The sequence below is a fragment of the Ascidiella aspersa genome, chromosome 3 (assembly GCF_963924565.1).
Source record: "Ascidiella aspersa chromosome 3, kaAscAspe10.2, whole genome shotgun sequence".
Taxonomy (NCBI): Eukaryota; Metazoa; Chordata; class Ascidiacea; order Phlebobranchia; family Ascidiidae; genus Ascidiella; species Ascidiella aspersa.
This window is the reverse complement of record NC_139449.1, coordinates 15,779,279-15,890,954: the sequence shown is the minus strand read 5'-3', so window position 1 is coordinate 15,890,954 and position 111,676 is coordinate 15,779,279. Positions and strand designations below refer to the sequence as shown.

Here is a 111,676-nt window from a genome sequence, read left to right as displayed (position 1 = left end):
TACGGTAAAACTCGTTTACGTTTGTCAGTTGTTCGCAAGTAAACACCGCTTGAACACGTAAAGGTTTACAGTAAATCGTTTTCGTGCGTTGTTTGAGACATTAAGGTATTTAAGCCAAACTGTTTGCCATTCTTTAAAGTAATTAAAAAATATTTGGACATTGATATAAATTACATATATGTCGTACAAGCTAGGTTAAAATTAGGCAATGTTTTAACATGGTTTTGTTTGCAAGCAAAAGTGACCTTGTGCGTAACGAACCTTGTATGTTTCTTGCCTCATCACCTTGTTTAGGCGGATAACTTTGCTCTTTCTAAACGCAAAATAAATCAAATTAGTTCTACAAGATGGGCATGGATAACAATATACAAATGTAAAAGACAAAATACGTCCTTTACTGGAAGCGCGATTCTCTTGGGGGTGTACGCAAATGCGGAAGCGACCTGAATGAGAACAAAGAAGCTCACAAAACAGCCGAGACGTCATAAGCCATTGAGCCATGTCGGTGCACGCCCATATCGAACTCGCGAAGCTTTTGTTCGTCGCCATATCCTGAGTGCCTTTCTGCGACCCCTATTCACCCGATCTGGCACCAGGACTAACTTGACTAAGCAAAGACCGATACACTCAACATATCAAACAGAATATTATAAAATACCTGTTCTGTTATACTTTACAGACTATTTTAAGTATGTTGGTTTCTCAGGAAAGTAACAGTTTATAGTTTAGGCCAGTGGTTGTGCTCAAACTTTTTGGCTAGTGAAAAACAATCGAAACACTTGTTTGAAGTACTTCTAATTTAATTATCCAATACAATGGTAACTCTACCTTGTTAAACGGCAGGCAATTGGTAAATGCAACCACACTATCAGTTATCTTATCATCTGTAGTGGATTGTGCATTAAAAGTTGGAAGTCAAATTTTATCACAAATAGGACATTTTTACAATAAAAGTTATGCGGCACGCATGAAAGGGACACAGGGTTTAAGAAGTACTAGCTTAGGCACATGTTTTGGTGTCGTTGAAGACGTTTTCCCGTACTATCATTGTAGCGAAGACTTATTTTAGTTTAAACTTATAACTGAAACAAAATTTACCTTTGTAGATTCTACCATGCATTGAAACTGTAAATAAACTATTGTCCTGAAAAGTTTTTTTGTAAATGCAAGGTTAACGTGTGGTGCGATAATCTTAAATTCCATATTATGTGTTTCCTCTCTCGCGTTCGCTATTTGTAAATATATTAATATATGTTACAAGGTTGATGATTGTTCAACCAACTTGGAAAGTATGCGTGTTTTCTATTACGCTGCTTTTAGCAATGATTTATTATATTTTAAGACACCAAACAAAACTGGAGAAAGGCTTTTTGTGCCTTTTGGCGTCGCGATGCCTTCTCTGCCCAGGAGTTAGAAAAGCGAATTGCTGGTCAGGAGAAAGGTCCGTAAAACAGCGTATTTAGAAACTGGGGAAAACCTAGATGCTGGTAAAGTTAAATATAACACTTCTTGAATTTTTTGGGATTGAAGCGAAGTAGAACGCACATACCTTAAGACTGACGTCAAACTGGGGTCTCACAGTTAATTTTTAATGCCCTAAAAGTTATTGCGAAGAACATGTGAACAAACCCGAGGTGTGGAATTTCAATGAAACGTATACTTTCTTATACATGACATCGCTTCGCTCCAAGTTTAAATAGTTTGTTTAGTTTGCATATTGTATTTGTTTTTTGAGAGGTTATTCAGGCAAAACATATCGATATTTCTAATAACTTTCGGTAAATTTAAGAGCTATATAGTGTAAAATGGGTAAATTTATTTCGTGGGCAGCGTTTTTTCAAAACACTCAGCAGGCTACTTTTATACAGTCATATATTCCAGTGCTTCTTAAACTTTTTTAATTGTGGTCACCCCTAGCATCTATCTCCAGATTTCATTTACCTTTGTCTCATGATATGATAAAACTATCTCGTCTATATATAACAGCACACCCGGAATATCCGCCCTGCTCGCAAGCTATCATCCATTTCTGACGGTTCACCCTTATTCACCCCTTTTAGTTGGTTCACCCTTGCGAAAATTTTATTCACCCTGGGGTGAACAATTCACCAGTTTAAGAAACACTGATATATTCCATATGGGTTAGATATGGTTAACTTTTCTACGTAAATTTATGGCAGGGTTGTAAACAAGTCATTTAGAAAATATTGTAATAAGTCCCAGTCAAGTCATTTGTTAATTGTTTGCATGCTAAAATTGAGATAACCAAACTTTATGAAATCATGTTAAATGAAAACACTTGATTTCTCAAAGTCATTTTCACTCAAATTAAATCAGATCATTTGAAAACAGTGACTTAAATACACCTTAAGTCAAGTAATGAATTTACGTCATTACAATATTGAAAGCATTTTTTAAATAAATTTTCTCTTAATGTCTGTATGGCGTATAACAGCAGAGTTGTATTTTTTATGCAACTCAGGTTGGTTTAAATCTATAATAAAAAAGGAAAAAATTTGTTGCATGATTTTTAGTTCCTGTCTAAAAACATACTTATGTAATAATTTAGGTAATTTTTTTGAGTTGTTGGTGAAAGGTGTAATATTAAAAATTCAATTCAGCAGTCACGATAGTCCCCATCGGTTCTGGTGTGGTTGTGAGGGCGTGTTCCCAAACACGGCCATGAGATTAAATCGCTAAGGCTGGTCATGTTTATAACTGTGGCGCGCGGCGTAGATGCAAATGCTATCCCAGCTAAGCTAAAGCTGACAGACGAGGATTCAACCCGGATAGCCCACCAGACGAGTCACGTTTTCTACAAGGGAACTTTCCAAACTTGGGCGTATTATATGTTTTTTTTCAACCAACGACAAACATTGCAATGCTGTTGCAAGCAGCTTGGTGAAATTAGGACAAGAAAAACAGTTAAACCACTTCTGAAATATATCTGAATAATATTTTGTGTTGGACTTGAAATAATGTTCTACTAATGTTTTATATTTTAGTTACCAATTTGTATATTCTGATTGAGTTTTTTTATTTTCAATGAAATTTTACCCCAGATTTTAAAAATACTGACTAATTGGTTGTAAAATTTGTAGAGGCACTTTCGTTGATTATTTTCTTTGATTTTGACAACAAACTGTAAAATGATGTTTTATAGTGATTTATCTCCCATATGTATACTAGACATTGAACATTGTGCGATTTTCTAAGCGTTATGTCACACAAGAAATTACATCAAGTGCTTTGGGTAAAGGTTTTTATTTGCCGTTTTATTACTCGAATCGTGCAATTACGCACTTGATGTTGGGTGAGCGAATAATAGCACAGCTGAAAGAAAATTGCTATTTGTTCTGTGTAATCCTTGTTGGAGCTCCGGTTGTGCCGATCTCTGTGCCTGGTACGCTGAGTGGTCTGTTGACACCTTTGTCGCACTAAGTGCCACACCTTCCCAGATTGGCCGCCATTTGACGACACGCAACATATTGGAAAGCCCCGTTTGCCATTTTTATGTTCAGGATTTTTCACCTAATCAGAACCTGAAAATACACTGTTAACGTAATTTTGCAGGAATTTATGTCATAAAATCGTAAAGATAATTTTCACCAGTCATCCAATGTATTTCTAAGATTGAAACCGGCATTCGCAAAAGGTTTCCAAGGTCAACGATACGCGTGCAAGGTACAGTGTCGCAATAATTTCACCCTGTCAACCATCGACAGACTGTAGTAATCTTATAATTGCCAGTTTTGGGGAGGTTACCGAATAACGTCTGCAACGCCTAAAAATAGGTAGAAAAGTTGTTATGATGAGCAACGCGTGTTTCACTGCTAAGTCGATCGGATGTTTGCGATCGTGCGATCACTGTGTCTATCTTACCCACCTATGTAATAGGTGCAGGTGTAGATATTGATTAAGAACTATATTTTATGGTTTCAAATCATTTCCCCACAAATACGACATTGGATAAACAAATCGTTTTTATAAACTTACATCTAGAACTATCAAACAAATAAAACTTTTCTTCCCGTATTTTATTAGTAAACTATAAATATCTCGGGCGGGAATATTTGGCTTTAATATTCGTTTGGTCAGAATCTCGTGGATACAACATGAAATTATATCTGGCCACTCCTTTGACCGAATTACTCCACCCGACAAGCCCACACATTCTTGTGGCAAACCGTGCCAGGCACAGTAGCGCGGATGACAATTTCGGTGCGCCAATTATCGCGTTAAATTCAGACAGTCAAAACTTGTTTCTTGATTACTCACATGGCCGATTGGCCGACCGCTGGACAAACATGAAACACGTGCGGCAAACCATCTGACAATAATTAAAAAATTTAAGTGTTTAAATTAATTTAAATGAGCGTGTAAGAATATTTGCGTGTAAAGAAAAAAATGCGTAATATACTTTGAATTGACAAACATTCTAAACTTTTAAGCGAAAATGAATTGCACAAATGCGAAAGATTTTTTGATTTGGTCGAGATTGAAATTTGAAATTTAAGTAGTCGAAAAGAGTTCACATAGTGGAACCGGAGCTGAACCGAAGAAGCTGATCCTGTCTAAACAGACTTGAGCATTACGTCACAACTCACAACACATAGTTTAAAGCAGTGATTCTCAAATTGTGTACCGCGACACAGATTCACAAGCGTACCGCTAAAGTTTTGTAATTTTAGAAAAAAATATATTCGAATTACAGATAGACAAACAAAAAGCATGTGAAACATGATATTTACGCATTCTTGCTGGGCCTTGCAGAGAACACACAATAAGACGTACAAAGCAACAATACCTAAAGCAAAAAAATCTATATCACCATATAGAATTAAGACCAACAACATAATAAAGCTCAATACCCAGTAATACCCACGACATAATAAGATCTAAATCTAAACCGTCTGGATAAGATAGAAACCAGCCAGAATAAGTCAATTTAACCAAAAATAAGGCCTAAAAGGGCAAAATAAATTCACCAAAATAAGGCCTAAAAGGGCAAAATAGCGCCTGAAACTGTAGGAAGTGGTTATTGGACGATCAGGAGCCATTGGTCGGCGGTTAGGGCGCCGCTATTTTGCCAGCGGATTGTTTAGTCCTGTTTGGGGTTAGTGGTGGGTAATGGGGTTAGAAAATGGATTAGGATTGAAATTATTTGGGGAGTTAATGATGTACTTAGAGGTGGAGTTTGGAGTTAGGTGAAATGTTCTATAGGCCTGATTCTGGAGTCCGTCTCGAAAGAATTAAAACTAGCAGAAATAGTTTTTAATCCAACAAGTGTGCCACGAATTGTTTTTATTTTTTTAGTGTGTCACAATCCTAAAAAGTGTGAGAACCACTTCTGTAATAAGTCAAATCAAACCATGTTTAAATTCAGCGCCGTTTGCTAAAAAAATCGAAAAAAAGTTGTTTAGCGATTAATGTATGACAAAACACAATATACCGTTTATTTGATAACCTAATTACTATCATGTTACTTAATTAAGCAAAAAATATGAATCAAGCCTGTACTTATCAGAGCTTAAAAGGGTGGAGAAATAAACTGTATATCTAATTCTAAGGTAATTGAAAAAAGTATAAGCGCGAAATGTGATGAAAAGTATTTAAAAAAAAAACGCTGCTTTTTTGTGTAGAAGTTTTAATATTAGGCTGTTTTTATTACAGCATGAAATAGAACCGGTTTTGGAATAACAATAGTCGAACCGGAGATAACCGAAAAGTTTTAACATGCGCCGAATGGAACCTAGAACTGAACCGGATTCTGAAAAAAACTTTACACACGAACCGTACCTGCAATATTTACAGCGAAATTAACTGTTATTTTACAAGTAGTATAATACTGTTTTTAATTCCTATCTTCGGGACACAACACATCCAAAGCGCAGTGCTTTTTAACCGGGTGTATCGTACATCTCAGGGTGTACCACTTTGATGGGGTGTACAGCGTACAGGGGTGTAGCCTACCAGATAACGCATGACAATAAGCCGATGACTAGCTATCTGATAGCAGTTGCTTTACTTTGCCGCCTCTCAAGCATTGTGAGGTAATATTCCTATCATATTATATTATCGTGCGACCAGTGTGACCTGTAGTAACCTGTTGTTTTGACGTGACTTTGTGGCTATTCGACATAAACGATGTTAAAGTAAGCATTTGCAGTTTTTGCTGTACACGTTTAAGGTTTGCCAGCACAAAATAGTAACTTACGGATATCTGAATTAAAAGTTTGTTACACACCAGTTAGAGCAAAATATGGTTGCAACGATGACCTGAAGCAATTTTCGAGTTAGAAATTAGTGCAGTTCTAAGCAAAAATATATACGACAATTAGGGCATATAAACGATCGAAAAGTCTGACTTTTAGACTTTAAGGTCTTAAACAATGCACTAAATTGACTTAGCAAGTCTGCATAAGAAGATTAAGTTTAATAATACTTGACCCACCGAACCAAAACGCTAACGAGCACCCCAACTCAAATATTGTGCGTTGATTTAATAATTACATAAACGCTTTAGGTTCCAATACATCAATATGTGACGTAACAATGCTATATACCCTGGACGAGAAATTATTTTATGCCCAACAGAGTCTGGACATTTTCCCCAGCGTCCAAATAATTATTAAATTAACGCACATTATTTGGGTTAGGATTCGGGTTAGCGCTTGGGTTCAGGTAGGTCAAAGTATTATTAATTCTTTCTAACATTTTTTTTATCTTTTGTGAACTTTCAGCGAATATATTCAATTTATCTATACCGGCAGCTTACCTGAAGGTCCAATTAGTGCATTGCCACGACCTCGAGGTCTAAAAGTCAGACTTTTCTGCCCTTGGATGCCCTAATTGTCGTAGACGTGGACCGTAGACCTTTTTGCTTAGAACTGCACTAATTTCTAACGCATTGAGTGGAGTTTTGGGTATCGCTTCTAAACATTTCTAAATACCGAAATCTCAGAGAAGAAGCGATTTCCGTCCTTGTTCGAATGCCCACGACATACCTTTGCGAGCAAAGATTTTCTGCTTTTGTTGAAATTAAAACCAAAAAATAAATTTTATTAGGGATGATTATACGTTTATGATAGGAACACTAGAAACAAGGCTACTGCTTCGGTTCGCACAACTGACTGAAAAAAATCAACACCAACGCTCGTAATAAATAACTGATGAAATTTTGTATTTGCATAAAGATATGCTACGGATTTCCTACACATTCCGATTAGGATTACTACAGATTCGGTGTATTGCGTGAACTGGGGTGTATAAGTTTCTGATAAACGTAAAAAGGGTGTACCATTCCGAAAAAAGTTTACAAGCACTGCAATAGCGTATTAATACTGAACTAGCTAATGCGCAAGCAATCAATCAAACCACTAACCCAATAACACGCTATAGTGACGTAACAATTACCTTCACATTTAACGAAATAAAAACACACATTATGTAGAACTCTTCATCAAGTTGGCAAAACAGGCCAATCACGGCAATCTTATATCCGTGTAGTCACTGATGTAGTGCATAAAAAATGTTGGCTGACTAAAAAGCGGGAATAATCGGAACGGCGGAACACATACATTAATTTTTCAATATCTAATAGTAATAGTTGTTCGTTTTATTTATTTTACGATGGTACCTTTTGTTTTTGGCAGTATAATAGTATTTTTTTTTCAATTTTAACACACGTCCTACATCTCATAAACCAATCAAATTGTACGCGCTCATAAAGCGAAACTAGCATGGTCACGCAACAACATTAAAGAACAATCGTGATAAAACTCATTGTTCAGGGCAACTGTTTTTGACAACTGTGGCTCACAACTATATGCAGCTTTTTATGTAGTGGTCGCTATTCACTGCACAATACATCTTTCCTTAAAGTCGTCGCCAATTTTTACATGTGGCTCTTGGTTTACAAAATTCGCTTAAGGAAAAAATATAAGATATCGTTGTAAACAAAAAATTATAGTTGTATATGGTGTTTTACATAGTGCGGTGCAATACAATTTTTATAAACGCCCCCTATAATGCGTCTTCGCGCCATTCAAATAAAAAAAAGCCTTAAAACGCATTTGTGAGTCTTAAACGCCCATAGCTGCGCGGAACCGCTCACACTGGAAAACACTGCGTAAAATTATAACTAATAATTCTAACTAACACCAGGGTTACTTGCCATAAACGCTTGCTTAACAATTTGCCTCCAGACTTATGAACAAAGTTTTTCGGTTCGGAGGAATTTAAAAGTTCCGGTTTCAGCGGTTCGACCATTGCTATTTCAAAACCGGTTCAAAAACTTCCGGTTCAGATACAATATAATTTGCGTTAAATCTCAAAATGTGAGTCGATAAATGTAGAGAATAATGTTTGAATTGTAAGTCATTTAATCTAAGTTAAGTGACGTATTAAAAAAACAGCAACTCATTATTGAAATATCTAAGAAATCAACGATTTTTTCATTCAATATTCATATTTTTTTCATAAAACTTCGAATATGGCGTAACTTGAATCTGTAAAATAGAAGTTGTGACGTCATGCAGGAGCGAACCGCTTTTATTTACAGGTTCGGGTTCAAAAACAAGATGACTTAAAAGTACAGTAGTAAAACTACATTAATATAGCAAACGTAATAATGACTACATCGTTTATGACGTAACAGTTCATGACAATTAAAGGTGTGGCATGCCTGTTATCGACTGTTGTGGTAGGCTACTGCTCATAAAAGCTGCAAAACAAATTATTATTAAGAGTACAATATTTATTAATTTTTGGGTGGCCATTGCCCCCCTGGTTACGCCTATGACAGCCACACATCCACTCCTTTTTTACCAAGCTCTTTGAAAGTTGTGCAGTTGCGTGATATTTTTTTGTCCATTCGCCTGATGCAAAACTTTTAAATTTGCAACAGGTCTGCCTAGGCTTACCATACGTCCCGTTTTAGGCGGGACAGTCCCGCTTTTTAACGTCTTGTCCCGGCGTCCCGACCAGTCTGCCAAACGTCCCGCTTTTTAACGTCTCGTTACTGTTGTTGCTGTGTAAGCGTACCGGTAGCCTACTTGCTGAAGGTGAATGCTGAAAGTGATGTTTCTTTCCCTTATGCATTGTTACATCGCAAATCTACATTATTGTAAACTGTTCCCCTTTTTATGGAATTTAAATGGTTGGAAAACACCACCTCATGCGGTCACGATGTCGCCTCGTTTTGTTGAAAACGTAGCCGTTTGTTTGCTGAATTTTTAAGCTGGTAATGTTTCATTGTTATTGCCTTTACAGAAGTAATTTAAAAGCTAAATTTGAACTGACTGTGTAAAGTTCCATCTGCTGCGCATTTTAAAGTATTTCAACCCAAGCTAATATTTTGGTAAGTGCTGTGTTGACTGTTGAAATGTACATAAACATTAACTTAGTGTGTAGTAATTTTAAGAATCGTCATTATTGTTCATTGTTACGGCGATTGTTTTCATTGTGCCAACTATAAGTAGCCTAAATTTAATGTTATACTTACAGTGTGACAAATTTTAGTTGAAGACCCAGGCTCAAACGTTTCGGTGAGATTTGTACTATTTGTTGTTTGCTGTTGCATGTTTTTTGTTTATGTAGGTTAGGTCTGTAACTTAACTAAAAGTAGCAGTGTTAAATTATCTTGTTAAAATGCCCAAAAGAAAATGTACATTTACAAATGACTTAAAACCAGGGCTGGGGAGCCACCGTAAAATAGCATTAGCTCCGGCTCCAGCTCCGGAGCCATCAGGCAATTATTAAATGGCTCCGGCTCCAGCTCCGGAGTCGTAAAACTCAAATCCTTTGGCTCCGGCTCCAGCTCCGGAGCCATCAAACACACACCCAATGACTCCGGCTCCAGCTCCGGTGCCACCAGTCACTTATTCAATGGCAAGTTTTAAAAATTGCTTTTGGCTAACTAACGTTGGAGATGGAACAAAATATAATTTCTTAGCTTTAGCACCACAAATTGAAAAATGGCTCCAGCTCCAAAAAAATAATAAAAAGGGCTCCGGCTCCGGCTCCAGCTCCACAAAAATAATAAAAATGGCTCCGGCTCCGGCTCCAGCTCCACAAAAATAATAATAATGGCTCCGGCTCCGGCTCCAGCTCCAGAGAAAATGCTTAGCTCCGGGCTCCGGGCTCCAGCTCCGGCTCCGGCTCCCCAGCCCTGCTTAAAACGAGAATACCCATATTTAAAAGAAACCGTTGATGATAAAGATCAAGTGCGCTGCAATCATTGTATGGTTGTGTTTGCAATTAGCCCCGGCGGACGATCAGATATTGACAAACACTTGCAAACAGGGCTGCCACTCTGATTTTTAATTTATCCCAAGGTTTCATGTCTCAAAATCCCACGAATTGGAAAAAAATCCCAAGATTAAAAAAGCTGAAATATAAGAGACTGTGGCGGACTTTGTGGTGTGCATCCATGTGTATTGAAGCTCTAACACAGGTTTTGGCAACTTTTTTCTAGTCGCGGGCCAATACCAAACTGATAAAGGTCTCTGCGGGCCGCACACAAAGTTAACGAAAAAGCGCGGTGTTAAAATGTTAGAACAACTGTGAATCAGGCGGGCCTCGATTTTTTTTTGCACTTGAAGACGTGTTTGATCACAAGGAAGCAGTAAATTGTTTTTTCGAGTCCACACCTCGTCATTCATACTACTAATGAAAAGTGTGATAAGCCTACTTCGAAGAAACGCGATAACTTTACCTCTAGCAAAGTGAGCTTGATTTTTTGTTTAGGTAAACCGGTAGTTTTTTATAAATTTCTTTTGTTTTTAGTTTAACCGCAACGCAATTGCCAGCCTTCTACGTCGCAACTGTAAAGAAGCGCTGTGTTGTATAGTTTAAAAGACAGCATCAAAGCATAAACAAACCGAATGCACAAAGATCATTCGCGCGAAGCGCGACACTTTTTTGCACTAACGTATAGTTAAAATAGTCAAAAAGTAAAATTGACTCGTGTCTAGTTTGTCAAATAGGCGGCGGGACGGATGAATTACATTTGCGGGCCGGTTCCGGCGGTAGGTTGCCGACCCCTTCTCTAATAGCTCTCATTATTATCGTCGATTGGGTCTGTTGCATAAGCACCGTCACACAAGCTAGTAAATGGACAGTTTCGTCTAACAAGCAAGTAATAGCATTGTTACGTCACATAAGTAATGTATGCGTACACCCACGAGCCAGGCATATAGCTACTTCCTTATTTTTATTAAGAAATGCGTCCTTAAATACAAGCAAAAAAATATTTGTAATTTCAAACTGCTAATGAATTAAAATTCCCAAGATATGGAACAGATATCCCCAGATCCCAAGGTCTAGGCTGAAATCCCAAGATCTTGGGAAAAATCCCAAGGAGTGGCAGCCCTGCTTGCAAACCCCAAAACACAAGTCCTCGATTGAGGCGGCAGCGTCGTCGTCGCGCGTAACAAATTTCTTCAAACCGGCTAATTCTGATCAATCTTTAAAGTTAGCAGCAAAGGAAGCTACGTTTGCATATCACACTGTTATTTACGTACAGAGCTTCAAGAGTTCCGATTGTACCTCAAAGCTAGTTTCAAAATTTTTTTAACCTAAATTTGCTTTAACAAGGACGAAATGCGAAGCAGTGATTGTAAATTGCATTGCCCCGATGGTAGCTGCTGATCTACGACAAGAATTGGGCAAAGCCAACTTCGTCACTGTGACTATTGATGCTTCGAACAGGAAAGAGATCAAGCTTGTTCCTGTTGTGGTTCCCTACTTCGTACCTGATATCGGCGTGAAAGTGAAGCTGTTAGAATTTAAATCACTTCCCGGTGAAACTGCCGAAATACTTAGCAATTACCTGGTTTCGATTCTTGGCCAAAATGAGCTTAAAGAAAAAGTTGTTGGGTTTTGTGCCGACAACTGCAACACTAATTTTGGAGGTGTGAAAAGAAGAGGGCAAAATAATGTTTTCTTTAAAGTGAAAGAAAAGATCGAAAGAAATCTGACAGGGATCGGATGTGCAGCTCATATTGTTCACAACTGCATCCAACATCCTGTGGATACTCTCCCTGTATGTGTCGAAAGTCTTGTTGTGAAAATCTAAAAAAATTTTCACATTTACACCGTTCGAGTTACTGAGCTGAAAACATTTTGCGAGTTTGTAGAAATTGAGTATCAGCGTATCTTGCAACATGGCAATACAAGATTTCTCTCTTTGCTACCAGCTTTGCAAAGAATACTTGAAATGTTTGAGGGATTGAAAAGTTGCTTCAACTCCCAAGAAGGTTGTCCTACTCTCATCAAAAAATGCTTCGAAGAACCAACACAAGAGCTCAATTTGAAATTTGTTCATGGGCAGTTGAAATACTTCAACGAGACTATTCTAAAGTTAGAAAAGAAAAACGCTAGTGCCGTAGATGTGGCACATGTTCTGTCAGAAGCTAAACTTACTTGAAAAGAAAGAAAACAACTTCATCCCATCTGCAGCATTGACTCTCTTGGGCAAGCTAGAAGAAGCAGGCGAAGTAAACGTAAACTTGTTTTACAAAGAAGCAAGAGGAGAGAGCTGGCAAAAAAGAAGAGAGCTGGCAAAATGCGTCTTTGGAACAAAAGTGGGTCGAGATGTTCAAAGAATTTGAAAAAAAACGCATACGCGTTTTAAACTTTCAAAGGCTGGTAGAGTTCATATTTTTGTTTACCCGGAACATCTGCACCCGTTGAAAGAATTTTTTCCATCATGAAGAGCATGTGGTCTGAGAGCAGAAGCAGGATGCTGGAGCAGAACGTGAAAGCCGTTATCACATGTAAAATCAATACTGATTGGTCCTGCACTGACTTTTACGAGAATGTAAAATTGAACAATGTCTTTTTGGAGAAGGTGTTATCTACAGAAAAGTATGATTGAGCGAATAAGTAAATTTTGTATCGTTAACGTCAATTCCTTTCTATTTTTCGAACTGAAACCGATATTTAGACAGAGAAGTAGCAGTGATCGACTGGCTATAACCTGCCGTCGATGGTTTTGGATTCTATTAAGATACACCCTATTGTTTAGACAGAGAAAATGCGCATGAACTCTCGATGACAAATATAGGCCTATGTAATAATATCGGAAAATGTAAAGTTAAAAAATCACAGCGAAGGGGTCTTGGTCTTTGGAGGCGTCCCGCTTTGAAGTCACAAAAATATGGTAAGCCTATAGGTCTGCCTATATTTATGACTTCAACTTTAGAGCTTTACACTACAATAAGTCAATGTACATTGTACACGCACTATGCGGGCATTCAAGCTCGACAAAAAAGGGTTTCATAGCGTGGACGTCACAATTGAGACATGCCTCAAATCATATCTAAATCGTTCAGTATTTTTTCCCAGAGAAAAAGGCACGCAGAATGCAGTGTATGGCACTTTGGTGATCTGAAGAGAGGCACAGCTTGGCGGAGACGGGGATGCGAACATTTTTTGCACAATGTGCACGCCAAAATGTGCAAAAAACGTGCGCACATTTTAAAGTAGCTTCAAAAATGTGCACACTTTTCTTAAACAATGTGCGCACATTTTGAACTGTCTCCAAAAATGTGCGCACTTTTTTTAACAATGTGCGCACATTTTGAACTGCCTTCAAATGTGTGCGCACATTTTGAACTGCCTTCAAATATGTGCGCACACATTTTGAACTGCCTTCAAATGTGTGCGCACATTTTGAACTGCCTTCAAATATGTGCGCACATTTTGAACTGCCTTCAAAAATGTGCGCACTTTTTTAACAATGTGCGCACATTTTAAACTGGCTTCAAAAAGTTGTGCACCTTTTTAACAATGTGCGCACATTTTCACTGCCTCACCTGCCTCCCTGACTGCACGTCCCTGGTGATCACGATATCTAAAAACCGACTCACTTTCAAATGTTCAATATTACCTGAAGATGACAGTCACAAATACCTAGGTATTATATTTACTCCTTCATTATCCTGGCATAAACTTATCTTATATACTTGTCATAAAGCACGTTACCGCCTAAACATTCTGCGTAAGATTTCAACAACTGTTTCGCGTCTCATACTCCTTGTTTTCTACAAAGCTCATATTCTTTCAATACTGGAATACGCCGACATAAAGTTCGTAACCAAACATTATAATTAAAGCATGACTTATTAGGCTAAATGATGAATTAGTTACGCACGTTAAAAAGGAATAGTTCGGTCAGTTAACTAAATGTAGGTGAAAAACGGCCTAAACCTTGAACTGACTACAACAGAAGGTTATTCTCAACGGGAAAGATGATAGGACACCAAAAACTCTCCGGCAAACTGTCGTGTTAAGAAAAGGCTTACCATACATCCTGATTTACGCAAAACAGTCCCGACTTTTGGAGCTTTTTCTCGCCGTCGAGATTAATGACCAAAATGTCCCTCTTTTTATTCAGCCAACAATTTTTAAACCAGAGGTGGGCAACATTTTCTTAGTCGCGGGCCAAATCAAACACAGCAAGTTCTCAGCAGAACGTAATAAATTTTCACACTAACAATTTTGTTATAAGATGTGTAGACCACTAACAATGTTGTTATAGAAACGTGAAATATTTTAATATATTAACGCTTAATCAGGGACGGACCGAAAAGTTTTATCCAATAACGTGTAACAACGCTCCAAGCGCGAAAAATTGCGTTTGGTTTAAATTGGCAAACATTTTAATTTACAAATTTAAGGAGACATGACGCACTGGACACACACAAAATATAATATGCACATATTTCTAATACTTTTTTTGTTAACGTTTTTCATAAAAGACGAAATACATCAGCCAAATATTATATAGATGAATTTGGATAAACTTTCATTTTAGAGAGTTCCATGCTACGAAAAATTTCCTACGTTTTTTTCATGTGCACGTTGCTTTTGGTCTGAGAAGACCTCAAAAAAAACGTAAATATAAATTAAAATCAAATTTGTTGTTATACGACAAGTTAAATAAAAAGAACATGGCTTTTAATTTTACGAAATAACACAAAAATAGAAGCTAACCCCACAATTTTTGCATTTTTAGCAAAACCAAAAATCGCCTTTCAGTGCCCTCTGTGCCAACTCATACTAGTATGTTTACCAAAATGACCACAAAGTGCACAATGCCAACACGGATACGACCATCGTCTAACTCTTATACTTGTAACGTAGCCTAGTCATTGGTTCCATGGGCTATCCGTTTGTAAAGTGTTAATTACTCAATATGTTAGATAGCGTATAGTCGGTCTTTTAACACGTTGGGTTTTAACAAACGTTTCTTTCTCGGCGGTTTAAAAAGGTCTATGAAGCTCGTAGCCTAGACCAATGGTTTTTAACCTTTTTTTGCTCATGGCCCACTAAATTAGTAAAAAAATGGTGTTGGCCCATTAACGTTCAATGAAAATTGCCAAGTTTCAACAACACAATAAATTAATAAATTTTGTACATACATTTTTTTCAAATGTGCGAAGGTGGTCAACGCAAAAGCAACACATAGCAAAAAGTAATACACATACATCATGTGACAAGGGATGTTCAGGCACAATCTGAATAGCTTTTAACCAAAGTCTCTGGACTTTGATTTTAACAAAACAGTTATGTTGGGATTAATCAATTGACATAAACAACTCACTTAACAATAAAATGTTAATACATTTTTGTAGTTTTTTTTAATATTTTGCACTATTTTTACATAACTGTTATTTATATAAAAAAAACTGTAGTTTACTTGTAATTTTTTTTACTTTAGGGGTCAAAACCAGCCCCAGCAGCAGCAGAAAAGCTTTAGGCGCCCTAGTTTTAGCAGCAGCTCTACTCGTCACCCCTGAAACACTTTTACACGACCCATAGATTTGACAGCCCTGATTCAAATAATATAGTAACATTTAACAAAGAATTGTTTTTTAACATTTAAGGAAAAGCGGGGCAAAACGGACCCCTCACCTTTCTCGTTGACGAAAATTGCCAGCGTCAATATTTGTTTTCTGAACAGTGACTATCGTCGAAAAAACGTTTGTCGACAAAAATCAGACTGATTCGATTTCGCACAAACCAGGGAGGGGAGAAAATGTGTTTGGGGGATATTGATATAAGGATAGCGCAGTAAAATCATGCGTTTATTCGTAAAGTTCAAGTAAAAACGGAGTCACTTTTTTTGCTAAATAATTTGTAGGTAAGGGTGTGTTTATTAATCCGAAACAGTTGGCGTTTTAAGTTGAACGATTTTAAAGAAACCAGGTTTTTATGTGACTGATAATGTTGGGGCAAAACGGACCCCCAAGCGGGGCAAAACGGACCCCTCACAAGTTAATCTGTTATTACTAGCCTAAAACTGCACTGTTTGTATTTTTGATTAGCCTTTGAGTAAGACATTTTGGAAATTGAATAAAATTAAATAATAAATCATTATTTTATATGTTTAGATCAGTTTTGTAGGAAGGCCAAACAATCAGAAATTTTACCAATATCTGTTGTAAAAAAGCTCGATTGCTATTTGTTTTAATACTTATGAGTTGGTATACATTAAGATAAATATAACGCAGTTTACGTACGGTACGGCCTATTTATAACCATGTAACTTATAAATAGTGACAATGCTACCAGTACTTAGTATAGTGCTATTTTGTTTGTTTTTTGTATGTTTTGGCTTACTTTATTAAAAATTTGGCGCCATGTATACCATAACTTAAATTATGACGTCACGTCGGACGTAACTTGTGACAACATCTCTGAAAATTTCTACTCGTCACTTGAACACAAATCCTTGATCCGGCATTTCCTCACAACAAGGCACATAAATTATATTTTATAACGGAGGTCCGTTTTGCCCCGTTTAAAAATCGAGAACAAAAGTTAATTTTTTTCAGAAGGTATGCTTCTTTCAGCTGTTTTTTTAGCATAGGAGTAACTTTTAGTTGGTACCCTATTCATCAAAAAATATTTTGTGAAACACATACTATAGCATTTATCCCTTAAGCCGCTTAAGGGATCCGTTTTGCCCCGCCTTCCCCTATTATTTCCTGAAAATGATTAATGACATTTCGGTATTTTTAGAGAGACAAGTAGGTCATAAAAAATCTGTGGTGGGTTACTGCGTGACACGCGTGTCAGTGGTTCGCCATCTCCGTATAAGCCTACATCGAATTTGTGGAGGTCTTTGGCTACTCATAATGGTATTGTGTTAATATAGCCCGTTAATTAGGTTTAGTTTAATAAAATTATATGCTTTTTCAAACTTTCTTGACTTTTGTAATCGAGGCTTCAAATAGGGCGGAGATGCGTGCGTAACGTCACGTGCAAACGCCCTTAATTTCGTGACGTAAATTCGTGAAACACGTGCAGCAGAGTCGATTCACCAAACGTCTTCGTATATTATGTTTTCGTTATTTTTTAGTTAAATTGCTTATACACAGAAATATTTAATTTATGTCAAATGCTGTGACTTAAAGTTGGCTGGTTCTAATAATGACTTGACTTCGGCAGTTGGTGATTTTCCTTCCTATTTTGTAAAATACTTTACTTTTTCGTCGGCATCGGCGGGGTTAGTTTATTTCTCTGGAGTCAGACTCCGGATTGCAACTAAATATTTAAGTAAGAGTCTAAATAAGACCTTACGAGTCCAAAGTCCGGTGTGGCCGCACACTGAATATAAGGTGGAATATTTTCCAACCACGTATTGTGTATGTAGGAGTTATATGCAACCCCGTCAAGTCAACAGCATGTAGAGTCATTTCCGGACCCAATGTTAGAGCTGATTGTACATTTAAAAAAACATGGGTGCTTTTACAGACGAACAAAAATTCGAAAATGAGAGTTCGTCCTGAATATGAAAACAATCTCCTTATGTCAAATTAAATCAAACCATATTACTTATTTGTTAGTTAGCTTTTTTTTAGAGTAACTACTTATCGCAAAGCTAAACATAAAAAGGCCATTAAATTATATTATCCGAACCTTTTGACATCGACTCTTACAAACCCAAGATTACATGGACGAATGCAGGGGAGGAATTTACATGACCTGGTGTCCACCAGAGGCGTAGCTAGGGGGCTTCGGTGGGGTACATATGTCCCCGGCCGCCAAAATAAAATGAGGCTTTCAAAAAGACAAAATAAGGCTGATTTTTCTTTAAATACCATGTTGTAATAAAATTTGAATCGTTTATTCGTTTAAAGTAAGGTATATTATTCTATTGTAATAGAAAATGTGATTAAACATGAAGGAGGGGCGCCAATTTTATAGTTTGCCCCCGGGCGCAAAATACCCTGGCTACGCCTCTGGTGTCCACACACAATATATATTTAGCAATCTTTACTACTATGTAAGTAGGCTAAATATTTTTCTTGTCCATTTTAAGGAAATCAATTTAGTCCAAATATAGTTACTAGCTTCTAGTCTATATGGCAAGTTGCGGCGTGCGACTCTCTACAAACCACAATTTATTTTAAATTAAACTACACACGTCGTTATTTCGAGCAATAGAAGAACCTTTTTTATGTCTTAAGGCAGTGGTTCTCAGTTTTTTTCAGCTTGCGGCGCACACTACAAAAAAATCTTAAACATCTCGGCACGCTTTTCACAGAATAACAATATGGAAACTTTACAATCGCCCGTAACACACGACAAACTATGTAGATGTCTTAATATTAATATTTTATAATAGACACTACATATTCAAGTCTGAAATACTTACGTGTTTTCCTATTTGTAATACAATAACGGCAAACTAAAAATATCTACTGACACACCAGTGTGTCTAATAGTGGGAATTAAGGTGTTTGCTTTAAGTCGAAACGTGTTCGGTTTACGTCAAGGTTCGCTGTCGCAGGACATTAACTGGTTGTTTCGAAAAAAGTTTAATTTATCTATGACGTCATTCCGGTCAACATTTTATGAGGTTTTTAATCATTAAGGTCAGGGTACAAAAGGAAAATTATCCAAGTTCAAATACAGGAAATACTTTTTTGGATTTCTGGATAAGCCACCCCCTCCTGATCATAGGTCAAGTGAAATGTCATCGCATGAAAACGCAGAGGATGGCGCTTGTCCTAATTTAATATAAATCTCCACCTCATTTAGGAAACTCTTGAGCTAGTGCAAATAAGATTTTATTTGTTCTGGTATATATTTTTCGCTGTATTAGTTAAAAGTTGCTCTAGAGGGGAAATTTAACATGGTAGATTTTACGTCATGATGTAGCGTAATAAGACAAGTAATTCCCGGGGAACCCGCAGTTTTTGTGAAAACTCTTGCGGAAAAAAGCAACTGTAATTGCGTCTATTAGATATTTGACGTAAGGCACATAAAAGGCAGATTGCTTGATACAACGATGTTTATCACGAGGAGTTTTTCAGAAATAAGATATTTCGCAAAACAGTAAAATTGCATAAATAGATAGACTTTGCAAAAATAGCATTTCGTAAATCGCCCAAATCCACACAGGGCTAGCTTCTGGCCACACAGTAAAGGTGTAAGAAAACTGCGTTAAAAAAGTGGACTTTTACCGTTTATCCAGTTAAAGTTGGAAGAAAATGAAAGAACATCCCAAGATATGTACATCGCCTTTGGGCTGAAAAGATAGTAAGTTGGCAAATCAATTAATTTTAAGGGGCTAGGAACTGGTTCCCCACACCCAATGAATCAGCCCAGCTTTTTTGGATATTATATTTTTATATATAGGTGGGACACCAACACTGGCTGTACCTTCTAAATCAAATAAGTTTATCACTAAATTAAACAAAATGTTTTTTTGGTCACAAATAATGATATTGCTGGCCACAAGTGCGACTGAGTTTGGAACACCCGCATTAAATAGCTATAAAAATATAAAGGTCAATAGGCAAGAAAGCACCCTAGTATTTCGTCTAAATGCATCGCTGAAGATTTGTCATTGCCCAAAGAAAACTGAAAGACATGAGCCACTGAAAGAGATAATTAGTATAATTGTTTTAATTCTTCAAAGTGCATCACGGGCCGCATAAAATTGTCTCATGAGCCGCATGCGGCTGCGTGTTTTAGACAAATGTACTAGCACAGGATTTTTTTCTTCAATCCTACTTGATAATCAATTATTACATTAGGCTGTAATTAATTGGGTTTCCTAAAAACTATATCTACAAATAAATATGCACAAATATATATAATATACAAAGCTGAAACAAGAGATAGAAAGTAGTTTCGCAAAAGCATTTGAACTTTCAATAATTTACCAATCATATACTTACGTGGTAATCAACCATTGCACTTGGTATATCACAGTAAAACACACCAAGATGTGAATAGATTCAACACATATTGAACTTTTGAACAAATATTTATAAAAATGCCGAACATTAATTGTTACAAAATTATCAGGCAGATGACCAAAGTTAAAATATTTAAAGCCAAGTAATGTTTATGGCTTTGAATTTGAAATATCACCGGTACAACCAGCATTGTTTAAGCCTTATTGTTCTAGGATATAAAATGTCGTAACATTTTACTAATCCTAGGCCAAACTCTCTTAATCAAAAGAACATAACATTTAAACTGGAAATACTAACATCCACACGGACCTTCAGAATGAGTTCGCAGCACTTCCTTGTCAACAGATAAAACTGTTGCACGATTCATTTTCGGATAGTCCTGATTCATCATAGGTTTCTGACATTTAAGTTTATGAGCGATGGTAAGAAAAATAGCTTCAATGTTATCATACTCTTTATCTTCCTTGGCAGATGTCTCAAACAACGGCATGGAGTGTGCATCTGCAAACCTTTGCGCCATGCTTGTCTCAACCTATGAAAAATAAACTTCAAGTCAGCATTCAAAAGGTGTTTTTTCACGCATTTATGGTAGAAGTGTAACAGGGATATAATAAACGTTTTTGGAAGTAAACGGTATCACAATTTAAAAATAACAAATTTTAAAAACATATAAAAGAGGAAGTTTGTTAGTTAGTGAGTAATTCAAGATAAATTTGTATTTTTGTAGTGGAAATGCTGAGTATGGGCCTTATACCCAGTGTTGGGGAACCTGAGCTACAGCCACGAGCCTAAAGCCAAGCATTTCAGCCAGAGTAATTTGTATTTTGTTTGTAAGGCCGAAGCTGGAGCTGGAGCAATTCTTAAATTTTAAGAACTGAAGCTATAACATTTTTGTCTGCTCAAGCTCAAAATGATTAAATTGCTCAAAATAAAAACTAGTAAACAATATAGTGTGGCAAATGTCATTTTTATTAGCCTGTGCTGAAGCAACTTCAAATAATACCTACAAAGCCGTAGCCCGTGTATATGTGTTTAGTGGCTCAGGAGCTGAAGCCGGAGCCAATGCTGTTTCACTCTGCCTCCTAAGCCTGTTTCACTGTGCCTCCTAAGCCCTGCTTTAACATACTTAATCTTGTAGTACGTAAAACTCTATTTACTGAACGTATTGTATAGCCAGCGTTAAGGACGATATATGTTGGAGGCTGTTTGTGTAAGCCGGTTGGCGTCTCTGTATTAATATTGTGTTTATTGCAGCGGTTTGAACAGTGGTCAATTTTTATTTTAGAAAGGGACTTTCGTACGTTGGACAAATACGATTTCGGGATTACGTATTTGCTTGAATATTAGGAAATTCGAATTGCTGCTAAGACTCAAAAGCAGTGGTCGGCAAAACTGTGGACTATTTTGCATTTTTTGGTGAGCCGCGAGCTTTTATTTTTATTTCAGTTTTCTTATTTAGTTCTGGACGGCGTGATCGACGTGTATTCATTGTCCCGATTTTAAAAATTGCTTTTCCTATAAATTTTTATTTTGGCTTATTGTAGCACCATTGGGCTACTAGGCCATGCCCCAAGACCATAACTATAGCCCAGTTTAACTAATTAAATATACAACGGTGCTTCACATACTACAGCATGTTGTGCTGTATGACATAAACCTGATTTGGTCTTATTTCCGTTAAACTAAATTAAAAAATGCCGCTATCTTGTGCAATATTTAAATCTCTTTTGTGTGCTTCATATGTCACGTATTCTTTTAATTCAAGGTTGGTCAATTTAAAACAAATAAAAGCATTTTTTATTTGTTTTATCACTTCGCGCGATAAGACGGGGCTATAAAAACTGCATATTTGCGCATTTCGCTTGGGAACAACTGTTGTTTTTAGCATTAATCGTTTTGTGAAGTCACGTTATAATGTAACTTTTTGACGTCAGTGTAAAATCGTCCTGTCCGCACCCAAACAAAAATCCTGGATCCGCCCATGTTGTGGCTTTATGTACTAGGCCTTCAATTAGCAATAAAAAGCGTATTTTGAGTCGCGGTAAAATCAATGTCGACCATATTAAAGTTTGTTAGTGATTCCCAATCGATGTATGTTACGGGTTTCTGTACGTTAAATATGTATGACATGCCTCAAGTGCTGTGTAATTCGTTCCATTTTAAATAAACAACACTGTAATTTGGTTACACGTTAAATATCCACAATACAATCATTTTAATAACATCGGCTATCACATACGGCTTCAGCAAACTTACACAAGAACACTTGGCAGACTAAGTACGACAAACGATGGTATCTTATATAAATGGGGAATCACTCTTACTCCCGATGTCATACTGCGTCTTACATAAGAAAAATCCCGTACAAAAACAATTATTTTAGAATGTTTAAACCGCTGAAATAAATGCCATATTTTACAAATCTGTGCGTAGTTAAACACACTGTAAGAATTATTTAAGCTTTTGGTCTAAATAACTGTCGAATGGTAGAATTAACGCAAACGACAACCAACGTATATCGCCCTTAGTTGCACTACTTGGTTACATACGTTCGGTAAATAGAAATTTAACATACCAGAGTAAGTTTGCTAAAGCCACGTAATGTAAAGCCAATGCTCAGCATTTAAATTTGACTAAAATATTAACTTTCCGAGAAGAACAACCACTAACAAGAACTATTCAGCAAATTTACCGAATACGCTTTATAATTTCAATATGTTTTCAAAACACTGAGCACAAAAGTCTAACTTCGTGATCTTTAATTTTATTTTTATGAAGACGAAGACTTTAATTTGATTCATACGGTTACGCAAGAACTGAGTCTAACGTTAGGAAAATCTACACCGGTTTAAACAAGAAAATTACTTATCAGTTAGAATAGAACTGGTAAATACTCTATTTAACCTGGGAAAGTTGTGTATTTCATTCAGGTAAATCATAACAATTTTTTTATTGTATAACGCAATTGCTTAATGTTGGATACGAACTACCCGCTTTTCAGGCAAATTATTCAAGATATATTTTGTATCCAAAATATTTTTTGTGTTTTTTCATCAAATTGGTGATGTGGGTAATAAATAAAGAATGGCGTAGGTAGAAGAGTTTGAAAAATTAACAATGAGTATGGTAGTTTAATGCTGCATACACAAAACAATTAGTAGGCGGCTTTATTATAAATAGTTTTTACCTGTACTTTATCTTTTAGATCACATTTGTTTCCAACCAGTATTCTGGGAACTAAGGTTTCATTTAAAGAATGCTGATTACATTCTTCTATCCACATTGGTAGACCTTGAAATGAAGTCAACTAAAAAAATACAAGATGCAACAATGTAATAATCCAAGTCACAAAATTTCTAAATTATTTTTTATACTTTCGTTATGTCATATGTAAACACTACAGCGTGGACATTTCTGTAATAGTGTGGAACCATTGACTTCCGAAATCGCTCTTGTCCAGCAGTGTCCCAAAGTTGCAACTAAAAAAAAATAAATAAAAAGAATGGTAAGAAATGGTGAAAAAAAAAATTACAATATGCACCATCTTGTTATTAGTTAAATTGAAGAATAAAAAAAATCAAAATGACCAGAAACCTTAATTAGCTCGCCATCAATATCAACTGTTCTCTCTCTAAAGTCAACACCAATTGTAGCTTCAGTTTTTTCTGGAAATTTACCAGCACAAAACCTTTAAAAGCAATAAAATAAACAATATTTTTAGTGAAATTTTGCACATTTCTGGTAACAAACTCTTTGTCAGTGTGCGGTATTTCATTTTAAGAGCTTCCTTGATACCCAAGGTGGCAAAACCCAAACATGAAACAATTCAAACAAATACATGCATTCAATTTATTTTATTGTCAGTTCTGCTGTTTCTTCATGAACTTAAAGGTTTTCATAAATAAATATTATATTATCCCCATCTTACTTAATAGCGGTTAAGATATCACAGTTAAGCACATATATATGTATATTAGACCAATTCAACTCAAACCTATATGTTAAACACGTTTTTCCAACATCCGAATCCCCAATGACTATAATCTTGAAAACTTTTCTTTGAAGATCAGAAGGCGCTTCTTCGTCAGGTTTATGCATGGTTAGAACAACTCATTAAAAAAGCTTTATGGTTTTATGTCATTTTGATATAGAACAAGAAGCTCCTTCAGCAAATACTAATAACAATTCTGTAGCAATTCGTTATAAATATTTATATAATTTAGTGACAATTTGATTCTACATAGCTCAGTCAGTAGATCACACTGGGGCAAAGTACAGCCCATCGGTCGAATCTGGCCCACCAAACAATTTAATCCGACAGGCGGCTTAAACATTTTTTCAGCGTTTTTTGGCTAATTTAACAAGACGTCTTCTAGTGTATTCTAGCCTGTTTTTCTAGGAATGTTCACCATGAAATAAGTTAAACAAGTTCGGCTGTAACACATATACACCACTATTTTACTCTTTTCAAAGACCGATCAAGTCACAACCCTGCTAAACTCTTTTTTGGCCTGTTTAAAACATGAAAACAGAAATTTTTTTTACGCTTTAAATGTCTATCTCATATGTTTCATGCTTTGTTATGCCTCTTTACAGACAAAAAGGAAAAAAAAAGTAGCATCAATGGCCAAACCCTTTTCTAATCTCAAAAACATTAGCACTCACATTATTTTTTAATTTAATTTAGTGAATATTATTTTTTCATTTTGTCCTTTATACCGTCTTTGCAATAATTTATAGTCATTATATGGTTAAGTACCACATACTTAAAACTTAACTATGTTTTTGTGGTTCGAGTGAACTTGTTTCCTGTGTGACTTTTGCAGCTGTTGGGTATTTTATAAGAATATATTTTGTAGTTTAAAATCTAAAAAAATTTGGACAGGTTGGGTAAAAAGTTAAGAGCACATTTTGGAAAATTAATATTTATTTTTCTTTATTGGTGTGTACGCTGTATGAATGTTTTTAGGTCTTTAATCTAACGTAAATATTTTATGATGTTTGTACATTTTTTTGCGGAGGGCAATTGTTCAAATTTTAAAGTATATCCTGTAGTTTGCAAAAAATGTAAGCAGTAAGCACATTAAGGAAATTATGAAAGCGATTAATCCTAGTCCTAATTTGACTGTTTTTGTCTGTGTGCAAATCTATTCAAGACAATATGAATACTATGAAATGTTGCGCTGTGTGATTCATAACCTTGGCAAACTGCCATTTTCGCTTAATTAAACTGGATTTGAGCTGCATGTTTGTGTATAACAACAACTTTTACATAGATGTAAGAAATGCAGACATGTACAGCCGGTTGTACTATGTATACACTAGGGATGCTCAAAGTAGAATCCCCAGGTATTCTAGAATATTAGGTTTTGAAAGTAGAACAAGGAATCCAGCCCGTCGCCTCTTTGACAAACTATACACGAGTCTATTCCAAATACTTTTTGACTATTTAACTACGTAAATGCGAAAATTTTTCGTGCTTTGCGCGAATGATCTTACTACGTCCGGTTTATTTACGCTTTGATGTTGTATTTACAACTAGATCAGCGCTTTTCTACCGTTACGCCGTGCACAGCTACCAAGTGCGTCGCGAACAAATGGAAAACGTATTAACAACTATTGAACATACATTTTTAAAATTTTTTTCTTTCGGCAATGTAATAAAGACTTGCAAGAAATGCCGTTATACCAAAAAAAAATCGCGCTCGCCAGGTGTGCCCTCAATTGAAAAGGTTATGAAACACTTAACTAGATTAACTAACTATTAAAGTTATCGCGTTTCTTCAAAGTAGTATTATGTCGCGCTAATCGAAAAACGATCTTTGTTTAGTATTTCAGGTGGCGAGAGACGTGATTGTAACGTAGCGTAGTCCCGTACATGGATCTACCGAAACCAATCACATATATTTCACGGTATTGATTTCGTTTTTTTCCTGAAGTTAACGATTGCACGCTAAGCAGTTTCGCAGCTGGCGCCTGGCAGGAGTGTCGATAACGCAGGTGTTCGCTTTGCGTCTAAAAGTTCGCTTTTGCTGGACATTAATTGGCTGTTTTCCGATGATTTTTTTCTTATTTATGACGTCATTACAATCGCTATTTTATGACGTCATATCCGTCACTATTTCATGACGTCATTAACGTCAGACGAAAAAAACGGGGAATTACCTAAGTTAAAAATTCGGGAGCTGCCCCTTTTTGAACTTCTGGATACGCCCCTGACTGCCAGTAATGCGTTACCATTACTTGAAAATTACGCACCTTGCTAAATATTGGCCTAAAGTTGCCCTCGAGTATCCCTGGAGCATACTTTGCGCATTTTACAATAGAATGTTATACAGCAATATCCTAAAAAAAAAATTTACGCTTAGTCACTCGCTCAGTAACATTTCATTGACACCTAATAATAAGGTAAAGGTTATAGCTTAGTAATTGGTATCCTGAAAAAAAAAAACGCTGTGATGCTGCACTTCATGGCTACATTTGAGCAAGCACAATAATTGTTCTGCTCCCGCTACAGAGTTGAATCTAAAACGTTTTGCTGGTATATGTAGACTTTAGAGCAATTTTTTAGATAAAATGACTAAATTAGATTTGTATAAATTAGCCAGTATAAATGGCAAAAAGGATTCAAATGTAAGGATCTGATATTATACTTTGAACATCGCTAATTTTCGGCTTTATGTATATTTGTGAATGTCACAAAAAAATGTCGCGCAACTCTTAGTTTACTGTTTTTCTAGTTTATTGCCTTGTTAATTATTCAAATATTTTTACCTTCAAATGACTTTTGCTTAATTATATCCTTGTTTTTGCCTAAACATGACAAGGTTCAAGCATGTGAACAAAACTTTCTACTTAAGGGATGCAAAAAAAGAAGAAAAATTTAGGATAAGTTTGTGCAGAATGTGTGTTCCCACTCAGCGGCAAATGCTGATGGAAGAAAATTTGTCATCCACACATACATCTAGCTGTTTTTTTCATTTTTTTAAAGAACAAATTACATTAACACAAAAATACATTTACATTATTTTTATAGGCTCTGCAGTTCTTCATGCAGTAGCAAAACAAACTTAAAAAAATGCAATGAACAGATATGTCTTTAACGATAATGTAAAAAAGGATTTGGTATAAAAATTTGTTCTTAGTTTTGTCTAAATACCTACCTGCGAAAAATTCCTAGGGATGGCGTGAATCTCAAACTTGTTAGTCTAGTCTGCCTGTTTTCCTTTGTTTGAATGGAAATTTCATGATCTAAAACACTACAGTGCGTCTTGTTATCTGGAAAGTATGGCAGATCTCAACCAATTGTGGAAAGCAGGGCTGTGGAGTCGGAGTTGGACTCGACGGAGTCGGTTTGTTTTGCCGGACTCGGGACTCGAGTAAGACCGCGTAAAACTACCAGAGTCCCGAGTCCGATGTGCGCATGCGCGGTATCAAATTTTTTAACTGTTAAGGCAGCAAAATGTAAGTTGTAAAAGTGTAATAGCAAATGTGTGATATTTTTAAACCATGTAATGCGGGTGGATCAATTATGACACCAATATGAGTGGATTACAGAAAATCTACGTTAATTTAGTTGCGTAAATGGGTAAAATACAGGCTGTAGTCGGAGCTGGACTCGGAACTCGACAAAATCTTACATTTGGCCGGAGTCGGACTCGGGTTGTTTTTAACGGACTCCGCAGCCCTGGTGGAAAGTATGGCAAGTGCACCCACAAGTTTTTTTCAACCTTTTAAAAGTGCACCCCGAAAAAAATCTGAACTGCACCAGAAATATGTAAAACGCTTGTGCGGCATACGTTTACATTGCAATGTATGCAAACAGAGTGCACCGGAAATATGAAAATGCACCCGAGGTTCCTTTATTGCACCCGGCCACCCGGATCGTTTCAGCCGTGCACCTGGGAGATCTCGTCGAAATCTGCCATACTTTCCAGACTGGATCTCAACAAGATCTTGCAGGCGAGGTGCACAACCGAAAAAAGTGCACCCCAGTAAGCAGGGGGAAATCAGGTGCATATTCATTTTTTAGGGGTGCAGGTTTAACATGTTGACAAATATTGCGGGAGCACTTGTCATACTTTCCATGTGGCATGTCTCGACCTTTTTCTATCATGCCCCCGTTTAAGTGTCCTGTAACTTAATAAATATTATTCCATTACACATAGCTGTAAAATATTTAAAAATTCGGCGCTGGTCTAGAATCCCACCAGTAACCACAGCATTGAACAGTGCACAAAATTTGGGTTAGTTTTGGGTGAGGGTGGGTCAAGTTTTATAATTTAACAAAATTTGGACTCCAGCCATAAAACCAAAAAGAACAACATCAACGCCAGAATAAAAACACACTTCGGAATAAGACCAAACTAGAACTAATATCTAATAGTCGTAATAGTCTAAATCGGAATAAGCCCTAAACCCATCGGAATAACTCCTAAATGGGCAAAATAAGGTCTATACAACATTTTACCCAAAGAGATTATAACCAGGAGCACAAACTGTGACGTAACCCATTGTCCTACTTTCGACAGCGTTCCGCTCTAGTGCATAATAGTAAAACAAAAACAACTGGGCTTGACTTGCATGTTTAGTCCGGGAACTTTTAAATAGCATGTCGAGTACAAAACGTTTGACTATTTAGAGCATATAAGGGCCCCACATGGACCTCCAAAAGGCCGGCTTAAGTTATGAATTTGGTGCGTTAAGAAAGGGGGGCTGTTGAAAAAAACCCAAAATTTCGGTTTAAATATCATGTCGAGTACATCGATCAAACCACTCTTAAATGTTGCGCCACATATTAGTGGTCAATAAATGGCCGATCTTAAGTGCGGGAAATGGTGCAAAACCCATTTAAGATCACCCTTAATGGGGTCACCATGTCACGTTTAAATATCATTTCGAGTACATTAATGAAACTGGATGAAAAGAAACTTTATATCCTACTGTAATAGGAATGGTAAGTCTTAAGCTTAAGAGGTTTTGGCAAAATACATTTAAGACCGGGTCAATAGAGGGCGCTATATTTATTTTTGATAGCATTGAATGTAGGAATCAAACACAACAAACAGTCAGATAAATATCATGTACATTCCGATCACTATCTAGTATTATACATATAATACATAAGTTTATCTGAAGTTATCATTAACCGCATATAGTTATTGTCACAAATTGCGTTATACCTGTAAAACTAGCCTACTTTACAATCCCAAACATTGCGTTACTCTGCCATCTGTCATTGACTATTGCGACGTGATATTCCTATTGCGATATTTTATGGTGCGACCAGCTGATCGGTAGTAACCTGTTGTTTTGACGTAAATTGGTAGCAAGGCGTGGCGTGTTATTTTACATAAACTACGCTTAGGAAAACATCTACAGTTTTGGCTGTACCAGTTTTAGGTTTGTCATCACAGAAAAGCAACTTTAGAATATCTGGCCTAAAAGTTTGCGACAATTGGGGGCGTGCCGGGATTTATTCTATTGAACTGTGTTGGCTGTTGACCTAGTTTTATCTGGTGGTGAAGCAAGAAAACGAGATGAAAAAGATTGCTGAAGTTGGCAAGCAACTGTGTTTGACTGGAGCCGATTTGGCAAAGTTCATTAATGAACAGCAGGCGTTCGAGAAAGAAAAGCGATGCCTATACCTAGGGAAGCTGAAGCCCAGCAAAGAGTTGCCGAGTCTGAAGCTGAAGAAAAGTGGAGAAATGCCGAGGCCAAAGCGACAGAAAAGCAGCTTTGCTGTAACCTGCAAGTGGGATAGTTAGAGTGGGCGACTACGCTAAGCGCCCTTCTGCAAGGTCGAGCATTGGTTGTATACTCAAGAATTCTAGACGCTGACGCTGTGGACTACGATCAGCTTAAGCAAGCTTTACTGAACTGTTACGATTTGAACGAAGAAGTAACCGTAGTAAGTTTCGCAGTTCAAAACCCGAAAAGGGGTGGGTAAAGTTAGCGGGAGCAACTTTCGACTGGAGCGATGTGAGTGAGCTATTCGTCAAAGGGCAATTTTTAAAGTCTTGCCCCAAAGAGTTTTCGACTTACCGAAAGGAACAGACACCGAATGAAATTCATTCGAATTAGGAAACTGACGATGCCAGTATAGGCGAAATATATATACCTTTTTAAAAAAAATGTCTGATCCTGATTTTACTCTGGTTTTTAAACTTTGAGCTTTATTGTTTATATACGCGTCAGCGGAACAGTGATCGAAAAGCAGAAACCTGCTGCCAATGGTTTTGGATTCCATAAAGATACGCCCTTCTATAGATAGGCTACATTTGTATTGCAATATTAATCAGTGGTTCGCGAACTTTTTTGAGACGCCCTAAAAAAAATAATTTTGATTTGCGGCACACTCATCAATTTAGAATTCCACTAATTTTCACTAAAATTTGTACACCAAAGCCAATTCATTGGTTTGGTTTACCAAAAGTTGCTTTTTCTGTAATAGGCTCTGTACAATGTAAAATAGGTACCTATATTGCTTACATTAAAAGCTAACAACTAACACCGCCATACAGTTAAGTTTAATGAGTTCGGCACCTTGAGTTTTACAACAAACTAAGTGGTATTAATTTAATTTATAAGGTAATTGCTCACATAAATCTTAACGCCTACAAGTGGAAACCAAGGCGCTCCATCGATTTGGTACGTAGAAAGTAACGCAAAATAACGGTCAACAAATACGGCCGACAACCTAACCCAAATAATGTGCTTTGCGTTATGCGGCATTTGTAGACCGTTTTTTGCGTTACTTTCTACGTACCAAATGGAAAGAGCCCCGATAGCAACAACTTAGCTCAATCGCGTAGCCTACATTTTAACAGTAAATACACCTTTCAAAAATGTTGGCTACAGTAGCAGGGCCGGATTAACCAATAGGCTAATAAGGCTATAGCCTTAGGCCCTGGAAAATTTCGGCCCTTAATTTTTTAAGGTTAAATTTTTGTAAGGCTGATAGTGATACAGATCCAGTACCGGTACAGTACAGTTTTTGCTTCAAAACGAATGACTGAGTCGAGTCAATATGTGCCTTGTGTGTGAGTAGATAAATAAATCGTTATATTTATGCTGCAAACGAGTTAAGAACTATCTACGTTCTGTGTCAGTGTGGTCCAACTACAGGCCCGTGGGCCAAAGTTGGATCACACTGGTTTAAATCAATGTGTCGAGCACGAGCTATTTATTGAGTTCAGAAGTGTGTTTTATTGCGACGTTAGCATCATTCATAAGGTTGTTTCACACTAGACGCGTCTGGCGTTGACGTTAAACGTTTGAAAAAAACGCTTTCGGTTACAGAAGTTGAAACAGTCAACTTTGGCGCTTTCTATTAGGAGCGAGGAAATTTGCTGTTAACGCTGGCAACGTGTTATGTGTGAACTTGACCACGCTAGCGTTGAACGTCAGACGCCAACGCTCAAAGCAAACGCGAACCAAAAACGTATACGTATGTGAACCAAAAACGTATACGTATGGTAAGGAAAAAGTAATTTTAAATATAGGCTACACTGTAATGGGGGAAATATGGGACCAGTAACTCAGGAGCTTTTTCTTTATTTCATTTAAAATGGATATTTGAAGATTTGAAAGAACAAAACGATTTTTGAGGCAAAAAAGTAGAATTATGCCATCTAATACAATGTAGAACAGGGTTTCTCAAGCGTGGCCCTCGGCCCCCTTGGGGGTCCACGGAGATGTCATTGGGAGTCAACGGGCATACCTCTCTAGCTAGGTCGTAGTTTGTAAAACCCAACTACACAAGTGTCTATAAAATTTGCCTGTTAACTTAAATTTGTGACCTTTCTTGCAACGTATTTTAACTCATTTTTCTGACACCTTCTTTGATTTACTCATAGAGATGTTGAAAGTAGAATATTGTATCCTTTTATTGCGTTTTATTGTTTTACGCCAATCGTACGTTTGCGAGTGGCCAGATTGGATAAAGGCTTGTCGCTGGAACGAAACAATTACTGTTCTACTTTATACGTAGCCATCCAGTGCGGCGTCAGCGTTTTTTTGGGGGGGGCAGCCAATTACTTGACGATTACCTTCGCCTAATCTTTAAGTTTCCGTCAAATGCTGTTGGGCAAGCAACTAACTTGTAATGTCAGCGTATTTGACAAATAATAGTAATGCATTATTAAAATAAAAATCTAGTAATCATCTCGGTGAATAAAGTGACAAAACAGAGTCGAATACAAAAAATAACTCGGCGGAGTCCAAAAACAAGCTTTGAAAGTAGACTAGGTGCATTTATTCAACTTTTCTCTTCTTACATTTTGAGTTAAACCCTGTGGTATGTTGAAGGGTAGATTAAACTTCACGTTACGACCTCTAAATCCTATTTTACGGCGCAAATAAAACCTGCAGATGCAAAAACGTCAAAAGTGATCCACCGGTTCCACATCTCCCCTAAACTGTGAGTCTAGGACACTTAATTACATTTATTACATGTTCATATTATGTTTGTGTTATTTTTTTGCAGCTTCTTTTGCAAAATTAGGCCCCTCCCTGGTAAATAGCCTTAGGCCTACAGTACCCTTAATCCGGCCCTGTACAGTAGGGTCCTAAGAAAGTATCACGCAACTTGTGATAACCTTGCCTGTCCTACCAAGTCAATTTTGTAAACAGAAAGCGGTTTAAATTAGGACTAGGGGTCATTAAACAACAAATTACGCCGAAAGCGTACAATTTTATAACAGGCTTAAATGGAAATAATGATGTTATTCTTATTATGAATCAGACCGTGACGGCTATCGAAAGTAGAATGCATTGGAAAAAAGAAAAAAAGAAAAAGTGAGAGTTTGTCCTCATGGTTATGATCTCTTTGATTTTATGTATGTAAACTACTTGCGAATTTTGAACGTTAAAGTTTCTGTGTTTTTGTTGTTGTACTGATTATAAATAATATATAACAACCAAAAATATGATTGATGAATAGATTTTGTGCTTTTTGTTGTAAAACTTTGAATAAATAATATTTACAGTAATTGTATGTACACTAGTATTTTAAATTTAGACAAAAAACACCAAGCGAAATATAAATGTTACACCCACCACAAAAAGACACTTTAAAGGTGTGAAGCAAGTGGGTTTATTATGAGTTTTCGTTAATTGTCTTTGCCCGATGAATCTTCCCTACTCCTCCAATGGGAATTGCAGAGTCTGATTAAGTCCACACAGTTTTTGTTGGCTGGTGTTGAGCATGCAAGCCAGCAAGCAAAGCAGCGAGCCACAGCCGTTCTGTTTATTGACTAGACATGACTGGTGTATATTCATATAACGCTCTGGCTTATACAAGTTGAGAATTTGCATGAAAAAATGGCGACACGGAAATATAATATTATACAGCGGCCTACTTCTCAAAAGGTGCGGATATTTGACCTGGCGATTACTCATATCGTTTGTTTACATGAAATCTTAGATGACGGAAGCGTTTGTTTACGTGAAATCTTGGATGGCGAAAAATATACTGGCTGACCTAATAAATAATGTAAATTCTTTCAAAGTTAAATTAAAATAGGCCTCAGATGAAAGTAAACCTAGCTATAATAGTCATGGACGATTCAAATTTTAATAATAGTCAAGATTTTTCAATTTTTTGATAGTTGTGTAATGTGTTAATTAGTTATCAAAAGGTTAAGCCAATTAGCAGATCAACCTTATTTAGTTAAGTTATACTGAAAGAGTGTATACATGAAGCTGTTCAAACAAAATGGAATATAATATTTAAAAATGGTATGACATTGTAAAGTGTGGAGTGCAGTGTCCAATAAGAGATGGGGAAGTTGAAAGGTTTTAACGGTTAGAAAATGTTTATTTAAGGACTAGTTTCATAGAGGTAGTTTATACCAATTTGCATAAAGCTATAGCAAACACTTAAATAGCTAGTTTTGATTAAAGAAATATATAGAAAAACACTACAAATAAGACATCCGGCCAAACCTACATTAAAAGGAATAGTTTATGACAAGAAATTTAATTTAACCTCAGTAATTAAGCGACTTTTAAAACAGCTTGATTATGTGCGCCTACACAGTTTTTCCCATGTTTTGGAAGCTTTGTTGGAAATATTGTAAAAAGTATTAACCAACTTTACCCGTATATTCACCAAAAAGCAAAATCAAATTGTGTTTTATTTAATTAACTTGGCTAAGGCAAATTAAATAAAAAGTAGGAGTTTTTTATGACATGATGTACCGTTAGGAATTGAATTCCTGGTAATGGACTGAAATTGCCTCTCGACCACTGATCTTTGTGAAACCTGGATAGGGCATATAGTGGTTGAAAATTGAAGCCAATTAGAAAGCGCGTTCGTCATCTTGGAGAGGACCAAAAGTGCGTAGAATTTGCATTACTGCCTATGAAGAAAGGTGCTAAACAGCGTTTCCAGACTATTTATCAACATTTATTACCTAAAATTAATGGATTTGACAGTTGCCCACCATACTGTGATCAGAAAAAAACTTAAACTGTCTAATTAGGCAAAAATCTGCATTTTATGGAGAGGACTAAACCAGTACAAAATTTTCCCACTGTAACGCCAACCACAAACTTTATGAAGATCGCGAGCGATGTTTTTGATTGAAAAACTGCTGGTAGAACTCTGAATATTGTTGTTATATCGACCACAATTTTTATTAAAACATGATATATGGCACAAGGTGACTAGATTGACCTTTTCTATCATTTTTTCTTTTTGGAAGGTGCCTGGCAGCAGATTTTTGGTGGCGTTTTTTTGGGTTTGGTGTATTACTGATGATAGATAAAGCTTACGGTGGTTTAGTCGGCAATGTGACTGTTAATAGGTTTAATCAAATACTTTTGATTGCAGGGACACACAAAGATTTTTGGAACTTACGGTTTACAACAAAAATCTCCAAGTGAAGCCTGCAAGTAATTCCATTTAAGCTGAATCAGTATGGTTATATTTAGATAAATAACAGGTCGATGAATAAGCCATAAACAAATAAATATGTTACGTTGATTATGGACGACATAATATAAGGACGAAATATTTTCATTCTCATACAATACAGTTTGTCTCTTAAAATGTTGTTATCTAAACAATGTAACGTGGTTTTACGCCACCAGCATGTAAGGCAAGGTCTCAAACGCGGCCCGCATTTTTTGCACTGATTCTAATGGTTTCGTTTTGGTTGTACACCACTCCTACAGAGCTGTACAAACTCTGTTTTTGCCAACTTTAACATTAAAACTGCCAAAAAAAATTTGCGAATCTTCTGTTATCTAATTTTGTTAACTTTGTTGAGCACAAAGTCGCCTTGAGTGCCATTGTATGTTTTATATCATCGAAGGTATAACGGCCCTATTTAATTGTAATTTTGCTAACTTATAGATAAAAGATAAACGTAATCCACCGTTCGAATTTTTTATCCATATTTTTATAAATTTTTTATCCATATTTTATATAATTGGATAACAGGCCAGCAACAGGGGGACGCAATTGTTTTTCGAAAAGCCTCCTGATTTTACAGTTTAGCGCCAATTCAACCAATTTTTTTCGCGCTTCGCGCGACCGACAACAAACTTCACTATTTTCAAGTTGTCTCAGTGATATTTAATTGAAACTTTTGAATTGCTTTTCGAAGGTGGCCAAGGCAGAGGAAAATTTGTGGATATGGCCGTACTTCTCAAACGTAACAATTCTATTTTCGTTTTACTTGAAGGCAAGAAAATGTCCTCTTTTTGGGTGCTAAAAATATGGTAGCCCTAAACTTCACTATCACATATCAAACGCTACCATTTACGCGGTGACAGATCTGCTATTACGTCACGTTGCCTATTCACTTTTGTACAGTTGTCACAATAACGTTGGGTTATTTTTGTCACCACGACCAGAGATACAAGTCATTGCCTTATTTGCCAGCAAATAATAGCTGTTAAAAAGGAATATAGGATAGCATGCGTATCGGTACTTCGAAACAATGCAGCACCGCGATAAATATGATGCTTACTAGGGCAAAACAACTAAAACCCGCATTTTGCAAACAATAATTTTTTTTTTTTGCTGACAAGTTAAAGCCAACATCGAGGTCATTGTCCATGAAAAACGCTGCTCGTTACGTAGCCAGAACAAAAAATAACTAGCCTAGATCATCAGCCGCCTTGTGTTTATCTTTAATTGTGTTCTTATTATGTGGTATTGTTGGTTGACATTTCATTATGAATTGCGTCCCTTGGGCATTTTACACGCACTCATTTGGCCCTCAGAGCAATTTGAGTTTGAGACCCTTGATGTAAGGAGTCTAACGCAAAAATCAAACCACTCAACATATTGTAAAACGATAGTGATTATCTCATTTTGTAATATTGAAACAACTTTAAATCATATAATATACATTTACGGATGTTTTATAAAAACCTAATTTATTGAGCACTTCTGTCTGTTGTTTTAATGTCAACTGCGCCTTTGCTTGTCTTGTTTGCTCCAATAGTTGTGGCTGACAATACGTAAAACAAATAAAACATTTACCTATTTGAAGTTAATTATGACTTGAGTTTTAAAGATAAAATAGCACAAAAAGCAAAAACGTATTTGCATATTCACGTGCAGGCGCGGATCTAGGAATTTTGTTCATTTCAGAGATGACGTCATACGGTGGCGTCAAAATTTGACGTGGTATAGTTACATCTAAGCGTGACGTCATAAAAAGTAACCTAACACAGTTCGTTTATTTGGTTTAAGTTTTGGATTTGACAGGCGTTACTTTTAATACAAAAGCTATAACGATGTAATCGATTTCGCGCAATCGCCGTTTGCATACAGCAACCAGTCCATATTGTTTAGGTCAAAAATAAATTCATTATTTGAACAGTCACGACAAATAAATATATGAATCTACAAATTTTACGTTGTGCCATAAACTTTGGGTCCAACGGCTTTCAATGTGTTTCACTGATTATATAAAAAAGGTGCATCACGCTTTCATGTTTTCTCCTACAAACTGAACTTGTCACAGTCCAGATGGATCACGGTCATGCAGTTGACGTGGATAATTTCCATAGTACTTGGCTGCTAGGTCGCGCACAGGATGCTTCTCTTTCTGTTCCCTCCTGGCTTTGCGAAGTAGGATCTCGTCGCGACGCTTGCGGTTTTTCTCCAAGAATGTGGCTGACCGTTGGTTGCTGTAGTTTTAGTTGTAAGTTATGGGTAGCATAAATTATAGTCAGCTCTTAGTTTATCAGAGTTCCTTGTTGTATAATCGACAAATTGCTCCCCTCTAAAATTAAATGCAGACACCATGTAACAGGCGCCAAAGCTTTTAACGAATCAAACCGCAACTAAAGTAATTTAAAAAAAAATAAACCGAGGAATTTAAAAGTTAGAATTTAATGCCGTTCGCTAAATACATGATTTTTAATTTGTTACGTTAATAAACTAATAGTTAAAGCAAAATGAAAGCTGCATTTTGTGTGGTAAAACCCAATGTAAGTAGCCAAGAAACCGCGGCCTCCTCATCACAATTACTTACCATGTTGTCACGTTTTATAGCCGACATTTGAAAAAAATGGTTACATTTAGGGCTGCGGAGTCGGTTAAAAACAACCCGAGTCCGACTCCGGCCGAAAATAGAAACCCGAGTCCCTAGTCCGAGTTCGGTCAAATGTGCGATTTCGTAGAGTCCCGAGTCCGGCCCCTGCTCTACAGCCTGTATTCCGCCAACTTATGTTACTAAAATAACGTGGATATTCAGCAATCCACTTATCGTATAATTCATTTCACTCACAATACATGGTTGGAAAGTATTCCACCCTATGCTATTCCACCTTTACAATTTCCAGTTGGCGGACATATCAGTTTTAAAATTTACTACAGCGCATGCGCATGTCGGACTCGGGTAGATTTATCATAATCGAGTCCCGAGTCCGACTGCATCAAAACAAACCGACTGCTCGAGTCCCGAGTCCGACTCCGCAGACCATTACCATATAACAAATAAGTTACTGCTAGAAAGTTACAATTGGCTGGCTAGCGGTACATTACCACAATTTTGGAGGTTAGTTACGCTTGCATGGATTAATTGGGAGTTTGGCTAAATAATAAAACAATATTTGGTCAGACAAATCTCGCCAAATAGACATTTCAGAGATATTTCGCATGTTGTCTTGTTAGCTTAACAAGTCATACAATACCCTTACTTCAATGTTATCCTGGGCAAAGCGTATCCACTGTGTGCGTTGCCCAGATACCTCTTTACATTGTTAGGCTGGTTACGATTTTCCCAGTTTACCACTTCATACTGCTTGTTACACATAGGACAGCAAACTTTGTTTTCGACAACATCTTAAAAAAGAAAAAAGGAGAATATTTTAGGCTTAAAGGTACAGTGTTTTCAGTCACTGTTAGAAAATTCACATCAATTTATAGACACTTTTACCCTGCAAAAGCCCTGGGTGTCCGGCACTGCGTGCACATTGCAGAACGTTGTCTCCGCTGTTGTTTTCTATGCTGTAATTAGCGTTGTGTTGCAATAGACAGTTGGTGCAATGTCCGTGTCCGTTTTTGGTTGCAAGGTGTAAAGGAGTTTCGCCGTTGTCTGCACAAATTAAAGATTGTTGTGTGTACAGTTGAATAACGCAATGACATAGGATGTGATGTAGAAAATGCCTAAACCTTTTAAGAATTCTACATCAACCAGGGACGTAATTTCATCAATTAGGACCCCACTGCAAACCACAGAAGAGGGCGCCCATTAACAATCCTTAACAACTAAATATGCTCATTTTTGCATAATGCCTAAGCCCTAAATCTTCGCTGCCATCGTTAAAAGCGTGCGTTGCATTAATTAAAAAAAATATTATAAATGTTTCGTTAAAATGTAAAATAATAGAAAACTGGAATAGATGCTTGATTCAATGGTAACTATTCCACGAATGCAAAAGTATTTTAAACGTGACTCTTTTTTCGAAACGATAGGGCAGCAAACTGTAATTGTGATGGTGGGAAAAGCATATGGTATAATATTTCACCCACGTATTGAGTTATCTGATAACCTTGAGTGAATTGCTGTGTATCCACCCTATTTTATCGACGTATGGGTGGAAAACATATCATAGTGCCGTGACCGGTCGTGAATTAGCGGAGCCAGGGAATTTGCCCGGAGTCGGATTTGAATATATTATTTTGACTGGAGTCGGGCTCGGATTGTTTTGGACCGACTGCGCAGCCTCAATGACGCCCATTGATATCAGATCTGTCGGAAACTTTTGTTAAAATTAGTTTTGGAATAAAATTACATCTTATCATAAACAGTGCTTCTGTTTTAAAGGAATTGGCGAAAAACTGATCATACTAATTGACATAAAATAAATTTGTATAGTCGACGAACCGGTAATATATTTTATTTGCCCACAGTGTTTGAGAAGCACAGTTTATTAAAGCATTACATTTTACAGCATAAATCTGTTGTTTAAGTCCTAAATCTACAGTATTCGTTAACTAAAAGAAAAATTACTTGAAAATAAGTATTGAAGCAATTTTTTTTAATTTAGATTTTGTCTTCGTTACATTTTCGAATTGTTTGTTGTTTATAACAAATCGTCTTCGTTAATGCCATTCATCGATCAAACTGCAAAATTGAAAAAAAAATTCTGCCAAATGTAAAAATGAAAATTTTTGAAAATTTAAACCAAATAAAGGCACTTTTTATTAAGATACAACTTTATGGTTTTTTTACTTAACGTTGCAGCATTATGTTTTTCAAAGTCATCCCTTATAAAATTCATCCATCTGCTCATTATTGTACACTTTCACAATTAAACCTACCTCACATAAATCTAGTTGCTAAAAAACATATTCATTTATCTAGCTGAAAAAAATATATATATATGGGTTGCAGGTACAAGAGCGACACAACACGGGCCTTTGCAAGGGATACAAGTGATATGTCATCGAAATTCGCTACTAAATTCAAATTTAAAACGTACAATAACCTATAAACCACATTTTCTCTACCATCAATGATATCAACGTCGGCTCCGCTTTCAAGCAGCCAGTGAAGCACTTCTGCTGCACCGTCCTTAGCGGCAAAATGAACGACTGACCGACCATGTACATCCAATGACTGAAGCTTAGCACCTTCACCAAACAAGCACTACTCGTACGACTAATAAAGATGATATATAATCGGTAAACAACAGTATATAATTAATAATAATAATTGAAGCATATTTTTTTACACATTTTAAGATCTTGAAAAAGCGGTGATTCCATAAATATTTCAGATTGGAATTTGTAATTTATACAAAATTTTTTAAGAACCTTGTTTTGCTAGGAACTGCAGGCACTTTAACTTATTGTTAGCGGCAGCGAAGTGGTGGGGGCTGCGACCTAACAAATCCTTTCCATTTACATCGCCACCCAAGTTTACAAGAGAGAGTAAACATGAAAGACCTGGTCATGAAAATAAAAGTGGTATCATAAACCGCAGGGAAGGTATCGGGATTAACAAATAATCCAAATTATACACTAAGTAAGGATTATATAATATATTAAAACTTGTATCTGAATTATTTATACGTTCGAGTTTTTCAACCTCAACCAGTTGAAGTACTGTAGTCCCATGTAGACTGAGGCCTGTAGAGTGCGCTTTAATAAGTTTTCTAAAGTATTTTCAAAGGAAAATAAGTCGAATTTAAACAAGTAGCTGAAAGTTTAACCTAAAGCGACGACATATCCTAACCCGTGTAGAAGCGGCAATTGATTGCTTGGCGCTATAAATTAAACACCCACGTATTCCCCTACTCAGTCTTGGATTGGTTTTATAAAAAATGTTAACGAAACAGGATCCAGAATGGCTAATGACATTTTTGAAAGTTATTATTTTTCATAGGCAGCTATACCGAGAAAAAAACAATTTAGTCATGTTACCTTTTTGTTGACTTTCACACAGCAAAACGCTTACTAATATATCACATAAAGCGGGTATAATTTTATAAGCTTATAATTCCTTATACTATTTGAATTATCAGGGGTGACAAACCGGGATTAGCGAACCGCATGCGGCTATTACGTTAAGGTTGTTTTGAGATTTTGGATGTGAACGGTCTGCTCGGGGTAGGTTACTTAATGTTTTGCGCTTTGCGCGAAACTTATTTACCTTTTGTAATATGCCTTGAACCATTTTGAGAAATCTTGTCATTATAAACACGCCTATTGCAGTTTGTCAACATTTACAGGGCAATGACTTATTCGCATTACACTTGAATGTATTGATGGTTTACGTTGCATATGGGCATACAAGGCCTATTTTTTTAGGCGTCATGTTTTACCCAAACCAACAAAATAACGGGATGATCAGATCCATTTCCTTTTGTCGATTCAAGTACAGTTTTTTTATTCATTTCTATCATTGTTTAAGTAGTGGCTCTTTGTGGTTAACCAAATAAGAAATGTGGCTCTTGGTCTATGAATGGATGGCCACCCCTGCATTATATTATTAAAATAGTATTCACAATCCTATCGAAAAACAGTGCGCTAACTTAATTATTTAAATAATCCTAATCTGCAGTTTATTGTAATGACTAAAATGCTATGCCTGATTCAGTGTGTTTCTGGATGTTTTTTTATAATCATCTTAGTTATTGGAACAAATGTGTCTGTTCCATCTGTACATTAAAACGAATTTGACTTAATTAACCCATAAATCCATCTAGGTATGTAGTGTAATGAAGTCCTGCTAAAGTAGAACCTACCAAATTTACAACATACTTATAATATTATACCGGACAGGGCTATTACTGAAATCAGTTGGGCCTAATCAGGATTGTAGTGCAAGCAAGGCAAAGTGAGAGAAATCTTTATCGCGGCGAGGTTTAAGCTCACGACCACGAGTCTACCAGGACCGTGTTTGACGTATTTTAGAAATATCCTACTTCCATTTGTTGCTGCAATGTGTATCGGGAATTTGCCGCGGTTGTCCACCATCTCTAGATCCACTCCTTCATTGAAGAGTTGCTTTAGAATGTTGGGCTTGTCTCTGATACAGCAAGTATGTGCAACAGTTTGTCCTTCTTTGTCACCCAATAGTGGAAAACAACCTAGAACAAAGATGACACAAAGTTACGTCATAAAAACAATGCTAAAAAATTGTTTATTTCGTTTTTATTATTATACGTTTTAATTTAGATCAGAAGGAGATCTGACACATCGGGCAGATAAAAACGGACTCAAGCAACATATCGAAATTAGAATGACATCAAGGTCAGAACAAAACACAGTGCCGAATAAGACTAAAATAAATGGATACCTATAACTATTTGAAATAACATCTAAATCGAAATAAGATCTACATTCGTCAGAATAAGACCCAAACAGCCAAAATCGAGTCCGAAGAAACTTTAACCTAGCCCAAACCCCACCCTTAACTTCACCACCAACTTCCCTAATAATTGCAACACTAACCCAAATTTTAACCTGATCTACAACCCAAACATGGGCAAACAGTCTGGTGCCAAAACAACGGTGCTGAAACGTCGATACCAAAACAGCCGATGTCAGACAGGTGGCCTTTAATACCCTTTTCCCACAGTTTAAAGCGTTATTTAGGCCGTTTAAGATTTCGATGAATTTAGGACTTATTTCGACAGGATTGGGTCTTATTAGACGAAGATATTATTGCGATATTTCCGGTTTGGATATTGCTGCCTTACAGGTCTTATTGTTCGTTTCGATAAAAAAGTTAGCAGTTTTCAATATAATGACATTATTTAAAATTATTTTAGCGAGATTGTTGTTATAAGGCCATTGTTTGCCCTAATTTTGTTTAAAAGAATGTTCTTCAGCGACTAATCTCGATGTTAAGTACAAATTACGCAACTTTCGTATTTTGAAATTGCTTTAACCAAAATATTTTACAAAAACAAAATACGAAAAAGGTTGCATTAAATAAATACAGGTGCAAAACTACCAAGTCTTAAATCAATAATAATTAATAGGAATAACACCCAAACTCGTTAAAAAAGTAGTTAAACCTGACAAAATACGTCCTAAACTTATCAAAATATGTACCAAATTGCTTAAATACCCCCAAATTGCCTAGAAGTCGGTGAGATAGGGTACATGATGATTGGGCGCCATAGGTCTGGCATCATTTGTTTTGGTATCAACGTTTGAGCGCTCCTGTTCGTGGTTCGGGGTGGGAAGTGGTGGGGTTAGAATTATAATTTTGGTTGGGGTTGAAGTTATTAAGGGAGTTAGCTGTAAGAGGTCGGATTTCATTTAGATAAGAGGTTATTTAAAGCTTGTTCTGGAGGTTTAGGTCTTATTTTGATGTGTTCAGGCCATATTCCAACTCTTTGATGATGTTTGTTTTCGGTCCGATTTTGCTGCAGTCCAAGCAATTATGTACACATATTAATAAGCAACAAGTCCAATTGAGGGACAAAATAAATTTCTTTCATGTTGAACTCGAAAATGTTTTTTTTTTATAATTTATTAAAGTACTAACCACGTGTTAAAAGAAGTTTGACACACTCAGCTTCTCCATTCAGGGCAGCAAGGTGACAAGGTGTGTGCCCGTTTACATCTTGCTCATTGATATTGTTTGTAAAACTCACTAAAAGCATAATTACAGCTTTACTTGTTTTGCAGATGCAACAGTCTGATTTTATGAAACCTACTCTGTTAAATTGCCTTTGTTCAAACTTAAAAAAATGTATAAATAACAATTACCCAACAATTCGACCACAGCAAAATGTCCACCGATACATGCTTCATGAAGGGGAAGGCGCTTAGATGAACTTTTTTGATTGGGATCGGCACCACTCTGTAATAAAAAGAGCAGAAGTGCTTTTAAAAGTTGAACTCTATAATAAAACAAAATTATAAATAGTAAAAATAACACTACCATAATAAAGTCTATGAATTTAAGGCTGTCTTGGAAATTTAGGGGAGGCCAGGGATGGCCAATAGGTGTTTTCTCTAACTGTCTAGTAGTTCTTAACCTTTGACACTCAGGCTTTGGCAAAACTACAATCAGCATTTTGTAGGCACAACCTTTACGGCAGAGGTCCATAAATAGTGGGTTGCAACCTAAATTTTCAGTTAAATAGCGCTGTATACGGTACTGTTTTTTAGAAGGCTGCCTTCTCTGTTGACCTGTCACACACATATACTTAGCCCTGATAATGGGTTGCGCTGACCATGATTGGGTCCAGGGGAAGAGCATGTGTACCTAAACACTATTTGTGGCCGACTTTAACTTAAATACCAAAATTTTGCTTGAAGGAATCTTATTTTTCTCCCTAGTATGTTTTGTTCAAGAGATTATTTTGCATCTTTTAGTCTGTTCACTGTGGCCAAAATGTTGTACGATGTTGCAGTCTAGAGTGAAATGAAAGTTATACAAACCTAAACTATCGATAAAATAAATTTTTGCTTTACAAGCAAATCTTTTATATTTTATTTATCAAAAAACATATATTTTCCAAAGTGAACCACTTAATTAAGTCAATGGCCTTATAACATTTTATATACGGGCGCATGCCACATTTGACATGCATGCCGCATTGCCGCATGTTGGACACCCCTGCTTTATTCCAAAAAATTGTCATGCTCCACTCAACAAATTTCTTGTCTTATATTTTTAGTTAAAAAGGTGTCGTGCACACTATCACATATGTTGTGCTGTAAAAAAATCATATTTTCTGGAATGATAATGAATTTACACCTAGCAATCCACAACTTATCTTCATACAATTCATAATTGTGACATAACAACCAACACGAATGTTTGATGCTGATTTACATAATGACATTGTTAAACTTACATTTAAGCGCCTATTTGTACATGTTTTCTTTAATATAATTCGACCAAACACTATCATCCAACCCTTAAATCTTAGCTTGCAGCTAACTGCACAACACAGTATTTTTTTTATATAAACAACCAGGTCAATGCAATTTTTAATTAGGTAACAAACCAAATCGTTTTCATTGGTGTGCAGCATGGTAAAAAGTTAGTGAATTTTTAAATAATACTAACAGAAACAGTTTAGTTTCTACTTTGATAAAAACAAAGACATACAGCATTTTCTCTATTTTTTTTACCACAAATAGAGTTGCACAAAATTTGCTGAATTTAGACCCTCCAAAATGCATATCTTCAATGTTAAAAAAATTGGATACTTTTAATTGATTGCCATCTTAAATATTAGGTAATTCAAAAACTTTAATACATATTGACAAACTTGCACAAATAAAAAGGTCTTTACTACACCTAAAGGGTCGCTCTATGGTGATTCAATCCTACGCAAACAAACTTTTTTCATTTCATTTTTCAAGTATTTTCAATTCAATCATAACGGAATTATTGCATGATAAGCTTTTCACATGGCTTCAAATCTGTAACCTGGATTATTGCGTCATAAGTGGTTTTATGAACGTTTTTATGGCAGCCAGCTCACCCGATCCGTTAGAAATCAGTGCATTTCTAAGCAAAAAGGTCTACAACAATCAGGGCATCCAATGGCAGAAAAGTCTAGACTTTTAGACCTTGATGTCCTGGCAATGCACTGATTTGGACCTTTAGGTAAACTTCCGGCGTAGATAAATTAAAAATATTCATTAAAAGTTCAGAAAAGATAACAAAAAGTATGAGATAGGATTAATAACACTTGACCCACCTAAACCCTAACGCTAACCCGAATCCTAACCCAAATAATGTGCGTTATTTTAATAATTCTTTAAATGCTGGGGAAAAAAGCCCAAACTCGGATGGGCATAAGATGGTTTCTCGTCAATTGTATTTAAGATTATTACGTCACAAATTGAGGTATTGGGGCCTGAAGCGTTATAATTATTAAATTATCGCACATTATTTGGGTTAGGGCGCTGGTTAGCGTTTGGGTTTGGTTGGGTCAAGTATTGTTAAACTTAATCTTCTTATGCACATTTGTTAATGCAAATTAGTGCATTGTCCAAGACCTCAAAGTCTAAAAGTCAGACTTTTTGATCCTTTGAATGCACTGATTGTCGTAGACCTTTTTGCTTAGAACTGCACTGATTTCTGACGGATGGGGTGGCCAGCTACAGTATAGCCATAGCCAACTACAGTAGCTGCTAAGAAAGCATTTGTTTGTAATCAATCATTGTTTCATAGAACTGTGTAGGCTACTATATTTGGTTCTCGTTTTTATTTTTATTTTATGCTTATTAGAAAAAATTCATTTTTTTATGTTTGAGGCTTGGGTCGTGAGATGCTCATAAAACTCAGATTTGGGTCGCGATCAAAAAAGTTTAAGGACCACTGCTTTAATGTGACCTCTTAATCCAGGGGTTCTAACACCACGGAAACCTAAAGAACTTTTTGCTTCACATGGACCAGTTTAGGAAAGAAATTTGTAAAGATGACGTCATAAATTTACGTCACAATACAAATAAACTTAAAAATCTGCTGTTTTTGGTACAATCAATGTTAGAGTAAATACATTCAGAGCAAAAATGTTTTATTTTTAAATAAACTCTTTTTCTTTGAAAATTTCATTACTTCTTAAATAAACACTAATCTTTCAATTAGGCTCTCATGGACCCCCTAAAACTAGTTCACGTACCTTAGGTTCGTGGACCCCAGTTTAAGAACCTCTGTCTTATTCACCACAAAAATACAGCTTATATGGAAGCGTTTGTAAGTAGTGCTAGAATTTATGGTGTTTAGGGCGCATTTAACATTATCATGGTTGGGATTTTGCCCTCTTGTGTTTGCCAATGTGAGAGCAATTCGCTCAGAAAGTTTTGAAAAAGTTCATTGTGTTATATTGCTCCAACCATGGGGCTAAAATGAGTCTGTTTTATGTTTTTGTTCAGTTATGCAACACAATTAGCTTTATCTGGCAGTTGTTTATAATGTTAATTATTTGTAATTAAATTTTCTGATACAATATGGATATGCTTGCAAATAGTTTGCAATTAATTAAACAAGTTTTGTCACTATAGAGTATTTTATGAATCCCCCCCCCCACCCACCCACCCACCCAAAAAATAAATAAATAAAAACAATTACAATTTACTAGGATTCCAGTACTCTTGATTTGTTATTTTATATTTAAAACCTATTATTCTAAGTTCTATAGATGAACAACCCTAGCAATTGCAAATAAGTTTAACTAGACAAGAAACATACCTCTAACAATGCTATGGCTGTTTTAACATGACCATAAGCTGCTGCTCTGTGCAATGCTGCTCGAAGTTCTCCTCCAGTATCACAGCTACTAAAATTTGGGTCTACCTAGAAAATTAGTGATATAAACCAATAAATAAGCCTTGCCAAAGGTACAAGTAGAATTTAATCAACATAATTTCCGTTGATTTTTTTTATGGCATTATTAAATAATGTATAATAATGTATAATTTATAAATTTTGTACAAGAAAATATATTTACCCATAAAGTAATATTATTCTGTCATCTATCATTGTATTTAAAAACAACAGTGTGATTTTCATGTTGTGAAAACACGGCATATCCAGCCTTAAGTCTTATAGGTAAACATATTGACTGAGACAATCTATAGATGGCATTAAATCAAGCAGCATGTCATAAATTGTATTTATTCTAAAGGTAAATACTGTTATAATGTACAAATTGCCCCCATTCCTAAAATTAAAAAAAAGAAAATTTAAACAAATATACATAGATAATGATAGATAAATAGTAATAGCATAATAGGTCTTATAAAGTTAATGCACATTATATTTATTTACAACCTGATTAACGTTTGGTATTTATAAATCCTTTTAGAAACATAGCTAGGCATCTTTACTCATGTGAGTAGATACGTGTGATAATATCTAAGTGGAGCCTATACTCGATAATAAGTGACAATATCGTTACTCCTCCGATACTAGAGTGAAAATATTTATAAAAAAAAAATTAATTAAAAGGTAATATTTTACAGGTGGGTCAAGGTATGTGCGATACTTTTTTATTCAGATACCAATAAAATAAACAGATCGCAATGTAATCTGATATTAAATGACGTCAATACAAGCAGCGGATCCAGGCACAAAGTGATACCCCCCAAACTATATGACTGTGCTCAAACAAAAAAATAGAAAGCAAAAATAGAAGAAATAAAAACTTTCAAAGGATGTTCAATTCTAATGTTTGTGGTTATTTTGGAGTATTTGAAAGTAATAAAAGTTTTTATACTCCTTTGACCAAAATGAATTTTTGCCGACGAGTTTACCAAGTTCATTAGTTTAAACTTTTATTATTATGTCAATGACTCAACATAAAGTTGACTTGATCCAATAATGACATGACTGGGAGTTGACTTAGGCAAATGATGACTTGGACTGGGACTTTTTTTTTTCAAAAAAACTTGATTTGGACAAAACAAACAGCAAGTTAACTTTTTTCACCTTGAATAATTGACTTTAACAAACCAATTTATTTAAAAGGCATCAAACTAAAGCCACTTAAATAAGTCATATCATTTTTAAAAAACACTTTCAAGCCTGGAGCATAATGGTTGGAGGTTGTAGTAAGACAAAGTAAGAATATCAAACCTCATACAGTGGAAGACAGTTTTTTTAACAATATATCTTTTTTTATTTTCAACATAATGAGGATGCACTGAACCTAAGTATGTATGTACTGCCAAGGCAGACTGTAGAAAAGAACGAAACAAGGAGAAACACACTATCCAAACCTGGGTAGTTAGTGTACAGCGATAAGAATGTAGGTCGCTGATTGTGACGTGATATTTCAGAGTTTCCTTTATTAATAGTCTACGCTTACATCCACTTGTTGCAAGTTGGGGTTGTTAAAGTCTATTATGTGACCAGGATTTAGGTGTAAACTTCCAAGTCATGTCATTTGGATCTAAATAATTAAATTTAAGTAAAATAAGTTTCCTGTTAAAACTGTCAATTTGTATTAAAACAATGACCTAAATGCATTACAACACTAGGTGAGACCTCTCCTGCAAAATCATTTACTCTAGAAGTTTCTTAACCAGGGTTGGATTGATAACCATGGCCACCGCCCACCACATACATAACACAGGATCCTTCCCTGGTTAATAATGACATACATAAGAGAAAGAAACAAAGACTTTAAGGTTTAAAGAAAGCTTGCAGAATAATGTAGGGTTCAACAGTTGGGCAAAGGTTAAGAATCACTGATTTAAAGCAATGTAATTTTTTACTTAAATAAAACAGCGGATGCTAACTTAAGCGTACAGTGGGTTTGTTTTTTACCTTTAATTTATATATTAAATCTTTGACAAGGTCGACATTTCCTTTTTCTGAAGCTTCAATTAGTAGTTTTTCTGTTGAAGCTACAAAAATTAAAATAACCAATGTTAAAATAGGCTGTAGCCTTTAGTAATGGATTCAAAAGCCAATGCTTGTGTTATGAGATACACTGGTGTGCCAAAAGATTGCACGAAAAACTAAAAATTAGCAGCATATATTGCTGTAGAAGAGACAGAAAGTGTAAATTATATGTTTTTAGGTATAATTAAATATATTTTAACCTTGTAATGTTAATAGTGTAATACCATTGACTTAAAACTTAAGTATTTTCATTATCTTTGAATATGCTGTTGTTTTCAGGCATAATACACTAAAATGAAGCTCTACCGCAATCCTTATTTACTTTATCTACTGTTTCGACTCCTATGCAGGTAACTACCAATAAAAAATAATAACCATAAAAATGGCTGTGTTATTTTTAGCTGAATAATAACAGGTGTTAATGGTTATAGCGTAATATCTTTTTTTGTCACTTTACTCTTTCGACTTTTGAGCAGATTTGGTTGCATTCCATGAAAAGGCATCCTGCATAGGTAGCCAAAACATTGGACAAAATAAATAAGAATTGCCTGAAGAGCTTAAGGCATCTTTATAAACACTATAATTGGTTTATGAATTTTAATTTGGGGAAATATATTTTACATTCTTAATACACAAAGGTTAGCACTTATAATAAGGAAGGTTTTAGTGATAACTGTTATAAGTAATTCCTGTTACAAACGTGACCGCTTTTTTCAGGAGCTCAGAAGAACATCTATGTTTATGTGAAAAAGTTTGCATTCTCATAAAGCTATAAACAACACGCTAACAGGACTCAAGTACTGTATAACATTACAATACACCAAAAAAAATTTTGAACTTGTTTTCCATTTGTCCGCTACGCACTTGGCAGCCTTCCACGGCGCAATGGTAAAGAAGCGCTGCTCTAGTTCAAAAGACAGCCTCAAAAGTAAACAAACTGGACTTAGAAAGAGCGTTCGCGCTAAGTGCGGAAATTTTTCGCACTTACAAAGTTAAAATAGTCAAAATGTATTTAAAATGGACTCGTTTATTTTTTCAAAGGGGCGGTGGGCCGGATGAATTCCATTAGCGGGCCGGATCCGGCCAGTGGACCATAGATTGCCGACCCCAGGCCTATACCATTATCTTGGTAGGTAATGGAATCCTACCCAAGATTGTCCAAACATAATGCTACCAAATATTTAAGTTTATTATATACACTAGTCATATATGGGTGTGTAGAGCGTTCAAGACATTCTGGATTTATTGCATGCCGTCAAAATGCCATGGAATTTGACTAAGTTACATCGCATTTAGTGAATAAATAAATGTGTTTTAGGGAAGTTGGTTGTTTAGAGGCAGACAGTGCATAAGCTATCTCTTATAAGCAAAGTTTACCAGTATTCGTTATGCCTTCGTCGTATTGCAGGATGATATTACAAGATAAAGTACACATTGTGGCGTTAATTGTTTTTTTAAGGACTGTCATGTTTTGTTTGTGATTTTAGTAGTAAGCAATTTGTTGTTCATGTTGTTACGAGTTAAATAAACGCCCTGTTTTTGGAGTTTGGGCCTATGACACTAGTGATCCTATACTTTAAAGCAGTGCTTCCCAACCTTTTTAAGTTCGCGACCCACTTTTATTGCAAGTTTTGTTGTGCGACTCATAATAAAATATGACCAAACAAATAAAGTTACATAAAATCTGCATCTTTACTACTGGCGTATGTACTGAAATGGCGTACATACTGAAATCATATACTGGCGTACGAACTGGTGCACACTAGACGCGTCTAGCGTTAACGTAAAGCGTTTTTAAAAAATATTTCAACTTTGACGCTTTCGGTTAGTATTTCAACTTTGACGCTTTCGGTTAGAAGCGAGGAAATTTGCCGTTAACGCTGGCACCGCGTTATGTGTGAATTGAACAACGTTAGCAGTTAGACGCCAAACGCTAGACGTTAACGCGTCTAGTGTGAACCAGCCTTGATACTTATTTTAAGTCAAAATCGATTATAAATGCACAAAAATTGTTTACAAAATTAAAACAAAGATAGTCAGTTTTTTTAAACTGTCGTTCAGTTTAAATATTATTAACAACATTTAGTTTTGATTTATATTCAAAGACATTTCAACTGTATTATATATCTTCACTAAAGCAATATACAGTATTCGCAATCTGGAAGAATTAGCCAACCAGGCCTGGTTTGTTGCATTAGGTTAAGCTCAAACTTTCTTTTTGCATTATATTGTTGTTTATTTCTGATTTAGACAAATCTCTTGAACAGTATTTTCTGTATTTTTTTCGCATGTGATTTGTAATTATCCCATTTTTCGATAACCATAGGTCTTCGTTAATTTTATGTGAATATTTTTACTTTAACTGTTTACAGTTTACACAACATTTTTCAGAAATAACCAGCGTCTTGTTTTTCTTGAGCATTTTAAAAATTGACTTTTAAAATGACAAAAAAATTCAATTAGGTTGTTTTTTCTACTGATAAGTAGGGCGATTATTTTTTGACTTGTCAAAAAAAGTCAAAATTTTGTCAAAGTTTACATGTTAGGTCAAAATTTGTCAAAAATAGTTCAAGTCAAAATCGAATAAAAATGCATGTAAATCGTTTACAAAATTAAAAAAAAACTATAGTCAGCTTTTTGAAATTCGTCGTTCAGTTGTTTGAAATTTATTGTTTAATTTTATCAAAAAAAATTGTTTTTGATTTATGTTTAAAGTCATTTTAACCGTATTATATCTTTATTAGAGCAATATACGGTATAAAAAACGCATGATTAACGACGCTTAGGTTAATTAAATCGATGTATTTCTAACAGGTCAAAATAAATTATTTTTAGGTCAAAATTTTAATTTTTCAGGTCAAAATTTACTATTGACTTTTTGGCGCTCTTTCACTTATGTACGTGAAAATTTATGCACAAAACAAAATAATACCGCATACCACAACGCATATTGTTTGGGTTAGGGTGCGTTTTAGCGTTTGGGTGAGGGTGGGTCAAGTAATATTATGTTTATTATTAATAATAACTTGACCCACCCTCAACCAAACGCTAACCCTAACCCAAACAATATGTGTTGTGGTATGCGGCATTTAAAGAAAGTTTTTTTTTTATTAATTTTTACGTACAATAGTGAAAGAGCGCCGACTTTTTTTAGGTCAACAAATAATCGCCCTACTGATAAGTGATAAGTGATGCCAATATTGGAAAGTGATAGTTGCTGTCCTTGTTTAAACCTAAACGACAATCAAATTTTAACATTTGCAAATCAAAAAATACGTTTACCTGTAACTGTAGTCATTCTAAAAACAAATTTATTTAATATCAACAAACGGTAGTTTTCACATTGGTATTGTTTACACCTTTTAAATTAAGCATGCCTTTACCTTGGTAACGTCAATATTGTCACAACGTTTGAGAAATTACGTTTGAGAATTTATTTCACTTATTAAAAAAGTGGCAAACAAGTATCTGTAATTGTGATTAAAGAGTGTTTGGCACGCAAAATATCGTGTAGAACAGTGGTTCTTAACCTTTTTTTAATCGAAATTAACTACACACGTGTAATTCTAATTTAAAGCAAAATACATCATAAAAACAGATTGAAAACCTAACAAAGGCTTTAAAATCACTGCAAAAGTTGAATATTGAGGTAGAGCTCGCGCCCACCCCTTTAAGAATTACTTGGCGCCTTAGCGGGAGTGCGGTCCAGCGGATAAGACCCTGATCAAGAGCTTACATGTTTTTTTAGATTATACTAAAAATTATTTTATTAATTTAACACAAGGTTTCCCAAACTGTGGTCCGCGACTACTGCCCAGGTGGTCCGTGACGATATAACAAGAAATTAAAAAGTCACACATATATGTTGTACAGTATGTACCCTTTCAAAGATAATTGCCGCAGTTATTCACAACTTAATGGTTTCAAAAGCTTTTGCTATCCAATATTGTAAATTTTACTTGTTGCGCCTTCGTTGTAGTCAAAAAGTTAACGAAAAATTCTCGTATTCCTCGTGTATGACGCAATAATATATCCTTATCCCATTCGGAAAAAACACAGGTCCGGACTTTTCGTGGACTCTGACTTACGAGTTTGCCTTTTATCGCATCCGTCCCATTGATGTTGTCAGTTTTGTAAATAAATAAAATTCGGTTTATTTAATTTTGGCTTTGTATTGCGGTCCGCGAAAATAGAGATTCACAAATAGTGGTCCGTTGTCAAAAAAGTTTGGGAAACACTGTTTTAACAAATACAAAATTTTCGTTGATTAAAAATTAATTAACGAGGTATAAAATAAAAATTTCAAAACTGGTCATGTTTAGTAAAATGCTTTATGAAACGGAAAACCTTATATCTAAGGCACCAAGCAAGGCCCGTAATGCAACTCTACGGTATTTTATCCTTTATAATGTATATATTTTGAACAAATGTATTGATTATTTATCAAAACTTTCAAGATTATATTCTATGAAAAATCTAGATGTTTCTAGATTTAATATCTTGTAATTCTTGATGTTTACTGTTAGAAGAAAATGGCAACTAAGCTTGGACAGCAGCATATCCTTGATTTGTGTTCAGGTATAGTTTTCAGTTCAGTGGCCTATGTTGTTAATTACTTTTGTTAAATAATTAGGTCATATTAGTTTAAAATCCAAATAGCTGCATATTCTCACCTACATTGAAAAATTATTATTAACGATCAATAGTTTACTAACTTCACTTGACTGGGTGAATATGTAGGGGTCGTCTTATTATCCGAAACTAAGTTTTATAATCAAGTTTATGACGTGACCCAAACGCAGTCCTGTCTCCGCAAAACATTGACCGCGTTAAGTAACACGAAGATGTTATTTCCTTTCCGTCACGCCTCTGCTAAGCGATTCTTTGGCCAGGCGATGTGTACAAAAGCCGTTTGCATTAAGCCAAACGAGACTTAACTTAACTAACTGAACTGAACGCAACCGGACAATGGCTCATCTCACTCAACTAAAATAATGTAACAGAAGTTATTATGCTGGACTGTTAGTACTGTGCATGGACCTTAAGCTATTCCTGTAAGTTGATTGCCGTTCTGATGTTATTCAATCAACTCAGATATGTTTAATGCCTTGCTGTGGCTAAGCTGTTGGAACACGCAACCTTAACAAATGAACTCGGATTCAATCTTAGCGGAAACCAGCTTAAACAAATTCAGTTTTATCCCTGCAAATACATGCGCAAAAGTGCCTAAATTATAACTTAAAGCTGCCCAATTATCTTCTGCGATAAACTTATTTTCTTCACCAAGTTCTTTAAGTCCACTAACTTCCTTATCTAGTCCGCGGAAGATCACTTTATTACTACTTTCAAAAAAAGGCCCAATGTTCAAGCAATTTTCACTGTTCAAACAGTTATAGATTAAAGCATGATGATCTTCTCTGGGTATAGTAAGCTTTAGTATTTCGTACAGTGTGTAACCAAGGCATAAATTAGGCAGAGTGGGCAAAAAATCGCGTCTAATACGGCGGTTTTAACAGTAAGCAATTATTATTTTTAAACGGGATTTTTCTCACACGTTAAACGCAGTTTGGTACTGCGATCATGTGTTTGCTTTAATATCACGCAAGTCGAACAATTGCTGCTGCTCCACCACAAGCCGTATCCTCATGGTTTGACGTTTGTTGGTGTTTTCCGGTCGACATCACGGGTATTCAGTACCTTTTATAGCCGGTTTAAAAAAAAAATTGTCAATTACAGACACAACACACAATACTGCACTTTGATTATAAGTTTGATTTCTACAATATTTTTTTTAAATCATCGGCTATAACACTTTTTTGATACTTCAGCAAATGTATCGTACAACGTGCATTAATGTTAAAAAGAGGTCACAGTTTGATGGCTGTAAAGTTTAGACCGAGCTCGCGTCTTTTCTGTTTGCTCATTTGAGTCAATCCATTTCAGAAACAATATTGCTTTTTGGTTACTTTTGCATTATATTGTACATTGTTTTAACATAAAAATAAGCCAAAAAATTTTAAATTCGCTAAAATAGCGTCAAAAGGTCCTATTTTACAAATAATAGCTATGGTGACGAAGACAATTATTGCGATAATTTTGTTTGAAAACGAATAACGCTCTTTGCCAAGAGGTTTTTCGTGCATTTTGCAAAGTTTTGTGCGAATTTTATTAGTAAACAAAGAAGAACTTTAGTTAATTTTTAGGCGTGCAGATGTCCAATCACCGTGAAATGCAAATAAACTTATGTTTTGAAATTTCTATTTGCCGAACGTGTAGCGTTTCGTATCCGAAAATTGCAGCGTTTCTAAAATATTTCTTCTGTAGATCTATGTAATATACTATATTACAAATGCATCAGCTGAATGAAGACAGAATAACGTTGAAGTGCAGTTTATCAATCAATTAAAATATAACTTTATACGACCTGTGTAAACATCCTTACAAAGACTAAAAACGGAATTGTAAATTTAAATATAAAAACAACTAAACAACGCAATCAAGCTAAACCGTCTGGGAGGAGGACTTAACAGTGTTTTAAGAGTGATCTTTAAGCCTCGGGGGTGTCCACTTTAAAGATATGGAGTCAATTGTTTTTCGGGCATACTCAGGAGGACGTTGGCGTCTCTTCGTCAGCCAATCGTCAAGCATGTCCTGCTTCTTTAATATAATGTGTTTTCCCTTCCAATATTTTAGCATTTCCAACGCCTGAAGAGTGCTGACAATGTCAGCGGGATTCACAGCAGTTTCTTGGCTAATATCGCGGATTGAAAGATCGGCGGCGGTCTCTCGTTCCGACAAGTAGCTCAATATTACGTCGGTCCAGTAGCTTCGGTACGACAGAAGTCCGAGGTCTGAAAGTGGGCGCTCGGGAGATCCAATTTTGCCCTCGCGACGTGACAGCAAATAGCTGAAGTCGATCAACATCTTCCCATACCTATAGTTTTCATTAATTTGTAAGTAAATTTTGAAATTCGTTGAGAATAAAAGTATATATTATTTGGAAAGTCAACATTAGTCCACAATTGCTTTGGAGGCAAATAAAAATTATCAGAGGGTGTGCGTGATACAAAAAGGGTATGGACCACTAGGTGTGTAACATTTTCTTCCACTTCTAAAGCAATGAAACAGCCCACCAGGCATTACCTAAGCAAGTGACCAAAACCAATAACAGCATGTTAATATAGACGCAAACTTTTTGTTTTCACAATGGTTCTAAAATTTTCCGCTAAATATGACGTGGCAAAATGCCTATTAAACAGTATTTATTTTTTATAGATATATTGAACTTTTGATGTTACTACTTTCATTTTACTGTTAAATGTGGAAAAAATTGCGACTCTTTCGCATTTCATGACATGTTTCATAATGTGGTTTAATCGGCTATGTTTTAACGAATAACCGGTTTAATGTTATCTTTGTAAACAAAATATCACTTACACGAGATAAAAAAAATGGAATATTTCACTCAATTAGTATTAATGGACAAGTGGTTAGGTTCTCATCACGGGCTAACATTCCCTCTTGCTCACGAGTCAGCCAGTTGACTAAATTAACGATAATTTTTTGGCATTCACAAACGTCACAAACCTAGACAAAGTAACAAAAATTCACTTTTGCTGTGACATTTCGAGTCACAGAGCTGCCGTAACACCATGAACACCCTAAAAGGACTACTTTAAAATCGTTCTTCATAATTAATTTGCTCTAAAAAAATAATAGTCCCCTAATACTACAAGCAGCAAGGCAATTATACACATTTCGAAAATAAAACTGGGTACAGCCGACAGTTAATAAAGAGATCTTGCCAAGCAAACCAGTAAGCCATATAGTATTGACGGATAGTGTGACCTTGGCATGCTGCGGAAAAAAGATTTATCAACAACTTTAATCGGTCTTTAAAAGTTTAGTTACGTTTTGTTGTAAGAAATCACTATTTCCTACTTCGCAAGACCGTTTCGATTGTTTATCGAAATATTGAATAAGTAGGATGTTTTGTGCGATACTTTTGGTCTATTTCTTGTCGCAGTTGCGCAATAGTGTATCGTGGGAGTAGGCAATTAAACGAGAACGAGAAGATCAGCCTTTAGTCGTTGAAAAAATAATGTGTTACGGACCAATAAAGTAAGACGTTCAGTAGGTCTGAAATCAACAATCAATTTTTATTAAGGGCAATTTTATTTTTTGCCACCCTCCTGAAATGCACACCAAACGTCTGAACCCAAACGCTAAAAACTTTAAGCATTCTAAACTAAATTTTCTATCAAAATTTGAAATACAACAGACGAACAAATTTTCCACAAATCATTTTGTGTATTAATTTGCTCCTAAGACCACCGATTGTTAGGTGGCCTATCTTTTTACCTTTAGAAACAAACAAGTAATTTAATGTGTCCCATGTATCCCTTCTTAAATGAATCAACTAATTTTTTCAACCAAATAAATTAAAGGAATAACACAATCACATTTAAGTATGGGCAGTTTAAAAAATATGATCTAGAGTGCTGACCAGTGACCACCCTATGTCATATCTAAAAATCTAAAGTTTCTTTCTTACTTTTTTTTATAGAACTATGAATAAAACATATAAAAAAAAAACGAAATTCAAGAAATAAGATATGCTCCGAAATTTTTTTTTACACCTAGACATTATTTTATTTGTTATTTTTAAATTAATAAATTAATTTTGAAAATAATAGGAGACTCACCCCTTTCTCATGTATTGTGGCATAGTCAGGATACAAGAAACATTGTAGTTAAGAAAAGAGTTCTTTTCTTTGGAGAAATAACCCACCATATGACATCCAGACAAATCTGCCTCCGTCATAACATAAAAAAGAAATGGCTCAACATCATAATACAAAGTTTTATGGTCCAAAAACAACTTAGCAAGCAGGCACAAATTCTGACAATAGATCTTGTTCTTCTTTCCATCGACCTGTGGATATGATGGAGTATAGTGTCGTTAAATTGAAACACTTTCACAAAGAAACTACACACCTAGATCAAAAAGTAAAGGAGAACATTTACCTCAAAAACTGAAACTGTTCCTTTGCGGTATATTTCGTCACCAGGAGGATGTCTCCAAACACATTTTGCCATGTGCCGTCTGAGAATGGTTGAGCTCTTCATGTACTTCAGGCAAAACTCACAAATAAAAAGTTTTGGCATTCGTATGTACTCCTCAGGGTACGGAGATGAGTACCTACAAAAATAACTTAGGTTGCAATTTAATGTAAATAACTAAATAAATATTGTCATTTTTTGAAAGGATAATTTGCGCTATAACCCTGTATACATCTGCTGTACAATGTGGTATTGGCTAATGATTTAGGAACATGTAAAAAGTCCACAAAATTTTTTAAAGGAAAAACTATTTCTTAAAGAATTTCTGTGCAAGTAGACCTCTGCTCTACAAAGATTTAACAAGTAAAGTTAGTGGATAAGCATAAATGAGGAACATGAAGGCTTTTGTTTATACTTTAGGACATGGCCTTGCCTCTTCATATATTACCGCGAAAATAAATTTGACGAGGTATTTGGGGATTGTTCAAAAAAAATATTTGATCAATAGAATTTATGTAGCATAGTGCGTATTATTAAATTTTGAACAGCTAGCATGTTTGAAAAGCAATACTTTTGCAAATGATTTACTAAGATGAGCCAATGCGCATAATGAAAGTCGAACCACTGATAAATAAAGCGCAGCAGGCGTCCAGTCACTTTGTCGCTTCGCGAGTTGAACAAAGCAAGCGAATATAATCAAATTCTGTAATGAAGTTTTTCTACCGCTAGATGGGAGTCGATAGCTACAGAGAGCTCAAACAATTACGTCACAATATTTTAGGCTTTATGTCCCCTAATCGAAGGCCCCTAGGGGTGCAGACTCATAAACCTATTATGCACACCTACATACTGCTTTACGTCTTGTCTGAAAATTTGAGAATTCTACGATGTATATTTTTCCATAAAGCTTCGGACAAAAATCATTCTGAAACATTTACGGCAAAAACAAGACATATCCCGAAAATAAATTTTCGGCCCATATAATTTTAAGCAGAACTGACACACAATATGGTTTTATAAAACAGACTGAATTGCTGAAGAGTTCTTTGTGTTGCATTGCACTAATTATAAGGGCAAAGTTTTGACAACAAACTGATAGTTGACTCATTTAGTTATGCATCAAATTACACTTAAAATGTCAGTTGTTTTAAATGTTAAACATCTTGATTTTTTTACTATAATGTACATATGTCAGCAAAGTGTTTTTTGAATAATTGCTTTCATAGAGCAGTGGTTCTCAACACTTTCTAAACACTTTACTTCGCTGTCCCCTGACATTTTTTAGATTATTCACATTCCATTATATCAACAGAACAATTGAGTTATTGTAAAGCGATAGTTTATTCCAAAAATCAGATCAATAAAGTTATTAAACTAAATTGCCCTAAAATTGCTATTTGGAATCCACACAGGTTTTGGGGAAAATGATACATTTTAAAAATTCCTGCAAATTAGAAAAGCTGAGTGTTTCCGTGGACAGGTTTCGTGCGTTGCATTTGTTTTTTACAAAATGCGCCATGGGGTTACTCAAGGTCAGTTTAGGTCCATGTTAAGTGAGTTTATGCCACAGCATAGACTTTTGGACAGGGTACATGCGCGAGTGAAAAGTTTAGATTTTGACCTGTCGCTGTGTAAAAACATTTTATAGTGCTGTCAAGAAGTGCAAAGTCAGCGTGTTTTCGGACCATCAATTACTTACCGTAACCCTTGTGCCTAATTATTAAGTGTCAATCAAATGTTATTAGGAGAGTGGCATAACATTCTGCCAGTCAGGTGTAGAAATTGCAATTTTTTCTTAAAAGTTTTAAGATGCATAAGTAAAGTTCCATCAAAAAACATGCTGGCCTTAAACAAAATCTCTACGGGGGTTACCAAAGTTGAATTTTAGGCCACTATTATGTGAGGTTACGCACAGCGTATTAGTTTTTTTTTTTACGCACAGCGTATTAGTTTTTTTTATTATTCTAGAACAGTGGTTCTCAACCTTTTTTCTTTCATGGCTCATTTTCGTTTTAGATCCGTGGCCGAGTAATATTTTATGAAAGGAAAAAGGTATAAAATAGGTTTAGTTAGCACAAACAGAAGCATGACATATGTCAAGATAGAGTATTTATTTAACCGTGCATTAGTGAGATTTTTGCTGCTGAACTTTATCGATCAATTCATCAATTTTTGGAGGGATTAAAGAGAGTGCACAATGCATACCATCTTCCACATTTAATCGGTTTCGAGCCTTTAATTAGTTTTTATTTGCAACAAAGTGGAAAAGCCTGCTTCACATAAATACATACTGCTGAAAGGCAACAGTGTTTTGATGCATTCCTTTACCGATGCGTGGCCGTGGGTAGGAAACACACAATTGACCCAAACTCACAGATCAATTAAGTCTCAAACACGGCCATTGCCCACAGGTTGAGAACCGCTGTTCTAGAACATCTTGGGATTCTACTTAAATCATCCCTAGTGACAATCATGTTGTACAGCAGATTTAAAAATTCAAGTGTAGATGTTTAAAACTATGTTGAACTTATTTTTATGAGAAGGTAGATGGCCAATTCAGACAGATAAGGATACAGAAAGACTACATATTCATGTTTTAAATATAACAATGGGTAGTAAATATATTTTGTAGACAAACTACGTATTAACATTTCATTAAAGATTCAATGCAAAACCTACAATTTATTAACTTACCAAACATCCATTTCAAAACGTCCTATTTCAATCACTTTTAGGCGTCTGTCTTGGTTACCGGAACTCTGATTTGGAAACCCTACATGTTGAAGTCGTTCCAGTTCGATTTCAAGGCCCTCTGATGCCAAAGCCTAACAATTTAAAAAGGTTGAGTAAGTTTTGTCTTAACTTTTTATTCTATGTTTATAAGTTAATTGTATATGTGGATTGCTGGTAAAGCTTTAGCTGGTTTGTTGCAGCTTGTAAATGGAAATAGAGTAAACCAATATTTTCAAAACAAACAAACCAAATATATTTGATAATAAAAGATAATATTTAGTGTAAATAGGTATTACCTATTTTTTTACATTTAGAAGGCATTGCAGGTAGGACCATTGCCAAAGAGAGCGTATTTTACCTAAGTTTAATGACATCAAAAATAAAAGAGCTTCCTGTAAAAAATCTGTTGTACATTTGTATTTCTAAATATAATCTTGGTTCATGTTTTACGCAAAAAAGGAATATTTTTCTTACTTAGTATCAAATAATTAACATCCGACATGTTTAACATAGTCATATCCAATGGTTTTAAATTGTTAAAATCCGAAGTTTATGTCAACTATGGATTTTATTTAAAACCAACTTCCTGTGGAAAGTTCAAGTGGCAGTTGTAGACCAAGCACATGTTAAAAAAAACACAAATGTTTGGCAGCCGTATCTTGATACGAACTTTTTATCCACTTTGGGCAGAATTTTGACCCTTGACATTGTCTAAAACAGTGTTTTTTTAACCTTTTTTCTACCGCGCCCTCTTAAATATTAAATAATTACCCTTGTCAACAAAATTTCACTTTTTTTTCAAACAAGAATGTAAGTATTTTATTTTAGATGTTTTTTTTTCGTGCTAATTTTTAGTTTTTCTCTAGTACATCACATTTTTAAGATATCATCAAATTAAAATATTCTGAAAGAAAAGCATTGAAAACAACCCACTGCTATGATTCATGGCCCTTTTTTATACACACCACTCAGGTCATCACAATAGAACTTCTATCTGGTATTTTCAATTATTTAACCCCTTAATTTTAGTCAGCTTTATAGTGAAAAATTTTTTGTAAAAAAATGCTAAACATATAACTCCACTTTCCTATTCCTCAAGCAAGAAAATTTTCTTAAGGACGTAACATTTGTGATGTTAGCCACTTACGGTTTTCTTATAGGCTTATAGTCTCTTCTAAAAGAATGCATTTGGGAGAACAGTTGTTGTGGCAAAAAGGTCGGTCTACTGTAAATCCAATTCCGTAATGTTTTATTACTACATCAATCTCAGCCAAGTTGTTTTATTTTCAGTCAGTTCTGAATCAGTTCTGATTTTTCTTGTGAAAAAAACACATCTCTATCAAGGCTGTTTAAATGTGTCCGGAAAACAGAATAGATTTTTTTTCTTTTTGTTTATATTTACTCAATTAACCAACATCTTCCACTTTATCTGGGAGAATTTAAGACTTTCATGGGGAGGAAGTGACACACGCATTGGGCCATTGTGTGGCACAGGTCTCCTTGCTAAATCTATAGCTTAAGTACAACTGTCCAACTTATCGATACCTGAAGTGATACTTCTTTGCTTGCCTTTGGTCACACAAATTTGAAAGCGATAAGTAACAATATTACTGACTAAAATCTGGCATAATTCATACTCAGCTTTGAAGCCGCTTTGACATCGGAAAATTAACTGCTTAATTACCAAAAATGTTGATAAAAAATCTTTCCTACATGTTTTTTAGAGATGTCAGTAAAACCATATAGAATGGTGTGTGAATCACATCAAAGTTGGATTATGTCACAGTGTGCAATATGCCTATATTATTAATACAGCAATACATTAAAATAACTGAAAGGCGAATTATTTAAAAAACCTGATTTTCTAAGAAAAAAATGAGGACATTTTCAGAATCAGCTGCATAAACACACAGAATCAATCTATCACATCTCAGTTTAAATTTTATGTCATGGTAAATGATGCCACAGGTTGATCTGTCACAAAAGGGGGGTCTTCAGCACACTGCCCCCTGTCAATAGGGATGTAAAAATACCAGACAACTCCATTAAAATCAGGGATTTTTCCAACAACCATTGTTGCAATTTCTCAAATAAACAAGGTAGCATTATTATATTTATAAAAAAAGTGTAATACAGCAAAAAAATCTATTTTTCTGTTTAATGTAATTAAAATGTATTCTTAAATCTAGGGATGTCCACTACTTAACATTTTATTCTGATATCGATATCTTATAAAACAAAAAAATACTTAATCGGATCTAATACCAAATGATTTCCAGGATGGCAATGCTGTGTTCACCTAACGCAGCCTTTCTAAACCTGGGGTAAATTTACCCCTGGGGATAAATTTCCTCGTTTTAGGGGGTAAATTAGCTATCAATCATAATATCCATTTCATGATGACAAGATATTAAAATTGTGCCAGCAGTAGGTATTGGTAGCCTATTTTTCTAGTTCAGATTTACCGCTTATTCAAGCCTAATAGCCTAGTATTGATTCTTAATGTTATGCTTCGCTAATTAATAGTTCTGGTTATGCATGTGTTTGCCTATTTTTGTTTTATTTTAACTGCCCAGTTAGTTTATTCAAGGCGTTTTTGGTAAAAATATCTCATTGACTGATAAAAATATTCTGTCAAAGTAACCAAAAATTTAGTCTTAAACAATGGCATGTCCTTAATGAAGTGAAAGTATCAGAAAAATTATTTGAATTTTTTGATTTATGTTGGTGTTGTTCTTATCTCGGTCTTAAGCTGTAGTCCAACAACTATAGTTGCCAAAAAGCAATGGCAGCCGTTGCATTGATTATACCTAATGTAATTTGTTACTTTCGTTTTGTTAAAAGATGAGCACCATTTCATATATTGGGGGTAAATCTGATATTCATTTTTGTTAAAAGGGTAAAATATACAAAAAAAGGTTAAAAACCCCTGACCTAACGAATGTATAAACCTGGCCAGGTTTAGGCGATAAACATGGGAAGATTGCCCTGGTATGACTGGAGATCAAACCATAGGCTAGTTGTTTTTTTAGCTTGACCTTGCTTAAACTATAATCCTGAATAAGCCACTGATTTTGGTAAATCTTTCCGAGGCATTAAGTGTAATTTTAAAACTATTCTGCAAACTAAGAACATCCAAGAGTGTAACCAAAATTCTGATTTGCTACGCATTAGGTTTACATTATGATAACTACACTGTACACACCGGTGTTCTGAATTGAAATAACAATTCCTTCTTTGCTAAAACTAGGTTTGTTTAAAGTAGAACCCCCAAGGTAATATAGAATAATAGGTTTAGAATCTAGAACAGGGGTTGACAACCTTTTGTACACAGTTTATCAAGAATTTTAAAATATCAACAAACTCTTGTGCCGAACATTTTTCTATGTTTGGTTTTGCACTGGCAACCAGGGCTGAGGAGTCAGTTAAAAACAATCAGTGTTAGACTCCAGCCAAATGTGCAATTTAATCAATTCCTGATTTCGGATCAGACTCTACAGCAGCGGTTCCTGAACTTTTCTAAAAAATTTGCCAGGTGGATCCTTTGCCATTATTTTGATATTTCACGGCTCTTGTAGTACACTAGTGCAGTCACGATTCTTTCCAATGTAACAACTTTTGTAATGCAATGCGATTGATTCGCTGATAGCAAGTAGTAAAGCATAGTACAGGGGTCGGCAACCGCAATATGATTTTGCATGGCACGCCAATTGATTTAACGCTCACATTATATCACCTTAAGAAAGTGCAACCATTACATCACTAACACTAGCGCTAACTAAATGATTGCACACATTGCCAGTTCGTGTTACAAATAAGTGTCTTAACTCTGTTGTATTTAATATTAATTTTGTGGGCGTACTTGTTGTTTACCAACCGTTCGTGTTACGTCACAATGCCCCAAATTTGGCGTAACGTTTACTACGTTAAAGCAGGGCATTCTAAATCAGTGGTTCTCAACCGCCGGTCCGCGACAACTTTCCTGACGGTCCGCCAAATATATTACAAATTATTATTTCAATTGCAAAGTGCAAGATGTTGAAGGCGGCTTGTCCATCAAATTTAGAACTTAGCCAGTTCCGTAATTTGCAGCATTGTGATGTAACATAGAGTTAACGGTCTACTTTGGACTTCATCTTCTTCACAATGCTGCAAGTGTTGTGCCCAACTATTTAAAAGTAGGCTACAACTCGTTTAAATCCTAAACTTTAAGGTTGAGAACCACTGTTCTACATTAAAAGTAAGCATGTGTGTTCTTGTGCAACTGAGAAACCAACAAAAAGCGAAACTGATAGTTAACACTTCTAGGTATCGCCTTAAAAGCATCGAAGTACATTTCAAAAAAGATATGTAAATTAGATGTCAGATCACAGCAGGGCTGCTGAGTCGGACTCGGAAGTTGAGGAAGACCAGGTAGAACTACCAGAGTCCGACGTGTGTCCATGCGCAGTACCAAATTTCAAAACTGATATTGCAGCAAACTGTAAATGGTTAAGGTGGAATAGCATATGCTCGTGGTATATTTTCCATGACTCTATGAGTGGATTGCGGAATATCCACCTTAATATAGTTACGTAAATTGGTGAAATACAGAGGCTGAGTCGGATTCGGGACGCGATGAAATCTGATATTTGGCTGGAGTCGGACTCGGGTTGTTTTAACTGACTCCGCAGCTCTGATTGCCAGTGCGAAACCAAACATAGAAAAATGTTTGGCATGCGAGTTGTTCATATTTTGACATTATTCATAAACTGGCACACTGCGTACAAAAGGTTGCCGACCCCTGGCATAGTATATGCTTTATGATGTCACAACAGCATCATAAAAAAACGCTATATTATCGAATAATAAAGACTAACTGAAGACTATAATGATGACCGATATAATGTTTAAAACATAGTCTAATGTTTAAAACATTCGCTAAAGCGTAATGTTTAAAAACCTAAAGACTATTTCTCATTACGGACCCTGTGAAACTGCTGTACGGACCCCAGTTTGTCCGCGGACAGTGGCGTATTCAGGGGGGGTTTTGGGGGTTCGGACCCCCCCCCCCTTTTCGTAAGTGACATTATTGTTTTTTGTTCGCTTTTGTCAGAGTTTTACTCACCGTCTGAAGCTGCGTGTTTTTAAATGTAATTGGGTCACGCATCTTAAGCTAATGTGAAACCAACATCAAACGCAAAACGCCGTTTTTCGTCTTTTGTTTGGTCGACCGTAAACGCTAGATAGTTTTTCTCTTTCGTATTTCGTTATTTGTTCGGGTTGGCTAATCAGCAAGTGTTTGTTCGACAATTAATAATATAAATCAATCGGTTTCCGCTTTTTTCTCTCTGAAAACGTCGAGTTAGACGGTGCTGATGTTTCTCGCTGTTTGTTGTCTGCGTTAATATCAGATCTTGGTGTAAGACTGGGGTCGGCAACCTACTGTAATTCATCGGGCCTGTCGCCTCTTTGACAAACTATACACGTGTTCATTTCAAATACTTTTTGCCTATTTTAACTACGGAAGTGCGAAAAATTTTCGCGTTTCGCGCGAATGATCTTACTACGTCCGGTTTGTTAACGTTTTGATGCTGTATTTTGAACCAGATCAGCGCTTCTTTACCGTTGCGCCGTGGAAAGCTGCAAAGTGCATCGCGGACAAACCGAAAACTTATTTAAAAATATTTTACATATAACATTTTTTATTTTCGGCAATGTAATAAAAACTTGCAAGAAATTTAAAAGAAGTGCCGTTATACCAAAAGAAAATCGCGCTCGCTTCGCTCGCCAGGTGCGCCCAAACTTAAAACGGTTATCAAATGCTGAACTAGATGAACTAACTATTAAAGTTATACCGTTTCTTCGAATTAGTTTACTCGAGTCCAGAGTCCGACTCCGCAACCCTGCTGCGATCTGACATTTATTTTACAAATAATCATCTAATTTAGTCATTCATCAATCTTGAGAGACGCCATTAAACCTAATTTCATAAGTTAAATTCTATAATGATACCCTAACCATGCTGAATAAACGAACTGTTGCGAACACAATACTGTGCCCGATGTTTTGGAATATACTTCAACGCTTTTCAGTCGATACCTAGAGAGATAGATAGATTATTTATTCGGAACATCGAACGCAAAAGAAATAATAATACAAATACACAGCTACGAAAATTATGGTTCTGAGTTCCCAGAGGGCAGCGAAAGACCTTTAGGTACATCAAGTCAGCTGCCCCCGAGAAGTGTTAACTATCGGTTTCGATTTTAGCTTGGTTTCTCAGTCGAACAAAAACATACGTGCTTACTTTTAATGTAGAATGCCCTGCTTTAACGCACGCAGTAAACAACACGCCAATTTTAGGGCATTTAGTGTGACGTAAAACGTACGGTTAGCCGTAAACAACAAGTCTAACGCCCAGAAAAAATAATGTTAAATACAACACTTAAGACACTTTATTTGTGACACGAACACTCCCGAATCATTTGGCGTGCCCTGAAAAATCATCTCACATGCACTTTTAGCACGCATGCCAGGGGTTGCCGACCCCTGATCTAGGATAACAATCCAGAATATAGAAAACTAGAATATTTTAAAGATTTACCTTATTATTTCTGTAGTGGAATAACTAACGTTCCTCGCCGTTTGCGCTAATATCTGATGTCGGAGTAACAACAGCATTTTTTTAACTGAAACAGATTCCCCGAAGAGGGGGCTAACTGTGTCTTTCAAAGTGGCCTTTTTTATGTAATGAATGTTACCGCAAAATTATTCTAAAAGAATATCCTAAGAATATATGTTTAATGTGCAATTCATCCAACTTATTCTCCCTCAACTGCAGCTTGGATTTTATCTGATTCGGCACACCTCTCGGCATAGATGTTGCACTAATCGTGTCATAATAACACCTGGGAAAAACGATCTTCGTTTAATATTGTAGGTGGCGAATGGCGTTCTTGCAATTTAGTGTGGTCCCATACGTGGAACTTAGAAAATGCGCTGCTAATAGTCTAAACATACCAAAATTAATCACACATACTTCAGTGCCTAGGTTTAGTTTTACGCCTGAAGTTAAAGATTGCACACCAAGCAATATCGACAAACGTGTTCTCTTTGCGTCGTTTTGCTGGACGTTAATTGGTTATGCTTAATGACATCATTACAAATCACTATTTTATGAGATCATACCCATCACTAGTTTATGATGTCATTATTCATTAACAATTGACGGAAAATAGGGGAGAATTTCCTAAGTTATAAATTCGGGACCGTCCCTTTTTAATTTTCTGAATACGCCTCTGCCCTGATGTATATATATATAATTTTTACAAACCTGTGCTCTCCTAAAAAGGTTTAAATCATAGTCAGAAGCAACGCCATTCAACAAAGGTTCACGTGATGTTCCATGTTTGGCTTTATGTTCTCCATTCAAATGTTTTAAATCAATAGATTGGTTACAAGAAAGGCGTAAATGTTCTATCTTTTTTTGGTATCTAAAAATATTCAAGGTTTGGTAATATATAAAAATACACCAGTGTCATGCTTGCGCAACTAACTCAAAAAAATTACTTGAGTTGAGAGTGGGTAGGTGAAACATCAACTTGCTTCCGTGTGTTGTGATGGGCTGTGGCTTTTACATTGTCTTGTGATTCAGCCACTCTTTCACGCTTCATTCGAGCATATGCTTCATAATTCTCCCGGCATCTTTCGGGGGTCAGATTATGATAAAATGGACAAGTTGCAGGAGTGAAGTGTCTTTCAAAACGACCAAGCAAGTGACCACGGCTATCACAACCATTTATAGGACAGTGTTTCATGTCAACTTGATAAGATTGCACAAATCTTCTCTTTCGAAGGCGACTACCACCACTTTCATCCAAGGCTAAAAGCATTTCATGCTCAGTTATCCCCAATGGATTAGATCTCTTTGGTGTAACTGGACTTTCTGGAACTTTCCCAGACTTAGAATTTGATAGATTGTCACAGGAAGGAAAATCAGCTTTCTTGTTGTTGGCTTTTCCTATATCAGAACTAGCTCTTGTTCCTCTTTGGGCTTCAATTTTTATGTCAACATCGGAATCAGTGGTATTTTCCACTTCTCTGTTTGGAAGGCTTCCACGTAACACTCGTCTTTTATATATCTTTGAAGGGCTTAAAATAGTGTGTGACTTATTGCAAGAATCTTGAATAGTTTTTTTAAACCCAATACCAGTGGATTCATTGTTGGATTCTGAACCTTTTTGAGAGGCAACAGATGAGTGGCGTGTCCTTTTTGCAATACTTGCCACTTCAGTGTCTTCCGATGAGCTAGTATTACCTGAAATATCTGATGTTTTTTTGATAAAAATGCTTGATCGCTTTCTACGCTTTGGCATGTTTCAATATTTCAGAAATACTTATAAATAAGTAAATTCTAAGATTAAACCAAAATTATAAGTCTATTATAAAGCTAACACAAAAGTGTAATGTAGCATTTAAACACCCTAGATTAAATATGCCGTTAGAGGTATAAAAGCAAATTTAAGAAAGAGGCTATATATGCCAAATTTTGCACTACTGTATAGTGTATACACCAGGGGTAGCCAACATGTTAATCACGATGGAACGATTGATAGTCGGATTTGACCTGGTGGCTGGATCGCGTCAAAATGTGTTCTTTCATTACAGTAGCTGTCACACACAAGCGGAACAATAAAATGTCCGTCTTTACTTGTTGATTTGTACTAATTATAACATTCGCAAAAGACTGAAAGCCAATTATTTCACAAATCGCTACCAATACACGCTTGCGTAAGGGTAATCATAAAAACAAATAACACAACAAATGAATATATAGAAACAGCTAGATTTTTCATATAACGAACTAAAAAAAAGTTCACTTACTGCACTGAAGATGGCAAAAGAAATTGCCGAAACGTTTGCTAATAGAACTAAAAAGGGCGCTGGTCTAGAATCCTACCACAACGAAACACCTTTTGGGTTAGGGTGCGGGTTAGCGTTTGGGTAAAGGTGGGTCAAGTATTATTATTAAATAAAGAATATAATAATACTTGACCCACCCACACCCAAACGCTAACCCGCAACCTAACTCAAATTTTGTGCGTTGATTTTAGAACTGTGGTAGGATTCTAGACCAGCGCCCTAAAAAGTATTTTTGAACAATAATTGGCGCTGGTCTAGAATCCTACCACAACAAACATTTGTACAAAATACATAAAGCTTGTCTAGAATCCTACCACAAGTCCACAACAAACATTATTTGGCTTAGTCTGCTGGTTATCGTTTGGATTTTCGTAGGTTAAGCAACAATATTATTAAATAATAATACTTGACCCAAACATTAACCGACACCCTATCCATAACATTATGCTTTGCCTTTACTTGTTTCACTGCAATATGATTCTACACCAGCGCCGAATCTAGATAGGCTACTCTGTTTCAGTATCCGGTATGACGATAGATGTGCTAAAAAAACATCTATTGTCATACCGAAATAGTAGTATCTAGATTAAAATGATCTAATTTATAAAATGACAGCCACGAAAATTCTGGCTGATTGGCAGCGAAAAGCGCTTAATTGTCAAAGCACAAGGCCCTTGTATAAGACGCCTCTAGTGGTGGTATAACGATTTTGTGCCATGTAGCCCAGCCTTGACAGATTGAAACACTGGTAAAAAATGCGATAATTTTTCCTAATTTACTTGCGGTGCCCGACGGTTAATAAACAAGTTTGTGTCATACCAGTTTTGCCAATTTTAACGAAAGGCCGGGTCGCCAGCGGCGCAATGGGGTTGTAGCGTATCCTTTTATTATGTACGTTACGCGACATGCTACACGCGACACGCCTATTCTATCGAGCTGGTGTCGAGCGGTCATTCGTAAATACAAGCGGACGTGTACACTTCTCTGGACTCCTACAAATGGTGACCCCGGCAACTAACAAAGTAAGTGCAATGTTTGCAACACATTGCTAGGTTGTAGGCTAGCTCATGTTGAACGCACTCCACACTTAATTTCATATATAATGGACGAAGCAAATGTTGCAGCCGTTGCTATTAAAATTCCGCCATTCTGGCCACAATGCTAAAACATTTAACTGTGTTTCCGCTGGTGTTTCCCGCTCATCTTCTTTTGGTTAAGTAGCATTAACCCATGCCACAAATGAATTTGAAACACTGTTTAAACAGTTTCCTTCTATCCAAAGCGCGGTTTACAATGACGTTTCTTTGAAACACAATATTAAGCATCACATCGTAACTAATGGCCCTCCACCAGTACATACAAAGGCATGTCGCCTCTCTCCTGAAAAGATGAAAATCGCTAAGGCGGAATTCCAAAACCTGCTAGACTTAGGAATTGTGCGCCGTTCGTCTAGTACAGTGGTTCTCAACCGTTTATGCTTCGTGGCCCCCTTTGAAAGACTCTCGACCCTCGTGGCCACCCTGCTTATAAAAATACCAAGCATTGTGTTTAAAGTATTTTTATTTGTTTTACTTCTTCACGTTAATAACCAATACAGCCATTAATCAACGAATAAATGCACTTACTTTCTAAAAATTTAACAAATAAGTCATTTTAATTTAAACTAACTTAGTTCGTCATCACAAATTTTGTTCTTCGACGCCACCAAGGTATTTTTTTATATTCCGCTTTGTTTTGTACTGAGCCAAGCGATGTCACTACATTCGTCGAGATGATTACTCGATTTTCGTTTTATTAATGCGTTACTATTAGCCTGCTTGATAAGCTGCATAAACCGCTGAATGTTGGCCTAAAAATGACCTTTTGAATAACCCGGTAGCGTACTGTATGCGTTTTACGGCGAAATGTTTTCTTTTGCAACTGAACGGAATTGCGAACCGTTGCACCTGGCAATACACACTAGTTGCTCGCCTAACAGCATTTGTTGGACACTTAATGATTAGGCGAAGGGTATCGGCAAGTAATAATTGGCCGCTCGAAAAAAAAACGCTGACGCCGCACGATACATGACCATCTACAAAGCAGCACAAAAAGGATTCAATATTCTACTTTAAACATCCCTACTGACTAGTCAAAGCAGGTGTCAGAAAAATTCATTACAAAACGTTGCAAGAAAGGTTTACAGTCATAATAAAAACACAAAATTAAGTTAACTGGCAAATTTTGAAAATAGTGACACTTTAGTTTTCGCAATATCTAGCTGGAGAGTTATGCCGGTGGCCCCCAATGACCGCTCCGTGGCCCCCCAGGGGGACCAAGGGCCACGGTTGAGAAACCCTGGTCTAGTACATGGGCTTCGCCCTTGCACATGGTTTGCAAAAATCCGGCAAATGGAGGCCATGTGGCGATTATAGGAATCTAAACAGTCGAACTATTCCTGATCGATATCCGATTCCTTTTATATAGGACCCATCTCCTAACTTAAACGAAGCGAAAATCTTTAGCAAAATAGACTTCGTCCGTGCCTATCACCACATTCCAGTAGCAGCAGAAGATGTACCAAAGACCGCCATTATTACGCCGTTCGGCCTTTTTGAGTACACACGTATGCCATTCGGGTTTTGCAATGCAGCGCAGACATTTCAACGTTTCACGGATGAGGTATGTAGGGGGCTCGATTTTATCTTTGTATATCTAGATGACATTCTTGATTCAGTCCGACCAAAAGTTAACACCGACGGCACTTGCGTCAATTGTTCCAAAGGCTTGCAAAATTCGGTATTGTCGTGAATCCAGACAAATACGAGTTCGGTACTTCAGAGCTTGAATTTCTTTTTTTTTTCTTTTTTTTTTCTTTTTTATTTATTAATAAAATAGATAGCGAAAAAAACGAACAAGAAAAACAAATCCAAATAGTGAAGCTCTCAAGCAGCTAACGACCATTTACTTTTGTGTTTTGTCATACTTCCTCTTTTTAAAGCCGAATATCGCTTGGAAGTTCGCACAGAAGATAGCAACAGTAAAAAGCGTAACATAGTCGGGACAGTGTCGGCATATTTACATTGACAAATAACATATCACGCGCATAAAAGGACACAATTCACAAATGTTTTTCACGGTTCGTTTTTGTGCACTCCAAAGCAGTAATTGCTCGCGGGAAAAAACACACGATATTCGTAGTTTAGTACTTAACCAAGCACCTACGTTTTCCCAGTATAGACACGTAACAGGACACAAATAAAACAAGTATTACAAGCCGTGGCCGTGGCCTTTTTGCAAAAAGTACATTGGTTAGATTCGGTTTTACCGAACGAATAAATAAGGGAGTCATTTGTAACAATTGCGCCCAAGTTAAACTTTATCTGAAAGCTTCTTAGTTTGTTTTCGATTGTTGAATTGTAGAGGTTGCGGTAAATTTTCTCCCATGGCAGACGTGCACTCCCGCAATTTAAGGTCCAGTGCCATTTTAATTGAGCTTTTGGAGGAAAGAGAATTGTTGTTTGTATTTTTTCGTAAACCGATTTGGTGGAGTTATACTGCTGGATAAATAATTTTAATGTTTGGGTTCTATACGATCGGAACGTTGTTGCGCTACCCGAATACCATTCTTCTGGGTGACTCGATATTAATTTTATGAATTGGACAAAATCTGTGTTGTTAGGTGTAAAGTTAAATTTATTTACTAATGTGTCATATTGTAGATACTCGCCGTTTCTATTTAATAAATCCTGGTGAAAAATTATATTGGAATCTATAAGTGATGGCATAAAAAAACATTTGAGCGGAATTTTACTTTTTTGTTTAGCCAAAGCGGACGGCTGTTTGACTTTGGATCTATAATTTCCAAGAGTTGTTTGCACGCCGTTATTGCGCAACGTAACGTTCGCATAGGAAGTATACGCCTTTTGATTGCATTGTTTGTTCCTATGTTCCCATTGAGAAGCGCTTCTAATCTGTCACCTTGGATAAAGGGGCCTTCGATTTGTTTCCAATCAGCTTCCGCGTTTTCGTCAAGTAGTTTAGAGATTCATTTCGTATGTAAGGCTAACAAGTAATTATCTGTATTGATCATTCCTGCCTGGGTATATTAACCGGGACAACACTCATTTTAAAGGTTAAGATTGGAATCATGAGGGTCTTGATAACTTATTTTTCCGAGAAGAGAGAGACCCCTCGCGGACCAAATATTTGATACTATTTTAATTTTTCAGAAGTGGTGTGAAGTTTTTTTCAATTAGATCGGCGTCGTTACTCGAGCTAGTGGGAATTTCAACGCCTAAGTATTTAATAGTGCCTGATGGCCATAGAAGACCACTTTGTTCCATGGGTTTGTGACAGTTTTCACGATTTGTTCCGATAAAAACGGCGTTTGATTTGGACATGTTGACCTTGCAGCCTGACATTTCGCCGAAGTCGTCAATAATCCGAAAGACTTCTGTAAAATCCTGATCACTACCCGATAGAAATTTTGTATTGTCGTCAGCAAATAAGGACACTTTAAATTCTTTGCCATTTATTGTGATGTCGTTTTGGCGGCCCTGTTTTGACGCAGAGGCAAGGCATTCAATGCACAGGACAAATAAAGTTGGAGAGAGAGGGTCTCCCTGGCGTACGCCACGTTCAACGTTAAACGATTTTGATAAAAAGTTGTTGTTAACAATTACGCACGAAGGATTTTGGTAAAAACATTCGATCAATTTAATAATCTTGTCCCCGAACCCGAAAGCAGCTAAGGCTGTATATATGAAGTCCCAGTTTACCGTCAAAGGCCTTGAACATGTCTAAAGACAGTATCGCGCCAGGTATATCGTAATAGTCGGCGCAGTCAATGATATCGAACAAAAGGCGAATATTAGTGCCTATGTATCGTTTTGGAATAAAACCATTTTGCGCAGGCGAGATAATGTCGTTTAGTACCCTCGGATCCTGGTGTTAACTACTTTTGAAGCAATTTTGTAGTCTACATTCAAAAGCGTTATCGGTCTAAAATTTCCAGGTTGAAGATGATCTTTATAAGCTTTTGGAATTAGAGTTACCACTGCTTCTGACTGAGAAGCTGATAGCCTACCTGTATTTACTGTATGTCGCCAAGCTGCCATATAGACGCATTTGATATTGTCCCAAAAGGTGATATAAAACTCTGCTGGAAAACCGTCTAGCCCAGGGGATTTATTTTTACCCATGTTGCAGAGAGCAGTGAAGAATTCCGCTTCTAATAGTTTTGATTGTTCTGCCTTAATTTTTTGGAGATTTAGTGTTTTTAATTTTGAGGCGATTAAGGTTTTGTTCAATAGATCTCCGTTTTGTTTGTAGAGTTGCTTGTAAAAGTCAACTAGACCGTCCAAAATGTTGTTTTGGTCGGTTATTATTTCATCATCCACAAAAAGTCTGTTAATGCATGTCTTTTTTCCAAATTTAAAAAGTATTTTGTATTTTTCTCGCCCTCCTCTGCCCAGCGAGCCCTACTTGGCGTTATGGCGCTTTTAGTTTGGCGCAGCATTAGTTTGGTGGAGTTCCGATTTAAGTTTGAACAATTTTTCGTGCAAGGGGCCTAATTCTGTTTCAGAGTTCTTTGAAATAGCGTCTTGCGTCTCGCCAATCAGTTTTTCCAAATCGATTTGCTTAATATTTAGCCTTCGTTTTAGTTCGGCCGCATATCTAATAGTTTCTCCCCGAACAACTGCTTTCAAGGCGTCCCATCTTACATGTGGGTCGGTTTCGCCTATATGGTTTTCTGCTTTATAAGAAGTGATTACCTTTCTTATGTTATCCTTGTAACGCTGGTCATTTAATAGTAATGTATTAAATTTCCAGTACACTGTCAGAACGGTGTTTAAATTTAAACACCAAAACGGTCTAAGCACGTTTAAATTCTAAACACTTAAACACCTAATTTAAACACCTTTGTGTTTAATTTGAATTTTGATGTTTAAATTCTAAATACCTGAACGATTTTATGCTAAACACCTGATATTTTGACGTGTTTAACAACGAGTATTGGGAGATTTTAAGCACAATTAACGATTTTAAACATGTTGACGATTAAACACTTGATATTTTAACACGTTGATTGTTAGACGTGTTTAATTCGATGCATTGTTGCAAAGTTATAGCTTAAGCCATTTATGTTGATGTGATGAGATGTTGTTGAGAGAGGTATTGTTATTTTAAAGCACTGAACGGTTGTTTTATGTATTTGCGTCTATCAATTTCGTCAAATATTTAACAAGTTAGCATATATGGTCGTGACAGATCACAATAAACAAACGGACTTAAGTCATGGTTTCCTAACTTAACATCTGTTCGGCCTATTTGGCATTATTTTATTTTTGTAAATGTGGAAATAATAAATATACGGGTTAGTGTGCTCAACGTGTCATTTAATCCAATATTTGATTTCATTAATGCTTGCCTATAGCTTTGTACCAAAGTACAAAGCGAGGCTGTGCGGTCTTATGCCGCCATGACCTACTTAAATTGCGCCAGCAACAAAAAAACGCGCGATGAAAACAATCTACGGCACGGATTTATTCTAGGGAAAGCTGTATCGCAATGAAGCTTATATATTTTTCAAGATCTGGTTTGACATATGACGAACAGTAAGTATTCTTTATTAAGTGTTTGATTTACGATATATTTTAACTAACTATAGTAATTATTGTTTTGTTTTAATACAATTTTCTGTGTACATATAAATTTCATTCAATAAATAAAGTCATAGTTAATTTGAAATTGATTCGGTCCGCTGAACAACGCACTGGCCTGTGACGAACGCGAGATATTGAAACCTCAAACAGATAAAATGCTTAGAACTTTTACAAGTTATACATTACTGTTAAAGCCGGTTTTGCGTATATTTGGCTTTCGAGTTACTAACATTTATGTTAAACAAATACTAATGTGTATACTGGTGACATATATACTTTAATATACTTTTGATAAATGTGTAGTAATAATGTTTTATTAGCTGTGCAAGACTGTCAGGTTTAGAATCTGAAATGTATGTAACAAAAGCCTTGTCTTGGAAAATGAAGTGACTGAATTGGGGATTTTGTTTCAGAATTATAGGTATTTCATTCATATATCCAAAAGCAATGAAAGTTGTAAAATACTATTTCATGATGATTCGTGGCTTTACACTTTGTACACATTGATGAACTTAGATGAAACATTTAAGGTTTGTATGCTTTTAAATGGAAATTTAATTTTTTTGTTGAACAATCAAGTATGCTTTTAACAATTTATTATTATTAAAGATACTTAATTACACTGCTTTGTTTCAGGGAAATCAATGACAGCAAACAAATTGCTCTTTTCGACTTCAAAAACAACTTCACGGACGATCACTAAGGTTAAAATGTAATTACATTTTACTTACATGTTTTACAAGAAAATAATTTATTCGCATTTGGCTTTTATTTCATATGTAGCGGCCAGCGAGGAAAACTATTGCCTTTCGCAATTGGCTAATATATAAGTTTTTGCTTAGAACCTTTCATCATAGAATATGTAAAAAAATATGTTACATATTGTTCCAGCAGTAAAATTTAATCTGTAGTCTTTTGGAATGCTACTGGCCCTTTAATAAATTATATATTTTACATAATTTTATTTATTTCCAGCAATTTTAACTGCAAAGTGCAAGATGGGAAAATAAAAGTCTGTGACGAAGTGCAAGTGGAAATCAACAAAAGAATATGGATCACAAGGTAAACAAACTCAATTTTTTTTTAATTTGTGGAAAATACATTTAATTTATATGTGTTGTGTATCTGGTCTGAATGTCCCAGTAATGGGCAACTTTTGGGGGTTAGATTGTGTATCACTAGTTTAAGCACAAATTTTAATAGCACATAATGGCCAATACAATAATCTGGCACACATTAACTTTTTGTATGAAATAATGATTTAATTTGTTTTCAAAGTAGGGTGAACCTTTTTTTAAATTTTAGTCGGTTATGAAGATATCAATTACAATAAAAATGAACTTGTTTCGCAATCATTGCACGGTCATTCAGTTACAGCAGGGACGGGCAACATACAGGATTTTAAGCGGCCCGTAGACAGTTTCCGGCCTTAAATGATCCACATTTCGCAACTAAAATCATTATACTTATGATGATTTTAGTAGCGAAATATTGTTATCTTATAACTTCAAAATCCAAACAAACTGATATTCGGTTTACTAACTTCTGCACTTAGTTTATTTTTCTTCACGTCGGGAAGTAATCAGTATGTTAAAGTGTGCAATGAAAGTGTGGCCGTGTTTAAAGAGTACAACATTATGCGACAAAACATGCAAGATTTGGCAGTACTTAATCCGGCCCGCCAAGTACTTCATTTTTCCATATCTGGCCCGCAAACCAGAGAAGTTGCCCGCCCTTGAGTTACAGTGTAACATAAATAATTATTATACATTTCCTAATGCTACAAATTAGTACATGTCTTAATAATATGTTTTGTGGTGATTAGTGACAGACTAAAACATGTTTTTATGACATTACATGTAGTGGTTCTGGATGGTAACTTGAAAATTTTACTATGTTGGGCAAATAAAAAAAAAGTTGTTCAGTGACAGTGTATAATTTAATTATTGCAGTGTATATTATATTGATCTAAATTTTATTTTCTAGGCAGCCATGCTCAACTCGTCAAGAAAAGCTCTTCAAGGCCTTTATTGGGCAAACCTTTGTACATCACAGCAGCATTTCTGCATTTGTATATTAGTGGATGGAATGGCTGTTAAATTAGACTTAGCGGAAGAACAACACTTTTGAACAAATTGATAAGTTATATTTCATTGATATTCAAGCTCGTTAATATGCACAGGATTTAAGTTATCAATTAACTTTAAGTTGCTCTGTGTTTATATGTTTTTAAACCACCTACTTAAGGCCCCACCTTGAAAATTTGCCAAGCATAGCAATTATAAATTCTATAAAAGAAGGGTTCAACTTTGTAAAATATATTCTTTATCTGTTTTTTACTTTTATCACATACGCAATTTTGTTTGCATAAACACCTTCATTGTATTTAACAAGCGATATTTATACTATAACTCAATATGATTTTAAACAACCCACTAAAGACCCCACCGTGAAAATTTGCCAAGTATAGAAATTATAAATATTAAAAAATATATATATCGTTTTTGTTGTTTTTATTTACTTTTTTATTTTTTGTTGCATATATATTTTTGTTTGCATTAACACTTTCATTGTATCCATTTCCAACATGTTATTTTGTGTATTATGTAAGTTTTCCGTTATCCTACTTCTTTTTCTTTTTAATATAAGCACTTCAATTTTTAATGTATAGTTTTCTTTTCCAAGTTTGACATTTTTTGAAACTTTCACTGTGTTGAGCTTTTTGTGTTGTTTTTCACCTTTTTCGCGCAATAAAATGGTTTACCCAATGAAATTTTTGTGGAATTGATTTGGAAACACTGAATACTAGCCCTAAACACCTGACCGAATAAACGGCAAAACATCTAAACACCTGAAATTTAAACATGTTTAATTTTAAACGTGCTGACATTTCGCCCCTTTCAGGTGTTTAATTTTGGTGTTTAATCGAATGACAGTGTAGCCTCTACCGCGTGGTGCTGGGTTAATGTCAGCCCCTAGAGTTGCCATATTATGGTCGGACATTATACCGGGGACTATGTCTACATTTTTAACGTTTTCGACGGGAGACCCGTCAATTAAAAAGAAATCTAAACGCGATGATGCCGCTGGTAGTTTCTGAAGCCTTGAGAACTTTTTAACAGTTGGAAATTTGTGGCGAAAAACTACACGCTTTACACATGGTAACCTTAGGTAGCACGTTAACAGTAAAACAATTACAGACAACAGAGTACCTTTCGCACTATATGCACTTAAGCACATCTTTCTTCGTCTTGTATTCTGGCTGGAGCTCATCGCAGCACGGCATACGTCTCAATGTCCCTTCGCATGAAGGACATTGACATGTTTCTTTACCCTCTTCGACCAGAAATAACTCGTCCGTGCAGCACTTCATTGCTACAGAATACTTGTTGGAACAACTCCAGCAAACGAAAGTTTTCGACTGAGCCGAAACCACAGCTTCAGTTTGGCAGCCAGGGCATGTCAGCGAAATTCTGGTCGCACATAGGCTAATGGATTTGCTGTTAGGAAGCTCGTCTGGGCTTCGTTGCAGCCTTTTCCTTGACCAGTTGTTGGTAAGCTTCGATGTGCTTGACTTGATGTTGGCGTTGTTTTCAGAGTTGAAGTTCGGGGAGTTCTTATCAGCATCGTTTAGAATGCTGCTTACGGCTGTTGTAGAGTGTGGATTGTTATCAGCGTTGTTGACGCCAGCGCTAGATTGGGGGGCATCTGCGTTATCGTTTGTCTCTCCGTGTGCTTTGGCTTGCTTGTGCTCTTCTTGTCTTTTTACTAGCCGAGGAAAATCTTTTTGACGTTTGGGACAGTTTGCTTGTTTGTGACCTTTTTCGTCACAATACTTGCAAGTGAACACTTGCCCATGACATGTTACGTAAAATTCACAGTCCGCCATCCTAATATAACTTGGTAAAGGGTTTTCTTCCACGTCCGTTGAATTCATTGTCAAGATTCTCATTCCGGTTAGCAACCCAACCTTGTCCTTCCTGTGGGCCACCTTTTCAACTTTTTCATACTTTGCCGATATTTCCTCTGCTATGAGTTCACTGGGGAAAGGGATAGGCACCAAGCCAACTTCGATGTTAAACTTGTCATTTTCGTACAGTTTTTTTACTGATTCTTCTGCGCATAGCTTTGTGTAAAGTTCCAAAACATTTTGCCTATTGGTGCAAGTTATGTCGACGTTTTGGCCTCGCATTTCTGCAATCCCAACTAATTTATTCAGCGGATAATCGATACTCCACGAGCGCCAGACTTAAAATGAACGCTTTTCAGCCTAGATCACTGATCTCTATGAAACCTGGATAGCGCAACTAGTGGTTGAAAATAGAAGCCAATTAGAAGGCTCTGACGCCATCTTGAAAGGTTCAAAAAGTGCGTAAATTTTGCATTTCGGCTTATGGGAGCAACTAATTCAGGACATCCATGAGATATTAAAAGCAATTAAATAAAATACCTGATTCTACTTATGCATATAGTTTCAATTAAACCTTACTACTACCTGCTGCTGTTACTATTATACGAAAATAAATGCTAAGAAATGTTGTTGTCAGAACAGCGTTACCAACCAGCATAGTTAAATGTACATAATAAATACATTAACTAGACTGATCAAAAAGGCATTCCAAAGATTGGTATATCATATAAGTTGATTTTACCTAACTTGACGTTGCCTTGTTGCAATAAAAAAAATATTTTCTGGTGCCAGTAAAAACGAAGGAGCTAAAATCAAGTTATTCTGCTTTATTAGTATTGTGTATAGTACCAAGCATACCAATACATCACTAATCCCTTAAATTTCGGTAAAATATTCACCAAATATTGCCATAACAACAATTTTAAGATACCTCTCCCATAAGCCGTAATGCAAAATTTACGCACTCTTGGAACCTTTCAAGATGGCGTCAGAGCTTTCTAATTGGCTTCAAAAACCGCTCACGCGTGCCACTAGTTGCGCTATCCAGGTTTCATAGAGATCAGTGGCCTAGATTCGCGTTTTAGTCGCAGAAACGTAATGGGGAGTCCCCATCCAACGGGAATCAGACATTTCTCTTTCTATGCTAACAAGCGCGATCCTGGAATCAGGAAATCATGATCCTTTGGCTTAACTTTGGGACAAAAATGCAGTATGCTACGGCATGGCGAAGCCAAACTTGCCGACGAATCGGGTGGTTTCAACATCTACCTGCGAGTAGTTTCCCCGCCCATTGTTATGTAATAATTGGCTTTCTTATGTAAGGCTGCCGGTTGTTGCGTTTCACTCTTTTGATACACGACAAAATGTTTGTTTATTTAAAGTCTTGGTGCAAAAAGTTGAATTTTTCCTGGTAATAACATAACCTTGGGGAAAAATGTATGTATACTAGGAAGTAATCATTTATGTTTAGCGAACCACAAAACTGGAATGTATTATCAAGTTAAATTTTCCACAATTATGCATGAAACTATATGTTGAATCGTCAGCCATTTTAATTGCAGTCGCGCAGAGTAGTTTGTACCAGTTTGATAAAACCTCGACACAATTATTTGTTCACTTGCATGCTTTAATTTTGCTATGAACTGACGTCATCAATTTAGCTTTATTGATACACATGTCCACGTAAATTCCTATACAGGTAGTTAATGTATGTTAGGGTGAGTTGGTTGTTAGACAACCTAAAACATGAGACCGCTCATCGAAACGAAAGAGAAGACAAAATAACGTTATAGACCAGTGGTTCTCAACCTTTTTTAGCTTACGGACCGGTGAAATTCCAAAACAAATTTTGCGGACCGGTGGACCTTTAAAAATCAAAATCAACCCAAAATGTAATTACGACAAAAGTGTGCAACTTAAAAGCAAAGACTGGAAACTTCAATTAAATTAGCAATTTTCTGCTGTCTTTCTTATATCATACGTGGTATACGAAAGTTTTTCACGTACAATTATCTTAAAGTAGAAGACTTCAACGACGTGTAAATAATCTGTTTTGATTAAAGTTGTAAATTCATTGCCATTCACAAAAAAGATAATTTTACAACTCCACTTCATATAATTCTTAAATGTGACATAATAAACAAAATAAGTTAGCTAGCGCGCTTGTCTGACACACTTAAAATGACGCACGGCGACGTCGCCTCGCTTGACTGGTTTTTATGGTGCTAAAGCGCGCTAAGTCTAGCACGCTCGTAAGGCTGAATCCCCACCGGTTACACAAAAACGCTTTAAAGCAGTCTGATCGCGACTAATGAGATGGAACGCTATTTCTTTTGTTGTCGCGTCTCCACCGACCAGACTTGACGCAAATCTTACGCACAGCAGACAGACACGACTAAACGCGTTTTTAGCGAGATAGCGCGTGCACTACTTTTTTACCGTGTTTGAAGATGCTTTTTGATAGAAACGATTAGATTTTACGGGTTTTTGTAGGTTTTGTATTAGGAATGTTATTTTAAAAGGTTAAGCAGGTTATTTTTTTTTAATTTCATTAAAAATATATTCCTGGAAAGGTCGAAAAGCCTTTTAATTCGTATCTTTCATTTCCATGTATGATTTTACCAGCTTGAATAGTTCAAAAAACAATTTTGAAGACACCCTTGCATACTTTTAAAACTTATCTTCATGTTTTAATAAAGTGTGAAAAAGCACATGGAAAGAAAACTCTCTATACTTTTTTTCACAAATAGAGTATACCCACTACTTGTGTTGTCGTATAAACTGCTGGTTACGTTTCCAAATACACATTTCTTCCAAAATTCTACGTTATTTGCCTCCGCCATGATCACAACTGAATTATATAGCCTAGCTTTGACCAGTTCAAGTTTCGCGCGCTTTGTCGGTGGGGATTGGACACAGTCGCTTTCAAGCACGACGCGACAAGTCAACAGTCAGACATGTTTCGTCGCTTCGTGTCTGAGGTCCGGTGGGGATCCAGCCTAAGAGGTAGGTTAGCTGCTTAATAAGTGTGTTAAGCAAATTTCTATCTCTTGGGTTAGCGTTTACAATTCATTTCATCCTACTTATATACAGTTATCTATTAAATATATATTCACCAATATTTTAATATATATATATATACAATTAGGCTATAATAGGTATATGGACATTGGACACATTAGGTAATGGGTGATGTTATTAATATTTGCAGAAAAGAATTATCGTAATATTTAAATAGTTATAGTTTCCACACAATTTAACCATTAGAATTAGGTTTATTGAAAATAGTACTGCATATAGAGTATCCGAGATGTGATTGCAAAAATAGACATTTCGCCACAAATTAATGATGAATATCAAGAAAATCCGATAATTGGTGCCTAGGAGTTCACGATTAACATCGATTAAACTTTGCTGGATTAACGCCATTTTGTACTTAAAGCATGAGCTGGGAAATACAATTCGCTTGGTTAGTGTAACGTCATATCGTGGAAAAAACTACTTCCGGATCCTTTTGGTTTGTCGTCAGTCAAGTTATGCCTAGAATTCGTAACCAAACAAGGCGACAATACCAAAGTTTGACATGTTGTCAATCGTAGAGAACTAAACTTTACAACGGAATTTCATTAAGTTAAGGTTTTTACGTTTTTTTCCGTTAAAAAATGTTTTTTAGGTAAATGGTAGCACGTAAATACAAGGTGTAAAATCCACATGAATTTTTTATGTGACCTAATGGAAAGATATTAAACGAATGCCTTTTTTAGCAGTACTGATGGGATTTTTCTAAAAAATTATATAATGGAACCCGTCACGTCCTTTACTATATATGTGACTTTTTTGAAACTGATCGAAATCTTGTGAAGAGAGGCCTTAACTCTTCTGACAGTGGTCACGTCTTGTCTGTAAAAGTTGAACGGGTGGAAACATAACGGGGGGAAGTGCAATCAAGCTTTAAAAAATAAAACACATACTAGACGTAAGGAACGTGTTTATATAACCCTGTATTTTAAATAAATAGTCGACTCATGTTATTATATAGCTGTTTCAATATTTACACAAACGTATCATTTATAAACCATGTTGTAGGTAGAAATAGAGAGTCAAGTTGTAAAGACATCATTGTGTCCGAAATGGCAAACACCAGTGCCACCACATTGCTGCACTGCTTGTTTGGGTGGAAAAAATGTAGCCAGAACTGACATTGAGTGCTCTTGGAGCAAGCCTAAACAATCAGCCAGTACATCTGCCAAATGTGTGTCATCTTTGTGGTCAAGAGAATCACATGGTAAAACTAACATGTTCCAATAATAAATATTTCCATACTTTTTCAAAATAATAAAGATTAGCTTTGTGGTGATTTCTTTGCCTAACAACATACATAATATGCAGCTGGTGTGGACAGACCAGTGTGTTCAGATGACACACAATTTTTAAAGAACGAGCTTCCCAAACTTAGCAGATTTACTGGAATGGGGTGGGTTTTGGAAGAAGAGTCTGTGAAGGTTTACGAACAAAATGGCAGTTTTATATCAAGACTTTTAAATCAGTTTGGATTGGTACCAGTTGTTTAAAATTGTGATACTGAAGCAAGCGGTTAGTTATGAGAATCATTATTGTCTTTTTCCTCGTGAATTAACTACTTGTAGAATTGTTCATCTTCTGCTTCGTATTGTTGATATGTATCCACACTGATTCGTTGGCATAAAAGCCTTAGCTCAGAAACACAACCACTCGACTTTTGCTTCTTTAACAGACATTTTTATTGGCTTTGCACTCTGTTTTATACACGAAAATCAGTTAAGGAGATTTGTATGGAGAGAGATATATATATTATATTACGTAGTCAATTCCTACAATATTTAACAAAGAACACGTGACAACAGGGGCGTTGCGACTACCTTTTTTTCTAACGTTTTAATATACACGGAAGTAGAAATTTTATCCTTATGAGTGCAACAAATACCGCTATAAATCTAGGCTATTCGTAAACAAAAATCTTGAGTTTATTGGTAGACCAGTGAAAATGAGTTTTAATGAAATATTAATCCAAATGGTTCGTGATGCCCCATATCTATACGATTCAAAAGATAAAATTTTACAAAGACCAATTAAGAAAAGACAGCATGTGGATGAAAATACATGTACAAAGCGCTGGAAAAGCTTGCGAGACCGTTTTTCCAAAGAAGAAAAGAAAATAGATACGGTAATCAAAGAAAAAGTGGGTCAGGAGCTGTATCTAATTCAGTGTGGGAGAACTATGAATCTCTCACCTTTTTACTGGACCACCTTAGACACAAAATGTAAGACGACCTGAGTAATTTATTAATTAAATCTATGAAATATTTTGTAAATAAGTAACTTTTGGCAGAACTATTGGAAATGTCAGTTCCTCTGAAGAGCTATTTAATCCTACACAGGAACTAGATTTTACAAACACAAGTGGATTGACAGATGAAGGTGCCGTTGTATGTTTGTCCTTGAAACTTACATGTATCATTAATTGCATGAATAGAAATATTTAATCATTTTTGCTTGTTTAGATCAAATAGAATTAGAGCCTGTGGAAAATGAAGTGGTAAAAACTTTTGATAGTGAATCAGTCCACTCAGGCCAATCACAATCTAGCAGTACAAAAAGAAAAAACTTTAAATCGAAAACAGTACATTCAATTTTAAATTATTGATTCAGGAAAGATGTTTAATGCTTGGTTATTTCAGGAAACCATCTGAGGCATTTTCAAAGAAAACATAAAAACTATGGCTACAATACAGTCAAAACGGCCTTCGAATGAAGATGAATTTGATAGTTTTAAGCATGAATCTTGCCAAAGCAAATGAGTCAACGACTAGTATTTTACAATTCTTATGTTCTCAATCCACAAGTGAAGAGCCTCAAGTGATTTCAAGCTAAAAATTAAACTGTTTTTTATAGTTTTTGTATTTTATTTTTTCATTCCATTCATTTTCAAGTTGTTTTTTTTTTCAATACCTACACAAAAAGTGAAATACTGCTCTGCTAGTAATAAGTGAAAGAAAAGAGAAATACCGTAAGTAATTCGGTAAAAACATTACAAACGACTAACAACTGCATTTTGCCATGACAATTTTCCAAAGTCTGAAATAAAAAAATCTTTAAAATTTTCACGGATAACATAATCATCTTTTGAATACATATTAGAGCCGCAGCGCCCTAGCGAATGTAAATTGGTATGTTGTTGCATGTTCGCACGCCACTCTCCCATAGTGATGTTACCCAGTCTATACAGTAGGGTACTATGGTGTCAGTGTGTGGCAACACAGGTGCTTCTGATGATTTGAACTTTACTTTGGTCATTGATGACCAAGTTTAAACAATGAAAAGCACAGTGAACAAATATTATATAAATTAAAAACACATAAAAGGCTATAAAAATACTATAAGTTGATTTGTATGATAACAAATAACCTTTAAGGTTCAAACTTGTGTGGTATTACAACATGACAACCATAAACATGTTCACAACATACCAACCAAAATGATTTTTTTTTATTTTTGGAAAGCTCAGTTATCCTACGATCTTTAGACTGAAAACGTGATATTTATTGTCAAGCTTTCTATTAAAATACTTGGTTGATGAGCTCACCCTAAAGCGCGGTGTTTCTTAACCTTTTGGGCTGCCTGCCAAAAGTAATAAACCAGTGATTTGCTAACTTGATCCACTTCACTGAACTGTTTAAGCGACCAATACTTTACGTAACAAATCAAAAGTATAAACAATTCTCTTTGTATTGCTTGTAATTTCCTTAAAAAATCTAACGCGAACCAACCAAATCCAACAGGTTGGCGTTGGCCATTGGTTTAGAAACACTGCGGCCTGGTGAGTGGAGACCTTCCGTAACGATTTATGATTTTAAAACTCAGGCAAGGTAGGGCAGATCATAAAACGAATGTTTCAGAACAAAAAATGAGACCTATGTAGGCAATTTGACTAGTTTTATCAGGCTTTTACGAAAAAGCCAAAAAGCTTACTGAATTTTCTGACGCCAACCATGTTCAAAAAGAGCCAAATTTGAAAATTTGGCGTCAAAAAAGCCAATCTGGCAACCCTGAGCAGTGGTGTCGTTCCCGCCACTATGAGGTAAACTTTGGTTGCACCGCATGCTTTCTATTACGTAATAGACGTGCCAATCCTGATTTTACTGTAATCGACATGCGGTGTGGTAGATGTAGTATTGTAGTATAAGGTGAATGCAAACACTGTTCTATAGGCGTCCGTGGACCCCAGGTTGGGAACCAGCACTGCTTTAAACTCTACCTCTAAAAACTCTTACTCTAACTCTAACTCTTTAAAGGCATTTTAAAATCGAACTCTAACATTTTGAAGGCATTTCAAAATGTGCGCACATTTTGAAAATGTGCGTACATAGTGAAAAAAGTGCTTATATTTTTTAAGGCAGTTCAAAATGTGCGCACCTCGTTAAAAATAGTGCGCACATTTTTGAAGGCAGTTTAAAATGTGCGCACATTTTTGCGCACATTGTGCAAAATAGCGCCACATCCCCTGTTGAGCAGACGGGTTGAAAGATTGTGTCAATTTAATATGCAACCCAAAAAGATTGTGCCAATTTAATATGCAACCAAACTGCAATGTCGTGTGTTGTTTCTGAAATAGCAGAATACTCTAACAAAGCTAGTAGTTTAGGTCAGACACTTTTTTATAGAGTAAAATAAAATAAATTAACCATAAAATTGTAGTAACATCCAACATTTGGATCCCTGTCCAAAGACAACAAGCACATAGGTCGAAAGACGCGGCAACGCATAACGGCACAAAAGTTGCAAGGCAAAGGGCAAAAAGAAAATATGGAGTAGGGACAGGCGTGAGAAATCGCTAAGAACACGCGAAACTCTATACTTAATTTGGGGCAGTACCATTTTTTGTATATTGATGCTACTTTTACTTTGTTTAGTTATTTATCTTCACAAATGTCTAGCATGTGGAACGTAGGCTGGGCAACGAACTGAACATTTAGAAATTAAGGGTCTACTTCTACTACTAAGGATTACGTAGAAAGCAATCCATAAAAAACGGTGGGTCGACCAACGGGTGGAAAATTTATTTATTTTGCTTTGATTTATTTTTTGTTTAATGTTTCTGACTGATACTTAGGGCTATACTATTGCGATTTTCGGAAAATATAGGTAGCCTGTAGGGTTAGGCTACATATCTTTTAACATCTATAAAAAGTGGCTGGCCTAAATTACTAGCTTTACTAGAGTATTCTGCTTTTACTGATCAGGAATTAAGGTCAACATTTATTTAATCATTTATTTTTTTGGTCAAGGTGATTTTACCTATCACATATTCAGTGCTAGGCCAACGTTGTTTCTGAAATGGTACGAAATGCTCGACTATAGCACACAGCACTTGGTTAATAGCGTGTCACAATTCATAAATCTTTCAAGTGACGAAACCTGTGACATTATTCATCGGGAATCACTAACAAATGTAAAACATTTATATTGTAGTGTAGCAGCACATAAGCGTCACATTGTTTTACCAATACCTATACAATTAACCCACTTCAACAGTAGCAGCAATTGTTTAGATGTGATATTTAAGCAAATACATAATCCCGGTACTAAACTGCATCAAAGGTCATACAAATCCCCTTTGAAAAAAACATTGCTTACTACTGTTCATACTGCTATAACAAACGCGATATTTTGCGATATCTGCCTGAATTTTGCGTGATTAGGCACACTGTAAAAGCCTGCGGGAGCTAATCCTTACTTCCGAACGTGTCTCACTTTAAGTTTAAAGGCATAAAGCGTTGGCCTAAACTACTATCAAATTATTCTTGGGAATGCTTGTTGTACGATACCGGTATCCGTTTAGGTTTCCTGATGGTCAATTAAATTATGTTTAGGATACGACCTTTGTGGTAGCAGTATTTGTTCTAGTTGGTAACAAATGGCGTAGCCTACGAGGTACCGTAGGTAAAATTCGTAACGTTTTAATCAAAGACTGTCTAAAAGCAAAAAAAATGCTATTGTCATGTTCAAGAGTAATTCGACGACAATGGCTTGGGAGACGCGCTCGTTGCTCCATCTTTCTCTCGCAGAAAGAGGCTACTTTTTATGTCTGGGAGCAAGTGACCTTCTTTCTATTTTAGATTATAGAGCCGCTTCTCGCTTAAGAGGGAGCAGTGTTTTGGCGAAGTTCCTCTTTTTCCCTCTCTCTTGCTGTATGACTATATGTGACCGTATGCCGGCGATTATATTATACAGTAACTTTGAAAAGCGTGCGACACCCCTAGTAATGTTTTGTGGCACACACGTAGCAGAGCAATGGTCTCTGATCTAGATGATGGATGTTACTGTGAAGAAACAATGGCGTATATATGAACCAAAAACTGAGTTTTTTAACGTTGGTTTCCAGCCGGGGTTGTGAGATGTTTCAAATTCGTTTGAATTCCTAGTTTTTTTTTGGGTGGGCCTAATTCTTGATATGCTTTTGCTGGTGCAATTAGAGTGCTACAAATTGTGTAGGTATAAGAAAAACACAGAAATGCGTAGGGGGTGTTTTTTAACCTTCTAACTACGCAAATATTTCAAACAACACGACACCGTAATATAAATCATAACTTGTAGGTTTTTTATGAAATGGCCAATTTTTTTCAAAAGTTTTATGAAAGAGAAAATCTGAAGGAATCCGCTATAATTGTACGGCAGTTTCTTTGTTTTTAAGTCGTCAGTTAAAAGTAACAAAACAACTCAGAAAAACAGATACCTACAACTATTCACATTTATATATTACATAATCAATAAATACCATTCGTCAGCAATCACAGTGCGCCAGTTTAAAACAAAAAAAAAACATTTTTTTAATTCAAATTGCATCATCCTTTTTAGAAATATTCCTATTGCTTTTATTTTTATTCCCTAAATAATACATAGCACTGCCAGTCAAAAATATAGCAAAGTACAAGTAATTAAGCAATCTCCGTATCCTTGGAGAGATGGTGAACAATTTATCCTGCCTTTGCTTTGTTTCATTTTCTGTTCTTTTACTCTTGATGACTTCTTGTCTAAGTTTGGATACATCATGTTTAGGATCTAAAACAAGGGTTTTTCAAGTTACAGTACTTACAAAAACAAATACTTACATTAAATTGTTTTTCAATTATTTGGATAATTAGGGCCAATTTACAAAAAGTCACCATCTAAAACAGTGTTTGTCAACCTTTTTCGGAATGGTACACCCTTTTTACGTTTACTCAAAACTTATACACCCCAGTCCACACAAAACACTGAATCTGTAGTAATCCTAATCGGAATAAGGACAGGCAGGGATGCAAGTATAGGAAATCCGTAGCATATCTATATACAAATAAAAAATTTCATCATTCATTTAATGCGAGCGTTGCTGTTGAATTTTTTCAGTCAGTTGCGCGAAGCGAGGCAGTAGCCTTGTTTCGAGTGCTCCTCTCATAAGCGTCTCAACATCCTTAATAGAATTTCATTTATGGTTTTAATTTCAACAAGAGCAGAAAATCGCTTTTTCACAAAACTTTCAGAAAGCGATACCCAAAATTCCACCCGATCTGTTAGAAATTAATGCAGTTGTAAGCAAAACGGTCTACGACAATTAGCGCATCCAAGGGCAGGAAAGTCTGACTTTTAGACCTTTAGGTCGTCGCAATGCACTAATTGGACCTTTAGGTAAACTCCCGGCATAGATAAATTAAAATTATTGGCTGAAAGTTCACAAAAGATAAAAAAATGCGTGATAGAATAAATACTTGACCTACCTGAACCCAAACGCTAACCCGAATCCTAACCCAAATAATGTGGGTTAATTTAATATATTTAAACGCTGGGGAAAAAGCCCAAACTCGGATGGGCATAAGTTAATTTCTCGTTCAGGGTATATAGGATTGTTACGTCACACATTGATGTATTGGGACCTAAAGCGTCCATAATTATTAAATTAAACGCACATTATTTAGGTTAGGGTGCTGGTTAGCGATTGGGTTAGGACGAGTCAAGTATTATAAAACCTGATCTTCATATGCAGACTTATTAAGTCAAATTAGTGCATTGTTTAAGACCTCAAAGTCTAAATGTCAGACCTTTTGATCCTTTTTTGATTTTCGCCAGTCATGGGAAACATAATTACAATTACCAGAGGAGCTCTTGTTTGGGAAAACATGTAGCTCTTGTTTGGGAAACATGTAGCCTAAATTGTTATACAGCATATATGTTGGTCGTCCCTTAACTATTTCTCTGTGATTGTGGCTGAAATGGGTTAACTAAACGCTTCCCCATAATTAGAGTCACATATTTTAGCCTATGTGTGAGCAGCATTCAATCGGATGGCATGTTATAAATTATCGCATTTATCAGCGTGACTGTGAATGTGTGTTTATTTCCAATGGAACGACTAGATACCCAACGGACAACGGCTAAGGACGTCAAACATCATTTACGTAACGAAAACCCGTGACATATATCGATAAGGAACCACTCACAACTTAAACCTAAAGTTGTAGCAGACATTGTTCTTAATGCGTTATATTCAAGCAAATATACGCAATAAATTGGTTACTGATAAAACCACCGCATTAAATGCAATATTTTGTGAACGGTAACAGACAACAATAAGTTCTTAAACATAAAAGTCTTAATTTGGAAACATTAAAATTAATTTTTATTAGGGCATTATTCTTAATTTGATTTTATGTCCCCGCAGGTAATAGCGCAAAAAGTTTTCAGCGATTATGTTAAGAGTTTTATGATATATCGCGCGCTCGAGCCCGTGGAGAAGCGAGCACACTTTGACATCGCTGGTCCCTTTTTCAGGTGACGATTCACTTCCTAACTCGGATGCACAGTATGACGTCGCCTCTCCTTTTGTTAGGCTATGATGACGACGTTGCTTTGTCTGCCTCTTTAAGATCCCATGCCAGCGACTGACTGGGCGAACATATGACACCGACAATCGTCCGCCGTTTGGCGGTCAAACTTTGCCATTTAATATAAGAGATTCATATTGTTTACTTGTTTAATAACAAACATTTTCAAATTTCATTTCAATAGTTTTTTACAATACAGTTAATCTAGCATGTTTTCGTTATTTTTGGAATTCCCACATGCATGTCGGTTGCGCACAAAAAAAAAACAATTTCATTTATTTCTTGCCAAAAGCACTCTGTTCATATAAATTGTTAAAATATTTAACCCCTGCTAACTATCAGTTCCCAATTGAAAAAAATACTGCCAATTTTTACTGGGAATTTATTACTTCCCTTTATGCATCTGGCAACCTTAGCCGATTAGTATTTAGCCCAAGCAACTCTGAGAATATTGTCCGGTTTATATAAATATATATAATATTTAAATATAAGCTAATAGATTATTATGATAACACGTCAAAAATTTATCAAAGCAACAAGACATCGACAATTGATTACCACACATTAACATACAGTATACTACAAATGATGAACAACAAACCATTTTTATTCGGAAGTTTGTATTCCCCAGTTGCAAATCTATTGAAGTCAATTGAATGTGAAAATTCTCTGAGGTCATATTCAACTCTGCTTGTACTGTTCCCAAGGACTTCATAGGCCTTGGATATCTTGAACAACAAAATAATATTTTATATTACAAACCAGTGTTGTAAAAAAGACAGTTATTACAGAACTGTAACAAACTGTATAGAATATATCAGTGAATTTGCTTCTTTATATTATCCTTCTTTTCTGCCACATTGAGGTTTAAGCTTATGACCTCTGGCCCCAAGTAATTAACAGCCATGACTTCGCTGTCAGTGAAACTAACAATGCATCAACAAATTTGGTGATATTTGTAGAATGATTTTACTGAGACTCCTAGACACCCGCCACGCTAGGCCTCTGCCTTCTACTGATGCGATCTAGTACATGTGGCCCACAAAGAATATACAAGAAATGTTGTGGCCCACGATGCTGGCAACCTTAGACCACCACCTTGGTCCATTGAAAACAAATGTTTTCAGTCAAATGCCACCAATTAATCTTGTGGATGTTTTTGAAAATAAATGGCTTGTGAGCATAGAATGTGGTTTGCGAGCTGCGGTTTGGTCAACCCTGCTATACTGTAACTATTTTCTATTTATCATCAAAATAAATTGTGTTTTGTGAAAATCTTTGACAACCGAAAAAATCTTGAAGCCATTTTTAGAATCCGCGTTCAAAAATAGTATAAAACCCCCCAGACTTTATTTCCCAGAGTTTTTGTGCGTCTACCGATCAACAACGCCCTGACGAAATAACAATCACCTAAAATGTTGGTCCACTTGACATATTATTTTTTTAAATCCAATACACAAACAAATAGCTGTAGAATTGATTTTACAAGAGCCTTTTAAGCAAAGAATGGGCATTTATTTTTACAATGGGCCGCATGTAAAACAGAAAATAATATGAGTTATGTTTTTAAAAGTTTTAAATTGATCGTTTTGACAAGCTATTAGGAGAAGGGGTTGATTTAGGATTTTTGTTTAACATGAAGTTTTAAGAGGAGTAAATGACATAAAACAAAAAACCTTTGGGAGTCAAGTCAGAATTGTTTGCAATTTTGCAACTAAACAAAAAGCTTTGACACTTTGGGCACTTTGTTGCAACAATAGGGGTTTGCAACAAACGGGGGGATATTTGCTAGTGAGTTGTGGGGACGTGGGGTCTTTTACCCAACAGCTTTAATCCCAGGGGCGAACCTAGGATTTTAGTTTTAAGGATGACACTTCAAAGTCATTAAAAAAAATGTATTCGTCAATTAAACTCATGCTAAAATATGTAGCCAAAGTGCAGTCTAATTGGCAAAAAAAGGAAAAAAATGCGCTTATTTGGAAAACAAGTCGTTAATTTAATAGAAATTACACATTTATCATAGTTTATGTTTATAAACTGTTGCTACCAGGCATAGTAATACAAATCAAAAAACAGCTCCTTTGGTAATTCTTGACTAACGTTTCGGCAACCTATGCAAGCCGCCTTCGTCAGGGTGAATGACACTGAATGCTTGTACAATAAACGGAAAACACATGAAGAAAAAGGCAGAAAAAAATGCGAGCAACAAAACGATAAGAAAGCAATTAGCAATAACGTTTAGTCCTTCAGCAGGTGCTTATAGAATGCCGAGAGCATCACATCTGTTTTGATGTTCATGGTATTACCCTTCTTATGGATGTTCTAAGATTCCAAAAATAATCTTTTTCTGTCGTCTGACTCTCGTGCTATTATTGAAGCGTCACCAAAATCAATTTGGTGGCTTTGGGAAACAGCATGGTATGAAAGTACAGACTTCTTTGCGTTGTTGTTTGCCACGTGCCTTTGATGTGCTATAAGAACCTGCTGAAAGACTAAACGTTATCGCTAGGACCATTTTTATTTTAACCTAAAAAAAAAAAATTTTAACTTTATTATTATTAAATTTTAACTTTATTTTAACCTAACGAAATTGCTTGTTTGTAGAGGCCACAGTTCTTCCTTGAATTGATACCAGTTACCCAAACATAATATTACGTCGATTTCAGACCCAAGCGTAATATTATGTCGAAAAGTCAAGGGGTTTTATGGATTATAAAAAGTGCGTCGTGTTTTTTGGCGATAGATTTAGGTAGCTTGTGTTATTTTGTCCTTGTTGAAAGGGCACTTTGCTTCGATTTTCTCCACATGGTAAATTCTAATAAACAGCAAATTAAACAGGGATGAAGTAGTGTAACCCCCTTCACGCGGCTATAAAGAAATCACTACAGAAAAGTGTTTCAACTTATTTATTGTAATACAGCATCATGTAATTTTTAACATTTTCAGGCTTGAAATTTCTGTCTTTTCTCAATAGCTTTTTTAGCATAGAAAATGAGCGTTCAACTGTAGCTGATGTTGGCTGAGCTTTTTGCAGTAACGCATAAGTGGCTGGTGGAATGCTCGAGTTTGAACAGCACATTATTGTTTCCACATCTGAATTGGCTAACCGTTGCTCGATGTAATCTCGAATTGAACAGGGATCCTCGTGAAACTGCATGTTTTTTATTACCTTGAATGCTTCTTCCATGCTGCAGTCACTAGCTTCCCAGAGTTCGACGTTGTTTGTTAGCGACTGATAGTTTGAAAGAAGGACAAGGTCTGATGCCAGCTGATTTTCGTTTATAGCCTCCATTGCCCTGGTGACCAAAATTCCACCGCTTGCCCAGTTGTTTACAATGGCACGAACAGGAAGGTGCTCACTGTAGTAAAAAGCAGCTCTAAGCCAGGTTGCCCATCTCGTAACCACAGGTAACGGAGGCGGCGGTAAGCCGGCATCACGAAAATCTTTGGATAGGTCTTTGTTTTTAACTGTTGCCGCCTTTACTGTTGCTACGACTGCGTCTATGTTTTTGAAGTACGCACGCACTCGCATTGCGCAGTAAGTGTGCTAAGCAAGTGACGTGAAGTAGATAGGGATAAAATTCTTTGAGTGTCCTGCCGGCAAGAATCATGTATCTCGCAGCATCCGTCAAAAGCAAAGCAAAATGTTCACGCTTAGTACCGAGTTGTCGTAAGACATCGTCCACAGTGTGAATAATGCTTCTGCTGTTAATGCGACCATCACGAGCAAGACAATCAATCAGGAAGGTTTGAGTAAGAGTTTTTAGACTTCCTACAAGCACGTTGATGTACTTTTGCCCAGCCACATCCGCCTCATCTACGACCATGAAAAATTTTTTATGATATACTAAATCACGGATTTCATTTTCTTTTTGCCTTGCTAGCGTGGCAACGCTAGCTCGAGCAGCAGTCTCAGAAGGCAAATTCTTTCCTGCAGTGGTAAACAAGGATTTTAAAGCTGGATGATTAAGCTTATGTAGAGGAATGTCATCGGATAAAAATGCAGAAACTACCATGTCAGTAAATTTTTTCGTTGGGGCTTGTTCAATAAAAGTTTGCCTTGATTGCGATGCTTGTTTTTGCTCCAATCCAGCTTGATGGCGTTTTCTATTCCTGTGGCTTTCAACAAAATGATTTTTATCGAACTTCACTAAGACCTCGCAAAAATTGCACCTTAAATCACCTCCGGGAGTTGCATTGAATTCATCAGGAAAATCTCTACAGATCTGTCTAACTTTTGCTGAAGACGATTTAGCTTGCTTAGGCATTTTTGTATTACACAATGTTAGTAGGCTATTTCTAAAATCCAAACTGTTAATCTTCGAAAATACCACGTTTATAAAGAGGAATTGTTTTATAAGAATTATTTAAATACGTAACAATGAATAAACAATGGACAATTTGCGATAAAAGTTACTGCTGATCCTAGTGGGCATTGTGACATATTCCTGCTTTTATGGGTTAATATGGTTTAATTATGTCGCAGTTCCCGATTTACAATGCTTCCACGACGATTTTTAGAAAAAATTACTCCCAAGAAACACAAAAACTTTGTCAAATGCCATAATTTGACAAATTTTAACTTTATTACAAAATTTTAACTTTATTACAAAATTTTAACTTTATTGCAAATTTAACTTTATTTTAACCTATAAACTTCTTAGAAACAGTCCCCTAGGTGCTGAAAACAACTGTATTCTTTGTTTCGTGGACAGACGAGTTCCTTAAAAATTTTTAACTTTATTGACTTTTGCGGGCCCTAGTTATCGCTAATTGTTTTCTTATCGTTTCGTTGCTCGAGTTTTTTTCTGCCTTTTTCTTTGTGTGTTTTCCATTTATTGTACAAGCGTTCAGTGTCATTCACCCTGATGAAGGCGGCTTTGCATAGGTTGCCGAAACGTTGGTCAAGAATTAAAATTACCAGAGGAGCTGTTTTTTTATTTGTATAGTTGTTTACTCGCGCCACAACAAGCTATAGCAGGGTGGTCCAAGGTTGGCAGCATCGCGGGCCACAATATTTCTTGCATGTTCTTTGCGGGCCGCATAAAGTAGGGTACATGCATACCAGGAGCGGATCAATGATTTTTGTTTGGTCGGGGCATGATTTGTTTAAAGATGACGCCACGAAACGTCATAATAAAGTAATGTCAAACGGCATATAATCTCAAGAAACTTAATTTAGAAAAATGCATTTTATAAGCGTAGAATATTATTAGAGCAATTTGCTAAAATTGCATCATGGAAAAAGTCAGGACTTTAGCGTTTAGTCACAGTGAAAACCTATAAAAGCAATGACAAATAAAAAAGCTGCATTGCTAAAAAAATATTATTCATAAACTTTTATTTTTTTTATTTTTTTATTTTGTGGCAACCCCGACTGTAAAGGAATGTTAAAAGTAGGTATAGTGAATGTACACGGGTGTTTTCAGAAAATTAAAAAGAAGGGGGTTCCGAATTATCAACTTTGAGAATTCCCCTATTTTCCATCTGCAGGTAATGAATAATAACATCATAAAAAGTGATTGTAATGAGGTCATAAAACAATAATCAGAAACAGCCAATTAATAACCAGCAAAGGCAATCCTTTGAGACGCAAAGCGTACACGTGCGTCGCCAACACTCCTATCAGGCGCTAAGTATGCAATTGTTCAATTAAGGCAAAAAACTAAAACAAGACTTTGAAATAAGTGTGATTGATTTTGGTAGAATTTTTCCAGCGTGTGTGAGGGAATATTTTTATGGTGATGGGGTTGCTGGGATTTAGTTTTTTATGTGTGTGTTGGGTAAAAAAAAATAACTGAATATTATCGGGCTGGTGCTGGGAGATATTTTTCAGGGAGATACCATTTTTTTATTTGTTTTTAGAGGCGACAAAATATTTTTTTAAGACGGATTATTTTTACTTGAATTTTGGGAGATATTCTTTTGTTTTTCTCTTAGGGACCTCTATTTAGGGGACAACTATCATAAAATAAGTGTGGTGTCATCGTTTAAGCGCTTTAAGCTCTATACCCAGTGGTGGGATTCAGCCAGTTCGCACCGGTTCTATAGAACCGTCTTGCGAAATTTTATCACATCAGCGAACCGGTTAGCTTTACTGGTTACTATCAATGCATTTCTGCATCTTATTCCATGCATGGGTTTTTGAGATCCAAGTAGCTCACGTGTTTTTTTTTTCAAAATGTACAATGGTCAAGATTGCAGGTAACAGTCATACATTGTGCTAATTTTTATATTTGTAGTAATTTTCTTCTGGTATTGTTTGTCTGAAAATTTAATTGTTGCGTCATGAGTACAAGTCATGAGACGACTGCTGCTTTTTAATGTGGCTGTTAGCAGCGATGGGATTCAGCCGGTTTGCAGTTCGCAAGAATTCGCTGGAGCTTGGGGTTGCATCCTGTTTTTGCAACTACTTTAATTATTTTCTGGAAAATATGACTTTTTGTAACAGAACCGGCTGAAATATATGACTTTTGTGATAGAACCGTTTAAAAAAAAATTTAATCCCACCACTGTCCATACCCCTATTGAACATTTGTAATATCTCGTAAACAGGAATTATTCTGCCAAATTTATAGTAGTTTAGTGGGTTTGTACTCCAATAAGCGCGTGAAATAATATTATTCTGTTACGTATATATGCTTAGTTTTTACCTAAAGACTGTTACCTAAATTTAGGCTTGCCATACGTCCCGGTTTTAAGGCTTTGTCCCGTTGTCCCGGCCGGTTAACCAATTTGTCCCGGATTTTTCAATTTGAGATTTACAAAAAAAAATTTAAAAATGTAAAAATTCTTGAGTTAGCCATTTACCAATTCTTTCTCAAAACTATAAAAGTAATACTTTTTACTTGTCATTTTTGGTTGGTAAGGCTGTCAAGCAAATTTTTTTAACATAAATAATTATTTTTTCAGCGGTTGTTAATAAATATTTTCCTGGGGGTGAGGTTGCTTGGGCTAGGTCCTTTTTTGTGTGTGGTGAGTAAAAGATTTAAATGGATATTATCCGGCGGGTGCTGGGAGATAACTTTGTGAAGGAGCTAAGCGCGCCGTCGCAAACCGGTCACCGTTAAGCAATTTTTTTTAGGATTTTTTTCACGTAAGACGCAATTGGCTGCCGGTATTATTGCTTGCATATTACGCAAGTCTAAACAATTGCTGTTACAACTTAAAGTTTAACGTTTGTTAGTAATTCTAGATCGATAAATGTTGCAGGTTTTCAGCATTACAAATCAAATTGAAGTCATAACACACTGATTGCCTTAATAGAAAAAAGTTTTAATGTTTCCAACTTAAGACTTATATGTTTAAAAACTTCTTGATGTCTGTTGCCGCCTAAAATTTAGGTAGAGTTCGCAAAATTTCGCATTTAATGCGGCGGTTTTAATACTACAGGGTTGGGCTTAAGCACTCGCCCGCTCGCCAATGTGAGTGCAAATCGCTCCGGGCGAGTGCTGATTGACGGCTTCAGCGGGAAATTTAATTAGTTGGTGTAGAACAACTTGTTTTAAGCACCACTACTAAGCGAAATATTACTTAGCACCAGTTATTTCCTTAACACTAAGGTGCAAATACATGCAACACTACATAAATAATAAGGTTGATCGAAGTCACGTTCGAAGCTCGTAATAAAGTCCCGTTTAAAAAAACGTCTCTTTGTCCCGTTTAAAAAAGTCGTTTACCGGCAAACAACCAAAGACGTCATTGCTGCAGTGGTAAACAGTTATGAGGTTTATTGCTTAACTTGAACGTTGTTAAGGTTTAACCCGGTCATTGACGCCTTTGGAAAAGTTTATTGGACGTACCCAGCGATAAAAAATTTACTTTTCTGTATTTATTGAGAAAATTATAAGCAGTTGCTGGCTTGCTGCAGTTTTGGGTAACAATAAGTTCGAAGCAAATATATTATACTAATATTTGTAAGCATTGTTTTTAAAATGTTTTGAGGAACTGAAACAGACCACTGAACACTACGATATTTGAAATATCGCCTTTAATTGTGTAACTACAGCTGATAATTAGTAATTAGTCTACGTAAGTATGTTGTTGCGATCTTTCAAAGTTCATAGCGGTCAGCCAAGCCAAAGTTTAAAAAATAACTGTCTTTAAATATTTTATATCGTAATTAAGTTTAGATACGAATCGAAACCATTGCGGACGCCCTTGAAAAATAGAAACGACCCACTATAGGGCGTCGCGCCGCACAGAACCTCTAGTGCAGGGGTCGGCAACCTTTTTCTAGTCGCGGGCCAAAACGAAACTTTAAAATGTCTCTGCGGGCCGCACAAATTGATAACTAAGAATGGTGTTATTAAAATGTTAGAAAAAATGCGAATCAGGCAGGCCTCGTATATTTTTTGCACTTAAAAACGTGTTTAATTACATTTTCAGAGGCATTAAAGTTATAGCGCAAAGAGAGTGCGAAGTGTAATAAAACTACTTTGAGGGAACGCGATAACATTTAAAGTTAATCTAGCTCAGTGTTTGCTGTTTTAAGTCAAGGCGCATCTGGCGAGCGAAGCGATCGCGATTTTTTTTGGTGTACCGATATTTCTTTTAAATTTTTTGTGAGTTTTTATTACATTGCCGAAAAAAGAAAAATGTTAAAAAATATATATCCAATATTTTGCGCGACGCACTTGTCAGCCTTCCACGGTGCAACGGTAAAGAATCGCTGATCTATAGTTCAAAAGGCAGCATCAAACGTAAACAAACCGGACGTATAATGGAACATTCGCGTGAAGCGCAAAAATTGTTCGCAATTACGTAGTTAAAATAGTCAAAAAGCATTTAAAATAGAGTCGTGTCTAATTTGTCAAAGAGGCGGCGGGCCGGGTGAATTACATTTGTGGGCCGTAGGTTGCCCACCCCTGCTCTAGTGCATGTGGTTGTTAACTTTGCGAAAATTAAAGTTAACTTTTTGTCATTTTTTGCTTTTGAACCAGTAACTATAGTGTTAGGCGAAATTTGGCGTTTTGTTTGTGGTGCGAAGCAACCTGCGATAAAACATCCTGCAAGCACATAAAAACAGAATACGAATAAAATAGAGCGCAAGGAATTGTCAGTGTTATTTTTTCACTAAAGTTAAAAAATATTTCGGCTAAAAATCATTGTTTTAAGCGTAAACTGCTTTATGGGTCATTCATTTGTTCATACATGCATAAAACTAAACGACCAGACCTTTATAAAAACTAATGTTTGCGCCGAGTTCGGAAAGTACTCCCTCGGCCGCGCTCATAGCCGCGCATTTTATGTAAAATCAACGCAAAATGCGGACATTACACACTATTTAGCACTCAAGCCAGGAAATTACGCTATCCGTAACATTACTTAATAACATGGTAAATTACCTTTTTAAATCATCGGCAATAACACGCGGCTCAAATGACGCAAAGTACAATATAATATGTAACAGTTCTAAGAGGCCAGCTTGATGGAATCTTACATTTTGTTTAACTTATGCTTGAGAATGATTTGGTCCAGGAATACAAATTTGTCATGTACACAGCGCCTCTGCCAACATGTACGGCCTAATATTGTTGCTGCTTTCACAAGGGCCGCATCCTACTTAACTTAAAGAAAGTATTTACCGGACTCATTTTATGCATAATACAGAACATTACTTTCGGTTACAATTTAAATTACTTAGACAAACCACCCTTAAAAATAGGGTCCTGAAAAATACCTCCTGACAAAATATAAAACAATCGCAACCCTGTTAATTTAATTATTTGCATTAAATTGCTTTGTATTAGGTCTACATTAAGTTTATTTTCAGTTTTCAATATGCGTCCCGGATTTACGTTTCTAAAAAATGGCAAGCCTACCTAAATTGTATCCATTAGCAAACTGCCCCCTTTGCATCAGTAAGGTAAAAAAGATAAACAAAAAGCTGGGAATTTTCGGCCAATATCTGTTTTTGCTAGCAGAAACTAGTCAAGGAAAGTTTTGGGGATTGGAATTTGTCTATTAAAGGAGCTTTTTAGGTGGTAGAGTGGTAAGACTGAAAAAAACATTTTTGTATCTAGTCTTTAACAAAACAAAGTACAATATATAATATTACAAGAATTACCCAGATAAATTACCCCTGACCAAACATACAACCCCATTTAGGTTTTAAAAACAGTTGCTAATATGTATATACAAGTTATTTACAGGATTACAAGTTTAAAAAAAAGCATCTTTCTAAAAATGATGCAACAATTAGCTTTAAATTAAAAAAAAAACATTTTCTGTGCATAAGAAACTTCCTTTTTAAATAAGAAAAGGTAAATATCTTAACAACAATTTTGTTGTAATACTGATAGCGTAAATTTTAGGCTAATATATTATGCTAAATAACACTCACTTCAACAAATTTGTTTGAATCTTGTCCGACATGCTTATCAGGATGATACAGCTTTGAAAGTTTTATATAAGCCGCCCTGATTTCATCTGGCTTAGCTTTCGGAGAAATTCCTAATGTTGTATAGTGATTGTCAGTTAAAACTGAGGTACAATGGAGCTTCTTTGATATAATGTGGTTAATGTAGACTGATCGCTGAAATATTGTTTCACCAATTGTTCGCATATGTTGGAAACTACAAAGGTGCATCTCAACATTTTTCTATAGCTGTATACAACATTAATAAAGAGATAAAAACAATTGTTTTTTTTGTATTTCTTATACCATCAAACTATGTAGGCCAGGGGCGTGCAACCTGCGGCCCGTGGAACCAAAATATGTGGCCCGCGGAGTGCTTTGGTTTTTGGCCCGTACCGCAAAACATTTAGGTAACTGTTAAAATGTTGAAACTTCCTGACTATTCCTAACTGTAAGTCACCATATATAGCATGTAATTTTTAGTTTATTAAAATAGCCACAGTATGAGGTAGGAAGCGATTTACCTAAAATTACCGCCAAAGTGGCCCGTGGTTTAATCCGAATACACATATTTGGCCCGGCAGTATAAAAGGTTGCACACCCCTGATGTAGGCTACAAAACTAGAACATAAAATCAGTTTGTTTATGTAGACTGTGGAACCTGTGTACAGTGCCAGATACTTGGCTTTATTAGGACATTATTGGTATGAAATAGGACATTATTGGGTACTGGTCAAGAAAACTGCGTTTTTTTTTGTTTTTTTACAGTTCCGGTACTGACAGCTACAGTAACATTGTAGTAGAAATTGGAAACAAGAAATAAATACGGGTGAATAAATATAATAGTAATACATAAGCGCCCCAAACCCAAACAGAAATTATGTGCTTTGAACAATTATATTAGTTGACTGCATATAAACCCTATAACAATGTTTGGCGTAACAATGCCATAAACTCCCAGATAATTTTTTCCTATTAGAGTTTAAGCTTTATCCTCAGCGCAGCGTTTAAATAACTATTAAATTAATCCATATTATGGTTTCATTACTGTACTAGTGTACTGCCTGCCATTTACTACATTTAGCGCTTTTGGGCTAAACAGAACTATACTAAAAAGGGCGCTCTTTCACTATTGTACGTAAAAATTAATAAAAAAATTTTTTCTTTAAATGCCGCATACCACAACGCATATTGTTTGGTTAGGGTGCGGGTTAGCGTTTGGTTGAGGGTGGGTCAAGTTATTATTAATAATAAACATAATATTACTTGACCCACCCTCACCCAAACGCTAACCCGCACCCTAACCCAAACAATATGCGCTGTGGTATGCGGTATTATTTTGTTTTGTTTTTTTGCATAACTTTTCACGTACATAAGTGAAAGAGCGCCCTAAAAAGACACATGAAATTCAAGCGCAAACAATTTATGCAAAGGGAAACACTAATTTACGGAATGATGAATGGAATGGTCGGAACGCTCACAGTATTATTATTAAATATAATAACACTTGACCCACCTTCACCCAAACGCTAACCCCACCCTAACCCAAATATTGTGCGTTGGTTTAATAATTGTTTTAACGGGGTAACACTTAAATTAGTGAGCGTTGCGACCATTCCGACCATTCCGACCATTCCGACCATTCCGACCATTCCGACCATTCCGACCATTCATCATTCCGTAAATTAGTAAATTACCCATTTTTAACCAGAAAATTTTCAGCCGAAATTAGAACAAAAAGCGGTGCTGGTCTAGAATCCTAAAATTTTTTTACAGTAAGGAAATGAGTTGTCGAATTCGAAATTGCCAGGAATAAATAAATATGGGAGACTAAATGCAACAATTTTACTTGACACAAACACCAGGGTTGGTAAATGATATCGCCAGGGGCGTATCAAGAAAATCAAAAAGGGAGTCCCGAATTTTGAACTTAGGGAATTCCCCTATTTTACGTCTATCGTTAACAAATAATGACATCATAAACTAGTGACGAGTATGACGTCATAAAATAGTGATTTTGTAATGACGTCATAAAAATATTCAGACACAGTCAATTAACGTCCAGCAAAGTGAACTTTTACGACGTAAAGCGAACACGTGCGTCGTGCAAAGAGAGGCGATAAACTAAACCAGTGTTGTCCAACTGCAGGCCTGCGGGCCAAAGTTGGCCGTTCCGCTTTTTTTTCCCGCGAAATGGTCGTCAGCTTTGCTGCAATCTAGCAATATCACTTCAATTTTTGTTTCTTTGTTATTGCAATGGACAAAAAAACTTCCTAAATGATCGTTTGTGATTTCATAACTACCGTAGCTCAAAGGTGTAAATTTCAAAGTTAGTATATAAGCCAGGGTTTCCCAAACATTTTTGGACCACGGACCACTATTTGTAAATCTTTTTTTTCGCGGACCTCCATACAAAGCAAAAACTAAATAAAACCAAATTTTATATATTTACAAAACTGACAACATCAATAATGTGACGGATGGGATTGCTTCCCTATGCTTAAATCATCAATTCATAAATTCAATGCGCAACAAGAAAGATTTACGATACTGGATAGCAAAAGCTTTCGAAATCAATAAGTTGTGAATAACTACGGCAATTTAATTATCTTTGAAAGAGTACACATACTGTAGAACAGTTGTCGGCAACCTTTTTCTAGTCGTGGGCTAAAACCAAACTCAGAAAGGTCTCTGCGGGCCGCACAAAATGTTAACTAAGAATTATGTTATTAAAATGTTAGAACAACTGTAAATTAGGCGGACTTCGGATATGTTTTTGCACTTAAAAAAAGCGTTTAGTTATTTTTAAGGAGGCAGTAAGTGTTGGCGCAAAGCGGGACAAAAAGCGTTTGTTTGGTTTAAAATTCGAGTCCACACGTCGTTATACATATTCAAAAGTGTAATAAAGCCACTTTGAGAAAACGCGATAAGGTTCAGTGTTTATTAAGCTATTTAAGTTCGAGCATACCTGGCGAGCGAAGCGAGCGTGATTTTTTTGGGGGGTATACCGGCATTTCTTTCAAATTTTCTTTTTTTCCGTTTGTACGCGACGCGCTTTGGCACTTGGCAGTCAGTCTTCCACAGCGCAATAAGCTCTAATCTAGTTCAAATGACAGCATCATAACGTTAACAAACCTGATGTATAAAGATCGTTAACGCAAAGCGCGAAATTTTTTCGCACTTACATAGTTAAAATAGTTAAAAAGTATGAGAAATGGACTCGTGTCTAGTTTGTTAAAGAGGCTGCGGGTCGGATAAATTACATTCGCAGACCGGATCCGGCCCGCGGGCCGTAGGTTGTCGACCCCTGCTGTACAACGTATATGCGTAACTTTTTAATTTATTGTTATATCGCCACGGACCACCTGTGCAGTCGTCGCGTGCCAGCGGTTCTTAACCTGGTTGGGGAGCCCCCCTAGGGAGGCGCCAAGCAATTGTTAGGGGGGGGGAGGGGGCGAGCTCCAAGTTAATATTTAAATTTTTTGCAATGATTTTAATAGTTTCGTTTGGGTTTTACACCACTCCTACAGCGCTGTGAGCTACAAACTCTGTTTTTGCGATGTTTAACATTGAACCTGCATAAAATTTTCGAGCTTCGCGCGAATCTTGTTTTTCTACTTTTCTTGACTATGTTTCAGCCCAAAGTCTCTTTGAGTGCCATTGCATGTTTTCATATCATCGAATGTATAACGGCCCTATTTAGGCTAATTACATTTTTCTAACTTATAGACAAACGATAAAAGTCATATCCCGTTCAAACTATTTTTAATCCATATTTTATATATGACAACAGGCTTGCAGCAGGGGGACACAAACTTTCTTGCACGAATCTATATTGTTTTTGCAATATGGCCGTTGTATTGTGTGTCGTCACATCCTCCTGAATTAACAGTTTAGCGTCAATTCAACCAATTAAACTCAATTTTTTTACCGACAACAAACTTTACTATTTTCAAGTTGTCTTAGTGATATTTAATTGAAATTGCCGAATGGCTTTTCTTCTTCTTCTTTCGTGTGTCAAACACGGAGCTCTGTTGACGAGAGCCATTCCAGAGTGTCATTTTCGAGGTCTCTGAGGCCTCGTTCCCCATGGGGTGGATGGTAGGTGGTACATTCCTCCACGATGTGGTCCGCAGTTTGGGGTTGGGCGCCACATATGCAAGCCGGATTGTCGGTCAAGCCCCACTTCAGCATCGACACTCCGAAACAGCCGACTCCAGTGCGGAGGCGGTTAAGATTAACCCACTGTCGCCGTGGAAGGTCCAGGCCTGTTACTTCATAAGGGCTGTCTATGTGGCGATGCAATCTTGTTTGTGGTGCTGCTGACCACCTCTCCGTCCACCGGTTCTTTACCCAGGTGTCCTTGGACATGTTATCTCTGACGACCTGTAGCATCGCCTTTGCCTGGGCAGCGAAAGGAGCGATTTTAGGCGCTGATGGCAAGTCTTATCTATGAGAACTCTGTGCAGTAGATGTTGTTCGTTGTATAGCGCTTTTGTACAGAGGGCTAGGGTCGCTGCCTCTCGGCGGATGTCAGGCGGTGCTATGCCGGCCAGCACGGGCAGCTGCTCGGTTGGCGTGGCACGTAGGCAGCCAGATATGACGCGCAACGCACTATTAAGGGTAGTGTCCACCTTCTTAGCGTGGCTACTTCGGCACCACACAGGGGCACAGTACTCAGCAGCGGATAGAACCAGTGCCTGGACAGATATACGCAGCACCTTAGTTGAGGCTCCCCATGGAGTACCGGCCAGGCGGCGTATAAGCGCAATGCGAGCAGTTGCCTTCGCCCTGACGCTGTCGACGTGATGCTTGAACGTCAGCGTTCTGTCAAGCTTGACCCCGAGGTATGTGGGGGTAGCATTATGCTGCAACAACGTGTTGTTGACTCGGGTATTTGTAGTACGCTTGGCTTCCCTGTTATTTAAGTGGAACATTGTGGCCATAGTTTTCCCCATGCTTAATTTTAGTCTCCAGTTCTTGAAGTAGGACGACAGGGTCCCCATGTCTGCGGTGAGACCTTCTTCGGCTTCGCCCCATGTTGGCTTGCTGAGTAGAATTGCAAGGTCATCTGCATAGCCATATTTCTTCGACTGGGTGGCGGGTAAGTCGTGAATATATATGTTAAATAACATAGGAGCAAGGACGGAACCTTGTGGTACGCCATTCCTCAGCTTGCGAGTCCTACTGCATTGACCGTTACTTGTGTGGAGCTGAAAGCTACGGTTACTCAGCATGTTTAAGATGAAGTTGGCCATATGCATATATGGGATCATCTCCAGGAGCTTTAGGTGAAGACCACGTAACCAAACGGTGTCACACGCAGCCGCGAGGTCGATGAACACGGCTCCGACTTTTTCACCAGCCTCAAACCCATTCTCTATATCACAGTAGGGTAAACTGGTCTGTGGTAGATCTGCCACTGCGGAAACCCGCTTGCTCCTCGGGCAATTGTGGATCGATAATAGGATTTAGGCGCGTGTGGAGAAGTCGCTCCAACATCTTGTAAGGCACACACAATAGCGATATAGGGCGATAACTCTTCGGGTCGCCTTTTGGTTTGTTTGGCTTCGGTAAAGCTATTACCTTCGCCCGACGCCAGATCTTGGGTAACCTGCCAGTTCGAAGACAGGTCGAGAAGAAAGAGGTTAGCCATGAGGACATTTTCCTTCCTTGATGTTTTACAAACTCAGGATGGATTCCATCGATGCCTGTTGATTTGCCCACTTTAAGTTGTTTGGTGGCTTCCGCAAGTTCTTCATCGGTGAAGTCGATTGAAAGGTTGGAGTTACAGGTGGGGGACGCACGGATTTCTTTGGTCTTGGCATTAATTCTTCTGCTGAAGGACCGGTCTACATTAGGGCAACGGTTGTTGCTGAGAAGTTGGGTGGCAATCGCATTGGCCGTGATGGGGCATTTACTTGGTTTTGCCGTGGCTTTTTGTAGGTGGGCGAAAGGCCTATGAAAATTATCAAAGTGGGGCTGAAAAAAGGTGAAAAACCACTGCCATGGGCTATGTATAATTTGCTATGTATAATTTAAAAAAATTTAACGCAACTAATTAACTTAACGGGGTTGCGGTTGTTTTATATTTTGTCAGGGGGTATTTTTCAGAGGCCTATTTTTAAGAGTGGTTTGTCCAAGTAATTTAAATTGTAACCGAAAGTAATGTTCTGTTTTATGAATAAAATGAGTCGGGTAAATACTTTTTACAATTGCGGCCCTCGTAAAAGCAGCAACAACATTAGGCCGTACATGTTGACAAAAGCGCTGTGTCCATAAAAAAATCGTATTTCCGGGACCAAATCATTCTCAAGCATAGGTTAAACAAATGTAAGATTCCATCAAGCTGGTCTCTTAAAAAAATTACATATTATTATACTCTGCGACATTTGCTTGAGTCGCATTATTGCCGACGATTTAAAAAGGTAATTTACCATGTTACTAAAAAGTAATGTAACAGAAAGCGTAATATCCTGGCTTGAGTGCTAAATAGTACGTGCAAAGTGGTAAACATTTTTAATTTTTTATAATAAAATATTTTAATTTCTCTAATCGTTAACTGTTGTACAGCATGACGGTCGTCCCTTGACAATTTTTTTGATTATTGTGCCTGAAAATGGTTTACTAAATGCTTCCACACAAATGGAGTCACATTATTTAGCCTGTGTGGAAGCAGCATTTAATCGGATGGCGTGTTATAAATTATCGCATTTATCTGCGTGACTGTGAAACATCTAATTTTCGTCTTCGCAAACTTAATTTTTGCAGTTTCTTGAAACAAAATTCCAAATAATGTGTGCTTATTTGAAATGAAACAACTAAATACCGAACGGCTAAGCACGTCAAACATATTATACGTAACGAAAACGAGAGACATATATGTCAATAGGGAACCACTCACTTACGTAAAACCTTAAGTTGTAGCAATCATTGTTCGCATTGGGTGATATTCAGCAAAGGGTACGGCTTAACTAATCCTGGTACCATACGTAGGCCTAATCGTGGTAGGCTACCATACTGCGTTCAACGTAGTAAAAATCACTTATTTCTCTTAAGGCAATCAGTATGTTATGACTTCAATTTGATTTATAATGCTAAATTGTAACAGCAATTGTTAAGACTTACGTAATATTCGAGCAAATGATACCGGCACCAAACTGCGTCATACGTAAAAAAAACCTTGAAAATAAAAATTGCTTAACGTTGACGGGTTTGCGATGGCGCTCGCTTACCTTTCTTAAAAAGATGTCTCCAAGCACCCGCCGGATAATATCCATTTAAATTTTTTTACTCACCACCCCGCAACCTCACCGGGACTGTCCCGGCTAAACCGGGACTGTCCCGGCTAAACCGGGACGTATGGCAAGCCTAATGTACGGGACTACGCTAAATTGCATACATGTCACTCGCCAACGAAGATTGTTTTTTCTGGGTGTTATTATGCCACGATTAGCGCAACATCTGAGCCGAGCAGTGGGCCGAATCAGCTAAAATACAAGCTGCGATTGAGAGAAAATAAGTTGTGTCAATTACACACTAAACACGTGGTCTTAGGATGTGTTTATAGCAGGGGTGTCCTCAAACATGACGACGTGCCAACCTTTGTTTTATAACTTCTTCCCGTGCCAAAGTTTAGCAACTATTTTGTTTCTAATATTAAAAGCGCTTTAATACAAAAAAAAACAGTATAGTGTTATAATATTAGAAGTAATTGTTTGTTGTCGTAATTGCTGGGTTTGTTTTGTATTGTAAATAAACAATGACAATTGGCTGTATAACAAATTTAGCTTATTTGACAATTGGCTGAATTTCTTGGGGGCTTGCGTGCCATCTTTTATTAGGTCGCGTGCCACATTTGACACGCGTGCCTCATGTTGGACACCCCTGGTTTATACAGACAAACTTTGTGGTAACTATCATTACATAAAAAAGGCCACTTCGAAAGTCATAGTTAACCACCTCCTAAGAGAATCTGCTTCAGGTAAAAAATGCCGTTGTTACACCAACATCAGATATTAGCGCTAACAGCGACTCGACGTACGTTTTTACCAATAAAAAAATTAAAAGGGTTTACGTTGCGTTGTCAATTGTCGAATACACCCTTTGCTAATCAGCCAACCTGAACGAATAACGAAAGACGAAAGAGAAAATATATCCTAACAAGAAACGAAAATCGGCGATTGCGTTTAATTTTGGTTTAGCATTAGCTTAAGACGCGTGATCTAATTAGATTAAAAACATTGCTGCTTAGGACGGTGAGTAAATCCCTGACAAAAACGAACAATAAACGATAATATCACTAACGAAAAGGGGGGTCCGGACGTTGATATCTTTTAACCAGATTGGAAACTTATTCCGTGAGGAGTAACTTGAGATATTTAACCTTGTAGGCCTATTGACAGCTATCCAACGAACTCAATTAAAAAAAATAGTAATACAAAAGTATTATTTACGTAAAATGATTAATACTTTTCGCTAAGGGTGTGTGTATTGCTATTTTAACTATGAAAGGCCAAAAGGCAATACAAAAATCTGCGGCCAAGCGCATTCTAAAAAGGCCAAATTTTTAGTTTTGGGCCGTAATAAGGCTTATCAAGCAACCCTGTTGCGCATGTACGGGTGAATTTTCCGAAT

The 111,676-nt window shown here is 36.3% G+C and overlaps 4 protein-coding genes across 6 annotated transcripts; all 4 read right to left on the bottom strand.

The window, feature by feature from the left end:
• Positions 1–19,193: 19,193 nt before the first annotated feature.
• Positions 19,194–28,692, bottom strand: LOC146160391 (putative Ras-related protein Rab-33). The gene is made up of 5 exons (XM_083384561.1): positions 24,217–28,692; positions 23,817–23,910; positions 23,597–23,701; positions 23,410–23,529; positions 19,194–20,754 (listed from the first exon to the last, which is right to left on the bottom strand). Exons 1-5 carry the CDS (start codon positions 24,318–24,320, stop codon positions 20,515–20,517), a joined length of 663 nt encoding a protein of 220 aa, XP_083240687.1. The 5' UTR covers positions 24,321–28,692; the 3' UTR covers positions 19,194–20,514.
• Positions 28,693–36,831: 8,139 nt separating this feature from the next.
• LOC146160390 (uncharacterized) lies at positions 36,832–52,874 on the bottom strand. 3 transcript variants are annotated; one of them, XM_083384428.1, is made up of 11 exons: positions 52,808–52,874; positions 49,448–49,527; positions 47,369–47,473; positions 43,921–44,014; positions 43,697–43,804; positions 42,123–42,287; positions 40,510–40,641; positions 40,204–40,326; positions 38,627–38,785; positions 38,388–38,532; positions 36,832–37,373 (listed from the first exon to the last, which is right to left on the bottom strand). In XM_083384428.1, exons 1-11 carry the CDS (start codon positions 52,821–52,823, stop codon positions 37,202–37,204), a joined length of 1,299 nt encoding a protein of 432 aa, XP_083240554.1. In that variant the 5' UTR covers positions 52,824–52,874; the 3' UTR covers positions 36,832–37,201. The 3 variants fall into 3 exon arrangements, with proteins under 3 accessions (XP_083240554.1, XP_083240555.1, XP_083240556.1); XM_083384429.1 differs by lacking the exon at positions 40,204–40,326; XM_083384430.1 differs by lacking the exons at positions 40,204–40,326; positions 40,510–40,641.
• A 2,504-nt stretch (positions 52,875–55,378) lies between these two features.
• On the bottom strand, positions 55,379–70,119 carry LOC146160389 (histone acetyltransferase KAT7-like). Its single transcript, XM_083384426.1, has 6 exons — positions 68,873–70,119; positions 68,637–68,796; positions 61,283–61,413; positions 58,553–58,727; positions 58,231–58,460; positions 55,379–56,459 (listed from the first exon to the last, which is right to left on the bottom strand). The coding sequence occupies exons 1-6, from the start codon at positions 69,676–69,678 to the stop codon at positions 56,060–56,062; spliced, it is 1,902 nt and encodes a 633-aa protein (XP_083240552.1). The 5' UTR covers positions 69,679–70,119; the 3' UTR covers positions 55,379–56,059.
• A 20,187-nt stretch (positions 70,120–90,306) lies between these two features.
• LOC146160388 (uncharacterized) lies at positions 90,307–103,284 on the bottom strand. Its single transcript, XM_083384435.1, has 3 exons — positions 103,025–103,284; positions 93,281–93,407; positions 90,307–90,880 (listed from the first exon to the last, which is right to left on the bottom strand). Exons 1-3 carry the CDS (start codon positions 103,268–103,270, stop codon positions 90,654–90,656), a joined length of 600 nt encoding a protein of 199 aa, XP_083240561.1. The 5' UTR covers positions 103,271–103,284; the 3' UTR covers positions 90,307–90,653.
• Between the last annotated feature and the right edge of the window lie 8,392 nt (positions 103,285–111,676).

Bases quoted from the DNA above. Each gene is read 5' to 3' on its own strand.
- LOC146160391 (XM_083384561.1), bottom strand. From the start codon at position 24,320: ATGCATAAACCTGACGAAGAAGCGCCTTCTGATCTTCAAAGAAAAGTT. The intron at 23,911-24,216 runs GTTTGAGTTGAA...TTGCTTTTAAAG, and splicing joins AAAACGTGTTTAACATATAG to GTTTTGTGCTGGTAAATTTC. The intron at 20,755-23,409 runs GTAAAAACTATT...TATTTTTCATAG, and splicing joins ATCTAAAAGATAAAGTACAG to GTTGAGACAAGCATGGCGCA.
- LOC146160389 (XM_083384426.1), bottom strand. From the start codon at position 69,678: ATGCCAAAGCGTAGAAAGCGATCAAGCATTTTTATCAAAAAAACATCA. The intron at 58,728-61,282 runs GTAAGTTAATAA...TTATTTTTGTAG, and splicing joins CGTTTTGAAATGGATGTTTG to GTACTCATCTCCGTACCCTG. The intron at 58,461-58,552 runs GTAAATGTTCTC...TCATATCCACAG, and splicing joins GAACAGTTTCAGTTTTTGAG to GTCGATGGAAAGAAGAACAA.
- LOC146160388 (XM_083384435.1), bottom strand. From the start codon at position 103,270: ATGCACCTTTGTAGTTTCCAACATATGCGAACAATTGGTGAAACAATA. The intron at 93,408-103,024 runs GTGAGTGTTATT...TTGTTGTTCAAG, and splicing joins ATTCAAACAAATTTGTTGAA to ATATCCAAGGCCTATGAAGT. The intron at 90,881-93,280 runs GTTTGTTGTTCA...CCCTTGTTTTAG, and splicing joins CAAACTTCCGAATAAAAATG to ATCCTAAACATGATGTATCC.
- LOC146160390 (XM_083384428.1), bottom strand. The intron at 44,015-47,368 runs GTATGTTTCTTG...TTTTTATTACAG, and splicing joins CAGCCATAGCATTGTTAGAG to AGTGGTGCCGATCCCAATCA. The intron at 40,642-42,122 runs GTAGGATATTTC...TTTCATGACCAG, and splicing joins CATTGCAGCAACAAATGGAA to GTCTTTCATGTTTACTCTCT.